This window comes from Cydia fagiglandana, chromosome 2 (assembly GCF_963556715.1).
Source record: "Cydia fagiglandana chromosome 2, ilCydFagi1.1, whole genome shotgun sequence".
Classification (NCBI taxonomy): domain Eukaryota; kingdom Metazoa; phylum Arthropoda; class Insecta; order Lepidoptera; family Tortricidae; genus Cydia; species Cydia fagiglandana.
This window is the reverse complement of record NC_085933.1, coordinates 8,463,173-8,607,351: the sequence shown is the minus strand read 5'-3', so window position 1 is coordinate 8,607,351 and position 144,179 is coordinate 8,463,173. Positions and strand designations below refer to the sequence as shown.

The window sequence follows — 144,179 nt, the reverse complement described above, 5'->3', positions numbered from 1 at the left end:
AATTTGGAATAGGCCCTTAAACTACGACAATTTCCCTTAGTCCTTACCTTGTCCAAGACCTAGGCAGGCAGTTACCTATTTCTAGCTAACCGTAATCACGCAAGCGCTGCCGGTTTTTCTTTTAAGTAACGCGTCCATTACTATACATACATACTATTTACAAGAACATTTTCTATTTTACTTATAAATAAAGGCTATTATATTCTATTTATAAGTAATGAACAAAAATATTGTTCCTCTCTTTCATTTTTATCTCGTCGGACGAAAAATAAATTGCTTCTTGTTTGATATAGTTTTAAAAATGCTCACAACTAATATATATGTATTACGCTCCGGCCCAAAAAAAAAAGCATTAGTTTCGGAGGTCTAATCGGATAGTAATTACTTGGCATCAATGTGCAATGGCTCCTCTACACAATGGGCCATCATACTATTTATACTGCCTACTAAGATGGGCCAGCGTGTAGAGAGCTAGTGTAGTGCATGGTATCGGATGACTTATGGCGCGGCGGAATGGCGATAGGATAGCCACGGAGTCGGATTTTCGACCGCATATCAAACGTAGTGGGCCAGCGATGGTGCGTACGCATCTACAGTTCTACACGTCGCCCATTCCATAGTGCGTGCTCACAACCATCGCATGGCCATTCCGCTGGTCCATCACTAGACCATCGTGTGTAAAGGAGCCTTAACCTTCGCATGGCCATCTCGCAGGTCCAGCGCTGGGCCACATTATAGAGAAGTCCTAACCATAACCATCGCATGACCAGCTTGCTGGGCCATCGTGTAAAGGAGCCATAATGTCTAATTGATATCATCCAATAGATGTCAGTAGTGTCAACTTTTCTTTAACCAAAAATTTTACAGTTGACAGAACCCATAACACATAATGATAACAAGAAATTACTATTTGAACGAGTCTCCTTACGTCCACATTATATGAACCACATATAACTACGAGTCCTAGGTAGGTATATATATGTTGAATGGATAATCTGGCCGTTAAAAAATATTGTGAAAATTTAACGTTCCGTCCCCACAATGGGCATGTAGCCTAAATACATCACGTAGTCGCGCATAGAACGTAAACAAAGCACTGCGGCCGCCCGGGGATGTTTATCGGGACGCCCGCGATATACGTCGTCGGCTACACTTTACATTTTTAAACATCTCCGAACGACTTAGAGCCATGAATTCACTAGGAAAATTTTGCTTACGAGTAAGAAAAGCATGTATGCCGTGTGCAATTGTGGAAGGATTGAACTTTTAAAATTATGCTTTTTTACATCTCAGAATTTAGAATACGACTTAAATTTTTAATTATTACAGAAAAATATAACACATACTTTCCCAAGTTTGTTTCCTTCACATTTGAATGGCCATGCTGCAATTAAGATTTTGGCCAAATTAGAGAATAATTATAGTTATTATTACCGTGTACATAACATTGTCAGAATGTTACACAGTACCTATCAATTAATTGTAAGTAATTAAAAAACTATTCATTGGATCTCTTTTGATCTTAGAATTGATACTTTGAAGGAAAGGTGACCAAAAATAAAGAATGGGCGCGCTTGTAAAACCATAAAAACTATAAAAAGCATTTAAATAATAGATACGAGCTTCACGGAAGATAAAAAATTGTCAATTGACTTAAAATTCAAATAGGTACTTTAGAAGGAAATTTGTTTGGTGCTATATAAATATAAATGGTTATGACGTGTAACAATACGATATTACAGTGAATCATACAAGAAAATGTTTTATGTTGGCTACATTGCTTTAGCTTGCCTGAGGGATAGTGGCGGCTCTCCACCCAATACGAACAATGCTTATAAGATATCACAACGGTACAATACCGATCTGTCAGTGTTAAAAGTGACATTTCAACAAAAAACGTCACTTTTGACATTGACAGATCGGTTCCTATAATATCCCTATGACATATTATTAGCATTGTTCGAATTGGTCCGTCTATTGCGAGACAAACGCCTTGGGATAGGAATGTACTGGACTCCAGAATTATTAGACCTGCATGAAAGATCGCTATGTAGTAACTACAATCAAGCTAGATAGATACACTTCTGGCCAAAAGTATGGATCAAGCATATAGGTATTTCAATAAAAAAGTGTGGTTTTTAAGCAGTTTTTTAAGCGATTGACTTTATACTACTCATTAACAATTTAAAAACAATATAGATAAATAAAGATATAACATTTTAAAAGTAAATTACTCAAATTCTGACTATGATTGCCAGTTCAACATTTTGTAAGGTAATCAAAAAAAGGATTACTTATTAAGGAATATTTTATACGATGACCTATTTTAAAATAAACTTACATCTGTTCAGTTACCTACACTTAGTATAGAAAAATAAAGCTATAAGTATTAGCGGTGATTCAGCAACAATAAATTAAACGTGCCATCGAATCTTGCGCGCACGCCGCACGCTACGCACCTCAGTTCAGGTTATAATAGGATTCCACTAGAGGGATTAAAATATAATAATGTGAAACAAAATACCTGCTATCCCTCTTTTAGTTGGCTTTCATGAACGTTATATCCAGCCCAAAATAGAAATAGACCAAATATTTTCCCAGGTAATTAACACTACACTAACATTAATAATCAAAGATACATTCCAAGCGCACTTGGAACCGAGATAGTAAACTTCAGTATAATGAGTATTCAACTCGGCTAGCTGGTAACGTCGAAAATGGGTCGCTGAATTCGCAGTATCTACCTAATTACTTAGGTACATATATTTAAATATATATTATCTTTAATGCTATACTATAACAGAGGTATCGGCGGCGAATTAATACCGGATTTGACTTCCGAGGATCGACCAATGGATTTAGGAAGTTGCTCGAGCGATTCATTTGGTTACTTTAATTAAAAGCCTGAAAGGACTGGGAAAACCACTCAGTATTGCCTGAAGGTGTCAATGTGTCTAGTATTTATATAAAGGTTTTTTTTACGTAACATTGTTCAGACAAACAAGTCATCGTGCAATAAAAAACTTTGCGAATAAATCTCAGGCTGCGAAGCATTGTCGTTTATATTGTGTAAGTAATTTTACGTTGATGGGCGCATCGTTGGCCGGGCGAGTGTTCTGTATTGTTCTACAGTCAAAACCAAGGTAATTGCCGTGGTTTAGTGTTGCGAGCGACGCAATTGTTCCATTTCAGCTAAAAATATTTTTTCAACAGGTTTTTTGCTTTAATTAAATGGATGCGGTTTTACTGTTTTACTTGTTTTTGGATTTATGATCTTCGGTCGTTGTTTTTTTTTTAGAATTTCAATTCTATGATGATGACTGATGTCACGCTTATGAAATTTTAGTTAGAAAAAATATTTAAATGCTAATAGGTTATTTTACTTACTGATTTTTTTGAAAGTTACTGAATTTCCGTTAAAACGTAGTGGTTTAATTCTCTTTGATTTCCGTAAAGATGCTTGGATACAAAAATTCAGTTATCTATCTATCACTGTAAGCACCTTCCTCTCCTGCATAATTAGATATAATATAATGTTTTTTGTACCTTTGCGTACCTATGAAGTTTATAGGCATGTAAAATTGTTGACCCCAGTTAAAATATAGATGGTCAAGCAAATCTTTTCAGTAGAAAAAGGCGGCAAATTTAAAAATTGTAGGCGCGAAGGGTTATCGTCCCATAGAAAATTTGAATTTCGCGCCTTTTTCTACTGACAAGATTTGCTTGACCAAGTATAAGTTAATTCTCATCTTGCTTGAAATAAAGCAATATAAAATTATTAGGGAAAAGTAGACTACTGACATATTATGACATTATTTATTCCCATTTATAAATCGAAAAATAACTGTACCTAAATAATGACTTAATGAGTACCTATGTACCTAATTGATTTTGACAGATTTACCTATGTTTCATGCATATCCTAGCCGATTGTGTTGAAAGTTTAAAAAGATAAGCCGATTCGACTGGTCAGTCACAAGCAGCGCAACAACCGCTTCAGTGGACTAACAGACAATACAATATGATAAGTTACGTGGGTCTACTTACTTAAGCTATGCACACATGCTCTTATCATTAACATACACTTACAAGCCGGTTTCAAGTTCCGCTACTGGCAGTCAACTAAATTCTGGCAAATGGGTCACCTAATTGCCGTGTACCGGGCGCGCATAAAGATGAGGCCAGTTTTTGGCGCGACACTTGCCTCCTAATAAATGTATGGCGTAAACAAAGGTTATGTAAGAACGAAACAATAAATATAGAGCTCAATTACATTTTACAAATATTAAATAATACTAAATAATAATATTAAATACTAATTATTAAATATAATTTATGCAATACTGGATTTATTGTCTGAAAGGAGAATAAACAGTATGTAAAAAGGGGTGAGTAGGTTTCGCGGGGGGAGTTGGGTTATGAATGGGAAGAGAAGGTGAGAAGGGATTTTAAGGCTACTGCTACAAAAATAATGTATTCCAATTTAAAATGGGGCTATAGTAATACGCATAATAATAAAAATCGATCCAACAATCTTCCAAAATCACCTTTGTATGAAAACCCCTCTCACCCCAAATACGAGGCACTACGGGGTGAGGTGGGGTTTCCTCTTTATCGTCAAATTTATGAAATGGAACTACCCAAAATAAAATACAAACTAAAATACAAACGTCCGAACCACTTATTATATACACCATTCAGTTTTCACATGTAAAAATAAAATTTTATAGAGGTTTGAAAGTCAAATTTCACCCAACTCACCCCATTTTACGTTACCTATCCTGAAATATTATCCAAATAATAATGTTGATACAAAACATTTGGTTATCTGTAAAGTCGGTTTACGGACGATAATTTTGCGTGATAACGTCATAAGAAAACGTGGCCGTAACTTTACCATGGAGATCTGTCCACAACGTGACACTTTTTCGTGCATGCTACCGGTGTTCATCGATTTATAAGACTTTATCACGTCAAAAAACATTTCAAGTTACATAATCAGATGTCACCAGTCAACACATGTCACTTCTATACTGAATGTAGATTTCCTTATTCCAATTACTTCTCCACCTATCTTGTCTTATAGCGTTGACAACGCGAGAAGATTGCGGTGTCTACTTAGTTATGGCAACATTTACGAGCAAGTGTGATGAAAAAGTTTTAAACACAGTTGCACAATTTGCTATTTCGTGTAAGGTTCATCTCTTATCAACGTTGTCTAAATGTAAAGGCTACTGGCGCTAAATATTACTAACACTTAATATTTTTATTGAAAAATTAGTTAGTTCGAAAGTGCACACAATATTTTTTAATGTTCGATTCAGAATTGAAACAAATTATCTTTTCGCTGCACTAGCTTAAGGGCTTTCTTTGTTCTTCAAAAACTGATGATAAAGTTGCATTTCATTTACAAAAGTGGCAAAGTAATTTCATGCATATTTGAGTTTTTTCCTCATGTTGGCTGGTTTCATTGACTTGATGCTGTGTGTGTGATGATGATAAATATTTAGGTAATAACGTTCACTTTAATTTGATTTGTAATGTTTTACAGTTAGTACATTTCTCGAGTCGGTGTTGTAAAAAATATATATTCGGAAGCAATTGTTTAACCGTCGTGCTTTGAAATCCTCATAACGCTCAAGATTCCCCTTTTCGTTGGAATCTTCTGCTTGCTGCTTGATTGTTTTTCTTGTTTGTACGAGGAGTTAAACAACAACTTTGCTCCCTTGTAAAACAAATAACTATTAACGAAAACTGTGAGTAATAAGCAAGCGCTTTCCAAATGTTAACTGTTTGATAAAAGGTGGCTGTTAGGTTTACTCTTATGTCCCAGCCGCTCATAAAGAATGAAGCAGTTTTTGCCATTTTTGGCGTGACACTCGCCTCTTGATAAATGCATAGCGCAAACAATGCCTGCAACGACAACGTCAATATTTTGTGGACGGTTTAAAAGATATACTGGCCCTGTGATAGCTAAGCATTACAGTGAGCAAAGTATTGTATCAATATAAATATTTCTAATTATGTAAACTGAAGTACAGTCAGCAGGACAAGTTGGTAAGCGGCCGAGGTGTTAAAATGACCTTGACACGCTCTAATTCTCTTAAAATAAAAGTCGCATCAAGATCATTTTTAACACGGCCCGCTTAGCAACTTTTGCTGCTGACTGTACCTAACAAACAATTAACTTATTGTTATAAATGATCCAACATGTTTGGATGATAAAAATCGTCGCTATATACCATCAAAATGTTTACTTACATCCACCGTTTAAAACCGTTGTGACTGCACCAATAATGCACCAATCATATTTCCAACTAAATATCTTAACCGTTCCAATCATTAACTTCATAAATATTTAAGGAACACGAGTTAGAAAACTAGTTTAACAATGAACATCTTATTGTTGCATATTCCGAATGTATTCGTAGCTATGTTCCGTTTGTGAAACTGAAGGGCGCACTTCTCGTTCAAATCACTAGACTATTGATGAACCGTCACTTGCCTAACGAACATCGGCAACACCGACCAGACAACCACATTCGTCAATCGGCCCAATCGAACAATGCTTATAAGATGTCACAGCGATACGACACAGATTCTGTCAGTGTCAACTCTTCAGCCATAAACTACACTTTTGACACTGACAAATCGGTATGGTAGCGTCAGGGGTGCGAAACTCCTGACTTCGGGCAAACTCGGCTCCGCTCGGCTCAGCATTGCTCCGAGCAATTATAAGGGTTGACACAACTTGACGTCCCTTTGTGTGCACGACCACAGATAAGATAATGGCTTGAATTTTGACAACCCTAAATAGCCGAAAAGGATAGTGCAATATATTAGAAAGGGACAGCATGATTCGACCCTGAATCGCTGTCAAACTTCGGTTTTGTAGGAAGTTTCCTTTCTGTACGGTAGTACTATTAATACTATTATTGATTCTGTGGTATCGCTGTGATATTTTATAAAAGCATTGTTCGAATTGGGCCGAATGACGTGAGTGAGTTTTTAAGCTTTTGCCTCCTATGCTCAATCTGAGTCTCAAAACTGAGAATATTTACGTTCGTCTTTTATGGATTATGACTACATAATTTATAGTGTAATGAATAACTTGGTTTATCCAAATTAAAACTATTAAGTACGTACTATTAAATCTACCTACTTAACTCGAGTGTAAGTACATGAGAGTACATAAAGTACACGAAAGAAAAATGCAAAAAGATGCCTCAAAAATTTGGATGGATTTTTTTAGCCATGCAAGTATAGGTAATCTTCTTTTAAGCAATCGATTACATTGTGTGATCAGTTTTACCTATGTCATAAAAAAGAACATTCTCTTATTCTCATTTCCGTAGTCGTTTAAACGACAAAGAATGCTAAAGTTAACAACCTGCTGGAGTATTGGCGCAGCCGCCTCTGCCCCGGGCGACCACTCCGTGATCGATTGCTCTCAAAACGCTTAGCGTCACACTCACTGCAAGCATTTGTGCAGAAAAATGTTTCTTACTTATTTGGGGCATTGCTGTTGAAATAACTGCATCTGTGTTGTCGCTGCATCATTTTTTGGCCGTATTGGTAATCTAACAATCGAATATGCGTACTCAATTTGTATAGTTGACATGGATTACCATTGGTAATTGATAATAAAAAACATTTTACAGCACGTACCTATGGTGCTATTTTACCGCCCTCGGGCGGGATTAAGGACAATACGTGCCTATGTAAAAAATTTAAAGGGCCATGTTTACTGTAAAACGTTGTAAAATACACGTGCTAATGTAATGCACATGCATAAAGGGGTCCACTGATTAACAGTCCGCCGGACGGTATCGGCCTGTCAGTTGTTCGGAACTGTCACAATTTTGTTCTAACTGACAGGCCGATACCGTGCGGCGGACTGTTAATCAGTGGGCCCCTTTAAATACATATTTAATAAAGCCACATGAAAGAGGAAAATATTTGAAAAAGCAACCCTATTTAAGGCAAAATCGAGGGTCCTCAAAGAAACAAATATTTGAGGCTTTACGCCAAGTCTGTGAAAGCAAGTGGCGGCACTTGCTTGCATGAAGACACTAGTAGTTGCCTATTTGTCTTTGATCTTCGGGCTTGATCTTTTACAAATCCCTTTGTTTTTCCGATTTATTTGGTCGTTGGTTATTCTTTTGTAGTTGAAACTACATTTTAAACATTTAAGTTGTGAAACAATATTTTTAACGTTTTGGTGTAAGAGAATAAGGAATGCTGCAGCGAAGGAATGCTGCCAGGTTATTATATAAGGAATGCTGCCAAATTTATTTTAATTTAGATTAGTCTAGTTTTTAATTTTAGTTTTTAGTTTTAGTTTTTAATCTTTTTGATGTTGATGTTACTCATTAGACTGTATTATTTTTAGATAACTATTTTAGTTATGTAAGTAGGTACAATTTTCAACTAAATCAAAGATATATACCGAATTATATATAAGTCGGTTGCAAATTGCATAATTATTGATTTTACAAACTTCTACCTACCTCCCTTTTTTTGGGATAAAACCTACCATATGTCCTTCCCTGACTCAAACTCTAAAGATACGAAATTTCAACAAACTCTATTCAGCAGATTAAGCGCTAAATAAGCGTGATGTGCATATTTTTATTTTATATATTTTTACTTTGAAACAATGTCATTATACCATAAATTATTTCGGCATCCCTGATTTATACGAAAACGATGTCAAGGCCTAGCTTAACTTCTAGATTAGCAATAAAGTTTTGTCAATAAATTATTATTTTTCTTAGACATCAAGATAAAGTTGAGAGCCCCCCCTCCCCTAAAAATAAATATCTTTGGGTCCTATTAAGGACCAATCCTGCCACAGGTAATCTCTGGTTCACGAAAGGCAGTACCTGTAATATCTGTTACAACATCCACAGCCACTAATTAGGCTAGGAAGCTGTTAAACAATTAACACATCGTTCATGTCGTAGCTTTCTCGCTTTGTGTATGTAGTAAAACCAATCTCCAATGTTACAAGCAACATAATCTAGTAATGTTTGAGTGCGTCACAAAATATAAGAAAATACCCACTAATTAATTAAAGGCCATCATGTTTTCCTCGTGCGGGTGTGGCCATTCTCCTTGTTTGCCGACTAAGCGAAGAAGAAAGTTAGATTAAATGCGACCCATTGTTCAACCATTGTTGTAACATTTATACGGCATCAACTGCCTATATCACTGAAGAAACGTATTTTTAGGGCGAAATCTTAAGGCATCTAGTCATGTTTTGTATTAGTAAGATTAATATTATAAAAAGACCCAGACGGAGATGGCGGGATGACCTAGACACCTTTCTCAACAACTGGCCGGAAGAGGCACTAAATAGGAAATTGTGGAAGAAAATATGCTGATGCTATCTATGCAGCAACAAGCACTCGGCCATTTTCATTTAATATGAGAATCACAGGAAATACATACAAATAGAAACATCCGTAATATATCTATAATTTGATATTGTTTAGTCCAGGGGAAATGGAGCGAAATATGAGAAAAAGCAATTTGTAAACGACCACTGGATCAAAAGGCCGAATCCTGTAAGTTACCGGGGGCGAGGTATTAAATTTTGAAACTTCATTTTAGCGGATAAATTGCTTCTTCATTCAAGCGATCCTTAGTATAAATACAAACTGTAATCTGCGACCTGGCAAACGAATAAATTTTAGTCATAATGATTTTCTTGTTTGTGTTTACCGATTTCAATTGGGAGGCAATCCTACTTGTAGCGCGACGGCTCTGGAGATGCGGTCGCGGGGATTGTCGTCTAGGATGAGACACGCGACACGAAAGCCAAGTTACTGAATACGTATCTGATTTTAAATTTAGTTCGCAAATACTAAATTATTACTGCATAAGATTGGAAAAAGTATTATTTAATTTTTCACATACTCAAGAAAAAGTTACTAAGGCTTTCAATGCCCTAGGCCACTTCTTTACAAAAATACTTGGCTGAAAACAACCTGTCAGGAACCACTATTTCGTGCTTATTATGATTTTAATACGTATACATTATATGTTTACTACATATGTTTTATCTTATTTTTTATGAGTTTGTGCATACGAATTAAGGTTACGCACAGGACCGATGATGAGTGGTAAAATTTTAACCACATGCCGCTGATTTTAGGGTTCCGCTTAGAAAGGAACACTAACTTTCGCCATGGTTGACTGTCAGTCTGTCCGTACGCGGCTTAGCTCCTCAGTGACAAAATATGAGCCTTTTCAAACCAATAAATCTCTTTATAAACTATTTTTAATTAAATAGATATTTTCTGAAAAAATATCCAACTGAAAGTCCAAGAAAATCGGCTTAGGGAAGCAGCTTCATTTTCATACATTGAAATAAAGGACGTAATACATACGAACAATGTTTTTTACCTAAGACACACCGTGGGTTCAATGTTGTTGCCTAGTACCCTTAACACAAGCCTTATTGAGTTTAGTAGATCTGTTTGTGTAAGATTGTCATACAATATTTATTTATTTTTGTTCTTAGCTATAATAGCAAAATAAATGTCAGTAAATTTCATCTGTCTATCTATAACGGTTCTTAAAACGAGATTGAGATTGGGCATAACGCGAATTCGTCATTGGCTTCCAACTTCCCATTCGCTATCGTTATCGCCCATATGTTGATGCTATCAAATTCCTTTTAATCGGAAATATAAAAGTTGTTAGATTTATTTTCGAACATAAAAATTTGTATTTTTAACACGTTCGATAAATTATAAATACATTTAGCAGCGCACGTTTAGATCCATTTCTCTTCTTGCTCGACTAGCCCATTTGCAGATCTCCAAACGGCGCCATTACTCAGCAATAAATTGGCATTTGCGCCGTCATACATAAATTACACGAGCGCACCGAAAACCAACTTCTCTCGCACTCATTTTTTCGGTATTACGGAATAATAAGTAAAAGTCATAGAGCTAGTTCTAAACTAAATGGCTGGCAATCAAAACTCTATTTTTTTTAGTTATGGCGGTCAAAAACTACCTACTACTGGTGAAATTAAGTTTATTAACCAGTCATTTGAATAGTTTATTTCATTACTTTAGAAATTGTGTTTGTTTTTTTCTATATCTTTTGTTGTCATAGTTACAAATACATATTAAAACCTGGCCCTAGTATATGGTATAATTTCATTTTTATTTATTTATTAATTGTTGTTGTAGTGACAATAATAAACTCATCATTGGAGCAAATTTTAACCGTTTACTTTCATGGGTCCTGACTGTCCTGGGCATGATACATATAGAGCCCGCTGAAGGACAGATAAAACAGAACAGCCCCAAAAATGTCGATTTTTAGATGGACCCTGCGGGCGCAGCACGGTTCCATTTTTAGGGTTCCGTACCCAAAGGATAAAACGGGACCCTATTACTCAGACTTCGCTGTCCGTCCGTCCGTCCGTCTGTCTGTCACCAGGCTGTATCTCACGAACCGTGATAGCTAGACAGTTGAAATTTTCACAGATGATGTATCTCTGTTGCCGTTATAACAACAAATACTAAAAACAGAATAAAATAAAGATTTAAGTGGGGCTCCCATACAACAAACGTGATTCTTGACCGAAGTTAAGCAACGTCGGGCGGGGTCAGTAATTGGATGGGTGACCGGTTTTTTTTTGCCTTTTTTTGCATTGTGGTACGGAACCCTTCGTGCGCGAGTCTAGCTTGCACTTGCCCGGTTTTTATCACCTATCACTATGCGCGTCCCTTTCGCACTTACATACTTGTTAGAACGTGACAGGCATGGTGCTACGCCGCCTGCTTTAATTTTCAATGTTATTTTATTATTGTAATTCGTTTTCAGTTCTTTCGTGCTCGGATATAGATCCAACAAATAAAACCCGTGATACCCCATTCAAGCCCATTCAAGGGTATAAATATGTACCTGTCCGTAAATCGGTCTCTGATAAAACATAATAAATAAAGTTTTAGAAACTCGTCATTGAGGACAGGTAAACAATCGTTAATCGGTTTAAGCTTAAAGGATTTTAAAAACAAAATACCTATTGAAAAGAAAATGTTATTTATTTAACTGCTATAAACACTAAAACCTTTTCAGTAAAATAAGTAAGGCACACGGCACACCTTCCCTTTATTGAGTAATTTCCAAAACAATCACGTCGCTTTTAATAAAGGCACGTTCTAACATGAATCGCTCGCGGCTTCAGTACTAATGAAACTCATAAGCATGGTTCTAATACCGGTCCATTAACACCTCCCAATTGCTCTTTGAAGGGAGAAAAACTCCCTTTCTATAAGCCGCAACCATTCCCTATCTTAAGGTACTTACCATTTAACTTGACACAAATTAACTGAAACATAGTACCTCTACGCTTGAGGTAATTCTGACAAACACTATATGGGGTCTGAATTTATGGTCTTATTCTCATTACAGTATCCATTTGGCATAATAAATGTATGGTATGTATGTAGGGATTTACGATAGGCGTAGTTATGTAGAACCTATCACACAAACACATTGGGTATTATTCCAAAGTAATTGTGAAATAAAAAGTAAATTCTTTAAGGGGCCTACAGATTACCAATTCGCCGGACGATACCTATCAGAGCTTGTGAGTTGTTCGGAGCTGTCAAGTTTTGCGTTTAACTGACAGGCTGATATCATCCGGCGAACTGCATGGTAATCAGTGGGCCCCTTTACGTTTTAAATAGCAGCGTAACTTTTCCATAATAACTCCTCAGAATTTTCTGACATAATGTTTTTTTAGGTGATAATTAATTTAATAAAAAATATATTATTGGCTATCGGTAATTGATCTTGTGAGAATGGACAATAATATCTACTTACGCAATGAAACTACAATAAACAAATTTGAATCAGTCTGTATTCAGCGTGAAGTTGATTTTGTGTCAAGGGCATCAAAAATACGGGGTCTACTAATAAATAACGGGGACAATATGAATTCCAGACATTAAAATGGACCTTACATTAGCTTTCGATTTCGGACTTTTATGTAAATATAAATACACTATACACCCTCGTTTGCGAACCCTTTCTGATAAGTAGATGTTTGTTTTTCATATTATTAGGTTAGATCGTATCACGTGTAGATTTTCTTATGTTGTTTACACGTGGGGCACCAAAAATGCTCCAGGGTAACTTTAACAAAAAAATGTAATAGTGGAAAAGATGTAAAGTCTACGAAATGTCAAACCTGGGTTATTATTATAGAAATATAAATGTTGCTATGATGAAAATGTTTTTATAAGGAAAATTTTTATAAGTATAGTTTGCCAAAGGACTGTCTTATTACAAACATAGACAGAGAGAATCATACTATCTTTGTCTTAGGTACACTAGTACTAACACCCAAAAGAAAAGGATGAGTATAGTTTTTTTTTCTTATTTACTGACAAGTTGGTTTGACCAACCCTTATGTACTCTTATGTACTCTTTCCACTATAGCCCTTATGTACTCTTTCCACGGCTTGGTATACTTATAACAATTTTGAGCAGAATAGCATTTTTTACTAACGGTTTTGTACGGTTACGTACCTACATATCAGGGTTTATTTTCAGTGAAATTGGAAAATTATTTCCGTTTAAATGCTGCCGTATATTGAAAGAAGCCTCTGAAGAGCCACTTAAAGAAATCTCGGTGAGATGCTTGCTTCTCCAAGTTTGCTTAATACTTTAAACTGGTAATGAAGGCATTAAGGCGCGCTGAATGCATAAGGAATGAGTTGCTGCCACAAGCTTCATATAATTAGCCCTTATTAGGTCTGTGGTATCTTTTTCTCAGTTATGTGTATTTAATGTACCTATAGTATAATCTACCGACTGTCTGTACTGTCATTTTAAATCGCATTGAAACAGTCACATTCTTAAAATTATTATTTACTAGCTTTTGACCGCGACTTCGTCTGCGTGGAATTAGTGACAGCAGCTAAAGTATCAATTCGCGCATTGCTTACTTCAATTAAGTATTAGGCAATTCACTAACTCTTCCAATTCCACCCCCCTTTGCACTCTCTTCAAGGATGATTTCCGACATAAAAACTATCCTATGTCCTTCCCCGGGACTCAAACTATATATCTCTATACCAAATTTCAAATAAATCGGTTCAGCGGCTTAAGCGTGACGAGGTAACAGACATACAGACACACTTTCGCGTTTATAATATTAAGTATGGATTAGTATGGATTATTATTTGAGAAAGGTGTATTTTCTTTTTAATCCACAGACGTATAATAATAGTACCTACATTGTTGAAGAGACTAGAATAGAAAGTGACCAATAGGTAGATGGACGAGTTAGTTTCAGGGCCGACCCGTCATGGCAAGCCCTCGATGATATAAGACTTTAAGCCTATACTGCAAAACGTAATTCAAGACTAAAAAAAGTAAGAAATGTTGCCACTTTTTTACTAGCGCGTCTTGTATTTATGTACAAATAAATAAATAAAAGTACTTTTTTAAATAGTAGGAGTAAAATTACTAATGAATAAATTATCTTAGCGTGACTATTTATCAAAAGGAATTTACAATTTAGAAACAAATTATTGCAATGGCAACATTGTCTCACTTTTTTTGGTCTTGAATTACGTTTTGCAGTATAGTCATTAAAAAGTGCTACTTCGAGAAAATTAATTAATTATGTATATATTTATTGAGTGAGTGTCAAGTAAAAGTTTAGTAGTTTAACTGTTGATTTATGAGTGCCGTGTGCTACTTTTTAGTCAAAATTTAGTCCATCTATTGCCACATTTCCGAGCAGTGGCGTAGAGACGTAGAATAGACTCATAGAACCAAACAAAACTGTCACAAAATGTGTCACCAAATGACATGGCTACGTAACGTACAACATTAATTTTAATACAGTAAAATTATACATTTTGCGTTTGCGTCAAATCCGGTAGTTCTGATTTTTTGCGGGCTTGTTTATGATGTTGGCCCAATGAATAATCCAAGTTTGTGACCTCGAACGCCGAACGCAACTTTGTCAAAAATCGAATAAACCACAATTTTTTTAGATTTGGGCGATTATAACCCTAAAGTACTAGTTTTTGATAGTAACTTCCTAGGGCGTTTTTAAAGTAGACTAAATTTGCTACAATAAAACACTAGAATTATCTCCGTACATCTAATATTTTCCGAGATAAAGCCTTTCAAAATTTTATAATTTTACATCAGTTCTTAGCTATAATATAAGGGTTAGGTAGGTAATTTATATGGAATTCATCACCGCCAAGTTTTACAAAATATTTATATTCCATAAAAAAATGTATGACTGCCTATTTTGAAAAAAAAAAAATATTCAAAATAAATATTTTGTAGGACGTGGCGGTGATGAATTTCATATAAATTACCTACCTAACCCTTATATTATACCTAAGAACTGATGTAAAATTATAAAATTTTGAAAGGCTTTATCTCGGAAAATAATAAAAATGTACAGAGACAACTCTAGTGTCTTATTGTAGCAAATTTAGTCTACTTTAAAAACGCCCTAGGAAGTTACTATCAAAAACTAGTACTTTAGGGTTATAATCGCCCAAATCTAAAAAAAATTGCGGTTTATTCGATTTTTGACAAAGTTGCGTTCGGCGCTCGAGGTCACAAACTTGGATTATTCATTGGGCCAACATCATAAACAAGCCTGCAAAAAACCAGAACTACCGGATTTGACGCAAAATAGCCAGGTTACAAAATTCGACAAAGTTACTGGATTATTTCAGCTAATGCTAAAAAGGTTTGTATACTTGTAACAAATATTTCATAAGATAGTATTTTTATGTGACGAATTGTCAAACATATAATGTAAGTTTATTTTTAATATATGATATATTATGTACGCTCATAATGTTCAGTGTGCACACAAAAGTTAATGGATTACTTGTTAAACGCAATCCGTAAGTGTCCCCGAACATTAAGTTACCAGTTTTATTGCTTTCATACAACGCTGGTTACATTCCATTGATACGTAAATAATTTCAAGTGAATACTCGTACATAATTTTGCAAATTTGCGTTAGCAATGGGCCGTTACGGGTGACATAAAAATTGGCGTTCGATTGTCACTGCCCACACATCGGTATACAACCTAACCTCATCTGTGATTACACAATAGGTACACCTTATAAAACAAAATCTCCCGCCGCGTCTATCTGTGTGTACGTATGTTCGCGATAAACTCAAAAACTATTGAACGGATTTTCATGCGGTATTCACCTAGCAATGGAGTGATTCTTGAGTTAGTTGATGGTTTTAGGTGTATGATTTGTTAAGGTTTTGTGTAATCCGTGCGAAGCCGGGGCGGGTCACTAGTCCATTATAAATGGGTAGATAATTTGGACTACATGGTCAATCACTTTCAGTATCTTTTATTTTTCGCACTTTCTCTTTTTTATTATTAACGTTATTTCACCGTAAAGTTTAAATTAACTGATATCTTGACCAGCAAATCTGGCAAAAATCCATAAATAGTAAAGGGGCCCATTGATTACCAGTCCGCCGGACGATATCGGTCTGTCAGTATAACGCAAAATAAAGGGGCCCACTGATTAACAGTCCGCCGGACAGTATCGGCCTGTCAGTTGTTCGGAACTGTCAAAATTTTGTTCTAACTGACAGGCCGATACCGTCCGGCAGACTGTTAATCAGTGGGCCCCTAGACAGCTCCGAACAACTGACAGGTTTATATCGTTGAGCCCCTAAATAACCACGGCAATTTATATGACACAAGTCATTAGTTTGGGTAGTCAAAATTTTCTGTACATAATTATAGTTTCCTAAATAAATACTTGTAGAACCTACATTAATATTTTACATAGAAAGAAGCACATAATATACACCTCGAGAGTTGCGGTTTTCCTACCGTTGTCCTTTAACGCAAAGAATACAAGGAACATCTCATGATCAGCAAAAATATATTTAACTTCCTAAAATAGATTAAAATATTCATATGGACTATTAGATATTCTCTTAATAAATAACTTGTGGTATCTCCCGCCAAGTAATATCGCAACACATTCTGATTGAAAGGGTTAGAGATGTTGAGAACTAATACCATAAAGTCATTGAGGAGTTTGGCTGGTCGGTATCGGTACGTTTAATCTTCATTTACTGCCTTCCGATCTTGTTAAACGGCAATTTTGACGTGTTAATAGGTAAAGTTTATTTACGCCCATCGAATTGGAGCTATTTTATTACAATACGCTTTCGGTATAAAGCGGCTTTTGAAATCGGGGATCATGTACCTAACAGTACATATATGATTTATACATGGATGTATGGATATTATGTAGAGTTAGACCAAGATAAGTCTGCAACGATTATGATACTTAGCACACGCAGTGAAATTGTTATTTATACGTCATAATTTCATAGAAGTTTGACGTTTAAAATAACATCTACCATTGGAGCAAACATCCACCACTACTCGCATAGGATTTTGAATCGTTCAGGGCTAAAAATTGGATCAAATCAATGCATTGCCAATTATGCAGCGCAAATTAGGAACTATGGGAAGTGCATCCATTACTCTGATCGTGACGCAAAGAGTTATTAGGTTAGGGCCGCTGTGCGCATTGGGAAAAAGTCTTTTATCTGCAGAAACGTACTGCCAGGAGTATCACAAAGTGCTGGTCAATACTGCGGCCAAAGAAACATAAAAAAAAGAACTTTGAATTCTAACGCTGCCTGCAATAGTAGTCATGTAAGTACCGTGCCGTGTATAATTGTATGAGATTGTAAGTAGTCGCTTTTAGCTTACCATGGACAGAATAACAATATTCATATTCATATTCATTTTATTTGTATTAATCATACATTGTCAGTGTTATAATTAGGTACATAGGTATGTAAGATGGATGTCAAACATAAATACATTAATACAAAAAGAAAAATACAACAATAAAACTCTCAGAATGTCATAAACATTTAAAAATAATAATTATCGTCGAGCTATTCATCCAAGAATTCAGCAACGGAATAATAGCCCTTTTGGATTAAAAACGACTTCAGTTTTAATATAAATCCTAAGTTGGTGCGAACGTTTTTTAACCTCGTTGGGATGTTATTATAAAGTTTAGGTCCTAGTATTTGTAAGCAGAGAGCAGATTTTCTTAATCTATGTTTCGGCAGATCTAGGTCGTGTCGCCTCTGGTCCGGGAAGCAGTTGCTTGTCCAATATCTTGGACATCAACGGTAATTTCAAAGCTACTGCACAATCTCCCACTTTATTGTGACTGTATAACGTGCCGGGTGCCGGTGCCATGGCCGTCCACGCGGTAAGGTACAAAAGTGCTCTATAACTTTGTGAAATTGTTTTTACCTTTATCTTGGCTGCGGTAATATATATGTACCTACAGTCGGCTGCACTGAGAGGTGACCGCCCCTGCAAACAAATTTCTATGCATGGGGGGGGGGATCACCCCTCTCTGCAGCTGACTGTACCTACCTACGTACTTTTGTAAGTACGTACTTAAAAATAGTAAATGCCAAATTACTACAGGTGCACCTATACTAATTAATCTAAATACATTATTATTATAGATGCCTACACGTTCTATAAAGTACCTAAAGTTAAGTTCTCATTTGTACGAGCCCCGATGCAAATGATTTCGTCTAATTCCGCGCAACAATTTTGTTTATTTTAATAAATTTTACACATGATTATAATTATAATGACCCAGTAATGGGAACCATAATAGCAATGTTTAATGTAGTTTATTTTGATCGTATAATAAAATTGCATGCGACTTTTATTGCTGAAAAAAAGGAGTTTTCAAAAACGTTGTCAAATCATATTGTCCTCTCTTACAGCACTGCTGCATGCATGGGCTCGAAACAAATTTTTCAGTACATTGGCAGAGCCCTATTGCTTTCCCTGGTAATATCCCTTTTCACATATGTTGTAATCCTACCCGTCAAAAAAAAAATCATTATTTTTTTTCATTCAGTACAAACGGTATTTCTTGTATTTGGATTTAGTTATTGCAGAGTATTACCATATTAAATTAAATTACATTAGTATAAGCATTAAATATTAGTAATTTTTAAACAAAAACATTATTTTTGAACAAACGCGAGAACCTCAAAAAGTGGGGTCACCTGACGAAAACATATGCATCGGGGCTCGTATTTGTAACCTGAGAAATAAAATGTGTTCGTCATAACATTAATAAAATTAAAATTCAAAACACTCCCACTCTTACCGTCTCAAGCAAAGCAGACATTTAAAATTCCGCCTGAACTTACTGAGTGCCTAAGTAAATATTACAAACAAAAACAAAAAGAGATATTTACTTTCTGGGAAATTAATTACGAAAAAATCTTCACTGAAAGCATTCAAAACATGAGGAGGTCGTTCATTAAAACACTAATTGAACACGATTCATTATTCGCCAGTAAATTAATTCAGGTAACCAGTCATTTAAATGCTGTGATGGACATTCATTTATCTTTTGTTTACATATCAGTGTCGTATATGTTTTTTTATATTGTTTAAACAAAATCTAAGCTGTTAGCTATGAGGAAAAAAGTCTGGTAATAGTAACTTCGGGTGCAATTACAGTGAATCCTTCATCTAAGGCTATCGTCAAATCAAAGTATGCCGTTGCTATTGACATTGTTTGATGCGGCGAACAGCCCGTTGTATCTATAGTTCGTTCGCGTTAAGAGTATCAGACTGGCCAATTTGAACGTACACTAAAATCAAAATAATATCTAAATGACTTCAGTTACTTATCGTGCGTCTCGCTCGCAGGGCAAGTAAGAGAGAAATGCACGATCGATAATTAAACAAAATGATTGAAATATAATTTTGATTTCAGTGTACATCGTAATTGGCCTCGCTGGCGAGCTATCAAATTTTGCTGTTTAGATAAAGGGTAACATTCCATTTTTTTTTTTTTTTTTTTATTATGCATGGGTTTACTCATGGCCACAGACTAGCCGAGGCGTAGACGTGGCCTACGATGGAGCGAGCTCGCCCAGAAGGTGCCTGTTCACTCTTGATTTGAAGGTTGCCGGGTTATAAGAGCACGGAAATATAGACGCCGGCAAGGAATTCCATTCCTTGGCAGTGCGCATAAGGAAAGTAGAAGCAAAGCGCTTAGTGCGAATTGGCGGAATATCTACCAAGTAAGGATGGAAACCGGCCGTGCGTCTAAAAGTCCGATGGTAGAATGGGGACGGTGGAATGAGCTCGTGTAGCTCTTGGGCACACTCCCCGAAGTGCAACCTGTAGAATACCGACAGGCTGGCGACTTTCCGCCGATGGGCCAAAGTCTGAAGCTTAGCCGTTAGCTTCTTGTCGCCAATCATCCTCTGACTCCTCATTTCTAACCGCAGCTGCATTACTGTTCATTTTAGTATGGAAATTGACAATGACAGCGACGCGTTCAGTACCGGGAGTGCAGCTGCGGTTAGAAATGGAATGTTACCATAAAGCACCGTGATAGTATGTTATTATTGTGACATATTTCAAGATATGCGAGTTTTCCGGGGTTAATGGTTATGATTATGAATTATGTTAGGTGGGAACTTTGTTAACAACCCATACATAATATTTTTTTATAGGTATACCTACAGACTTACAAGATATCCCTAAGTAAAACCTATGAAACACTTGAAACGCTAAAAGCAAATGGCATTAAACGGAATGAGGTACCTCAGGCCCATAGGCGGGTTTATACGGGGATCAGCCTGGGCACGTCATGAGATCCTTCCCGTTAGCTACGCGTTAATAGGATCAAAACGGGCTTTATTGGGGCCGTGTCCACGCGATTTCACCTAACTTATCGAATTTGCAAATCGGCTTACACTTCGTTAACCGTCACCGTATGTGCTTGTCCGGTATTGTCTAAGCAGTCTATGTAATCGTGTGACAAAACAACGCCCGACATACCTACACACAATCAAACCAATTCGAAAGTACACTGAGATCAGAATTATATTTGAATTGTTATTATTCAATATAACCTTATCGGTTTACCTAGCGGCTAAATAAAAAAGTCACTTACTATATCTATGTATAGGGAAAAAGACTTCGGGTATACGCCTGCATGTAATACCAAAAATAAAATAAAATACTCTTCGTTATGATTTGTGGACGAAAGATTATTGATTGTTATTAGTCGTACCCTCAAAAGTAATGGGGTCAGGCATTTACTCTAAGTATACATTGTATATGAGGATTGCAGCGTCAGTGGAAACAAAACAATTTTAGTCTAAGTAGAAAATAGACAGAGAACTTTCCCCCGCTTAGTCTGCTAAATTATTAACCTTTGTAAGGGCGGGCGATACGCAGAAAGGTTCTGTCTTGTTTACGCGTTAAGGGAGACAGTGAAGGGAACTTAATACCCTATATCACTGTCGGGATGATACAAACTAGTGGGGTCGCAACCTTTTCCACTAAATTACGTATCAGCACATGGGATAATCCGAACTTAGTTGAATAACTGCACGTTAAAGCGATGAAAACTAAGTGAAAGCTTTATCTTCATCTGACCTTTAATTATCCCACGTTTTAGTATCAACATTTAGGACGAATTGTCCTTCCTACCTTACATGTATACGTGCTTTTAACTCCCATAAGAGTGCTAGAGCGTAATATCTAAATACACCTTTAATCTATTTTATTTCTAGTACCTGTAATTACTTCACGAGCTCATTTAATAATTCCTTAATTGCTTGATATTAGTTTATTTAATAACTCGAGTGAATCATTAACCGCCATTGTTTGAATCCGCGGTAAATAATCCATAAATCAATGTTTAAGAGCGAAAAGACCAAGGGCGCCGTTCGTTTTTATATACCAATTGAACTCTCAATCTGTTTTATAGAAAATGTTTTCCGCGTTTGAAAATTAAAACTAGAAAGTATTTAACTGATTTCAATATAATGGAATTGAATGTGAAAGAAATTTAAAAAAAATCAAGCAGAATAAAACAGATCCGTACGAATTAAGAATATCCTCTACTTTAACTGACTAACCGTTAACATTGAGTAAGAAATTTGTGGGGATTGAATAAAATAAGGGTTTACTAACGAATGGGCCAAAATCGTTTCCCAAAGTATCACATCCCAAACTATGTTTCCCAAATTATCATTTCCCAAAAAAATGTTTGGCAAAACAACTTATCGCAAATTTTCAGTTAGCAATAGTCTTTTTTGGCAAGTTATTGTTTAGCAAATAATTACTTGGACAAGTTTCATTTTACCAAATATTATTTAGTCAAATGTATCATTAAGCATAACTTACATGTCCCAAAATATTGCATGGCATACAATTTACATACCAATAAAGTGGAGGCTGCAGAATTTTATTTGTCTAGTATTTAACTGATCATTACATATACATAGTAAAATGTAACGTCAAAAAAAAACATTCTTACTGCCAAAAATATGTAGTAAATGATCACTAAAATTAAAACTCCATTTTAATGTAAAATGACAACGAAATTTGTTACATCTTGCTATTCTATTAAAGCAAATTTATAACACCAAAGTGTTCATTGTAACCCAAAAATAGTAAATAACCACCAATATTCAAACCACATTTTAGTTTAATATGTCATGCAATTTTTTTACATCTCGTTATTCTATTAAATTAATGAATCCACTTCGATGACCTATTTTTAGTACATAGAATTTCGTTTCTGTAAGGACCGCAGTTCTAACCTAACCTAACCCACTTTTCTAATAGCATTTCGATTCTGTGAGGGTGACAGTTCTAACCTAACCTAACCCACTTTTCTGATAGCGGTTCCGTTTTGTGAGGATCGCAGTTCATACCTAACCCAACCCACCCAAATTACGTAGAATTTAACGTACCTATTATAACATAACAAAAAGTACTTTAAATAGAGATGCCTATTTGTCAAATTTGCGAAGTGACAATTTTGACCTTCGAGCAACACCGGCTTCCGACACGTCGGAAGGGAGGGGCCCAAGCGATATCTCGCCGTACAAATCTTTCTGCCATTTTTCGCGGGGGGAAAGGTGCACACAGTCGCATTTCTCACACACTTACGTACAAAATCCAATCTGTAATGACGACACAAATACATAGAAAATGACACACGTCAAAGACAAATCTTGCAAACCTTGATCTCTTTTTATGTACGGACGAGTGACTAGTGTCACAACACGCACACTAACACATTTTCGTTGAAGTATGTCATTGTATTCTGAGAGATGAGAAGTCGGATTTGTCGCTCGACCGATCCGCAATTTGTACTGAGCGAGCAAAATCGATAAATCCAACAATTACTTGAGACTAAAATATAATAATTGTATTTAAATGCAATTTAACGTATGATATGTAAAAAAAAATTACATTTGAAATGTAACACTTTCTTTTTGTAAATTTGATGTCCCCGACCTCTTTTTATAACAAAAAACCGAGCAAACAGGCATTTTTGTGCAGCAGTGTTCACGCGCGCGTCTGGACTCGGTCTAGTGAAAAATCCAAGTGCAACTAGTTTTATTACCTGCGCTAGATTATTTTGACGCGCTAATCTTGTACCTCGGCAGAGGGGAAATAGTGCGAATGCCGCCTCCCTTCCGTGTTGCTCGAAGATTTTGACCAAACATCTTTTTGGAATATAATATTAGACAATAAAAAACGTTTGCTAAATAAGTTTTTGTCCTAATAACATTTGACAAAGTAAAATCATGCCAAATGATAATTTGACCAAATAAATTATATGCGAAGTGTAACTTTGCTAAAGGTTCCTTTGGGAAATGAAACTATTGCGATAAGTTTGTTGGGAAGTGAAATTTGGCGAAATGTATTTGGCCGAAACGAAAGTACACCTAAAATAAGATTTGGAACGAACTAAAGTTGAATGAAGGACTTGCTTTAGAATTCAATAAATATGAAATTTAGTAATGATAGAGTCGGATCAAAAAAGTCTGCAGCGGATTTGATAGCCCACGCAATGCAAGTGTCATTTATACGTCATAATTTCATAGAAGTTTGACGTTTAAAATAATACTTTCACTGCGTGGGCTATCAAATCCCCTGCAGACTATTCTTGGTCTGACTTTACATTGTACCTACATCGTGGGGACTAGGTATTAGTAAATTAGAGAAATAGAGACTGACGCGAATCGAAATATACCTATTATTATCACACTTTGAGTGTTCTGCTTTTCAGTAAAAACGATAATCGATTTATTTTTATCTGGTTCGTTACTTGACACGATAACATCGACTAGACAGTGATTACCACTAGTACAGGATATATATATCACGTTACCAACGGATCACGTAATAAAGCAAATAATACATAAATAATAAGGCATCGATTGCTGCTTGGGGCGGGCCGGTATTGCCCTACGTGAGACCTGTGACGGAAACGCGTCAATGAACGTTAATAATGGATTATATTATCCTGATAGAATCAATCTCAGTTAGACGACTAAGGCCGTGTTGGTAAGTAATCACACCCTACTTAATTATTACCGCCAAGCTCTACGGCATATATAATTTTAAATAAGTAGAAAGTTATTACTGGCAAGACATTCCCCTCTTAACATACCTGTATACTAATTATGTCTCAATAAAGAGTGCAATAAACAGTAGGTATTTCTATTAAAATCAAAAAATACTTTGCTTATCCGCGAAAAGTTAACGTGCTAGTCAATCAGTGCTAACCCGTATTCCGTTGCCGGGCGTCAGACCGTTAACATCTTCTGAAGATGCCTCGTAGAGAGGCGAAACACACTCGAGTACCTATTGTTTTTTGGTGGTGGTTTGTTATATTTATTTGCGTATTTATTTTTGTGTGGTATCAAATCAAATCAAATCTACAACTTTATTTTTATTAATTTATTATTAGGAATTCATAATCGTACGTGGTTTGGAACGATGCGGTCTGAAGTTTTTCGGGGGTCTATTATAAACCGTCAATATAGCTTTGAATGTCGTTTTAACTTTTTCTTGTATGTTTCTTTTTGCTAACAGTGTGAAAGGGACAGGGATAATAGAACCCAAGTATTTCGATCTTGTATTAGACCCCGCATGTTGAAATGACATTTGACTATAAAGGTCACTTGAATGTCATTTTGTCTCACTCAGTGAGCAAACTGTTCGAGCTGCTGAGGTGAAAATTAAAAAGTGCACGATACTTAAATCTTCCATTCCAAATGATATCCACTGAAAAGGGCATATATCAGAAATCAGATCGCGGACTATTTATGCAAAAATAGCCCCTCAGTAACATACCTAAATAGGAAAACTTTAAATTGTTATGCGCAGTTACACTCAACCTGAACCAGAAATCAGTACTTTACCTAAAGAAACTCTGCGAAATGCATTTCCGTTTAAATATTCTTGGGCTGAATAGGTTTTTCGTTGGTATTAATCTTTATTTAAAAAATACTAATTCAGTAGACCATAATATCTCTTTAAGCTTATAAAAATAATGCGTAACAAAATAACTTAATTTTCTTATAACACTGCTTGCCTTCTGACGTACCACCCGCGATTAGCCTTTAGTGTCAACACTACACGATCAGCAATTTCTATACGCATATTTTTTTTAAATAGGATATATTTTTTATTTAAACTTTATTGCACAAAACATAAAAATAATGTACAAATGGCGAAATTAATGCCTAATGGCATTCTCTACCAGTCAACCATCGGGCCAAACAGAGACATACATACATATACAGACATACATACATAATACATAAACAGAGATATACATAAACAGGTACGTTTTTTGCGCGAAATAAATAATCAAATTAAGACTTAATACTTCTTCTTCTTCCTTGTCGTATCCTCATGGCTGAGGGACGTGACGAATGTGGACACTTTTCACCAGCGCTCTCCAAGCCACTCTGTCTTGGGCCCAGTGCATGCTAGCCTGCAATGTGGCGTTTGTCTCTGACGTTATTCTGTCCGCCCAAGATGGCCCGGACCCATGCTGGCGCCGGGCGTCAGCCGGATCGCTCGACAAATCATGCCTGTTCGGAACCCACATCGTTTTCTTGGGAATCTTGTAGCTGCGGTAGTATCCCCTTCCTTTCCGCACCAGACTTTTTGAGGGAATTTAATCCTCACGGCCACTGAAGCCGCCACTGGAGACCAGTGGTCGGGTTATCATATCCGCCGCCCGATGCTCGGCGTTAATACTCGTTTAGCACCACCCGGGAGGCACGTGCAGGGTTGTAAAAGGTATCTCCTGCGGACGCGAGTATCACCACCTCCCTTAATACAACAAGGTTAAAATACTGACTATTGGCTAGCCAGTTTAATATTTTCATAAGTTATACACTTATGTATTGCATGCCTTTAATACTGACCCTTACTTGCCTCTCACTATGCGAGTTCAAATATGTAGTATCCTAAGTAAGGAATTAAAAATGTATGCAGTGAAATAAAATTGCTCTGTGATTTCACCCTCCGAAGTGGTGTGAGCAGGATTTCTCTTGAGCTCTCGGGGCGACCGTAACCTGGAAGTGCCACTTACCTGTTATTGAATTATTTACGAAACTATCCTGCTTATTAGATTGAAATATCTTAGCTATAGAGCTTATTCTGTAAGTGAGGCTATTATAGTGACAATAGCCTTCAATAAACTATGAGAAAATTTACGACTGAAATCGTGATTAGTTCTTGGCAACGCTGGCCACTATTAATTCTTCATTCGGAAAAGTTTGTAAGGGAATCGCTGGAAAGTTTAACATCGGGAACCAATTACCGCCTAAAATGGATGTTAAAACCGTTTAATTTAATAGGCCAGTAATGACGTGAACTTAATACGTGGTCCGTCGTCTACGAGTAGTTAGGGGAGTAAAGTTTTATCGGCCAATGTGTAAAGAATAAGTACTTATTTCCCGTTTATTGCTCTTCGACCAGTCAGTTCTGAGGCAGTTAAATTCGTCGGAGACGTCACATAAAACGAACGGATCGATTTCGCATAAACGAAAGACGTACCTACCTATAGCCGGGAAATGTATGGATACTGACCTCAAAGGCGGCAACCGCATCAATCAGAATTCCAAGTCGATAATAACATGAACAACTATAGATAAATTATGGGCACTTTTTCTATACGGCCGAATGTGTTTTTCAATCGTATGCATATGTATGTCTAATTATTTTGCACAGACATAAGCCTACCACTATTTGACGGCTTACAAAGAATGAGAATAATTTAAATTTCTTATAAAATGTAGGCATCAGAAGTTATAATTTATATTTTGTTCAAGAAAACTAAGAATACCAGTCGTGTGAAGTATCAAAATGAGGGGTTTAAAAGGTGGTCACAAAAATATGCACGTTAAGTAGTACTACTGGGTTAACGACCCGTCATTTATACATTCGATTTTTAAGTGCAATTTTATACATACCTAGTACACTTCTAATCTAGTTTAATTTAAATAAATTTTGTACCTAATGCTGCAGTATTTCAAATCACTACTTATAGATAATAATGTATATTGTATGTTCTTATTGAAATGTAATTCGGAATTCTATGATAAAACATTAATGTTCCCGTTCGGCTCATTATCATGTACGTTTAAGTACATTAAGTGCTCCAACTTCAATGCCCTCGTCGCCATACCAAGTAGCTGTAGAATCGACTGTACAGGTACACTTAATTATTTAAATATCTCAATTCCTAATAATGAAGGTACGAAACTTCGAAGAAGGCTAATTCATAAACATTTGACAAGACAAGATAACGTTTGGTAAATAAGTTTTGATCATAGGGAAACCCTAATTCAATTACAACTTTTGGGCTTGAGTGACCATCAGATTAGGACGGGCCTTCCTTCAGATTGATATTAATTGGTTGATCTACGCATTATTATGCGAAGAACCCTCATATTTATAAATTTATGTCATTCTGAAAGACATCGATAGGATAAAGACAATATTATAGTGGGTTCGTCGCCATAAACAAGGCAGTTAGTCGTTAGTCTGGCGAAGTCCGACAGCGTGGCACCAAGATTGAGACTAATTAAGAAATGAGGAGACGAGACGTCCCATTTAACACGCCATGCAATACTGTAGGTAAGTCGGTCTTGGTTTCTGTCGATATTGGCTAATTTTGTACATTGAAACTAATAAAATAGTAGTACCTGCACATTTCTTAAAAGTAAAAGCACATTTCTGTAAAAAAAATGCACATAACCGTTATTAGTATAATTATCCGTAATTAGTTGTACATTCGATTAGGTGTTCTAGAATATTGGAAGCATCTTGGCTGCTTCGGTATGTTCGATGGCGATCATATAATTACAAGAGAGGTCAAAAAAGGCGAGTGGCGTACTCGTAAATAACGATTTAATAAGGCGCCACGGATATTTTTGCTATGACATCTCTTCCAGTTTGTCATTAGGCACTTGTCCCACCGCCGATGATGAGCGATAAGCGAGTAGAACGATAAACTAGAAACGAGTGGGCGAGCGGCGAGAGCCGAGTGTTAGCTCCAATAGTTTTGTCGCTCGGCTATAGGCGAGTGTTCGAGTGCGACGGGCTATTACTCGCGTCACAGAATAACTAATTGCTCGCGTCACTCGCTTGGGCGGTGCAGCGTAGCCGAACACGCAGATGTCGCAGACTTGTTCAAACTACGAAGCGAGCATCGCCGAGCGAGTACCGCTGAGCTAGTTTTATCTTATCGCGGCGACAGACTAGTAGAGCGAGTGTTTTCGCCGGCAGTGTGAACAGCCAGCGATGAACTATTAATATATGTGTCTCTTTTACCAACACAGGATCCTAATCTTTTGTTCGTTTCTTGGGCGAAAAAATCGCCGATAGTTAATCGCTTACTCGCTCTTGGTGGGACAAGTGCCTTGGGATTGGGGTGGGATGTTTTAACGGACGGGAACTTGTACTAAAATCCATTAGTTAGGCACTGGTCCCACCGCGAGCTAGTAAGCTATGAACAAAAGATAAGCACTCCCGTGTAAATAAAAGAGACACGGCGATATTTATAGCTCACCGCTGGGCGAGTAACTATAAATATCGCCGTGTCTCTTTTATTTACACGGGAGTGCTTATCTTTTGTTCGTGTTTATAGCCGATAGCTCATAGCTTACTAGCTCGCGGTGGGACCAGTGCCTTAGGTATCTTTCTAATAAGTTGACTCTAGTAAGTATTACCTATCATTTTAGTGTCTAAGGTACAGAAACCGTATAAAGTCGGATTTGACGTTTATTTTATTTTCCCTTCGGGCTTATAAAGCCATAATGTAACGGAACTCTTTTTTAATACCTACGCTTGCCTCTCAAATGTTGCATATGGCGGAAAGTGACATGTTATTATGCCTTAAATATTTGGAGTGAAGTGCGTAAGTAAGTAAAATACGACTTTCTGCCTCTCTTGTACTGTTTAATTAGATTAGCACTCACACTACTATAGGGCCATTCAAATATGTAGTCGGATCTAATCAATTTTGAATAAATGTTGTCTTTTTAGATAGTAAAAAAACTAAGAGCCAATTTTACATTACCCAGTCAAACAGACGGATTATTATTCCATTGATTGGAATAATTATCGGACGAGTTAAATGGTAACTGAAAAATCGCCTCTTAGACGCTTTTACTTATCCTTAATAAAAGGTACAAAGGCCATGCTTACTAAAAAGTAATGGCCTGTCTAGCTTATAATTATAGTTTATGAAATATTGGCAAACAAAAGTGTCAATTTTGTTTGGGCTCTACTGAAGTTTTCTTTTTTCACATGCGACCTTATGGAATTCGAGGAGAGACTTAAGGAGGAAAATAGTTTTTGACGTTATTGATGTGAAGGTTCGATACGAGTGATGCTTGATGTTTAAATAATTGATTATTTTACCTTGTTTCCTCGCATGTTTGGAGAAAAGCACTTCCCTCTCCTTTGGTAGGAATAGCAATTTGTGGATTCGTTTTCAGTCGAATCTCATCCACGAATTGCCATTTGCCGGCCTCTAGAATAATACTCGAATAACTTATTTAATGCAAATTATTGTTGGACATTAATATTATTTTAAGGCCCTAAATTTGCAGTTCACATTTTGACGTTTCTTTGTTATTACTATGTTTTATGTTGTGATTGTTGTGTTTTGTCCTTTATTTATCTTTCTTCTTAGGCTAGGTCATTTATAATATGAATATAAAAGTAAAATATAAAAACACTTACAAAACAATAAAAAATACATATAAACACATTATAAAAAACCTAACCTAGGGTGCCGCCGGCAGCGGGGCAGGGCCCAAGCTGCCGGTGGTCAGGGCCGCAGAGTGAGGAACCGACGTACTATACGCGCCGTGTTTTGTGTTTTGGTATTATTATGTGTGTTTATTTTTGCTATGATGACGTCACAAAGTCACACAAATGGCGGTTGCCCTTTTGGCGCCAAAATGTATCGATTAAATTGTAAACCATTTTTCTTTGCATACCTATAAGGATGTTAAATATTTTCATGAAATAAGAATACCAGTTGGCTATCAAAGCTATACGAAATTTAAAAATAAAATTGAAAAAAAAGTGGAATAGCCTATTATATACATATACATAATAAAGCGGCCAAGTGCGAGTCGGACTCGCCCATGAAGGGTTCCGTAGCAGCAAGTAACATAGTAAAATTGGGGTTTACGATTTATGACGTTTAAAAAAAACTACTTACTAGATCTCGTTCAAACCAATTTTCGGTGGAAGTCTGCATAGTAATATAATGTACATCATATATTTTTGGGGTTCCGTAGCCAAAGGGTAAAACGGGACCCTATTACTAAGACTTCGCTGTCCGTCCGTCCGTCCGTCCGTCCGTCCGTCCGTCCGTCCGTCCGTCCGTCCGTCCGTCCGTCTGTCCGTCTGTCTGTCACCAGGCTGTATCTCACGAACCGTGATAGCTAGACAGTTGAAATTTTCACAGATGATGTATTTCTGTTGCCGCTATAACAACAAATACTAAAAACCAAAGTTAACTTACTAAAAGTTACTTTTTGACCAAAGTTAAGCAACGTCGGGAGTGGTCAGTACTTGGATGGGTGACCGTTTTTTTTTGGTTTTTTTTTGTTTTTTTTTGCATTATGGTACGGAACCCTTCGTGCACGAGTCCGACTCGCACTTGCCCGGTTTTTTTTAGTTTCATCATTCTCTTATTTTAGAAGTTACAGGGGGGGGTGACACACATTTTCCTCCTCCTCAGTGCTGAGGGTCGTATTTTTCCTTTTTTTCATAGTTTCGGAAAAAAGTGGCTGTGACATACGGACGGACAGAAAGACAGACATGACGAATCCATAAGGGTTCCGTTTTTTGCCATATGGCTACGGAACGCTAAAAAGTACATATCACACGTCAAATATGACATTTTCTATCATTTGGTAGAGATTTATCAGGAAGCAAAATTATCATATTCATATTTATCATGATTTTAGAAAGGAACCACCAAAGAATCCTTTAATTAGGTACCTATTTATTATTAAGGTATTACTAGTGGTACCTCAACATTCAAAGGGATCAATCTTTTTTTTCTGTTACACAAAAAATACAATACAATAAATTATATTATACCGCTTTAAGGTTCAGATGGAAGGGTTTTTTGACAAAGAGCGTCGTGAAAAGACGGAGGCATGGTATTGCAGATTCACGAGTGAAATGGCACATCTGTTACCGGTTCCCTCGCTCCCCTGACTTGTAATAATGGAATTAACGAGCTGGTTATGAACAAACGGCGTCTTCATTTCCAGCAGCCCGTTTATTCGTCCTTTACCCTATTTCACTGCTACTCCATTTCACTAAATTAAATAATGGACCCGACATTGAGTTCATTTGAAAGGTCTCCTCTACGTCTACGAAAAGTGCCAACATTAGTGCGATAACAATTTACCAGTACCTCTGTAATGCGGCGATTATATCGAAAACGTTCATTCAGAATTCAGGCTCCGTACTTCATCTGCATATACGTACAAAATTTACGCATACCGCAACAAGCTATTCCGTTAAAATAACACGTAATTTGCCAAAACAATTCCAGTTTAATTATGTTTACGGAGAGATATATTAACCAGAAAACAAATCGAATTTACGCTGTCACAGGGACAAAATCCATTCACTAAATAGCCCCATCTCGTATAATGGGAGCGACCCCGTAATCCAATTAATTAGCAGCGAGATGAAACTACACGCTAGTTGCACAATATACTTGGCCAGGCCGGCCGCCAGCAGCGCCTTGCACCTCGGCTTCTTAGATAGTGTAATGGAGGTGCTCAAAAGTAACATGACCTGTTTCAGGACACACTATGATTCCCTTGCGTGTACTGGCACTCAACACAAAACTTACAAATTACAATGAGAATAAGAGCTTGTGTGAAGATCTATTAATCTTAATTGAAAAGTTTGCCATCTTATGTGACAGTAGCATCATACTTGTAGTGTGTAGGAATATCAATATTAAAATAATAAATATTTGTACCAACTAGTTACCTAAAGCTGGTGCGAATTTCACATGTCCATTTACTACTCAGGAATAATATTGCACCAACTTTTATTTTATTTTAGACGACTTTTCTTACTCATATCTTTTATTCCAGGTAGGAGCATTTTTTTAACCGTAAAATGGGGCTAATTGAATCAATTTTGAGAATTACCAATAACCCATCAAACTTTTTAGTTTTTTTATTAGGCGTCTTTATGACGAAAGTCTCAGGGGCCCTGGTTAGTGGCAAGTTACCTCTTGCCTCGATAACGTGTAGAAACATTTATATGGTTGGTTAATCATTTGACCAGCCAAACATCAACACCATAATCAGCACTCTTCTCCACTGTATTTACCAGCTGGGACCAATTTACGGGTAGCTACCTATTTGTATCCTACTCTATATAAAAAAAAAAACAATGATATTAAGCTTAACGCTACGTCTTACGTAGGCGAACAACGCGCGAACGCGGCGGGGCGCGGCGCGGCGAAAGCGGCCGCCGCCGCGCCGCGCCGCGCCGCGCCGCCTGACATTCGCGTGCAAATCGCGCCGCACCGCGTTCGCAACGAGATCGCTTACGTAGGACACTTCTATGGGCATCAAAGGATTGATTTCGCCGCGCCGCGCCGCGCCGCGTTCGCGCGTTGTTCGCCTACGTAAGACGTAGCGTTAGCTTTAGTGGGCCTACATACGAATTAAATCAAATGATTGCTACCGAATTTCAAATAGGAATATTATTAACAATAAATTGTCACATTGGCTAGCTAGTTGAGCTTAGTTTCTCTGTTGTTATTATGAATAGAAACCGTCATAATGAGGTAAAAATCTTTTCAACCTATTAGGGCGACTTATATTTAAGTTGTAGAAGCTTCAGTAAGCTCAGCTGAGTTATAGATCGTTTAGCGTAAAACTGTAAATCAGTGTAATCCGGCAAGTGTTCGACAGACGTACCGCGGGCGGCTGTTTGTCGTCGATGTCCTTCAATAAATCACCGACCCTTGTCCGCGAATACACAATGGACAACGAGTCAAAATGTCAGGCAAACCCAACAGATCCTGCGGCCGGTGTATTACGCAATAATGCAATGTACACTTGACAGTTCTTTGTAAACCAAATTGATCCTGAAAACCATAATTGCTGCCAGCATATAAATATCGATTTTTAGGGTTCCGTACCCAAAGGGTAAAACGGGACCCTATTACTAAGACTTCGCTGTCCGTCCATCCGTCTGTCCGTCTGTCTGTCACCAGGCTGTATCTCACGAACCGTGATAGCTAGACAGTTGAAATTTTCACAGATGATGTATTTCTGTTGCTGCTATAACAACAAATACTAAAAACAGAATAAAATAAAGATTTAAATGGGGCTCCCATACAACAAATGTGATTTTTACCAAAGTTAAGCAACGTCGGGAGTGGTCAGTACTTGGATGGGTGACCGTTTTTTTTTTTGCTTTTTTTGTTTTGTTTTTTTTTGCATTATAGTACGGAACCCTTCGTGCGCGAGTCCTACTCGCACTTGCCCGGTTTTATATTCGTCCAGCCATACATCATAATCATTTTGCAGGAGCTATCTATCATGCTTGAAAAATGTCAGAGACGTTGTACATCGAATTTATTGAGTTTTGTGCCTCCGTGAAAGTTAATATCGACTATACTCTGTAAAAGATTGGTCTTCAAGCGGAATGCCACGCTGCATGATTATTTACCAAAATGTCATATAATTTGTCAAATTTTAAATGAGTACTTTCTTGGGAGCCAGTTTTTATTTCATCAATCTAATTTAGTTTTATTGATAGATTTTCTAACACAACTTCTATATACGGTTTAAACTAACATACCTAGTGCAATCTGATGGATGGCTTTTCCTAACTAAGAGTGTTTCTAAGTCTTCGGAGTTTTACTTAGTGCTGAAGTACGCGGCTAAACTTCCGCTGCACTCAGCGGTTCTTGTGATACCGGATGGAGGTTAATCGATTGTCTTTGTTGAGAATTAAGTGTACCTACCAACGTTGAGAATTGATAGCTTGGTTGTTATTACCAATTTATAAAACATCGTTTGGAATTTGATTTTTACTTGGATCCCAACTATGATTATGCATAATTTTGTTTCCCATTATTTATTGCACTTACCTAACAGTTATTCCAACATTTAAAACATGGAACACTGAAAACAGTACGCACTTTTATTACCTATAATTGTTTACTCATTACTTCCGGCCCGATTCGAATTTTTAAGATACGTCAAATATAAGATTTAGAAACGATATGGATTAGATATGTCAGTGTCAAATGTGACGTGTCTTCAAAAAAAAGTCACTTTTGACACTGACTGATCAGCCAATTAAGTAGGTATGCAGCACAGTACATAGCGTCCAGTATTAAATATTTCCCATCAATTTGAGCCATTGTAAATTAAGTGGCAGTATTGGGAGTTAGTTCTACGGCTGCACTAAATTCATATAGTCTGCGCTTCACGCTTCATTGGCTAGGAGCGATCAGACTGCATCACACTAGCATCCATCGGCCCTTGCACTCATTAATATTGATACCATAATATCGCCATGCACTAGGGAGAGCTGGAAAAAATACTGACCTAGGTACTCATACACAGTAAAAATTCAGTTGGAATAATGAATTCTTGTTAGAACGGAGGTTTTGCATACAAGAATACTTATAATTACTTACTAACTAAATTAAAAAGTATGGTCAACTTTTATCTAACAGATGCAGGTACTGTCTGGCCGTGGTCTTAGAGGATTTTTGCAATACGAGTAAGTAAATGATCGAGAAGACGGGAATAATATTTTAACAATGGTTGAATGCTTAATACAGACCGAGTAATAAACTACTGGTAGTAGGTATATAACTATACATTCGTTTTCATATGATTAATATTCTTAAAAAGACGAAAAAATCTAAATAATCTGGTTATTTCCTTAAACTTGAATAAATGGATTTGCTCCAAGCTGTTTCTTTAATCTCAAGGAATAAACGTACTCCAAAATTAAGTCAATCACGATTGTTTAACTCGATTTTCTTTTAAGGGACCTATTACATGCCGCAGGGACCATTTTGGAGCTACGATCTAAATTGCTCTGAGGTAAAACGAGTCAATTTAAATGTTAAAAGAGATTCATTAAAAAAAATGACATTTAAACGACTGACCTAAATTTTGATTTTCTAACTTTGAAATGTGCAAGCCGTGCTGATGATAGAATATGGTATACGATATAAAATTAATATATATATAATCTGAAGGATAAATTGCTTTAGCTCTTATAAAGTTATGACGGCTTTTAATATCGGTTGAATATCAGCGGTTTTCCAATTTTTTAAATTAGGTGCAGGTTTTTGTCATATACCTTTATTGTAAAAATACTATTAACAGCAATTAAAAAAAAGTAATGATAGTTAACCATATTTTTTATTTGAGTCAACATTTTACTCATTTTTATTCAACATTTCTCGTAATCGGCGGCGAAGAATTTTTCCTCTCGGGTTTCTGGGTAGTTCCAGAACAAACACCACGCCGCCCCTCAGTTGCATGTACGGCGGGACCTAAATATTAATAACATTAATTTATTGATACCGTAATCACTTCAATAGTATTTGACATTCATTACTTTGCTCTATTTTTCGTAAAGGCTTGGTAAAACGCATTCATTGATGTATAAATAAATAAATATAGAAAACGACATGAATCTGGACCAAAATATTCCTCGAATAAGTACTTATTATCGTTATTACTCCTCCCTTGCATTAGTCCGTGTAGGACATTCGCTTTCAGTTACTTCAAGATGAAATCTGTGCGAATGTGCGTTGCTTTACGATATAGTGATCTAAAAGACTCGGGCCTTAGAGCTCTTTTTTAGGGCTCGCCTCATCTCTTGACGCCTAAAAGGCTAAAAGCCTTTTCTATTTCATTAGTAAAATAGGCTTTTAGCCTTTTAGGCATCAAGAGATCAGGCGAGCCCTAAAATAAGAGCTAAAAGAGCTCGAGTCTTTTGGATCACTATTACGATGTCTTTACCTGCCTCACTTTAATTAATTAACAGGTATGTAACAGCAAACCTCTGCAGACACGTAGTCGACGAGCTCCCGCTCGGAGACGCACGCGCCGGGTTGCCTCACGACGAAGGCCGTGGGCTCCTCGCCGATGTCGCCCGCTGGCTTGCCTATAACGCCCGCCTCGCGGACGCCGGGATGTAGCAGCAGGATTGTCTCCAACTCCAAGGGAGCCACCTGGAAGTCGGTAATCGTTGAATATTTTTAATTTTTAGTCAACTTGTGGTTATAATCTATTTCACGCCACTGTTCGGAAATGTGGCAATAGATGGTCTAAAACCAAGCTGGAAAGTAGGCAATAGCTGTAGCACCTGAACTACCACTACTACAATGTTTCATTGTTATCATCATCTGTCATTGGTGACAGTTCGCTACAGCAATGAGTATAATTTAAAACATAAAAAACAATAAAAGGTCTTTTTTTGCGCAACTTTTTCCTTCAAAAATAAAATTAGGTTATTTATAGAACCAATTTCTTGTTTAAAAAAAAAGAAATGTCAAAACCATTCACTTCATTTTTTTTAACAATTATCCATTCAGTTCACGCTTCAGGCGTTTTTTACTTTTATAGCTGTTTGTGGTTTTTTTTTAGCAAAAACGCTTCTAATTTTAGAGTCGGTTTGAAGCAAATAACAGAAAAACGCCTCTTAAAAGTGGTAAAAAAAGTAAAAAAGGCGGGATCTGAAAATACTTACTGAATTGGATAGAGTAAATTGTGTTTGACTAAAAAATATAAGAAACGCGCTCGCTATAAAAATGAGTTCTTCTAGTGAAGAAAATGATATTCTTACGCTGACGCCTACCGAAATTCAAGAGACAGTACAGGCAGTGGCTAGTAATTTGCTACCAGAGAAATCGCGGGCTAGTACTTATAGTTATGCACATGTTTTCTTATTTTCTCGCAGTAGTCGTGAAAAGCACTATGTAATGCCTCGGCCGGAAACGCTAAAGATGGACTCGTATTATTCGAGGGCCTCCTCCTCGTATTAAACGCTAAAGATGGACTCGTATTATTCGAAGGACTAACGTGTCGGCCCTCGAACTCACTCGTCCATCTTTTGGCGGTTTTCCGTCCTCTCCTACAATGTACTAGTCTTTATACTCGTACATACAAAATAATATGCATAACTTAATAGTAAAAAGCACTATAAAAAAAAAAAAAAAATTGTTTTGTTACCAACAGCAAAGATTTATCGCTTTGCGCACCTGAATATATGTACTATGTGTTCTTAGTGAGATATATCCAAGGAAGCATCTGTATCTAAATATGCATGTGTGTTCAATAACTGTTTCTTGTATAATTGTTTCTGTGTTATCTCCGAAATATATAAATATAAACGATGGTCATTAGCAATTGTAAAAAAAGGGCGCCTTTTTTATTACTACTTTTTTATTCAATCTCGACAAAATTCAATAGAAAGTTATGAATTCACTTTGTATAGTTCCGCGGTAAAAAAACTAGGTTTTTTTACAATTTCACGTTTATGGCGAATCACAAGTTCACAATTTGGGGTCTAAATTATTTATGAAATATCTAATATCTAATAATTAAATTAAAATATTAAAATAGTTATGTATATACCTTATTTCCATCATATGACATTATTTCCTTTAGCCTATCGACAATGTAAAAATATTTATCTTCGTCGTAGTAACCCAAGTCTCCAGTTATGAAGAATCCTTGATCATCTAGGTACGTGGATGGTTCAATCCCAATGTAACCTTTCATAAATACGGGGCCGCGCAAACATATTTCTCCTCGCTGGTTCGGGCCTAAGATCTCGCGCGTTTCTGGATCTACAACCTGTAATTATAAAAAAAAAACAATTAAACAATGCATCTCCATAATTTATAAGTAGGTACCTTCATAAGCAATAAGTATACAACACAATGTAACGGGCTGTATAGTAAAAGTACATAGACATTAAAATCCTCGTGTGATATTTTTAATGATTCCGCGTATTTACTTAATAGCTCGTACACAAACCCACACCCGTATGTTGTACAAACGCATTAGTTATATATTTATGCAGGTATGTGCATAAATCATTATTAATGAAAATAAAACAAGATTTACTTACTTTCAAAGTTATTCCAGGAGATGCCATACCAACACTTCCAACTTTGGGGCCCTTAGTACCCCAACTCTCTGACGTAAGTTCGCCAGATTCGGTCATACCGTATCCTTGTATTAAATTCCTTAGCGTCGGAAACCTATTGACAGTAAAATTATAACTTGTCATGAACAAACATCAAAACGTGCTAGACAACCTGCGTGCCTCTTATAGTATTCTTAAGGATCCAGTACACAGCGGTCATGGATGGTCCATGCCAAGCCATGCTTCGCAGTGAGCGACTGTAGGTTTATATTACGTAGATGTTCGCACAATGGTGGATATACATTTATATGTACAAGACTTGTACATGCATATACATACAATATACACAACAGCGGGTCTCTGATTGATATAAATCTATAAACGGAAAAGTCTCTTCATTGCTCCACTATAATGACATTAATGACATTTTGGGCTATCAACATTTAATTACCAAATTAAAAAAAAACATTATTTGGGGGGCATTCACCCCCCAAAAAGGGGGAGGCCTATGTTCAGCAGTGGACGTCTTATGGCTGAGATGAATATGATGATGAACATTTAATTAAGCGGTCAAAAATTCAAGCTGTCAGTGATAAACTAAACAAACAATGACGACTGTGTGAACACCACAGGCCACGGTACGCCACGATTCCTTTGAAGTGTGCCAATAAAACCGACAACTTCCCGATGGCCCACCACGGCTGACAACTGACGGCCAGTCGTTCGCCAATATATACCATTGCCCCCTGTACACAATGGCCATGACGTGGCATGGCCCATCCTTCACCACTGTACTGGGGCCTTTAGACACACTACTTAACTCTTTTAAAAATGCTACGTCGATTTAATTAATCACGAGCATGTCCGACCGGCGCGGCGGTGATTAGCGAAAAGTAGCGTTGAGTGAATTTTTCTCATCGCGCGCGTTTTTTTTTTCAGAACAAGGGCTCTCCAGCACCGTAGTTTATTAAAATTATACAAATCTTATATTCTGACGTAATGAACCCACGTACGATCAGCCAAGAAAGTGGTCTACCACTTTTCGACTCTATCAATCAGATGATAGCCAAGAAAGTGGTCTACCACTTTTCGACTCTATCAATCAGATGATAGAGTCGGAAAGTGGTAGACCACTTTCTTGGCCGATTGTACCTAGTACGAGTACATAATATATAGTATTTCTTGCGTAAGAAAATAGTCGCTCACTACTTTCGCTTTCGCGCCGCTGGTCAGGGACGTAACTTATATTTTCTGAATAAAATATTGGTGATGCAGACAGATAGAAAATAACGGTTCTGTAAATTACTCAGAATTACCTTCTTTTGATAGCTTCAATTGTTTTTCCATGCAGCGGAGATGAGCGGCAGTAAATAATCTTTAGTGAGCTTAGATCATATTGATCTACTTGTTCTGCTTTAGACAGGTAACCAACGAGTGACGGTACTAGCATGGTGATGTTTACCTAAAATTATACAATTCTATTAAATATAAATTATCTTCTTAGTTTAAAGACCTACCGTGCGATTCGAACTTTAAGATACGTCAATTAATGGATCTTGAAGCGATATGGATTAGATGTGTCACTGTCAAAAGTGACGTATTTGTTTCAAACACACGTCACATTTGACATTGACATATCTAATCCAGATCGTTTATAGATTTATTAATTGACGTATCTTAAAGTTCGAATCGGGCCGTTCTCTCGGAGCGGAGCATATTAGGAGTAGAATTAACAAAAAATATCTGTTAATAGTGTAGCTGCGGTTTCAAATTTATCAGTGATGTAGCTTCGGCAAGTGGTGAAACTGAAATAAAACAGGTGTAGTCGATGAATTAAATCCATCGGTCAGGTGGGTGTAGGTTGCTAGGTTGTAGGCCGCCATGTACTGCGTAGCAGATTAACTATCAGGACAAAATGCAACAGGCGCCGCATGAGCAATCGTGTTATGCGCTGGAATGCTTTTTTTTTATAATACCGGAGACTACGTAACTTTTGGTTTTTTCGCATCTGTTAGATATAACACGCTCCTAATTACCTACCGATGAGCTTATAATAGTTAGGTATAACTGCAAGTTTAATAACTATACATGAATATATTACCTGACACCGCTGAATAGTTTTCAAAAGATTTTCATGTGTAACATTGTCCACGAAAACTACTCTCCTCCCTAAAGAAAGGAACTTGAAAGTCATGAATGTGTCGTAATTATGATACCATTCTCCGAATAGAAAAACGGTTTTTAGAGAATCGTCTTCGAAACTGTAAGAAAATAATTAAATTAGTTTTTACAGTACATACTTTACCGCCCTAGTGTGGTATCTATAAATAATACGTGCTTAAGTCGAAAATTTAAAGGGCGATGTACTGTAAAACGTTATTATTATTATTATTATTGTTTATTATTTAAGTTGACAATTGTACCTTAACAGCTAAAGCCACAGCGGCACAAATTGGGAGACAGTAATACTTATACCTAGGGTACACAAGTATTTACATAACAATATTATAAAATACTACTTACAGGCATCTCTCGCTCTATCACTCTCTTACACTCAATCATCAGTCGTCCAATTGCACTTACAAACAAATCACACTCTGGGTGTGCCTCGAGCACGGAGTTGAGCAGAGCGTGCGCGCGCGCGACCGGCGCCTGCGCGTGCGCCCGCGTGCGCGCGGTGCCCTCCGCCAGCAGCGGGTGGCGCCGCGCGCGAGTGTACTGGTTAGGCACAAATAATCGCATGAAGGCCTCGACAAGGGCTACGCTATCTATTCTGTTTCTAATAACACCGATCGTGAATTTCGCCAAAGAGAGCATCCTCCGTAACTGGAGCGAGTCGTACCCTAGGTGTCCCTGCAGAAACAGAGTAGGGTACATATACGGATAATAGGTGTGTGTTTTTTTGTATAATGCCCTAAGATACGACGATACGTTGTACAATACACGTGCGAAAAGGTACCTAATTCGCAACTTGTGTCGATTTAAACAATGAAAACGATCCCTTTAATCGTGTTTCCATTTATCGCCACTTGTTTTCCACCACGAATTTCCTACTTACCTTTCGAATTTGTATCGTAATGTACACAACACACTCACCCAATCTGAATTCTTCAAATTATACCATAAATTTCTAATTAGAACACTGTAAAGTTTCATTTCATTCATATTACTTGTTTTATTTGTTACATAAGTAATTATTTACTTACTCTTTCGGTAAGCTGTTTAAAATGCAATTTAAATGTGTTAGTTGGACTCCCTTTGGCATGCCAGTCGTTCCAGATGAGTACAGGATTAGAGCGGTGTCTGTTTGTCCTTGTACTGTAGCTGGCTCAAAAGTGGTTACATCTGTTTGTTTTGTGAGCAAAGTCTTCAAAGATATCTCGATATCATCATGCTCGTCAAAACATATATAATGTTCTATGAAATCCATTGTTTGCAATATGTCTCCATATGTTTTCCAAAATAATCCGGAACAAATGAAATATTTAGGTCTGGTCAAATTTAGTTTGTGCTTTAAGCCAGCTGAAAAAAAAAGCATTTATTCCTTTATAAGACGCAATCGTAACAATGAATTGCCTTTGATCCGATAGGATAATAGCACAGCACACGCAGGGAAGGCTAAACTAGTTATCATAGTGAATTTTTACATATTTTATCCAACAGGCCAATCAAATTAGATTTTTTCCAGGAATTAATTCGGAGATTTCCCAAGGCCGCTAAAATTTATCCATACCTCCTGGGATGGAGCCAACTCGGATTATACGGAATTTAGGACCTTATGAAGGTATTAAAATGATTTCTAGCCTGCTGGGAATTAATTCCTCAAAACGCTTTATTTTGATCGAATTTAATTGGCCTATAAAAAATGAACACGAAAACAAGATCATATTTGCAAGGGCAAACTTAAACAAAAGCTTACTAGGTTATTCAATTCACTTGCTCGGCTATTTATATTACCACGAAAGTTAAACAATATAGTGAACCTACACCTAAACCTATGGCTGAATGCTTTTCATCTTATCCAGTTTTTAGGGTTCCGTACCCAAAGGGTAAAACGGGACCCTATTACTAAGACTTCGCTGTCCGTCCGTCCGTCCGTCCGTCTGTCACCAGGCTGTATCTCACGAACCGTGATAGCTAGACAGTTGAAATTTTCACAGATGATGTATTTCTGTTGCCGCTATAACAACAAATACTAAAAACAGAATAATATAAAGATTTAAATGGGGCTCCCATACAACAAACGTGATTTTTGACCAAAGTTATGCAACGTCGGGAGTGGTCAGTACTTGGATGGGTGACCGTTTTTTTTTTGCATTATGGTACGGAACCCTTCGTGCGCGAGTCCGACTCGCACTTGCCCGGTTTTATTATAACTATACTAAATGACTTCTTGTAATATTTTAATAACTATTAAATACACAAATACAAATGATTAGCTTACATTAAGAATACTTAAATACAAACCTCTTCCACTTTGTAAATCATATGGCGTATAAGCTGCTCCGGTAAAAACAACAGCTAAGGCTGTGGGTATAAACTGTACTCGTTTCTCACTGCCGATTCCAACGGTGTGACCACTCTTCACTCCCAAGCTTGCTAGAGAGACGGATAGGTCCACTGCATACTGAGTAAAATCCTTGTATGTTAAAGCTTCCCCCGAAAGAGCGTTTTCCTAAGGAAAGAAAAATAAACTGTAGTCGAAATCTGGAACACACCAGCCAAAAGGACAAACACAACGTTGTGATTGGACTGGTTCGGGCTTTATAAGGAACGGGATGATGGTTTTTTTGAAGTTGTAGTGAGAGTCGTGAGCGTTTTTTAACTATACCTACAATATTTTCAGAAATGTTTACTGTATGTTGCATATTCATGTTTATAAAGTTTTGCGTAATAACCTGAATATTTTTGGCCAAGACTGAATAAAACTTGAGACATTTGAAGCTTAAGTTAATCATTGTTATCATTTAAGGAATCTCAGTCTCATCGTTCGTTAGTCCGAGTCTAGGCTGCGACGCCTGCGACGCCCTTAAGTATTTTAATATTATTAATTACGAGTATGTTATAAAACTTATAAAGCTTTAATTTAACTTCGCATGTGTGGTTGAGGTGTAAGTACTCCTTTATTCTGACATAATTGTACTTTATTATTCTGACGGGTTTTTATTTGTTTGCATTTTTAATGTGTTCTGTTGTTATTTGGTTTCGAATCGGTTTATCTTTGATGGGTTTTCCCGAAGAAAGGTTTACTCTGGTGTTTGCTTATAAGATTGTACGATGCTTTGCTGATAAACATCAAATAACAATATAATTAGTTTATATTATATTAAGTCCCTATATTAGTGTCCCTGTCCCTGGGTGCTATAATTTATTTGAAAAAATCAGTAAGTGTCGACGAAATTTAAGTAGGTAACTCTAAACTAAATTAACTTTCTTTAACAAATTGCCCGAGCTCTGCGTTGTTTAGGATTCCGTGCCTCAAAAGAAAAAGGGAACTTTTATAGGATAACTTGTGCGTCTCTCTGTCCATCTGTCATATCCCATTTAAATTAATTAGATAAAACATATCAATTGCGTCGAAATTAGTTAATAAAGATATAGAAGATAAATAAATATGTGGCGCAAACGCACAAGAAGGCCCGACCCCAAATGAAGTTGGGACTAAGGGCAGGAAGAAGAAGAAGACACTTACCACGGCTACTTTGCTACTTTTGCTCGCTTTTTTTAACAGTTCCAACATGTATTTGCCGAAATTCAAGTGAGCCGGTACTTGAACATTTTGATCTCCGTAAACGTAATTGCTATTACGAGTATACATCGCGACAAAATATTAACAATAATTTATTTAAACACAGATACAGTATCCGATTGCAACTGCAGTTGTCAGGAATATTACAAAACAATGCTATCGGTGGGCCTTTTATATATTCGTATTATGACAATATAGATAATACTATTATTATGACCAGGGGTATTTATATTCATTAACAATTTGTTATCTACCAATAAGTCAATAAACGTTTTATTGTATTTGTTAATTAATAAGATTATAGGTATGCGTATACTATGTAAACAAGTGCAAGTTAGTTTAACTCGCGCACCGAGGATTTCGTACAAACTGAATTTTTTTTTATGTAACTATATTCATGAAAGACTTGATACTAAGCGTAATTGTGTACATCGCCATCTATTGGCAAATTGACTAATTTGAGCGACATGTATGTTGGTTTTTCAGGGATATTTTTTTTAAATCTTTATTGCACAATACATGAAGGTACAAAAGGTGGACTTAATGCCTTAAGGCATTCTCTATTCTCTACCAGTCAACCAATGGGTCAAACCAGAAAGATTTAGTAGGTGCAATGTCTTTAAAGTAAATGAATTTGTAAATAAGACTATATATGAATTTAAATGAAGTTGATAAAATTACACATATACCTACTTAATAATATTTTTTTTTATAATTTGAACCGATTTGAACAATTATTATTTTACTCGTATTTGAAAGAAGGTGTTTTATTGTGTAAGCTCATAGATATTTCTGGTGGGGTTTTCATATTTTACAATTTGTCAAAGTTTTGTATATTTGTTATGATACAACCTTCCTGATTGCTCACGCTGATTAGTGTGCGCGAAACGCAGAAACAAATCAAAACTCCAACAAATCGTAGACTCAGAATAGGTACCGACCGAATGAACGAATATTATTTGAAAGTTAAGACTAACTAAGAGAAGTATTTAAAGAAAACTTACCACTGCTACTTCCCCACTTTTTGATGCCTCTTTTAGCCGGTCCAAGATGTATTTGCCGAAATTCAAGTGCGCCGGTACTTGAACATTTTGTTCACCGTATACGTATAAACTATTGTTAAGCATTGTAGACCATTTAATTTAAGAACACTAGTGCGTTGCCAAAAGTGCAATAAAGCAATGCCAGAATCATTCGTTGAAATTTATATCAGTAACGATAACGATGTTTTCTACAAAGTAAACAATAATTGTTAGCTAATTATTAGATTGATGTTATTTGTTTAGAGGTATTTAAAATCGAATCTGTTTTTGGACGTTTACCAAATTGTAATTATAATTAACAAATTGTAAACGAATAGCGCCTATACAACATTAAGAGGAAAGGGGACAGCCGTTTCTCCATACAAACGTATTTTCCTCTCTGGATATTGACATTATTATAATTTGATTTTGATATTTATTATTAACCACAGCTATACCCCTGCGTCTCCTACGTTTGACTCTTTTTGATTATTGTTTTTAAATGCTCCTGACTCTTAAAATAATTAAAAATTCGAATAAAATCAAACGGTCGTAGCTGTGGATGATATTTAATAAATTGTGTCGAAATATTTTCAATAATGTTAATATCCAGAGAGGAAATTGAAGACTACATTTGTATGAAAAGTCTATTTTGCACGGGTGCTCCATTTTCGTCCTAAATGGACGAGACAAGACGACCTCTTCATAAAATTGGATGAGTTGAAATCTTTGTTCTTAGAACTTATCATTCGGTCCACGGTCGTCGTACCTTCTCTTAATGTGATTTGATACCTTAAGAGCTGCTGGTTTCTAAATAAATACTGCCACGTATCAGATCGTATCGCTTAATTTGGCTTTTTTATTAGCGCATACGGCCTCATAAAAGAGAGATATTTCTTTTACCCTTTTTGAAGTCGGTTTATGCTTTTTTAAGGTTTATTTGGTAACTTATTTTTTTTTTTTCATGGGACACCTTTCCTATTATAATACAGTCAGCAGTAGAAGTTGCTAAGCGGGCCAGGTGTTCAAAATGGTCTTGGCGCGACATTATTGTAAAGAGAATAAGAGCGTGTCAAGGTAATTTTGAACACCTCGCCCGCTTAGCAACTTCTGCTGCTGACCGTACAGCACAGAACTTATTTCGAAAATTCAAGTCACACTTGTAATGAAAATAATACGAATAATAAAAGTTGGAGTCGTAAATTGCTAAGTATCGATTGGCCGAGACAGTAAAGGGCACTGCACCGAGATTGTTCCATGTTACCTATTAATGGGAATGGCGGTCTCGGTTCAGTTCGAGTAGTTACTCGTTCACATTGCCAGACGTTAGTGGAGTTGGCAAAATAACTTGCAACGTCACTTTCACGGTATTTTAAACGGCTATAATGTGCTAAAATTAATATATTCATAATCATTTAAAATAATTACAATTATGGTAAAAATAAAACAGAGAAATCAATATGATTTCATAATTTCTAAGTATTCATAATGCCTGTTTTGCTCTTTGGACATTAATTAAAATATTAAACATAATTGTTCTTAATTATCAAGGACAGGAAAGTCCAATTACAACCTAAATATCTACTGTGCGACCCCTGTAGAGGTGAAAACTTACATACCAAATTTGATAATCAATCATTTTTTAAACGTATTTGAAGGCAAACCTATTTATTTCTTTTTACGTTCTACATAACGCATAAAAAATAAAGTAGTAAGGTAGGTATTTATAACACTCCACCCGTCGTATTGCGATTGTATTAAATTGACTTTATGATGATAAAAGGAGCACTAAGGCATTTTGAAAATGGCAAATATCTATAAAACCAGGAAACACTTTATACTTTTGCAACACTAACGCTACTGAAAGGCTTACCAAGGAATCTTACTTACATAATTAGGTATACAGTGTACTGTTGCTACAGCAGTAAGAAGAAACTCCCTTTCAGTTACCCCAATGCACCTTAGGTGTGCCTTTTATTTTAAGTAGCAGCAGGGAAGAGTGAGTAAATTGCTGACATATAGGGGAAACTCAAATGTAATCCAAAGTAATTAGTAATCAGGCCCATTTTATTTATTACAAAATTTTGGACACTCGTCATAATATTCATTAATAATTACTCTTCATTTATAACTTGGTCATATACATATACATATATAGTTGAGCTTAATCATACGTAATTTAATACAGCAATAAGATGTGATGATAAGGAATTTTACAAAACAGTTTAGATGTCTTAATTTTTTTATTCGCAAGATCTTTAGGCGTAGATAAATTGTGTTTTTTTTTTGTAATATATTTGCACTTTTGCACTCGCTTTATAATGTTATACCACTATTTACTTGACTGCAAGGATGATAACAAAACAGATGTATAACATATACTCGTAATTTACTGACAGATTTTATTTCTCAGAAATAAATTAACGTACGTACCTATACGAAACATGAGCTTTGCATTTCTGTTCCAAACACTATCAGTATAAACTTTATGTAATGACTTTAATATTGAATTTTAATGAACGAAATTTTGAATAAAGGAATTTCAGTTTTATTACCTACCTAATGATAGTGTCTGAAGAGCATTTGAGTTCATTTGGTATTTTGTGTTGTACGAGTATGTTGTCAGTCGGTGATTTACTAAGACTGAAAAGAGGTATAGTAGTGGACCCTATTATGGACGTGGAACCAGTAATGGGACAAAAAACCACAATTCCTCTAAAATAAGTATCTAGTAGTTTATACATACTGGATATATTTTTATCATAAATAAGAGTCCTAGAGCTGTTTATGTTTCAATTTTTATTAAATTCGGTTATCCTTTAAGAAATTGGCGTCAACCCAAAAGTTGTCGTGTCACTGAAAAAAAATACCACTACGAATTCTTAACAACTTCGCTAAGAGAGGTGAGTTAATTTATTAAATTTTAATTAATTAATACTTGATGAAAACTAGAATGTGTTTTTTTAATTGCATTTATCATGAGATAAGGTTTACGACACACTATGTTGTGACTCCACAGATGTAAAAAAATAGTGGTATTTGGCCCAATCCCATTATAGGAGCTGTAAAACTGCATACCTCCTATGATGGGACAATTGACATAATGATGCTTGCCATGCCATAATATCATGTTTTTAAATAATACAGAAGTAAAATGTAGTTACGAAATATGTCAACCAGTAGGTATTCTCGGACTTCGGATAAATTAATATCGTTTTTCCAAACTTTTAAACTTGCCCTGTTAGTTAGTGTAGGTCAAATCTTGGTAGCTGAATTTGATCCACTTTTCGATTTCCGATTCAGTTGAAATTTTGTGTAAGTACGTAATTAAGTATGCAAATCGGATGATAATGCAATATTATGATAACATGGACCTGATCTGATGATGGAGACAGGAGGTGGCCATGGGAACTTTATCGCAATAAACCCTAACTAATTTTGTTTGGGTCCATTAGAATTGTCTCGATGGATCTAATACAATAATAATTGGCTGTGGAAAGAAAAATACATTCAGCAATAAAAGCTTATACCAAAAAATGTTTTTTTTGCCATAACTTATTCCCCATTTCAATATTTTATACTGATAGAGCAATGTCCATTATAGGGGGCCCATTACTGGATCCACGTCCATTACCGGGGGCCCATTACTGGAGCTTTGGTGTCCATGACTGGAGAAAAAAAACATAGTTTTAATTTGTTAAGTATGTGGAAACTCCTTGCAGTATCTTTGATACAACACGCCTAAAATATGAAAGACGGATAGGACTTTCATCTTTTAACACGCTAAGCGGTAGACCATTTACATGTATACGGGAAATATCATAAATACTCCAAATTTCCTCTTAAATGTCCCATGACTGGTGCTGTTACTATAGGTACCTACACTGTAGATAATACCTTGTTTATATATAAATTGTACATAACAAAGTGTAGGTTGTATTGTATCTATACGAGTACGTAGTACCTATTCTTATTGTTGATTGACTATAAAAAATTGTGGTACATATTTCTTATACATATACCTATTATACATCGTTTTTGACGTGTCTTTTCATTAAAGAAACGCTTAAAAATAGTAACTAAGTATTTATTACTTATGAAACTTACAAAAAAATGTAAATGAACATATAAATATGCTGTATAATTATTACATGATTGCTGTGACTTATGTTAAAAAGAGACTCGTCTAGTCTTTTTCTAATGCTAAAAAACGAGGTATAGTAGGTATCAAGCGAATAAAAGGTAAGTAAATAATAGTATCAAAGTACCGATATAAATTATTTAAATTTCAGTATTATACGTACTTTGTTAGAGTACCTACAGTAACGTGAATACTATGGCACTGGTCCCACCGCGAGCTAGTAAGCTATGAGCTATCGGCTATAAACACGAACAAAAGATAAGCACTCCCGTGTAAATAAAAGAGACACGGCGATATTTATATCTCACCGCTGGGCGAGTAACTATAAATATCGCCGTGTCTCTTTTATTTACACGGGAGTGCTTATCTTTTGTTCGTGTTTATAGCCGATAGCTCATAGCTTACTAGCTCGCGGTGGGACCAGTGCCTAAGACTACTAGCTTGTTAATTTCTGGGACGGTTTGCTGTATACATATCTCATACGCATATAGGTACCTATAGCAGCATTTGATTGGTTGACAAGCCATTTGTCCAAGTGGCTTCTCTTTGTGGGCAAGCGGAGAATACTCGCGTGCAAGAAATTCTAGCTCGATAAATCTGTCTCTAAAGTACGAGTACAGACACATTAGTGGACTCTGTAGATACAGGCAGCTGTGGCAAGTTTCCAATAGCACATTACCTCTCATTATTAATTTTTAATTTAGAAAGCGAGCAAAAATGTTAATAATATTAACATATTTAGGTATAATTAACGACGAAAATTTGATAATTCATGGTTGGGCTGACTTCTGGAATTTTATGTCCAGTATTAGGTACATTTTCAATTCAACTGTCATTTTACACACTTTTCACATCATTTACTTTATTACCATACTCTTGATGTTCTTCTTATGATGCGTACATTCGCGTTGTGCACGGCCACTGTTCGCAAGTTATTTTGCGCGCTATTTAGCGCAACTCCAACAATAAACTTTTTAAACGATAACTTGATCTTTTGCTGCCCTCCTAGTCATATGCCTTATGGGAATATAGTTCAGAGCCGGAAACCGCTACCAACTTTTAGTATGTTGTTGGGCATGGCATTGGGTCTCCAAAACTGCCGGGAGACGGCGGCGCCGGCCATCTACTTCAGCGGAATGACGTCATCAAAATGACTCCCGTTTCGTTGCGAATATTGCATATTGTACCCAAACTATGCATGGCACATAATTGTGTGGGGTATTGAATGAAAGCCAGTTAAATATGCTCTGTTTCATTTATACAGTGTGTATCAAAATATTCAGCCGTTAAGGAGCCATTTGCAAAAGAATCAAAATGATGTAAAAAAATATTCAATTATTTGGGTTTTACAACCAAACCAAAAGTCGGACGTTAAAGCAATGTACTACAAAATTAAAGACGACGTCTGACGCCATACGTTGATATCAATCAAGTCAAAATTGGGCCAAATATGTGGAAATTATGCATCAAAATGTAGATATTTGCCCATACAAATGCATTAAAGTTAAAAAAATCCAAATTGGTCATTTTCAGGATAATCCGCGTAAGCTTCTAGTATGTTATTAGCAATATGACCTGGATCCTAAAACTGCCGGGAGACCATCTTTATTGTCCCCCAGTCACGAATAATGACGTCATACAAATAATCACTGCCGAATTTCGTAAAATGTAAATTATAGCTATACTATGAGTTACACATACATGTGTGTTACATGTAATGAAAGGTTATTAAATTTAGTATTATTCACCTAAACATTGTTTGTAAAAAAAATGTACGGTTTAAGAGCTAGAAACAAAGAAATACCACTTTTTATGGAAAAAGTAGATGTATATAAATTGTATAGCTAAACTAAAATCGTCAATAAAATGTTGCGTATAATATTTAAAAAACCAGTTATTCAACTATATACCACAATTTAAATTTTACATTTCCGACAAAAACTGTGGAAGTTCTGGAAAAAAAACTAAAGCGCCCCAACAATTCTACCTCAATGCGCTCATATTGTGCAAAGAATAGTTCTAATCATCGAGTATTAAATGAATGAACATTACATAAAATACATGAAAACGACATTTTCGAATGGAACCATAATTAAAAAAATAATAATTTACTTGATAAGTAAGCAAAATACTGTTTCGTTAAGTACCTAATCTCCTCCTTTCAAAGTCGGTTAAAATGTGGCTTTTGTGACCTGGGCTACAAAGACAAATAAATTGACACCTCATTTATCAAAATCAGTTCAGTTGTTTCATGTAAAAAATACATAATTACATACGTAGATAGCAGTTCCTGCTGTAGTCGCGGTAAATATTAATATCAAATAGACACTTATTGTCATGGCCTAACGCTACATTATTAGAGAAATGTAAAGTTACATGCCAGTAAGTAGGTACATGCCTAATACAAAATGCCTTATCTCGGTAAATGTCATATCAGTTCACTTAATGCGATACATAATTATATATTTAAGCCTCGATTAGCCTTATACATACATACATACATACATCACTGGCTCAGTGACCCAAAGAGGATCTTGACCTCTGACACAAAAGAGCGTCACTCTGCCCTATTCTGCGCCACTTCGCGTCAGTTGGGTATTCTTATAAAAGTGGAATCTTGAGTGGTGCAAGGGTTTCAAGGCTGAGCTGAGAAGGCTGGCAGAATTTTCCCTCTGATCCTCCGAAATACAGGTCAGCCCTCTGGTCTGCTAACATCTACGGCCTGAGGGTTTCAACGTTAGATGCCAAGCCACGCCAGGCCATAATAGTAAAGGTCTAATTATTGAATTTTAATTTTTTGTCCGACTACGGCAGAATTTGCTATCTATGCGTGCATGTGTAGGTACCGTTTGCATGAAAGTACTGAACTGATTTTGATAAATTAGGTGTCAATTTATTTGTCTTTGTAGCCCAGGTCACAAAAGCTACATTTTAACCGACTTTGAAAGGAGGAGATTAGGTACTTAAAGAAACAGTATTTTGCTTACTTATCTAGTAAATTATATTTTTTTTAATTATGGTTCCATTCGAAAATGTCGTTTTCATGTATTTTATGTAATGTTCATCCATTTAATACTCGATAATTAGAACTATCCTTTGCATAATATGAGCGCATTAAGGTAGAATTGTTGGGGCGCTTTAGTTTTTTTCCAGAACTTCCACAGTTTTTGTCGGAAATGTAAAATTTAAATTGTGATATATAGTTGAATAACTGGTTTTTTAAATATTATACGCAATTTTTTTATGGCGATTTTAGTTTAGCTATAAAATTGATACATATCTACTTTTTCCATAAAAAGTGTTATTTCGTTGTTTCTAGCTCTGAAACCGTACATTTTTTTTACAAACAATGTTTAGGTGAATCATAATACATTTAATAACCTTTCATTACATGTAACACATGTGTATGTGAGACTCGTGGTATAGCTATAATTTACATTTTGCGAAATTCGGCAGTGATTATTTATATGACGTCATTATTTGTAACTGAGGAACAACAGAGATGGTCTCCCGGCAGTTTTAGAATCCAGGTCATATTGCTAATAACATACTAGAAGCTTATGCAGATTATCCTGAAAATGACCAATTTGGATTTTTTTAACTTTTATGCATTTGTATGGGCAAATATCTACATTTTGATGCATAATTTCCACATATTTGGCCCAATTTTGACTTGATTGATGTCAACGTATGGCGTCAGACGTCGTCTTTAATTTTGTAGTACATTGCTTTAACGTCCGACTTTTGGTTTGGTTGTAAAACCCAAATAATTGAATATTTTTTTACATCATTTTGATTCTTTTGCAAATGGCTCTTAAACGGCTGAATATTTTGATACACACTGTATAAATGAAACAGAGCATATTTAACTGGCTTTCATTCAATACCCCACACAATTATGTGCCATGCATAGTTTGGGTACAATATGCAATATTCGCAACGAAACGGGAGTCATTTCGATGACGTCATTCCGCTGAAGTAGATGGCCGGCGCCGCCGTCTCCCGGCAGTTTTGGAGACCCAATGCCATGCCCAACAACATACTAAAAGTTGGTAGCGGTTTCCGGCTCTGAACTATCTCTGCGACCGTTTCCCATAAGGCATGGCACTATCCTAACGTTAAGTGCAATAACTAATTCTGAAATATTTTTCAATTGGGTAAACCTATCGTATGAGAACAAGGTAAACAATTGATATTTTAATAGGTGTTATTGCACTTCATGCTAGGAGGCAGTGTGCCCAGTGTGGCCTTTTATACCTAGCATCAAGTTCTCGTCAAAGATTTTCAAAATGGCGTAGAGCTAGGTCAAGAGAAGCCTGCGACTATTTTCGTATCACACGATGTGCAAGTTTATTGTATATGTCATAATTTCATAGAAGTTTGACGTTAAATAATAACACTTGCACTGCGTGTGCTATCAAAATAGTTGCAGACTTTTCTTGGCATAACTGTCAAAATTTGTGACATTTATAGTAATTATTTAAAATTTGGGTTTGCATGATTGTTTTAGTAGAGTCAGTGGAAGAATATTAGCCGTAGCCCGGCCAATAGTTACCTAACAGGATGATTAGAAGATTTTATTGTATCTCCTTTTTGGACTTCACGGGCCTATAAATCCCGGTCTTTTGATAGGCTTGCGTGGGGATATAGATCCAACACGTAGAGGCCCTTTGGAGAGTTTTAATGTCATGTAGAACGCCTGCTGGAACCCGTTCACAGGCGCAACAATAGACACCCGTGAACCGGTCGCAGCAGGCATTGGGACTATTGTAGAAGAAGTGAACAGTATACCGGTTTATGGATTGATGTTTGGGTGGACAATGAGACTGGGCTATTGTAAAAGAGGTCCGGACACCTGCCATAACAATGTAAACACCGTCATCGAGGCAGGCGGTGACTCGCCGCTTACTAGATGGGCCCCTGAAACTGCCGTCGTAAAGACGACCAGGAGCAACATCGGTGTGAGCGGCTCAGGGGTGTCGAGAGGTGTGCGCCGCTTTCTACCCAGTGGCTGTTAACAGCCACTGTGCCAACTCGCGTCTTATGCATCTTTCACTTCCACCCCTGGAGCATATAGCTCTAACGACTCCTCTCTGGACGGCCAATTAAGGCAAGCCAGAGCTGAGAGTCCTGCGGGTCCCCTTGGGGTCCACTCCGGCCGACGAAGACACGCCGGAGACGGAGACCCTGACCGACTCTCGGGAGCACTCGGGTCCGTGGGGTCGTTACTCCCCAACAGCTCGCCACAAGCTGCCCAAGATTTTATTATTATTAATTTTTCCTCGCATGTATGTTGTTGATGATCGAAAAATGGTGTAGATTTTAAAGGATCCACTCGTGGATAGAAGTGGAATCTGTTGGAATATAATAAAAATGTCAACATTTATGATTTTGTCTCGAAGAATGAAGGTCTTCTAAGTCCATTTTGGCGTAGCAGAACGGGACCTGGAAGCTCCAAGTCCACAGTGTTCCATTTAAGACCTACCCTGCATAATAGTTCTTTCACCTTTCAGGCTATTCAACTTTGAAACGCCTTACCCGTAGACTTACCCTTACTCGTAACATGACGAAAATTAAAGAGGTCCATCTCTCTCATGAGTAAAATATGTAAAACTAATTTCGAATTTATATCTATTTTAAGGCAGAATAATTATTCTTATTTAAAATAAGGGTGGCAGTTTACTCTCTAACCTACCATATTAACTCTACCTTGGACTCTTGGTGATAGTTTAATTTAGCAAAAACAAATAGGTTTAAAAAATTTAAAAATGAAATCAGTTTTCGGTCAGGCATAGTTTATTTAATCACTTTGGCAGTTTTCTTTCAGCGGTTATATTACAAAAGTCTAAATAAATTAACTAGGTAGGTACAGCAGTTTCTAAATATTCTAATACACATTAACATCAGAGCCAAACATTAAACCTAATCTGAAACTGCATACCTAAGTAAAAACCAAAACATGTAGGTACACTACTAAAGCGAAGAGCGGTAGGATATGTATTAGGCACAGACAATACTTCCAGACAGACCAATTCGAGTTGTACTTATTCGATCTGTATCCAAAGTGATACTGATCCGTACACTGACACTGTACATTGACACTGGTCAAAAGTGACGTTTTTTGGTTGAAGAAATGTCACTCTTGACATTAACAAATCAGTATCATATTGGAAACAGATCGAATAACTAAAACTCGAATTGAACTTTAAGTTCACAGTGTTGATACTACATATATTTAAGATAGGTAAGACTTACTAAAATCTATTGCCTGAAGTACTTATGTATGTAGGTACAAATCATCGTTGTAGTTCAAAGCATTTATACAAAATTGATTATTAAAATTAAACCTACAAGCTACCACATACATCAACATGTCGACTTTGATCACAGCTCACGTGGGTGTTATCATTCATTCAGGTCATGACATTTACTTAACAACAATAAGTAATGTCACCTAACGGTATGATTTATCATTATGACATTAACAAGTAAACAAAACGGATGCTTGATTGAATTATTAGTATACACCTACTCATATATGTAGGATGAGCAAGATAAATTGTTCACAAGAAATGTACCTATAACAAAAACACCATAATAAATACACTTCCGTAAGTGTACATAACTAATTAAAAACATGTCACTTTTCTAACTAATCCATTTTCGTCGATATTGAGTGTATTTATATCTCACTTCAAACTTTGATACTGACCTATGTGGAAAGCACAAACTGGACACTCATTCGAACAACCTACGTTGTATGCTTGTTGCTTTAATTTTGTAACTTTATTATATGTATTTGTTTGACTGTGAGGTGTGTTAGTGGCTGATATTTGGCCTGTATTATTCTTTCTTTCCCCAGACTTTGATTTTTTTTTAAGTAGCATGTTCATGCTTAGGGTAATATATTTACGTAAACTAAATATTATGGAAACCGAATCAGTACTTTGCCCTTGAAAGTGTTGCAGAGTTTTTTTTCTCATATTATATAAATTATAAGCTAATAAGCTGGCCGCAGCTACGTCCACGCTACGTTTGTGTCTGTATCATTTCCATCTCCTCTTTCTAATTTTAAAAACATGATAAATTTTGTTAAAATGACGTCAGTTATAGCCAAGTTAACATTACATTTATAATTATTAGTTTGGATTGTTTGGTTGGATTGGAAGTTTTTATATTTACAGACAGTTGCGCATTTTGAAAGCATTTAAAGACGTTTATTTTAGAATATAATGGATAAAATAGGAAGGTACATAAACTAGTTACCGGAGATGTTTTATCGGACGAACTGAATACTGGGATATCCCATATTGGGATACCCTCCTCCAATTGAGGGGGGATTTAAATCTTCTCGGGGCAGAGGTGTACGGTTGGAGCCGGTAAAGGTTTATTTGACGTTCATAAGCGCATTGTAATATGCCTACTTGAATAAACTATTTTTTATCTTTATCTTTATCTTTACTGGAAAAACCACCAGGCTTGTAGGTACTTATAAAGAGCGCGAATGTACAATGGTTCGATATTCATTAGATTTAAAGCAGAGGTTGTACTAAAAATATTCATTAATTTACTATTGATTACTATTAATACTGCATTAGAACGCGCTTATGTATGTAGCTAGCGGCCAGGGACTATTTTAACTGAATTTATGGGAACCGGAAATGGAATATGTCTTGATTATGTAAATTGTGTATGTGTAAATGTAAAATGTATCTGTACAACAGAATCCCATAGTTAAGTAGTTTATACTTCTACTGGGCATCCTGTCCTGGAATATAGACATGTAGGTATGTATTCAATTTTAAGGTAGGTACATCGTAGGTATACTGTATCATAAACTTAAGTTTGTCGAAATACAATACATACAATACGTACTTATTGTCTGTTCAGCTCACGAGAAAAGAGACAAAGATTTTCACAGTTAATTTAATAATGTGAAAGCTGGATGGATGTTTACAAATGAATCATCAAGACAGTACCCAATTTCTTAATGTGTTTATCAAGTGAATGAAACAAAAAGGAATAAAAACGTATTTTATACTGCTTCTCCTGACGTTTGAGGAATTTTCTTCGTCACCGAATCCTGTCAAAAATTAAAAATTAATTAGCACTACGTCAAATGTAAATTGTAGCAATCTATTCTATTATTAACAAAACGGTAATTATAACAGTCAAACTTATTGGCGTGTAATAAAATTAAAATTTCTGGTCGTATATTATCATTTTTCCAGATTTAAGTACAATAAATTTATTTTCACACCAATAACAAAAGATGCAATAAATGTCAACACAAATTAAGATTTATAACTTAAAATATGGTAGACAACAAGCGGTCTTATTGCTAAAAAGCGATCTCTTCCAGACAAACTTTGTTTATGGACACTAGGCAAAAAACAAGTAACGTGAGTAAAAAAAATATAAAAGTTGAGCAAAGAAAACAAAAAGCAAATATGCAACTAGATTTTAAATACACGTACACAAATAGCGAATAATGTAAACATACATTCACTACCTACGATACATAAATAATTATCGTTTCAACAAATTTACAAACATGTATAAATCGCACCAATGAAATTTCTAGTAATCAATTTTAAAACTGGTTAAAACAACCATAAACATTCGACTGAGTACTAAACATTTGAAAAAGTGGCCGAACAGGTGAAATACTGAATAATATTGTTTTTATTTTTCATTAACATGAAATTTAATAACCTGTTCCTAACACTGGAGAGGCAAATAATGGTTCGTTATTTGCATTCCTCGCTGACGGAACTCAAGCCTCCAATATTTATTTTAATGAAATATTTATTAAATTAATTACCAAACGTCCGTATTTGTTCACCGTAGACCTCTCCTTGAAAGTTTGAGCTTACTGCATCGTTGGTTACTGAGTTTTCGTGACGACCTGTGTGATAAAATACGTTTTTTGTATACATATATTTGTGTAATAAGGTTTAACATAAATTATGTAATAATTTTGATGCCTACCTTTTTTCTTAAATGTTTGGTTGTCCAAAACTGCTTTTGGCGTCGTAGAAAACGCTGATGGTGGTGCCGGTATTTCTATATCAACAAGAGGTAAATGAAAATTAATTACAAGATTCCATCGCAATATCTAGCTACTTATTAGCTTGAAGTTTCATTTACCGTCCAGTTTAATAATGCCGTCAGTCTCTCCCAGAGAATTCTTGGCGATACACTTGTAGAAGCCAAAGTCCTCCTTGGTAATGTTTCTTATCTTGAGCATCATGAATTTGTTGTAGCCGCTGTCCATAGGGAAAGCTTCATACTTGCCACCTACAATTTCCATTTCTGCTTAAATGTAAAACCTCTGTATCTTACAATTTCAATTAAATTCTAAGAGCTTGAGTTAAAGAGTGTTTATAGATTTTAATTACCTATAGCAATCGACTTAAAAATATATCGGTATTTTCGTGCAACAGGATTTTTACCATCGAAATGAGTTCAATAAGTTGTGCACGTATATGATAATCGTGGATATCAAATTGATATTGATGGGATAAAGCATCCGTAACTCTCTATCTAGTTACGTCTGCGTTCACCACGTCAAAATTTGCGTCTATTATCTGTTCGCTGCTTTAACTACTTAGTTTTACATTAAACAAATTGTTAGGTACGTGAAATATTCCAAAAAGTTCATATGTGTCGATAAAGCGTAATTCACAGTCGTATTTCATTCAGTAACTTTCTATTCAGCACGAGTGAATAAATTCGGGACGCTCTCGATTCAGCTTCCATCGATACAAGAGAAACTATTTTCATTATGAAGCCATAAATCAACAACACAATCGAGCCATACTGTATTTGATATGTATATCACCATAGGTATGTTCTATAGGAATAACGTGTGCTTAATTTATATATGCATGAGTGATATTGCGTGATTTGAGTTAAGAAGCGTCTGTTTAATTATGGCAATTAGTATTTTTTTATATTGTCACAATTACCAGAAATGATCATATCTCCTCGGTCGGTGGTCCAGTAATTTATTGAGGAGGGGTATGCCTCGGTGTGACACTCCAGGGTAACATCTTGACCTACATATGCGCCTTCCAACTGGTTAGGTATTGATAACATCGGTGGAACTACAAAACAGATATGGACATTGGAATATTAGTAACAGATTAGTATACAAGTTATAACTTAATATTATTTTACCTATTTTTGACATATCTAGTAACTTATTAGACATATGTCCGTTCCCTCGAACGATATTAGGTCAATGTTAAAATTAATTAGACTTAGCTGGCCGCTGACGATATTACAATTACTGTCAAAATGATCCGTAAAACACGTTGATAATCAAGTATGTTCTGTTTAAATATTTGTTAAGCTTAGATATTTGCAATAGCATAGTGAAAGTTCAGCATTACAATGACACAGTCAAATTGGCTTGAAAGGGTATACTCACATTGCACCATTAGCATAATGCGCTTGCTTATCGACGGCGGCACCCCGTTCGATGCTATACATAAGTACGCCCCCATGTGGAGACGAGACACCTTGGCTATGGTCAGGGTTTCACCATCCACAACGCTTACTGTTAACAAAAATCATGACTAGTTTTAAAATACATAGTAAGGTATTTGGTCAGTGTAGGCTTACTAGTAGTAGTAGAAGTCCTAGAGGTAGGTAGTACTTAGTAGGTACTTTAATTTGATCACATTATTTTTATTATAATGCATATTGTACTTTATTATTAAACCTTTGAAAATGTACCGGTCTTCAGGTACCTAATAAAATAATAATTTTTTTTTATACCACGTTGGCAAACACGCATACGGCCCGCCTGATGGTAAGCAGTCACCGTAGCCTAAGGTCGCCTGAAACTTCAGGAGTATTAATACGCGCGTTGTCGGCCCTTTTTTAGGGTTCCGTAATCAACTAGGAACTCTTATAGTTTCGACATGTCTGTCTGTCTGTCTGTGATCGTTAGTATTGTCTGCAATTTTATTAAAAAACTGTTTATTTACACATATTTCATAAACCCTCTATGATGTGTTCAAAAATAGTAAATTACGACCAGTATAAAGATAAACTGTTTTGTTGGCACAAATATCATATACTCGTATGTATCTATCTATGGAAACGGTGCATAGGTAGGTACATGAATAATTAGGCATTAACACCTGTGTGGTCCGTTTATGCAACGAGCGAAGCGAATCAACTCGTATTTTAAAGCCGTTCGTAAACGTAATTTTGTTTTACGTAACGTAATTTTGTGTAGCAGTCACAATTATACTACTATCACTTGAATCTATTGAACCGTTGAGGTTGACCCTAAAATATTATTCTTCTTATATCGTGTTTTTTTTTACCTAAGGAACTTAATTGAAACCGACAGGTCGTTGTTACCAGCCAATTTACAGCTACAATTACCGTACTACAGTCGCCATCAGATATATCGGAGCGGCCAAGGTGTTCACAATGTGCTCAGATATTTGTGAGCACCTTGGCCGCTCCGATATATATGATGGCGACTGTATATACCTACTCGTAAATGACTACATTATGATGAGACTGATGAGCAAAATTTGACAAATCGCTTGTCACTTAATGCTAAATCATAGTTTATCTTTGTTTGTGTTACTAAACAGTTTAGATGCTATAGTTTACCTGATTCTCCGTTATAATTAAAGTCCTGCCCATCCTCGCGACGCCACATGACATAGGGCTCGGGGTAGCCGCTGGCGCGACACACCAAGGTCACGTCCGAGCCCTCACGCACCACCATGTCCGTCGACGTCATGTTGTCGATGATTGATGGAGGCACTAAACAATAACAAATTGTCTGGAACTCACATAATTACGACAGAACAGCGATGATAAAGATAAGAAACATTGAATGTCATTTTTGTGTTTTAGTCACATGTCTTAATGGTGTTCATATAATTACTTTTGATAATAATCTTTAGTGTCGTTACCTGTATAAACTTTAGACAATAATATTTAAATCATAATACAATTATGACTAAAGACACTTAGCTTTCCGTAAGTACCAAAAAGTGGGCATTATTAGGTATAATTTTTTTTTTACTAGGTGAAATTAGGATTTTTTTGAGTTGGTTTTGTTGATTTTAGTTCTGCTAATGGCGCTACGCTTAGGTCTGGTTACAGCGGTGCCCGTAGGTAAATACTTTATTGCAGATCTTAATTACTTTAATTTGTGCTCGTAACTGTAAAATGAAGGGTTGAAGTATGTACTTAGTAGAAAAATCTTCAATGTTAGAGTCGCAATTAGTACCGCACGCGCTATTATATAAAGAAAATATAAGAATAATAAAAAACTCTCTAGATATAAGTTAGGTTTACACGTGTACGATTGTACAGTAAGCTACTTCATTCTGATTGTATATACACATAAGTAATCAAAGCAATAAAAAAATACCCTTTATAGGCATTTTGAGTTATATAATGTATTAAATTATATTGCAGATTTAATAACGATAAGCGTTCTCTGAATTAATTTGGGCTTATTAGAAATCACTCCATTAGGCATACCGGAATAATTTCAGGTAGAAATTTAGTACCTGAATTTTCATAACATTATATTTTAGTGGCATCTAATTATACTTGTTATGTAAAATTTATGTAAAGTTTGGCTGGTTTTAGGTAGTAATCAAATTACAAAAATTATAATATTATAAACGTTTAAAATTTAGCATTAAGTACGTTGCAAGTTAACAAACACTACACACAACAAATGTTATTGAACTTTTACTGAAAAGTTAACCACAGGCACTGTTAATTTTTTATAATGTAATTAACGTCTTACAATAAAAAATGTGGTTCTGTTAATTGACCGAGTGCAGCGCAGGTCTTTTTCAGTTTGGGCAAAAATGCTTTCGTAATACTGCTATTTTCCCCTACAGATCGCATTTCTCAATTAATCATCATGAAATTTGGTCTGTAGGTTTAATAACTATGTACTTATATAGAATGTTTTTGCGATTGAATGTTTATTTTTTTTTTCAAAATGGCGGTGCCGTGGTGGTTTCCGAGGTCTAAAGCACACAGAAATAAGAGTTTTTTTCATCACACATGCTCGAAAAACATCATATTTCATGCAGGTGTACCTACTAACGGACAAAGCCTATAAGTAATATTTAGTTATGGATTGTGCAAAAATAAAAGAATGTTATTCACTTTTTAACTCATGTTTCGTTAAAACGTAATTTATTCGTCTACCAAATCACACGGACCAAAAAATCCACTTTATTAAATAGATAGAAGACTAACTGAAGTAACAAAAGCTATGCTAAATAAAACAACTTATCTAAATTGCCCCATTTCGTTATCACAATAACAACACACTGAAAGGAAGAGATTGTGGCAAAATAATGAACTGCAATCCATGACAGTCCACATGATATCCGGTTAATATAAATTTAGTACTACTATTTCACCTCAATACCTATAGAGAATCGTAAAATATTTATTAATAAATTATTTATTTTATTTATAAATAGTACCAACGCTTCTGTTTAGAAAATTAGATGCCAAGTAATTATTTTAGAAGCCCAATGATTATTTCAGGCTCTTTATATTTTGGTAGGCTTAATTTAGCTGCCGTTTATCAATAGTATAATGAACACTATGTGATGCTTAATTAAATTAATTGGCGCTAAAATATTAACAGACATCAATTCAATAACGTCATTTGCTCCACGGGCGAACTGGCTCTTCCTGCTTTCATCTATCTACAGCACTACGCTCCTCATTAGTAGTAAGTATCCTTAACGTTTCTAATCCCGCTGATATAGTAGTGACAGGCTTAGCGGATATGGAGTCAGCTTGGAGGGTCGGGAATCCTGGCGTTAGCTCGCTTCACTGGTGCCATGGTTTCTAGGGCGGTCTTGGCACGGGGCGTGACTTGCGTAGATACGCTGATCCCGTCCTACGTACAGCACTCTGCCACAAAGCCTGGTACAGCCTCAGAGGACGCTCAAACGTGCTCAAAATTCGTAAAATTCTCTGTGGTGAATACAAGCCTTCCTTTGCCGCGACAAAAATGTGTCTACTATTAGATATGCTTACCGACGACCTGCAGGTATCCTTTCCTGGAGCGCATGGGGTCGGTGTTGACCTGGCACATGTACCAGCCGCGGTCCACCTCCTGCACGCTCTTGATGTGCAGGTACCACGACCGGTGGTCGTTGTATGACAGGCTGATGCGCGGGTTCTGCGTTATGATGTTGTGGTGGATGCTCAGGATTGTCTGCGTGTCCATTCTGACCCATGCCACCTACCAGGTATAAAATAAATCAGCAGATTTTACAATGGGGGATACTAATATTTTTGTTATTAAATGTGATTCATTTGTTTTTAATACATGCCAATCGCAATCAATCGCATGCAATGTAGCGAACGAAACGCAACTGTCACACTACTATGGAAGAGTGATAGAGAGACACAAAGCGATTCGATGGCGAAGCGAAAGCGATCGTCACCTAGGCTAGGCCGCCTGTGCCTCTTAAATCTTTACTTTAAAAGGCCCTAATGCTTATTACGGGTATGTAAACCACTGTTGATTTTGAAATATTTATTTAAATATTTTTAAATTTTTTAATTCATTAATTTAATCTCCTTACCCAAATATAGGTTTATACTCGTACATACATTAAAAAAAGCTATCATCTTAGCACCCCTAAGGGATAACGTCGGGGTATATTTTAAATTTATTATACGAGATTTAATCAGTTTCCAATGTTTCCATATACTTATTATCATTTTGTTAAGCTATTTTAATTTACATGATTTCGTATTATGGTCGTCAAATAATAAACGAATTATAAAGATACAATAAAAAAGAAAAGTACGAGTTCGTGCGAGAAAAAAGAATTATGAATGTTTGTAAAGGAAGCCATCAAATTTTAACTGTGTGTCACGTTGTACACCAACGTCACGTTCTTATTTATTTATAGGTGTCAAGGCTTTAATATGTTTGTTTTATAAAGATAGGGGTGAGGGCATTTAAGGGAATGTAAGGAACAAATGGAGTTCAAAGGTTGAGCCTTAAATTGATAAACACCTTTTAGTAACTCACGGCTGGTTAAGATACAATACAGAATTTCATGAAATGTAACTAAAGTAATAAAAGTAAAACATTGTTTTTTGGCAAAAAAAAGCATTTTTTATTACTTCGTTCCACATAAATAGGTACCTATAAACATTTAACTAAAGCCGGAGGGTTTGTAGTTAAATGTGAGTGAAGAGAATAGACATTTAAAATTAAAACATGTATTACATATTTATATAATGTACATAAGATAGGATGTTTGTCTCAGTAAGGAAGTTTGTAGTGAAGTTATTCAGCATAAATCGTTATAAATGTGAAGCCATTTATTTATATGCGTTTCAGGAAAATACTATTAATCTTGAAAAACAGAGATACCTACCTTAAACCCACGTAAATTATCGACGACACAAGCGAGCAACGCATCTCTGCCCACTGTCACCGTGACATTCGGAATTGGTTCAGCGAACCTCGGGTACATGGATTCTGAAATTAAAATTATCAAGTGAGACAAAAATTACTAGACACTCGTAATAGTTCACTGCGATACAAGTGCGAAAAATAGGCAATTTGAAACGAACGGCGATAAACTAAAATACGACCAAAGGCACAAAATAAATAATAGTACTAGGTACCAAAGGGAGTGTTTTAAATCGACACGAGTTGCGAATTACCTATTCGCACATTTCTAAAAATTTTCGACATAGTTACGTACTATGCTAGTAATATGCTAATCATGGCACTTGTGCGGTAAAGTAGCACCACATGTTCTGTAAAAATATTAAAATTCATATAAAATTCTTTTTCATCTCTCCTGTTCGGAAAGTTCACCTTTCATAGGCTGATAACTGGGTGGAAAATTTCATTTCCCACCCTAGGGTGGAAAGTAATTTTTTTTTTAATATTTAGTTCGAGCAACAGCATATTATTCAGTTAAAAGCTTTCATATTAGCTTCCGCATGACTGAAATTGGCGCCGTTTACATTTTGATCGGAAAAAATCGAAAACCATAGAATCTATGGCATAGATAATCCGATCTTAAATTGGGATGTATCTGAAACGGCCTTAATGTATACGCGCCTTAAAAAAAGTGAAACTGATTGAATTAATGATAATATTACCAATAATCAACCTACATTTCTTGTTTGACTTTCCTCATAGTCGAAATGAAAAGTAGAGTGTTTAACTCGGGTAAAAGTAACCATCTCACCCTCGAACTATTGGCGGAAAATATCTCGGGTGAAATTGTTCACTTTCCACCCCTGGTTAACAATCTACTATTTGAAGTGTTCTGGGGGCGGGGCGATTACGAGAAGTATCTACAAGCGATTTAATGAATAAATACCTACTACTCAACTAAGACTACTCAGTCAACTAATCGTTCCCACTTGGGTGAATGACGTTTAGGTATGCCAGACTTTGGGATTAGAAAACGAATTAGACGAGCTTTGCAGTGTCGTACTGACTTATAACAAAAGCGCTGTGGATCAAAATAACAGGCTTACGGCTCGATTCGGGTGAATTAGAGACTCACTAGATATGAAATAGTAAAGATATATGACGATCCACTGACAAAAGGTACCTTATGGTGACTGGCGCCGCGATTCGGGAATTTAATTAGAGATTCACTAAATATGAAATAGTGAAGATATGTGACGTTCCACGGAAAGAGGTACTGAATAGCGGCTGGCGCTTGGTTACGTCGCATAGCGCCGCAATAATATTGGGAGCGGCGTTAATAATAGCATAAGCGCCATCCGCCATAAGGTACCTTTACCGTGGGACGTCACATATCTTTACTATATCGTATCTAGTAAATCTCTAATTCATTTCCCGAATCGCGCCGTTAGCCAATTTAGTGTATCCAGCGAGAAAATAAAACATTTTTTCTCAAAAATGGACGGCGAGGACGACTTTGCCGTCTAAAAAATAGGTCGCGAAGCGCGTAGTTTATGGTCACTCAAAAATTAAAAAGTTAAAAACATTGCAGTCTCGCTTTTGGGACTGCAATGTTGCATACAAATTCCATTATTTGTCGAGTTCCAAACTTTTTAAAATTTGATATGGCCATATTAAATGAAGGCACAGGCCCATTAAACAGCCAAACAGATGATTAGTACCGCGACTGTTTAGTTGTCTCAAATAGGTTGGCGTATTTTCGGCAGAAAAATACACTTCTATTTTTTTATTTAAAAAAAAATAAAAAGGCGGCAAGGGCTTTTTTTCTGTGAAAATATATACGTAAGAACGTTGGTTTTGTAAAATATTTCTATGATATTTATATTTCTTGCACCATTTTTGAGAAAAGCACTATATATGACTCGGCTGGAAGGCTACTTGCTGGCTTCGGATTCAATTAAACGGACTCCCAAGGTCGTCCGTTTAAAACGAATCCTCAGCCTGCAAGTAGCTACTTCCGAGCCTCGACAATAATGTACTATTAGATCTTCAGTTCACCTGGCCCCCAATCCCCTAGGTACCCAGATAGACTCAAATAAACGACCTGCCATTTATAGTTTATATTTTAAATAAAGTTTGCCTATTCAGATTCAAGTATAGTTAATTTTTATTCAAGTTTTAGGGATCCCATCCCTTAATAGTCGACATTATGTTACCGACGCGCGGTAAAATAATACTTACCTACTTCCTTAGCGTATTTTATTTATTTATAATATGTTTTTTATCATTCTCAAGATAAGATACTATTTATCCATGTTCTTCTACTTTCCTTATGCGCACTGCCAAGGAATGGAATTCCTTGCCGGCGTCTACATTTCCGTGTTCTTATAACCCGGCAACCTTCAAATCAAGAGTGAACAGGCACCTTCTGGGCGAGCTCGCTCCATCGTAGGCCACGTCTACGCCTCGGCTAGTCTGTGGCCATGAGTAAGCCCATTCATAATAAAAAAAAAGTTGACATGTTTATTACTGTCGCTATAATGATCTCGGTGACACACTCTTAAGTTTAGTGTATTTTTGTAAACGTGAGTAATTATAAACAATTTGATATAACTTTTTGTACGTAATAATTAATCTATTCCTATGTTAAAATCCCTCCAAAACTTAAATTATAACTTTAGTGTTAAGGGGCAATAGTTTACTCGACACCTCTGTTTCTAATGATGTATGTAAGTTAAGAGACGTCATGTACCTACTGGGACAGTGACGAGCACTCGGACGTCTACCTCACTTAAATATTGAAAAACGTATGAGATAATGTTTTTCAAGATATATCAAGCTTTACTTTAATCATGTAAATTATGCTTAGTAAACAATCCTTTTTTTAATAGATACAATACATATGTTTACGATATTTACAAAAATGTTATTGATAAACTGCTTCCTCCTCGCGGGGGCCCCTCAACTAATCGCCAGAATTGACGTAGCACTAGTTTATACGAATGCGACTGCCATCTGACCTTCCAACCCTGAGTCCCAAACTAGGACTTGGAATTGGGATTAGTCCGGTTTCCTCACGATATTTTCCTTTGCCGAAAAGCAATTGGTAAATATCAGATGACATTTGGTACATAAGTTCCGAAAACCTCATTGGTACGGAGCGGGGGTTTGAACCCGCGACCTCCGGATTGAAAGTCGCACGCTCTTACCGCTAGGCCACCAGCGCTAATTATCGATAAACTGCAATGTTAAAATATAATCAGTAAATCATGCGTGACGTTAGTAGTTTAAATTTAATGTTAAAATTAATTAGTTAATACAAACACCATTAAATAATTAATTAACTTCCAGTACAAATCGTTGTGACGTTTCATTAAAAGTAGCTGATTTAGGTAGGTGAAATATTATACGATATTTTATAAAAAAGCAACTTAACCACCCCCGAATCAACCCCGAAATCGCGAAACAATATCCGGAGGCTTGCTCCATTTTATTGAAAAAAGTGCGAAAATATATATTTATTTATTTGCACTAAATTTTTAAGTAAAGGGTTAGGTAAGTAAAAAGATACCTATTCTTTTAACTTAAGCCTTACTGTCCGAATTGGCTGTCCATTCTGTCCAAGTGTCCATTGAACTTATGTAGTTCTAGATATTTTTTTTTAAACAGTCAGGTTAGTCTAAAGTCAGAATGTAATTAATTGTAATATAATTTATTCTCTGTATCCAATTGCACAGTAAAATGTCCTGTTACGGTTTTTTTTAAACAAATTCGGTGTTTACGAAATAGTATCTTTCAGTCCCAAAGGAAAGAGTCGCAAGATATTAAGCGATTCGCCCGGATGCATATACATTATGAGGCGGGAGCGTTTGATATAAATTTTCAGATTTTCAATGATTTCTAACCGGTCAGTTACAGTACGTAGTTACTTAAACAAAAATGTCCACTGGCTTTTACTTGATAGAATTAATCAGAACGCCATTTTAAAATAATACATCAACTGAGCTTATAGAGTAGTTTTCAGCTAAAAAACATGTGTAGGTATCGTATTCTTCAAGTTTTTGTAGGTACTGGGCATTCCAATAGCAGTGAATTGATTATGTAGATGTCTAACCTTATGACTGTATGTAACCGTATTTTGTATCCATTATAAATTTATATAACTAAAAGCATTTTGTCAAATTTTGACTGTACTTTTCTTTGCAACATTACAGGCAACTAATACTCGCCGAGATAATTCTAACAAACCCAATCACAGGTTAATCGGGCAAACTATTATGTAACGTTGTTTTATCACAGAGTCCCCATGGCCACCTCCTGTCATCTCTGTATCATAGATTAATACCATAACATTGCATTGTCACCCAAGTTAGATACGAATGTGATGTTTCACGTCAATTGAATAATGGGAAGTGGGTCTGATTTCGCTTGTAAGAGTTGACTCGAAAATTTGATATTTGAAGCTACAAACAAACATTGCAAGTGACGCTTGTCGCAAACGCTACACGCGTGGCCACAGGCCGACGGAGCCGCGACGCTAGCGGCGCGTCTGCCGGCGCCGCGCCGACCCGCTCGCGACGCGACGGATAGGGGTGCTTGATTTATGCTCGGCCCGCCAACGACAAATAGCGGTTTGTCGCGATATCACTCTTTCACTTCCACAATAACGAATAAGAAAGATCACGCTAAAAAACTTACTTAATCTAAAACGTTAAGTTTAAAAATAAGTAAGTACCTACCCTTATATGCAAATGGGTCGCTGTGATATAATCAATGATTAAAAAAAAGGAAAATTTCTTGACATAATTGTTAGCTCTATTTGTTGCGACTTAAAGGATAAGCGTACTTAAAATGTGTCCCTCAGCTGAGTGTAATGAATAGCAATGTGTGGGAACATACAGATGACGTATTCGCTAATGCGTTGAACCGAGCTGGATTTGTGATTGAAACATTTGAATATCAGATCTTGAATTGATTCAACCCAGTTAAATATTCAATTTTCAAAGAACCTTATTATGGAAAATAATCTTCTGAAATAAATAATTATTTAATTTAATTTAATTTAGCTGTCAACATATTTTTTATAAGCGATCTCACTTAAGTGCCCTTATAACTGTTATATATCAAGAAATTAGACTTACCGTCGGGAACTTCTATAGGCGCTACTGACACTACATTTTGCCCGGTAGGTAATTCCCGACCTGCAAATTAAACAATAATGGCACTGATAAAAGTGATAAATAATGTATAATTATAATGTTACAGGTCAATTTCAGTTTTGTGGTCACTAACCGGAACTCAAATTCAGTTAGTCACTTTCAATAGTTATTGGTTCGTTATCAGCCATTTAAGTAAATATATCAAATTATAAGATAATTTGTGGAAGTATAACAGCTTGAAATGAAAAAAGATATCTTTATAAGTTGCAATGTAACCAATATAATGTGTTACAGTTAGAAAGTTCAGTGCGAACATAAAGCCTGTTTTATGTCTACGTGCAGTAATCAAGTTTATAATGGTACGTACTCATTACTTTTAATGAACTTTGAGTTTCAATGTTGTTAAAGTAAATAATTAAAATATTGTTGCTTTTCTTCGCGTTGTTCTTGAGCCGCACTCAATATTTTAAAATAATCGACTTTATTTGATATTCAATTGACATTATAGCGGTAGGTTTGCTTGTAAATATATTCATACTGACGCGCACAAGGTGAACTATACATTCAGGTAAACACAAGTTGATATTTTAAAAAATTCGAATACGGCTCCTCGTGGCTCGTGACAGTATTAAACTAAGTATGTTTTTTGAATACCGCATGGGTGGCAAACAAACATACGGCGCGCCTGATAGTGAGCCACCGCGCGTTCCTGACCCTAACACCACGCACTCTCGTTGAGATCAAGTTGAAAACATGACGTTTGGCAAATATGTTGTTATCTATTTCTAGTAACTCATACCTAGTTTTCATTACCATCAACACGGAGTTATATTACCAAAAAACCAACCTAGGTGCAAGTATGTAAGTGGTAAATATTTATTTAGCATCACAAAAAATCATCACTGAAATATTTTAAAACAAGCTTTCAACGGCGGTACGAACAGAAAACGTACATACAGAATTATTAGATAATCAAGTTTTTCGACATCTGAATTATATTTGATACGGACATGGCGGAACTAATAAGTGTTTCTAGTTGATTACGGAACCCTAAAAATATAGAACATTTTCGCAAAAATATTTTTCCGTCCGTAAAGGGCTACCAACTTTGGACCTTTTGGAGTTATTTATCAGACGACAAAAGACATATTCTATTATTATTAATAGTATGAAAATGGCCTATAGCAGTCCTAATTTTCGCAATGCCTTCGTGGTTAATACTAACGATTGCTTACAAAATGTTGTCCGTGTCCAATTTCTAAAAAGTAAAGCCGCGTAGTACCAACAGGTAGTGGTATTATAAAACACTGGTGTTGACATGAGCCGTACCAAGCACTTAATATTTATTATCATAATAACAAAACAAGTCAATCACTAAGCGTGTTCAGTTTTTAATGGTGTAATGTTGAAAACACGTTAATTGAGGCACACGTAATTGTTACTGTCATCTCCTGCTATTTTAGCTAGCTGAGATGGTTTTCGTGGGGGAGTATACACGTAACGTAATATCGGTACATTACGGGTACCGCTGACAGGCTCACTCGGCGCCGGCGACAGGATTGTTCCATTATCGTCGAACGGATGAATAATTGACACTTGCAACTGTGCTTTCGGAGGAGATGATACATGTTCCGAAGTAAGTAGAATATTTTATTTAATACTGATAAAAACGTTTCATTATACTTTTTTAACTAGGATTAAATTCAACTTTTAAGGTAGCGATTAAGTTAAATAAAATTTAGGAATATATTTCATTTAAATTTTATGTAATATTTCCACTACAAATTGTGATCGGCATATTACTATTAGTCAAAAGCATTTGTAAACGATCTAATAGGTAGAAAAAAAAATATCAAGAACTTATCAGTTGTGAGCTCACCGTAAATAACTAGATTTACTCTTTTGCTATTTTATTAGGAAAGCGCATTGAAATTTTGGCCATCGTAAAACCGCTTAGCACCATAAATATTAACGATTATGCTCCAAGTCAGTAACGAGTGAGAATTAATAACTCACCACAAATGATGGTGGAAAGTTAAATGAGGGGTCCGTTCCATTACATCAAGTTCGGGTGCAATTATTCGTGGTGCTCTATGGTCGGTAATTAATAGACCACAATTTGGCTTCAAGCTGTTAAATTTTATTGGTACACAATTAAAGTACCTATGAGTTTGGTTTATTATATTGCACTTCGGTTTATGGAGAGTAACAAACCCTACGCGCCTTAATAACATTAGATGGACTATACGTTGTTGACTTTCCAGTGGATAACAAATATTGCCTCCGCGAGCTTTCTTTACAGTGCGGTTCAAGTAAATATGTAATTTTATATGGATAATAAAATAGAAATAAATGTATATTTACAACATTGTCTCATCACATCATATCCAATATATCCAACGTTTTTATCAGTCAGCACCTGGATACCAATAGTGTCATTACAGAGGTATCTAAATTTCTGAGTATAATTTGGAGTTTTAAACTAAATGATGTTTATTAAATAAAGGTCTAATAAAAAAACAGTAGTATGCCATCATTTTATGGTTTTTATTGTTAGGATCCGCTTCTCTAACTCGAGATTTCGTGAGAAAGTGCACGAGTTACTAACTATAAAACTACCGATATTATTTTTGGAATTGTATTTTCTCGGGGAAAGACACAGACATAACATCCTCCAGACTGAGCATAGTCGCCCCCCCCGCCCCCTCTGCCACGCATACGGTAATTTTACTCCATGTTCGAGTCGAAAGTGTCTTTGTGTGACGTCCGTGTCTTTGAACGGACCAATCACGGTACGGGACTTCGCTCACGTCGTCGCGCACCCCCACGCATGAAATAATTGCTCTAAACTCGGTCTAGAGAATTCGTAGTCTATGGGGAACGAACATGGAATTGAATCGTGATCCTAAAAATATATTATATATATAATAATATATAAACCTTTCACGATCCTGAGAATAGGCCACTTGCGTGAATCATTTTGGCAAGAAATACTTAACCATTAAATCTGAATTATTCATAGGGATGAATAAGATTTTCATCTATGTCTGTAATCTGTATGAATAAATTAGTTTGTATATTACACACAGATTCATTGATGTAACTTTTCTTAGCCGTCAACGACTTTGGTTATATTGTGAAGGGACATCGATAGCTGATCCAGGTGACAATGGTTACAAAGCTTTTTAGAAAACATGCTGTAAAAAAGTGTACCAAAAAAAATCTGGTTTGTGACGTGCTTTTTCACACATTTCGTATTGTGCGTCACATGACTGACACCGAAAATTTGTATGTAAATTTGAGGACACATATTTTCTTTTATTTTTATTCAATAGCCTTGTGATTTTGAGTCGAAATACCCCAAAAAATTACAAATATTACAATATTACGAAAAAAATAGTTGATTCACTTTTTTCTGAATAGCATATTAATAAATGGTTTAAATATTATTCGAACCAAAGAAGACCTGTTTGATGCTATAAATTTCCATACAGCGACTTCTGAGTGTGACCCAGGTAACATAACCATGGTAACCAGGTGCATAAAATAGTTGTTTCACACAGGTGCATTGAGCCCTCTTAAGGGGCCCACAGATTACCAGTTCGCTGGACGATATCGGCCGGTCAGTTAAAAGCAAAATTTGACATCTCCGAACAACTGACAGGCCGATATCGTCCGGCGGATTGGTATCAGTAGGCCCCTCTAATTCATTTATTGTTTTGTGTGACTCTGTGTAGTATTCTTAATGTGCACAAGTCAAATTGATAGTTCTGCTCGAATTGCAGGTCGCAAATCGAAGGGCCGCCCTTCGGCCCGACCGGGTCACCGAGAGGGTAAACAAGCGCTTTCACTTCAATTCCCAACTTATCCATAAGTACATTATGTTCGCCGAACTTCCATAAACACGAGTGGATAGTTTACTTATGTACCTATGTACTCGAATATTACCCATTTTTTTTTAGATAAAACATAAAATTTGTTTTTTGCAATACATACTTAAATTGTAAATACATCTGTTTATTTAATATATTAATATATTATTTAATATATACAATTTTTATCAGTTGACCAGCAACAATTACGAATAGCTTTATGTCGCAAACCTAAGTTGTGAGGTTTATAAAATGTAACAAAGATTAGGGAATTCAAGCTACCAAACTATGGTCCGTTTACTATGTCCGTATCATAATAAATGTTAGTATGTTAATTAGTTTTTAAATTTTATACAAGCATTTTTACGTGTTCATTAGCCTACACGCCAAAAAGAGAAATATGAGTAGGTACGTAATATTAATGTAGCATGTGGTTGTACAGGCTGTGGTGACAATGACATTGCACTTTTATCTTAGGAAATGTTGCCTGGCACGGTTTGCCACTCCGCTTGGGTTATTTCTTGCATCATAAGGTCATAACTTAGTTGATCTAGCGCCCTACCTACATATTCAAACAAACCCCTGCTTGCTTGCAAAATTTAAACAATTGTACATAGTTACGTAGAATATTTTGAACTGTGATTTTATAGGATAATAGGTTAATAGTTACTTAAAATTAACATTAAAAATGTTGAAATGACCTCATGCCGCTATTGATTTGTAGTTTATTCAGAATCGTAATAACTATAGGTAACGGGTGAACGGGTTCCAGCAGGCGTTCTACATGACATTAAAGCTCTCCAAGGGGCCTCTACGTGTTGGATTTATATCCCCACGCAAGCCTATCAAAATACCGAGATTAATATGCCCGTGAAATTCAAAATAGGCGTAATACAGGATGTCTATTTTTTATTATTTTTAAGTCATTATTTGATACAAATGATAAATATGCAGTTATACCAAAATAATTTAATATAATATTTATGGAAAAATATAGACTTTTAAGTTAGGAAATAAAAGATTTATTTAAATAATTTAAAGACCGCTGCTATTACAGCGAACTGATTTATGAAAAAAGTTTTGCAATTTTCAAACCAATTTATGAAAAGTTTCTTTTTGTTTTACGTGCCGAGAAAGAAAGCCGGACAAACTGACTTCATTAGGACGGACGATACACTCTTTGGAGTAATTAAGGAGCCATTGATTAAGTTACAACAACAATCAGATTAAGAATAACATGCCCCATTTACTTACGGGTTATACAACGTGCTCATAAGAAACCTGAAAGATTTTAACAGTGTGTTCTGATTATATTAAAAACAATGTTATATAAACTTTTCTGAAATTTATAATAATAATTTAATTTTTATTTAATTTTTAGTTTCAGGGTTAATACCAATTAAACAAAGATAAATATTTTTATTGTTACTTTCTGCAAACGCCTTTTTGATGGGGATGTTGCTGTTGCTATATATGAAGCCTAGTCTAAATAATTATATATCCTTATTGATAGCTGTATCAAAAAGTGACAAATAACACAGTTATAAAGGCAATGACAAGTTTATACGAAAAAATTAATACCAATTAATTTTAAGCTTCAGTTTTACCAATAACTTTTACAATACTCGTATTTGTAAAATGTTAAGTGTTAAACAATTAAGTGACGATATTTTACTTTTTTTTCCTATAAAGTAAAGCTACTCTAGTAAATAATACACAAAATAAAAAGCCCATTTATTCCACAACAAAAAGTTAAATTAATATATCAAAAAGGTAATTAAAATCTATTTTTTTATATTTTGTACCCTTAAACTATTATTTTATTATTGTAAGTAGGTATATAATTTGGTTAGGACCCGTCACGGGTAAAGGCCTCCTCCAGCTCTTGCCATCTTTTTCTGTCTTGTGCAGTATTGTGCCAGTCCTTGTCTATGTCACGGAGTTCATCTGACCACCTGGCGTTTGGTTTGCCGTCTGGCCCTTTCCACAGCGTGGCCACTTTAGTCCATCTTTTGGCGTGCATTCTAGCTACATGGCCGGCCCATTTCCATTTGGACTTTAAACTGTATTCTAACGCATCTATTATTTTTGCCTTTGCTCTAATATCACTATGTCTTATCTTATCATTTAGTTTTATTTTCAGAATATTCCGTTCGATGGCCCTTTGGCAGCTACTAATTTAGTTTTTGGCTTCTTCGGTGTATTTCCATGTTTGACTGCCGTATGTCATAAAGTTGGGAGTAGGCAAGAGTCTATTACTACCTTTTTCAATTGAAGTGGGAGACTGCTTTTTAGAACTTCTTTCTTACTCCAAAACATATTCCAAGTTTTCTTGATTCTTCGATCTATCTCTTCTAAGTTGTTTGATGCGTTAAAAGATATTTGTTTACCTAAGTACAAGAGCCTTTTACGTATTCAATTTCTGTGTTTTCTATGATAATGGGTGTTTCGTTGAAGTTTGTCATCAATTTTGTTTTTTGTACATTAAGTTCCAAGCCAATTTGTTTGCTAGCTGTACTTAGTGATGAGATCATGTACTGCAGATTTCTCGCTAAACAGCGAGAAGCTACTCTAATACCTACTATTTATACAGTCTACTTGTATGGGATGTATGCGTTGTATTACGAGGTTAGAGTACTTTAGAGAATGGGACTGGAATCGCGCGCTACTCTGCTCAAACTTCCGCCTCGTAAACACTGTTGCTTAGAGTTTGTCACGGTTTTTTATTTGAACTCGCTGAGTCTATTTAAGTACAAGCAGTTACTTCAAACTCGCCTATTAGTCATCCAGGGCAAAGTTTACACACCTTAAATAATACTGATGGTAAAAATGCACGCACAGCACATCAGACCACGTACCAGTATAAAAGATATGTGATCTGATGTGCTGTGCGTGCATTTTGGGTCCCTGGGGAAGGCCCTGGGACTCAAAATATCTCCATACCATATACAGTTCAGCGGTTTAATAATTATATGTGTCAGCACGATGCTAAATATTATGCCCGTAACGATTTGTTTCTAAAGAGTATTCAATAATTGCAGTTTAGATTTTTGTTTTGATCGAATACCTTTAAACGAGCAATTCTTGTTTATTTATTTATATATTTCGGGAATCTTGGAAAAGGCTCTAACGATTTCGATGGAATTTGCTATATGGGGGTTTTTAGGGGCGATAAATCGATCTAGCTAGATCTTAGCATTTTTGAGTTTTTATATGTTTTCCGAGCAAAGCTCGGTCTCCCAAACATTTACTTATCAAACGTCAAATTGTAATAAATATTTAGAGTTATTATAATATAGATATAGAAGATATTTTATAATTTATTGCTAATTAAACTAAATAATTTTATTTATTCGGGGAGTAAACCCGCTCTTATTGTAGTAATACCTACAATCCCCTTACAACCCGCGTTTACTCCTCGAATAGGGTAGAAGGTAAGTGCCGATATCGGTCGATTCTGTTGGCAACTGCCCGAGGTGGTGCTCGTGTTCTATCTAACCTGTTGGCTCTTAATTCCATTTTATTTGGTCAATCTTAAGTTATTTTAATTTCAAGTCTATTAAAATAAAACCAGTGATTGCTATAAATGTCAAACGTGCTTTTATTTCCGTGTTTCCGACATACGAGTACGCTACGAAGAGCGATAACCAGCCTACGGATTTTCTAAAGCATGGAACTTCGAAGCATAATCACGTCATCGTGTTTACGCGGATGTCGTCGCCGGTCCGAAAGTCGCATCGAACCGGGCTAGTGTACCTGTAAACGGTACTGAAGATCGAGCGGCTCCCAAGGAGAAGCTCCCTGTTGCCAGTGTGGATGAGGAGGATTTCACACTGGTATCAAGAAAGAAGAAGGCGCGCACGGCGCCTCGTAAGACTCAGTGTGGTAGCGCCGAACCGGCTAATTCTGGCTTGCGGATTGCTACACCGAGTAAGGCGCTGTACGTATCGCGCCTGCATTATACCGCCACGGCTGCTGAAGTGGTGGAGTATGTACACCAGAAGACCGGCTACACGCTGAGGGTGTTCCAGCTTCGATCGCGCCACTACTTGCACTTCAACTCTTTTGTGGTGCGCGTGCCGCGACCGCTGCAGGAGACCATCGAGTGCGCCGACTTCTGGCCGAAAGGTGCCGTGTTTCGGAGGTTCCGGGGCAAACTGCCGAATCCGACACAAGAGCAGCCGACACAACGAAGCCACGCCGTTTTGTCGTCTAAATAGTGTTTAGTTTTAAGTTTATAAAATACATATGTATGTTAGTCTGTAAGGTATTTGTAATATGGGCCTTGTTGCCTGAATTAAATATCTAAATAAATAAATAAATAAAAAAATAATGATGGACATGATGCTGCCGATCCTTCTTGTGCTTCCTCATATTTACAGGTTGAAACTTAAATTGCTGACGATTAAGTACCATGGAAATTCGTAACAGACTTAATTTGTAGTACCTAAATAAGAAGAAACCATGAAGTGTAACAAATAATTTATACATACTTAGTGGTCCGAAATCGTAAGCATAACCATATTATTATGATATATTATGAAAAATCAGGCAGTGAATACACTTATTTTATACAGGCCTGATTACATATGAGTATGTGTCAGATAAAAAGGTCGTACTATTAGTAGGTATTATAGCAATGTTATTTATTTAATGTTAAATAGTTAATGTTATTTATTTTATGTAATGTAATTTTAATTTAATTGTATATTATTGTGATTATGAGTCCTCTTTACTTGAAATAAATTAATTTTATTTATTATAGCAATAGTAGCAATGTGGATATGGTGCTGAATAGGTATTACTAAAACAAGCTCTTATTCTCTTAATGATGAATTTGTGTTTAATTCTATTTGGTGTTCCAAATATGTGATCGCCGCTATGAGTAAGAAAATTATTGTGCAAAGAACAACGTATTTTCCTTGGTTTAAAATTATAGCAAATTAAATCATATGTGAAATTCATGCTTCATATATTTAATTTTAAAATGGTGATTATTTACAAACAACTCAGCTAAATCAAAAGTCCCTTTCGCGAAAACCCCTAAGATTTTGTCAGACTTGATGCGTCAAACGAAATCAATCCCCAAGCATATCTGAGAAGCGGGATTTTACCCATCGCTAATGTTTATTGCAAAGATAAAATACATCCATAACTGTCATGGCCGCTGGGGATGACTCCGGATATCCGTCGATGCGTCACGGCTAAGCCGGCCCCTGTACACTCTGTTTGTGATTCTGCCCCTTGTTAACTGAGTTATGTTATAGAACACAAGTGCTTCTTGTCTGCGACCCTCTGAATAAATCTTATACTTGAAGGAGCGCGGAATTTATTTCCTTGATTATTTTTGTTGAACCAAGAGCAATTTTTCTTCATTGCTTAATATACGGTGCAGACCAGACTATCTATAATTAAGAACAATAATATTTTTAAATAATGACAATCTTAATTACTGAGTTGAAATGAAAATGGAACGAAGGAATGACAATATTATGTTTAATTAATTATAATTCTTACCATGTGTCTGGTTGTCAAAAGATTTAAACCAAATTTTTTGCTTAAAACTTATTTATATGTAAGTATGTATGTGACAGATAACAATATACAAAGAGGAAACAAAGAAAAGAAAAAGTAAGAGTATCAGTACTAGTTGGAAGATTGCCCATACAACTAATAGCACAACGATGCGGCGCCAGAGAGGCTATAGATTTTTGTAAACATTTTTTGTGTCTGTTACCTTTTGAACAAACATGACAAACATTACAACCGATTGATTTTATCGTTCATTATTTACTTTAATTAACTAAAAAAACGTCTCCTTATATATGTATAGTATAGTATATAGATATGTATAGACATATATTTAAGTGTGGGTAGTGTGGCTACTATGTTTACTTTTCGATGAGTTTATTATAAGTATATTGCCTATCGATCATATATTTATGCATTCTTTAATTGAACTTTGACATTTTTACAATAATTCAACCAAACAATTGTTTCGTTATTCATTTAGCATTTTTTGAATGAATAAGTTATTAGTAATGACTAATAACTTATCTGATACCTAACTACTATTACCTTTTAAAACCGTTCCATTTAAACTTTTCACGAGTTGTTGGAAAACTCAATAAAAATGCTAATTGCAACTCACCTGTCGTGCTGCTGCATGAAGTCAATAGCGCTATCCATATTACACAATATAAACGTATAAAAAAAGTCATTTTTGCATTCAAGTGAGTGGAAGTTCTCATCGAATTCATCTATGTGTTTGGGTGCAAGCGCGTGTCGTGGTCGTGGTAGACGCTAGGGCGGCGAGCGGGCGTCCCATCTCTGGGAGGGTTCCGGAGGCACTGCCGCGGGGTGCCGTGCCGTGCCGTCGCTCCCGCTACCACCCGGCGCCCGGCGCCCGGCACCCGGCACCCCCAGATAAACAAGGGCGCGAGAACCGGGAACAAGCAGACAAGCCGTCTCGCTAGCCATCCGACGGAGATTTGCTGTGGACCGAATATTATTATAAGACATTGCGATTAATGTGATTTCAAACATTGAATTCTTCTAAATCCTTTGACGTTATTTCGTGATTTTTTCATAAAAGGGTTAAGATAAACAAGATTCATGCGTATTAAATAAATAACCTTTACTTTCACACAATGTGAATTTGTACGTCAATGTTATTTTGGATGAAAAATGAGTTGACTGCAAAAAAAATTAAAAGTATGCAAGTAAGTTGTTCTTGTAGGAAAAATCGGAAATAAGTATATCTAAAATCAACGGGTAATTAATTATAACTTCCTTAATTTCCTCAAGGCATTTGACAGTATTTTTATTGTATACGTATCTATTGGAGTAGTATAGGTACTTATAGTGTACTTCCGTAGTAATCATTATGTAGGTGACGTGAGAATAAGGAAAAGTCCCTTGGAAGAACATATCGCCCCTGGCAGTGCGCCTTCAGAAACTATTTCCCTGTTACCCAGTGCTTCATGTGTATAAAGCTCAATTCCTATAATTCCTAGGTACTTTTTCGTCAAAGTGTTGCGGATTACGAAAATTATCAACTGCCATTTTAGACAGGGCAGACGTACATTTTAGTAAAAGTCGTCATACTTGGATATCGTTTTTTTAGGTTGTAGGGGATGCGGATTTCAAAAATGATGACCATATTTGAATCCGAAATGGTTAAAAAATAATAAATAAAATAAATAAATAAATAATTTCGAATACTGTGACATTCATTGACTGGGGCGGTACGAACTCACCGGAAGCGCTAGTAAATATATTAAAGTAGGAATTAATATTGACAAACGACTGAATAAATAAGAGTAAGAGTGACATTCCATTTCCAACTGCAGCTGCAATACTGTTCATTTTACTATGGAAACGCGTCGCTGTCATTGTCAATTTCCATAGAAAATGAACAGTATTGCAGCTGCAGTTGGAAATGGAATGTCACTTTAAAGGTAATATGATGATGACCCCAGCAGCATTGCTGTCGCAACGTGAATAGGTTCTAAGCGTTGACGACGGCAGCGTCACTGTCAATCTCCTTGACAAAGTGCCTAAAAAGTGGCGGATTGAACGTTGTAATCGCGAACGACAGGAATTTTATCCATCAAGGAAATCAACAGACACAACAACCGCTACAACAGTAACGTTGCAGCAGTAACGACGCTGCAGTCGCAATCCGAATGTCACCTTGATCAATACCGAACGAAATACGAGCAATAGAAATTGGGAATCTAGTATTGACCACTCGTTTTCAATTTTATTAGTAGAATTTAAATGCCTAGTATATAGTGGAAATATATTGAAGGGAGCCACACAAAATCGAGCGCTCAAAATTTAAAAATATCGGCTGCCTGCAGCTGAGTTCAATGAAAATCCTAAACGTCACCAATTTTGCAGGTTTAATAATCACAGTGTTTTCCTTCGGGAAAACCGATTGGTAAATAAATGATATTTCGTACATACTAGTAAGTTCTGAGAAACTCTTTGGTATATGAGCCGCGATTCGAACCCGCAATCTCCGGATTGAAGGCCGCACGTCTTACCTCCTATGCCCCCGATGCTTAAATAACTGTACAAATATAGGCATATGTATGTATATTTAAATACCTACCTGTTATAAAATTGTAAATGTAGTGCTAACTGCTACCAAACATATTGTTACAGCTCACAAAGGTTTGCGGAGTAAACTGTAAGAGCTATGTAATTCATACTAAATATTTGTGTACTTACCTACAACGCTTTGTATTAAGCTTTCAGTGATTTCAAAAATAAACTTAGCCGATAAGATGATTGAGTAAATCCGCAAATCAAGAGAAAAGGCATAATAAATAGACGCCTTGACCCAGTTGCTTGAGTGGAAACTACGGTCGAGAAACGGCACTTTATTCCCTGATAGGTAACCGACAGAGAAAACAATGTTTTCCTTCTACGTTTCCTAGAACATCTATACCAATTTAGATAATGAAGGAAATTATTGATTTTCTTTGTAAACTCTTCAGTATAAAAAAAAAATACAATAAATGCCCGTAAATAAGAGAAATGATTACGTTTACAATGGATTGATTAATATACCTAGAAAAGCCAAGAATAAAACATTCCAAGTAAACCCTGAGAGCTTTTAACCTACAATGAATGTAAAGTTTATTTAGGTTTTAACCAGCCCTGTAACACAATAACAATGCAAGAAAACGATAAACACTACGGATTGTTTCTGGCAATAAAACCATTCTTTTTACATTACATAAGCGAATATAAGCATTGCACTGCATAACGAGTGTCTGTGGAGTGGATGTTGAGTGTTATTGCGATATCATACAACGGTCGCGACACCGCTCTCGGACGCTAGACACTACTGTTGTGAGACCACTGCATCGCAATAATGCTCTTCTTAAGTACAGTCCCCTTACTAGACGGCTTTTGTGTCAGTTATCTTGTTGCTGAGTTACCCATATTTCGTAGGTCTACTTTAATTAGTGTAATTAATATTAAATTAAGGGTAATAACTAATAATTCATAAAATTACAATAAATTAATGAAGGACGGCAGTTCGAATAGGTATCTATTCGAATTTTTGGTTGTGTTTTACAATTTTTTGCATTACAATCAATATTTGAAATCAAAATTTTGAGCAGGTTGAATGATTTGATTGCTTTCTTTCGTCCGAAGAAAGTAATAAATATCAAAAAGTACCTACTTACCTAACCATGCTGGTTTCAAAGGAATGTAGCAGGACTAAATACATGAATATAATCTGAATCTGTAATATAATCTGAAACATAGTCGCTATTTGCGAACGTGCAATAGGCTCATCAGCCTAGGATAGGATTCCAGGATGAGTGGATTGACCGAAGCATAATTTCATCTACACGATAGTAGGGCACGCGACTAAAAATCTTGGCAATCTGTATGAATACGCTTTATTCTCTGATCAAATAGCGGTTGGGGGGTCATCCGGCTGCCAAGCAGCCACTGAGTCGCCGCCGTCGCCGCAAAGTCGCGTCGCGAAGCGGTTTGTTCACCCCGAAATGTAGGATAACGACGTTTGTTACGAGTGTTACTACCACTCTGCGTCAGCCTTTTAACGTTGTTTTGCAGCAGATAATGTGTTTAAAGCTATTGCACGTTTGCGACTAGTTACGTTTATGGACAATGAAAAACGAGCTTTAGGTAAAAAGCGGTGCCTACTGCTCGACGATTACAAGCACAATTTTACAGAAAAAACCGGCCAAGTGCGAGTAGGACTCGCGTTTGTAGGGTTCCGTACATAAGTCCGACTCACGCTTGACTGCACATTTCTAATAGGTTTTCCTGTCATCTATAGGTAAAGAACTATTTTGAGTATTTTTTTCAAAATTTTAGACCTAGTAGTTTCGGAGATAAAGGGGGGGAATGGTAATTTTTTGGCTATTTTCTTAAATAAAATCGAACATATATATTTTAAAACTATAAAAAAAATATGTCCATCTTTGGGTCACTAATTTACATATGTGTACCAAATTTCAATTGGTCCAGTAAATTCCGAGAAAATAGGCTGTGACAGACGGACAGACAGACAGACGCACGAGTGATCCTATAAGGGTTCCGTTTTTTCCTTTTGAGGTACGGAACCCTAAAAAACGTACTAAGTTTAGCTAAGAGGTAAGGTGGTGTGGTGGTACTAGTGCTCGACATGTTTATGCCCAATAGATGAAACCCTGCTGTCACCTCAATTGACAATGATTAAAATGTGTGTACTTGTGTAGGTACTGGGACCGGGACGAGCACCAGTAGGTACCACCAGGTGGTGCTTGCTTCGGCATTAATGATTGATTAGATATTTTATTATAGAAGGGCTTCTAAAATATTTATATGCTGGTGACAATGGTGACTTTGTTGTAATTATTATTTTATGTTACCATAATTTATATTTATCTTGATGAAACATAATTATGACCCTACAGTTGCTAGGCAGATATCAATATTGATACCTGTTGAATATAGCCGCGGCGTACATAATTTGGCTGCTCAGAGTTCATTTACATAGCAGCTTTTATCCTAAAACAGATTCCCGTCACGTTCACTCCATTAGCTGATTTACAATCGGAAATGGCCAGAGAATAAATGCGGTATTTAAGAGAAAAAATTGATTCCTTCCTTCCATTTCCAGGAACAACAATTTCTTATTAAGTATTCATTTTCATTGCAAAGTACGTTTATGTTTCCGGTATGATGACAAGGTGCCAAGCGGAATTATGTTTACATTATAATCCGACAGCATTTTTACATCAAGCATAATCTTTAACAGGAAAAAACCCGACTAAACAAAACAGTCTGAAATTCCATTAAAATTATTTAAAAATCTTCTAAAAATTACAATTAGGTATGTAGTCCAAAGAGGTAAACTACGATGAGGTTTTCTATTCTGCTCTACTATTCAGCAGTACCATTTCACCAAATAACATTGTTTAAATGCATATGCTCGATTTATAGATAAAAATACGCTTAAGATAAAGAGGAGTTGCCTAAAATTCTCATAGAAATCATCATCAGACCTGGGCCTTGAAATAAATGTTGCTTAAAATCTTACTTGCTTAACAAAACAGACAAATTGCCGTACGTGAAATACGTATCGTTAAGGAGTTCTGTTCTGGTCTTCATCAGCAGTTCCACTTCATCAAATGACACTTTTTAATGCAAATGCCTGATTTGTTGATATAAATACAAAAATCTTCATATGTGTATCTATATGAATTGGAGAGTTCCAACTCATTTTCTGAACTGAATTTAGACAAAAATGGGACCAATTTAGAAGTATGCCCTTTTAAACAAAATTATATTTTTCCATAACGGTCCAGAAGTGCCGGAGCTCAGAGGTAACAAACTTAAAATAAAACCAACCGAATTGAGAACCTCTTTATATTTAAATTAGCACATGACTGCTGAATGTATTTTAAAATAGGTATATACTCGTATAGTACTTAATATATACGTATTTATTAAGAACGATAAAAACGAGAGTAGGCTACACATAACACAACATTTGCACCATTAATCATTATAGATAGTTAATTTAAAACCTCACAGAAAAAGTTAATTGCTTAGTTGCATACATTATACACGTTTATGTGAGATACTCGTATGTACTTAGTTGGATGAGTCCATATATCGCCTCTCTCGCACGGAGGAGTACAATGTGTGTCTAGCCGGACAACAATCGGAAATACAAACTAAACGCAGAAAACCTGAATAAAGCTGACAGCCATATAATTGTTTGACTATTGTATTCATGTGACTAAAGGATGATGTTCCGCTCCCATACAAGTTTGGCCCAACACTCGCTAAACATGGGTGGTATATTGTCAGGCTCCAAACATGAAATGAAAGTCCCGATACTATATTTTCTTACTCGTATAAGTAGATACTCAGTGGTTAAGGGCGATAATGCAAAGATAAATCAAGCAAAGCGATGTTGTATTATCACAGTACCATTCAACTAAGACTTTATATTATCCTTGATATTATGTTCTTGCGCATAATTCTGAACCTCCACTCGTATCTACGAACGGGGCTTTGGAATTACGACCTATCTAGGTTGATTAGCTTTTCATTCGACATTCAATGCCAACAGCACCTGGTTAGTTTACTATTCAAAGACATGTCTTTACTGAAACTATTGCACCTACCGACACTATAATTAGATCCTTTCAAAATGCAAAACGAACCGTGATGCCAGAAACATTCTAGTCACGTGAAACAGGGCCCGCTCAGTTGTTAATTTTCCTGAATGCGTCTCACTTGTGCCGGTAATCGAACTCGAAACTTTATGAGTGCGCTATCAAATACACGTGTCTATGGACGACGGGAGTGGATAGTTCTACAACGAAGTTACCTATACGAGACGATAAACATTCTTGATTATGTAGCTTTCACATCGTATATTGAACGATACAGTCGACTGACTCGACCTGTCTGTCTGTTACCTCTTTGATTTAATTGAAATTTGGTAAGGTAGTTTGATTCCGGGATAACGCGAGGAAGACGAGAGACATAGGGTAGTTTTCATCCCAGAAATCATCCTTTAAGGGGGTGAAAAGGGGGTGGAATTTTGTATGGGGAATCAATAAAAAGCAGTTTGGATGAAAAATAAGCTACCTTAATTACTACCTCCACGCAGACGAAGTCGTGGACAAAAGCTAGTTTTTAATAATTTGACGTTTAATGCACAAAAAGGTACTTACGTAAATATATACTTTAAATCCCTGAATTAATATATTCAGAGTGAAACGCAACCTAAAAACAGTAACATGGTTTTTAATTTAACAATGCATTTTGTAATAATAATATGTGTATGTCATTTAATGTAATATATTAATCTTACCCCCTTACTCATAAAACTTTACGGGCCTGATTTAGTTAAATCACTTATATTTTATCCCTTTCTTACAAATATATAAGTCAAAATGACATATAAGGACAAACTATTATTACCTAATTGAGGTTTGTAGTGCGTTTATGAATAAGTATATTTAGGTACTAAATATTCGATTGTGAATGTACTTACTGTGAATAGGTACTTACCTATATAGAAGTATTGTATTCGCATAACGTGAGATAGCACAAGCAGGACATGTGCCTTTACCCTTACTCACTCTCTGTAATCCTAGCTCGAGTAAAAATAAATAGTCCGCATTTTACAACTTATTACATAATAACATTAATTAGATGATGGCTGTTCATGAGATCTAATTACGTTCTTCATTTTATACACGGGTACCTACCTAGTTGGTATTAATAACATAAATTTAATTAGCGAATTTGTGGTTAATTATTTTAACATTTTAAAGGCTAAAACAGGAAACCGGCAGCTATGCAGGGTTTCGCACCTTTATACAATATCATGAGATAGCTAGGTATTTCTCGCTGACAGACCCCCAAAAAAATATGTTTTCATAAGATCTCATGCTCTGAAAGTGGGTCGTTGTTGTTCTAAAAGGTGCGCAGAAAGCGATACGTTTATGCTCTAGTGCAGAAAAGTGGTGTACTCCTCTGCGTCCCCGTCCCACGAACTACTGGGTGGAAACAAAATGGAAAAATAGCGTCTTTATTTCCTCGCCTGGAACAATTGGTAATTGTTTAATTTTACTAATCCCACGTTGATCCTTTTTATATAAAAAAATGATGTGAATTGTTAAAAACAAATTATTCTTGATTTCTTTCGTTGAATTCTACTTACTCGATTTCATAAGGCGGGAACCAAAAGGAATACACCAAAAATATTTTTTTAAACCTTACACTTGCGTAAATGAGCAAAGGCAGAATCTTATACAGCCACATTTAAACGTTTGTACGATATTAAATTGATTTTAAAGTTATTTAGCACTATATTCATGAAAATAAAATAAAATACAAAATAAAAATTACTTATATTATTAATTAAATTGTTATTTAATATTTAAAATACTTTTATTATGTTATTACGTGGTGCGGCGCACCAAGGTCGCGGTGTGGTCCGGTAGTCTGTTGCGGCTTTTAGAACGAAAAAGTATAAAATTAAAAATTAAGAGGCAATCCCGCTGATTTTCATACTATAATGAACAAATAATTTTAAAATTACGGCAGTTTGTTAAAAAATGTGTGTTTTCTTAAATATTGCAATCTAAATGATTTTCGCTAGGGATTATTAATCTTCACACATGTAAAGTCTCCGATTGCAAGTAACTCCTAAGGAAAAGAAATCATGGCCGTAGATCTATTAGGTACTTCCATTACTGATTTTGCGAAAATGCCTTGTCTTGTTTGGTTTCCTCGCATTTGATATGAAAAGTAGAGTGTTTAACTCGGGTGAAAGGCACCATTTCTGTCTCGGACTATTGCCGATTCTTGTATGGGAGGCAAAGAGCCCCCATTAACCTCCTCCATAGAACTGCACTAGTGTCTTCTAAAAACTCACTGGGGCTTCGGAGGTCAAAGTATCAATTTCTTTAATCAAATAACTACTTATATAGTTAGCCGAGCCTGGCTGACTCTGCACACACTTTGACGTAGGTACCTAACAAAGTCCAATAATATATTCGAATTCGAAACGAGTGGCGATAAATTAAAACACGACCGAAGGGAGTGTTTTAAATCGACACGAGTTGCGAATTACCTATTCGCACGTGTATCATAGGTACAAAGTTTTACAGTACTTACATATGGCCCTTTAAACTTTTGACATACACACGAAAAGTTATATTTCACGCACTAATGCGGGAAAATAGGACCATATGTACTGTAAAATAATTTTCATACAAATTTTCTATTTATGTTGACTTTTCAACACTTTGTCATTGAAAATTCTTGTTCTGACTTAGCTTGGTCCGACTTTACTAGTACTGGTATTTTTACCAGGTTTGCTTATAGGCTTGATGTGGGGGTTTTTTTTAAATCAAAACCGCAATATATATAAAAAAAATGTCGGTATCATGATTTTAATTTATCACACTACTTTATATTTATTTACTTAATCGTATAGCAATTATAGACAATGAGGCAATCACTGGTGCAGCCTAGAGGTTGCCAAGCCAAGCAATCAACACTACTCAGATATACATATATTTATAAGCATATCGATTCGTCCAGATAAAATATCATAAATTGTCTGCTAAGACAACCGCATTGTGATTTTTGGAACAACGAGTATTTCATGAAATCCTTAAATAGATTTAAATGAGACGAGACGGCTAGTCGTAATTCTACGTATAGTTGCTGGAACTTTCGTGCACTAAGTTTCCATCCTGTATGAAAGTTGGTAAATCAGCAAGAAAATGCAGATTGAAGGAAAGCTATTTCCAACAAAACGCCGCATCGGCTCAGAAATTGGTTCCTCTTTTCGCTTCACTGCCCGAAGAAAGTTGCTGCGCTACAACCTATTTTTATTATTTCGTTCCTGTTTCTGTTGTCTGATAGATGTTTGATTTTAATCTCCGGTACAATTTTATTGCGATATGCTACGAGGAAAAACGGCTTGTGATAGAAGTATGGACAGCTTTCCGAGTCTTCTATTAATAAGTAAGGTACCTATGCCCGGGTAAGATCGGATAGAGGATAGGATCGTATGATCGCAATTGCCACCAAAATACAGTTAGGTAGTTACAGTCGTGTCAGTCATGACTGTGTAACAAACGTTTAAAAGAAGAGTGTGAAAAAGTAAGTTTTTTCATGGAAAAGACCGGATGTTTTCAACGTATGCAACTTATTTTCTTTGCTTTAGAGTTGGAATCAGCTTTTAGTCCGATCTTAGTCCAAGAAGGTTTTTCGGTTTGTTGTCTGGAAAAAAATGAAATTCAACATTGAGTATAAGATTACCTATTCCTAAATGTTTTATTAAGGGGCATTAAGTAAATTTATAATAAATGCTTGTTTTCTTTCTAATCATCTAGATAAAAAATAGTGAAAATTAAGTAACGTATTTTTTTGTAATGTCCTTCCAACTTGCTGAAAAATAGTCCGGTTTTACCCGGGTATACCTTATATAACACTTGTGTGTACTAGGTTAGGAGTAAAGAGGTTTAGTGATTTGTCTATTCTACAGTATAATAGATTACTACATGAAAATACATACTTATTTATACACCTGCAATGGTATAGTCCTTGTGTCATTTATTTAACTTGAAAAAGGAATTAGCACATCTTACATTTTTAAGCGTGATTAAACATCCAGTCACTGACCATTAAGATATCGTGATGTTATATGAAGGCAAAGTAACAACTCTAGCGGAAAAGTTAATAAGAATAAAACCGGGTCGTTCGTAAAATGCAGCTATAATTAAAAGACTACGACAAAAAAAGGAACGTCCCGTTCGAAAATACCAAAATATATAGTAAAAGTAAATGCAAGCGATAAAATCACGTCTAAGCTTGTGGGCTTTAATTTAAATATAATTTACGGCCTTGTGATGTGAATAATGAATAGGTACCCAGGTAGACTGTATCCTTTTAAATATCATACCAAGCACAATATATAAAATCATAATAAGCTTGTGATGTGAATAATGAATAGGTACTTAGGTAGAGTATATCCTTTTAAATATCATACCAAGCACAATAAAACTTTATTTACTTACTTTGACTGTGAGTTTCCTCTTAAAAAATAAAGAATAGTAAGTAGGTACATAAATATTTAGGTTATTTATGGCAACCCCCCCTCCTTTGATTTAATTCTGCTGTTCTTAATCTACATATACTAACTTACCCACTTGCCCTTTTTTCATCAATACTTACGAGTATTTGAGTCTAAATCGTTTATTTCTTAACCAACTTATCAGTGTCACGTACACTAAATCACAATCTGCTGGACTCACTTAAAGAGAAATCGAAAATGCTCTTTGATTCCTATGATAATAAGATATTTACTTACTATGTATACGCAATATGCATGCCTTTGTAGATATAAGTACATACGAGTATTATACGTATATAGATTTTATGCGATTGAACATGGAAACGCTAGTAAAATATTAAACAGCCCGAATTTATTCATGTGTTTTACTTAAAAGGAGAATGAAAAATAAAATTGTCCCAACTCAATTTCGTTGTTCTCTTGAACAGACGAAAACCTTATCTCTCTGCCTTTATTATTTTCCAAGTCCGTCCGCAATATTATGCGAGACGGCATGGCAGATGGATCAGAAAACATAAATCTGACGTCTAAACATGTTTGCGCTGAAAACGCTTACCCTTAGAGGATTTTTCTGGGTCTCCCCGCATTAATATTACCGGTTTTCCTGTCGTTTCAGCACTCATTACACTAAGTGATATCGACTGTAATCTGTCGTTCAATTAATGTCTTCTCGTTTAACAAAGTGATTTCTCAATTAATCGGAAAGCACAATTTCTGTCATTGTTTCCTAATATTATTGACTATTTTATAACAATTTTAGTAAGTAGGTACATTAAAAGCTCAAATGAAAATTTGCGAGTATAACATCCCACGACTATAAAGGGTATTTTGCACTTTGTCAAACGATGCGTATCGTTACTTAACCTCCCCCAAAATCCATTTAGGGCGCATTTTATTTTGCTCCAAAAAACTTTAAAAGGAACTGAACAACTCATGCATTCATTTTATCACCGCCCCTTACGTATTTATTAGCTCTCATGCTCATAACGGCAGTTCTCACTCTAGGGATTTTGTCAAATTGTCCGCATTCCTTACCCGTGCCACGCATAGTTCGCACATGCCCGCGCTTCACCCCGCGCCGCCGGCGATCAAGTTCGAACAATTCTACGATACAGTTTGTAAAAAATATTTACCTCCAACGTCTCAATTAAGCATAGAGAAATGTTATTGTCCTTAAATTCTAGTTAGATTGTTATTAGATTCCTTAATTTTTCGCTCAGGGTTAATATGGGACCACCCATGGAATTTTTTTAATACCAAATGATTGAATGATATACCTACCATAAAATGTACTGTGATCATTCGTAGAAAAATATAATAAACCCATTTAATGATTAATAATCTTCATATACTTATTATTATTGTGGTTTTAAATATGAGCATTATATTTTTACAGAAATCATCGCTAAAACCTTAACCGGCCGAAACCTTTAAAAACTTCACATTGTTACTACTTCTTTTTGATCGAAAATTTTGAAATCCAGTCTGTTTTAGAAGGCTAATTTTGACACCATGTCGTATCTTTAGCAAATTTTTGACGTATCTTAAGTTTGAATCAAGCAAAATGTTTATATAAGACTGGTATTGTCCATTAAATAGTCTGAAACACACAATATTCGTACCAATTTAATTTCTTCAAGAGCAGTAATGCAAATCAGCGGGTAAAGATACAAAGCACTGGGGGAGAATCGCATTTTTTGCACTAAATCCAAACAACGCAGAACACGCAGTTAGTGTCCGTGACGAGCGGGAATGAATGACGCCGCATTTTTCTCGCTAACTCCCGTCGCCTCCGCAATAAACAATTCACGAAACCAGAATGCTCACCGCTAGTTGGAAATGGGTTTGTTTTAAATTGTCTAGGACGGTATAAGAGGTTTTGAATGCTTGTTACGTGGAAACTCATTAAAATATAAATAATTATTTTGAATAGCATCAGCATTCAAATCATAATACCTGCCTACCTTAATGCAAAAAATAATGAATATTATTATGGAACAGCCCTTCACAAATCGACTTATTTCCACAAATGTTGTGATGGATATGCGAATTAAATTATAACAATTATTTTTAAATTAGATAACTTTTTCTGGGGGCCGATTCTGATTAAACAATTTGATAAGATTTTCACCTTGTTATAATATAATACGACATTGAGTCGCACTAATTCAATTCATCAATTGAGTTACATAGTGAAACAAAAAACCGTCGATAATTTGAAAACGACAAAAGTGCAACAGATTTTTTTTAATAGGTAGGTATCTATGAGTATAAACATTCCTCGGTTTCGACTTGATCAACGTCATGCCAAAAATGAACTTCTTTCTACTAACGACTTGTATTACGTGAATAACTACTCAAAATACCTTAATTCTAAAAGACTTCGATAATAAGTTAGTCGAAGAGATAATATTTGTCATGAATATTTGTTATATTTCTGTGGAGGTTCGGGGACTAGAACCTTATCCATTAGAGTGCACAAGCGACCAATGGCTACATAGGTATTATATTACTGGTATGGACTTACTGTGAAAAATGTTTACGTCTAGGAAGCTTATTCTGATCGTAATAAAAGGTTATGAATTTGATCTAGATAATATTATTTTACTTAGAATAGCGTTAGTAAAATTATAAATGTTCTCATAGAAAATTGTTACATACAGCATTTAATTATATATATAAAAAAACCGATTGAAAAAATGCGATTGAAACACTAGCTTGAACAATTCAAGCTAGTGTTTCAATCGCATTTTTTCACTGTTTTATTGGAAGTAAATCTACACACACACTTTACACACTACACACACAGTTTAGTACACTTTATACATTCAATGCCTGTGATTCGGCTACTCATTTGAGCTGCAAAGGTAAAATAATTCCCAGAAACCAAACTGCTGCTGGATTCATCCCAGTTTATTTACCTGTTTTTCTATTGCTTCCACATCGGACCGGTGTGGTTGCCGGAAGCGGTGAACATTTCCATTTTTCCTTTAATATAATAAATTGTTATCATTCACAGACGTTTCTGCTTGACATTGTTACTGGAAAATTCATTATTTTCTACGGATGTCGTGCTCGAGCTGCCCGTATGAATGTCTTATTCCTATGGGTGGTCGTTTATAAAGGTTCCGTTTTAAATTTGTATTAATTCAGTGTTTTGAATGGGAAAAGCAGTGCATTCAATCAAGTTAATGGCAGTTCGCACAGAGCAGACATAGTTTGCACAGAGCAGATCGCGCTTGAAGCGTTTTCCGCCGGTTATCTAAATTCACAAACATTGACGGTCCTAAACAACCAGTTGTATCTATATTAAGCTTACGTAATTTATTTTATTGTTATGAAGTAATTTCTATAATGAACTTCCACATAAATGCGCTTATGACTATGAAGTCACAAACGCACTTATTTCTGTATAAATATTTCTATTATTTAGAAATTTACTTTTGAAGCAAGGACTAATTATATAATAACTAAATAATATAATATAATATTACAAGTGGCCACTTCTATTTTGTATACCTATCCGTATTTCATAGGTTTTGAGTAAACATATTTTACAATGCATAAATTCTTAAAGTAAGACGTAGTGTAGACCAGGTGAAACAAAACCTAAAAGGCTAAAAGAAATGATTAATTTACAAAAAAGTTTGTAAATTTGCGATTCCTCTCACAAAGTAGCTTGTTTGCTCGTGAAAACGAGTAAAGTGTACCAAACGAAGGCGGTCAGTGCTCACTGCCGTTGGCCACCATCCAGTACATTGATTTAAATGTGTAAAAGTACCCTGAGTACACTCTTCGAATTATCAACTAAATGTTGATAGAAGTTTGTTGTACATACATTATTACCTATTTAAATACCTGCAATGGGATAAATGACAAATCAATAATTATGATGGCAATTTGATATTTAATAGTTAATTAATTGCTTTACACTCGTATTACTTAGTGCATACGTATTTTAGAGTAGGAATTGCTTTTATCGATTTATTCGTAGCCATCCTGCTGAAATATTACGATGTGTTTATTACAGTGTAGGCTACGTGTGCCAGGCTGGTGTACCACGTCTTAAATGAAGCCAGGTATTCACACCTCTTCTTTCTCTAATGATGTTGAACGATGCGACGCCGTCTGCATAGATAGTAAAGGCCATCATGTCCGTTATTAAAAAAAGGCTGGCTCCCCATTCATGGCTCGCCGTAGTATAAAAGCATCCTCTTAGTTATTCAAACAGTTTTGTACAGGCGGTTCGACTTGGCGTCATTGAAGCGTGTTGGGTAAATTATCAACAGTAATAGCAACTCATAAATGTTCAGGTCGGACCTTGTTTTATAGTGCAACACTTGCTTTATTGTAAAATTTGTCAAAATAAATATTTTCCAAAAAATATACCTACGTTAAACTATTTGTCGTAAATAGCTATTAGGGTCATGCATGTGTTAGATTAGTCTTTACGTTTAGGTTACTATTTTTACTTTTTTATATCATGTTTTACTTTGTGCTCACATATTATGTCAAATGAATTGCGTGGAATGTTTTATATCTAGTTATAAGTCTAGGATTCATGCTCCTTTCATACGTGCTTAATATTGTACCTATTTATAAGTCTAGGATTCGTGCTCCTTTCATACGTGCTTATAATTAACGAGATTGACAGAAATAAATAAAACTCACTCTGCATATAATGCCCACTAGTTCAGAGATACAAATCGCCCGGCCATTCCTATATAAACCCGCGCCATTTGTAGCATATTCAGAGAACTCAGAGAGCTTAACTCTATCACTTGCCTGAACACTCTCCAGTAAATAAACTCAGATATATGTGTTTTTATTTCACACAACACATATTCCGGTAAATGGAGGTATAGCGGACTTCGAGACAGCACGACGGCCAGCGCGTTCCAGCGGCGAGTTTCTACGCTTCACCCAACGAACCCCTCATCACGAAAAGTTACAGTCTACACTCCACAGTTTGGTCCTTTTGAAGCCGGATGAAGATAGAAAAACGTACGCGCTGAGTTTCAAGCGACATAGCTTAATTCAGAATCAAGAAAGAAAAACGTACGCGCTGAGTTTCAAGCGACATTGCTTAACTCAGACGGCAAAAAAGAAACAAGTACGCGCTGAGTTTTAAGCGACATTGCTTGACTCAGACGGCAAGACTGAATAAAGAACGCGCTGGGCCTAGAGGTTCGCTTCGGCTCAGACCCAACCCCAATACCTTTCCGTACCCATTTACCGGCTTGCCGGTCGGACCGTGCAGCGTGTAGGTCGTCCTCCGCTCACGTGTCCTGGCAACTTTCGTTGCATGTGTCACATGGTTGATACCCACACACTGCTTTCGAACGTTCTAGGCATTGCACTTTGCCATTGCGGGAGATTCAGTGCCACGAGGGATCCACGCTACGCCTAGGGCCTGACGTTACGCTCGGTAACGGTCAGTCATAGATATAGGCAGGTCAAGTTAGGGACCCCCGCGTGTGTTAAGTGAAGTGAAGTGGTTCCAGCCAGAAAGATGTCCGAAAAGGAAGCAAGGAGCCTACGACCACGCACCAAGGGCCCGCCTGCGCCCGCAGCCAGCATGGACACCCCTACCCCCTCGTCCGGTAAGACTACGTCCGGCGAGACAAATACGTGGAGCAAGGGCACCAGTGGCAACCCGAATACTACCGGTGGAAACGAGTCGGTACACTCGGAAACGTTAGATGCCACGGTAGTAAATCGTAGTAGGTCAGGTACGCTAGTGAATAAAGACGCCGATGCGCCGCCGTCGCCGTCGCGGGCGCCGTCTAATCGCGATTCACATAAAAGTCGCAAATCGGTTAGGGAACGCGATAAACAATTGGCCGTGCTAATGGCCGAGCTCGAGGTTCATAAAGCCCGTCTGGTCGTTGCTAAGACAGAGTCCGAAACTGCAAATTTACGGCTGCAGGTTGCGCAACTGAAGGCGCAGTCTGTCGGCAGCAGTGACGCGACCGTCGAAGAACGTACCAGAAGTTGGGTAGAACGACAAGCGAGGTTACAGCACGAGATCGCACAGGAAAACGTTAAAATCCCGCCGCCGAAACAGACCGCGCCACCGCCGCCGCGGGCAGCCGTCGAACGTACTAGCAAACCAACCCCGCGCACTTTAGAGGTACCGCACGGTACCTACGCGCCAATGTACCATAAACCGCCGGAATTACCTGCATTCGGCGGAGATATCTCCGAATGGATATCATTTAGGGCAGAGTTCGAAGATACGTCGCCCATGTTTAGTGCCGTCAATAACGTCAGTCGGATTAGGCGCGCACTTAAGGGCGAAGCTCGGACGGCCGTAAAATCAATAATGTACACGGTTCAGGATCCGTACGAGATAATGGAAGCGTTGGAGCGGCAGTTCGGCGACCCTGAGGAGATTGTTCTTACGGAAATTCATAACGTTAAACGCATGCCGCGTTTATCCGAAGACAATTCGAATATAACCTCATTCGCCGCGCATGTAGCGAATGCCGTCGCCACCATTAGATCCTTGCGTCAAGAGAAATACTTGCACGCGCCTGAGCTCGTGAATAAAATCGTGGATAAATTGAATCTGATAGTGCGCTATGAATGGGCCAAATACAGGCAGTCTAACGTAGAATCACCCGGGTTAGTAGCAATTTCCGAGTTTCTAAACGAAATTAGCACTGCGGCCAAGCGCATAAACCGACTTAAGCCGTCCAACCGATCACGGAATGCAGTGAACGCGGTTTCCTCTGCGCGCGAACCCGAAAGATCGAGCCAAGCTCTCTCTAGGTCTCGCGACCCCGCGTTCTACCGTGATACGTATGATAGTTCGCGAAATGAACGAAATGCGGTTTCCTCTGTGCGCGAGCCCAGTCGATCGAGCCGCGCTCTCGCTGGCCCCCGCGCCCCCGCGTCCCTTCGCGACTATAGTTCGGAATCGGAATCAGATTACCACGAGTCATACACACGTGATACGGGAAATAGATCGCGTTCTAATAAATCGACCGTAGCTCAAGTAAAGCACCGCGATGGCAATTTAAAGATAAAGCCAGCGTCCACCGGAGCTAAGCCCAAGCGACAGATATCGTCTGTCTCTTTCTCGCGCGAAGCGTGCGCCATATGCAACAACGGCAAAGAACACGAAGTTAAGGAGTGTTCGAAATTTCTAGCCGCGACTGTATCTGAGCGCTGGGACTTGGCAAAGGGAGCTAAATTGTGCTTTAGGTGTCTAGGCGCGAATCACCGTAAATTTTTTGGATGTAAATATGTCGCGTGTGGCATGAATCAGTGCGAAGCCGGGCATAATAGGCTATTACACGGTTTAAGCGCGGCCGGGTCCGCGAACGGTAATAGTGCGCCGGCAGCTCGCAAAGCAATACTCAATGTTAAACTGCCGCAGACGTATCTCAAAATCATGCCAGTAGAGGTATCGGGACCGTTAGGTACCGTCCAAACCCTCGCGCTACTCGATGAGGGCGCGGCAATGACGTTGATGTTACATGAAACTGCGGATAGAATCGCACCTCGTGTGCGCGGTGAAACATTAGAGATAGAAGGCATAGGCGGTGTAGTACGGGACCCAGATTCGTATGCGTTACGAGTCGCAATACGGGGTTTTTGTAGCCGACATATGGAATTGATGGAGACTTACACGGTTTGCGATATAGGTTTAGGAGCGCAGGGCGTACCGCGAGACTTGGTAGATAAATGCGATCATTTATCTAAAATCGCGGACGAATTAAGTTACCCCCCCGCAGTACCTACTATCGTGATAGGCCAAGATAACTGGCATCTCATCATTAGTCGGCAAATTATAGACGGTCCGCCCAACCTCCCAGTCGCGAGTTTAACCAGGCTAGGATGGGTTTTGCATGGACCAGACCGTACGCGTCGCGCCGCGGTACAATTTGTTGGGCACGCAAGGCCTAATACCGCGGATGACGAGGCCTTACAATTGATGAAACGGCATTTTGATATAGAGTCATTAGGCGTTTCGCAAAAATTACCTCGGGCCGATCCCGACCAACGTGCGCTAGATTTGTTAGAAGCCACCTGCGAAAAGATACCGGGGGAGCAAAGGTATCGCTCGGGCTTACTTTGGCGGTCAGATGACGAGAAACTCCCCGATAACCGAGAGCAAGCATTGAAACGGCTGTACAGTCTAGAACGAAAGCTAGACCGCGATGCGAAACTTAAGGCCGAATATGCGAAGCATATGAACAACTTGCTCGACAAAGGTTACGCGGAGAAAATGGACTCGCGACCGCCCCCCGAGGCACCCCGGACTTGGTATCTAGCCCACTTCCCAACTTTCCACCCGCAACGCGGGAAAATGCGATTAGTTTGGGACGCGGCCGCCACAGCTTACGGACGTTCGCTCAATAGCGCGCTGTTGGCTGGCCCCGACCTGTTAGAATCACTTTTCGGCGTGTTAGTGCGTTTCCGCGAGGGTAAAATCGCGGTAATAGCGGACGTCAAAGAGATGTTTTTACAGATCGAAATAATTGAGCAAGACCGCGATGCGTTACGTTTCGTTTGGAGGGGAGAGGACCGTACCTCCCAACCGCAAGAATATAGGATGAAGCGGCTAATATTTGGTTCGGCAGCGTCGCCGACAACCGCGCTATACGTCAAAAACGAAAACGCAAAATCGCATAGTAAAGAATTTCCGATCGCAGCGGAAAAAACAATAAAGAATACGTACATGGACGACATGTTGATCGCCCTCGATACGTCTGAAGAGGACGCGAGACGCGTAGTAAACGAAGTTTACGAGCTAAATATGCGCGCGTCATTCGAACTTCGCGGGTTCGCATCGAACCATCCTGCGGTAATTGCTGACGTAGTTAATAGCAATCAGGAAACGTCGCTGTTAGGCGCGAACGAGAGCGAGCGTACCTTAGGTTTGAAATGGAATCACAAACGTGACACCTTAGGTTTTAACGTAAACTTTCGTAATACGCCCGAAGACGTACTTAACGGTCAGAAATTACCTACGAAACGACAGGTAACAAGTAGCGCGATGTCGATATTTGATCCGATCGGTTATGTGAGCCCCATATCCGTCTTAGGTAAGGCGTTAATGCAAGAGATATGGAGGACAGGAATTGATTGGGACTCGCCTATACCCGTCTCACTCGCACCCGCGTGGCGATCGTTCATTGATAACGTACAACAATTACGAGACTTGGAAATTCCGCGACACGTGCCCGCATTTAATAGGGAGGCATATATGCATGTTTTTTGCGACGCGAGCGAAAAAATATATGCCGCGGCCGTGTATTTAGTTAGCGTCAACCCCGAGGGGACTAGAACCTCCGCGTTAGTGGCCGCTAAGGCCCGCGTTTCGCCTCTCCGGGTAGTTAGCATTCCGAGAATGGAATTACAGAGCTGCGTACTAGCTACTAGATTAGCGGAAACCATCGTCAAGGAGTCAGATTACGTAATAAAGGAAAGGTTTTTTTGGTCTGACTCTAAAACGGCGCTCACGTGGATACGTGCGGACCCACGTAGGTATAAAACGTTCGTAGCACATAGGTTAGCAGAAATCGAGAACACTACCACCCCCGCCAACTGGCGCTGGGTGCCTAGTGCGGCTAACGTGGCGGACGACGCGACCCGCGGAATACCTGCGCAATTTGGAGTGAACCACCGATGGTTCGTAGGGCCCGATTTTATACGTAAATCCAGGGAGCATTGGCCGATCGAAAAAGTGCCTACGCCCGTCGCCGATACGGGCGAGGAACGCGTCAATAAACTTGTATGTTCGGTAGGCGTTGCGGAGAATAGGTTTGAGTACCTGCCGGAGGTCTGTAGGTTCTCGAAATTCGTGCGATTAGTTCGCGCCACCGCTAGTATTCTAGTTGCCGCCGAGGTTTTCAAAGCCGCATTGTTCGCTAAGAAAACAGATACAGAGATTAACAAGGGGCATGTAGATTTAGCCGAGATGTTGCTAATCCGAAGGAGTCAACATGCTGCATTTCCGGAAGAAATGAAGCTTCTGGAAACTGGGCGGCCACTCCTGAAGAAATCTCCGCTATACAAAATCGCTGTACAACTTGACAAAAACGGAATCATCGTGCTGAATGCCAGAATCGATAAAAACACGCACATGCCTGTTTTACATGCGAAAGAAGATTTCGTCAAGTTGTTGATACAGCATTTTCATGCACTCTACAATCACGGCAACCACGCGACCGTCATCAACGAGTTGAAACAAAGGTACTACATTATCGGGCTGCGCGGTAGCATTCGCTACATAACGAATAAATGCCAATGGTGCAGAACCTATAGGGGAATGCCAATCAAAGTACCCATAGGTGACTTGCCGCCAGAAAGGCTAAAAGCGAATCAGCCGCCGTTTACCGCTGCAGCCGTAGACCTGTTTGGCCCCATGCACATAACTATAGGCCGCCGCCGCGAGAAAAGGTGGGGTGTACTATACACATGCCTCACGACTCGCGCTGTACATCTGGAGCTTGCCGCCTCACTTTCGGCATCCTCCATGATACTGTCGCTACGCCGAATGATAGCGCGACGCGGCACGCCTACAGTTCTCTATTCAGACAACGCCACCAACTTCTGCGGCGCTGAAAGAGAACTGGCAGAGGCCAAAAACACGCTGCCCGACAGTCTCAAGCCCTTCTTGACTGAGCGAGCCATAAAATGGAAAAAAATTCCACCCGGCAACCCCTCCGCTGGCGGTGCCTGGGAACGGCTCGTAGGCAGCGTTAAAACGGCATTAAAAGTAGTACTGAAAGAAAGAGCACCCCACGAAGAGGTTCTACATACTTTATTGCTAGAATCAGAGCACATAGTCAATTCCAGACCGCTGACACCAGTGAATCCAGATTTAGACATCGAAGCCTTGACGCCGAACCACTTTCTAATCGGTCGATCAAGTGCTATGTCGCCACTGGGTGTCTTCACAGACGCAACTATGTCGCTCTCCTCGTGGAGAACAGCGCAAACGCTAGCCGACCAATTTTGGAGGCGCTGGCAGCGGGAATACCGACCCAGCCTCCTCCCCAGGCCCGGTGCTCATCAAAACGTGAAGAGACTGCATGAAGGTGACGTAGTCATTATTGCGGATAGCTCCATGCCACGAGGAACGTGGCCCAGAGGCGTAATCGCCCAGCTATTTCCTGGCCCAGATGGTCATGTGAGAGTGGCCATTGTTCGCACACGCGCAGGTGACGTCCGCCGCCCAGTTTCCAGACTCATCCCCATTTACTCCGAGCATGAAGACGGTGTTAACACACGTGGGGGAGACTGTCGTAAATAGCTATTAGGGTCATGCATGTGTTAGATTAGTCTTTACGTTTAGGTTACTATTTTTACTTTTTTATATCATGTTTTACTTTGTGCTCACATATTATGTCAAATGAATTGCGTGGAATGTTTTATATCTAGTTATAAGTCTAGGATTCATGCTCCTTTCATACGTGCTTAATATTGTACCTATTTATAAGTCTAGGATTCGTGCTCCTTTCATACGTGCTTATAATTAACGAGATTGACAGAAATAAATAAAACTCACTCTGCATATAATGCCCACTAGTTCAGAGATACAAATCGCCCGGCCATTCCTATATAAACCCGCGCCATTTGTAGCATATTCAGAGAACTCAGAGAGCTTAACTCTATCACTTGCCTGAACACTCTCCAGTAAATAAACTCAGATATATGTGTTTTTATTTCACACAACACATATTCCGGTAAATGGAGGTATAGCGGACTTCGAGACAGCACGACGGCCAGCGCGTTCCAGCGGCGAGTTTCTACGCTTCACCCAACGAACCCCTCATCACGAAAAGTTACAGTCTACACTCCACACTATTGTTACCGATCTTAACTTCTTTTTAGATTTACTTACTACGTAAATCGTATCGTATCGTATGTAAGTAGGCACAAAACAAATAAAAAAAAAAACATCCTAAAACGTAATGCAATTCAAATAAATCTAAGATAAGTAGTTTATTTTAATGATAGAATCCAAAACACAAACAAACACATTATAACATGTCATAGATTAGATATCAAGTAACAAAGCCCATAAAATGCAGTATTTATTTGATGTGAAAGGACAATAAATACTATGATTGATGGACGGCCTCCAGTTTTCGGAAGTCGTCGTAAATAGGTAATTGTCTCTTTCATGAATTAATGACCGATGTGCAATAATTTATCGTCCGGTACTATCCATTAGTTTGATAATAATGTATCGGATGCATTCATTAAATACTTACTATTTGAATAATCAAGCTCAAAGCGTAGTCGCAAATACCCGACAGAAGCGAAACTTTTATTTTAAATATATAGGTATCTACAAATAAAAGCTTGTTTTTTAAACGAAAAAAAACTTATTTTGTTATAACTAAACTAACACACTGATCGTTTAGTTTTGATTATGGCTTGAAGAATTTATGCGTCAATTTAAATTGAAGGGATGTTTACCAAAACAACATAACTGACTACACTGGTTGACACCTGAAACGATTAACAATGTTCTTAAAAATATGTTGTTTTTGTAAACATCCCTTCATTTATACAGAAATGAGTTGAATGTAAATATGAGTGCGACAATTCCAGATTAAATAATTTCCTCTTAATGTCCGTGCATCAATTTAATAAAAGCGGAATATCGAAGTGAGTCACGGAATTAATAGGATTGTGACTTCCTACTTCCGATGGTTGTTTTTTTTCGACCGGTAGATTGCTACCGGAGTGAGTGGTAGAGCGCATATTGATGCGCTCTACCACTTGTCCACTCTTTCGTACTAAAAATATTCATAAAACAGCTTCTTTCATGTGTCTAATAATTTAACCATGCTCAGTGTAGGGTTCCGATGATACCCGTCCGTCAAAATAGACTTTTTACAGAAACTTAAAAACGGCTCAACGCTCAACCGACCATGTTAGCTATAGTTTTCCTTGAAAATTTTCCTTGAAAGTCTCATCAGCCCTTTATCGGCCACTGTTAAGCATATGCCGCCCTTCTAGTATACCACTTGTCCCGGTCCTGAGCTAATTTCATCCAGAAGATTGATGTTTAGGGGAGGTAGCTTTAGTTTAGGTCGTCGTAAATTTAAGAGTTAGACTCTTGTCGGTGTAGCTCTCTCCATTTGACTCTATCCAGGGCCGCCTCCTTGATTTCCTTATACGACATTACAGCTACCTTTTCTTGTATTTGTGTTATGTAGCTTATCCTCGGCCTTCCTCTTCCTCTCTTGTCTGCAATCTTTCCTTCTATTATGTTATTTATAAAAGCGTTAGTTTAGCCAGTTTAGGTACCAATAAATTATTCATGGAAACCCTTTTATTCTGAATGACCTATCCAACGACACTGGACTCTATAAGAAGCGAAAAAAACTTTACGAGTAGATAGATGGTGTAGTGGTGATGGTAGGAGGTGGAAATATTCACTGTCCTCGAGGGAAGTCTCGGTAGCTTAGTTGGAAGCGATGCAATGGGCTAGTGATCCAAGGTCGCGAGTTCGAACATCGTCCGAGACAGTGAATTTTCCACTTTTAATTTATTTCTTTGCTTAAGCTTATTTAAGCTTTGTGGCATCTTTTGCAGACGTTCCTGCCTAATACGAAATTAATAAAAATGATTAGACTATAATAAGAACTGGAAATCTTAGTAAACCAGCACGCCAATCAATACTGCCCAAGCAGCCTTCACAAACAATCTTCCGATAATAATAACTAATATCACGGGAATGGATACACTTAATCGCTTCGCTCATGCCTGCGTCCGGTCGAGGAAAATAATTGGACTTCCGAGAAGTATTTTTTCTCATTAAGGTAAGTATTGACTACTATATATTATACACATATGGCATTACTAAAAATATACAAATATATTTGTTTGGGCACTTTACCCCGAGTGAAAAAAACGGCAGGTCATTCAGCCAGTGAATACTTACTTCTTACTCAACCTGATGAAGATGAATATAATCAAAAAGTACTTGTTACTAGTTTAATAAAAAAATATTTTTATATAACACGCCTCTATTGCCGTCTGCACTCCTTCAACAAAAAATGACACTTTTGACACTGACAGATCAGATCCATAACTAATCCAGATCTAATTTATAACCTGTTATTATACTCGGAATACACCTGTAAGACTGCTACGCTACGAGTTACCTTACTTCTAAAGAAATCCTCTTCTGGAGAAAGCTTACAGTAATAAGATATTTTGGTTGAATGATTCACGTGCGGTTTCAGGTGCAAAATTTTAATACAACATGCCACTGAACAGAGAGAGCTATAAGAGAACTTATCTCCCTGTATGCACATTAGTGCGATTTCTCAGCTAAGACAGCGATTTAAAACTAAGAGCTGGTTTATAAAACCCGTTTATTAAAGAAGCAAACAATAAAATCAAGTGGCCGGCTGGCTGGATATCTGACACGGAACTAATTCCCACTATATTTTAATCCGGAAAATACAAAGGAGCCCAATTTGCATAAACCTCGACTGTTTGTTTCATGCCAGAGCTATATCCGCTTTACTGGGGACTGAATTCTGTACGCAATTTATCTGTTTGCAACACGCGGTAGAGCACTCTTTTGATAGCACTTTTTGCTATCACGAAACGGTACGCTTAACAGAGTTCTATCTAGGCTAATCATCGTAGGACAGTTATTACTGCCTCAGAACAACAGTATTAAAGTTTATTGATGGAAATATTATAAATAATACTGAGGAACATTTATTCATAGTTACTCATTTAATCTATGTTGATATATACCTACTTTAATCAAGAAACTCCAATGAGATACCTGCTAGCATAATATGTCACACATACTCTAACGTAAGAACTAACATGATGCAGGTACCTAGGTAATATCACGAGTGGCAGGAATAAAAGAACCGGGCAAGTGCGAGTCGGACTCGCGCACGAAGGGTTCCGTGCCATAATGCAAAAAAAAAAAACAAAAAAAAGCAAAAAAAAACGGTCACCCATCCAAGTACTGACCACTCCCGACGTTGCTTAACTTTGGTCAAAAATCACGTTTGTTGTATGGGAGCCCCATTCAAATCTTTATTTTATTCTGTTTTTAGTATTTGTTGTTATAGCGGCAACAGAAATACATCATCTGTGAAAATTTCAACTGTCTAGCTATTACGGTTCGTGAGATACAGCCTGGTGACAGACGGACGGACGGACGGACGGACGGACAGCGAAGTCTTAGTAATAGGGTCCCGTTTTACCCTTTGGGTACGGAACCCTAAAAAGCATATAAATACTAAGTACAACAATATTACTTATGATAATAATAGCTTCAGTAGGTACCAACAAAATGAGTACGAATAAAAATGATACGGGTAACGTCCAAATCACAAACTTCTCGCCGTATTTGAAATATTTTAGAACATGTATCGTTGTCATTTAACACGCGATATAAGAGTTGTTAGGACGTGAGGAATCCCGAGGCGTTTGTGAATATTCATGTTCTCCGACAAACTTGGTGAAACTTGAACGAAAACTTTTTATACCTACTTGGTTTGTTGTGTCATCCGCAACTACAGCTATGATAAGGATAACCGTTTCTATTTTTTTTGTTAGAATTTTTTTTTTCTTTTATTTATTAACACAAAATAATACATTTAAAAAATCATGACAGCGAACAAAGCCCCCTGAGGCTTAACTGCCGCTGTAATCGCTCTTATTTAATATTAATATTAAGTATATTAAACTATGGAGTAATTAATGTCTTTGATGATTATTAATATTACCTACTTACGAGTATATATTTTTTTATCACTTATTTACATACAATATAGTGGTACAACTAAACGAAATTAATAACTAGCTTAAATCTAAAATAGGCCCCTGGGGCATTGTACCAAGGAAGCTGGCGGCATTTCCCCGCTGTATCGCAATACTGATACGTTGTGCGAGGTAGCCGCCAGCTCTTTGGTTACCAGTTACATCAACCAGACGCTTCGCGATTTCTGCGAACAATTTATGCGGCGCTGGGACCCCATGGACCTAGAGTTTCAACTCCAAATGGTACGAAATGGTATATATTAATACGCCGTAAAGTGAATTGCAAAAAAAAATTACATAGTTAAGCACCTGTAATTAGTCTAAAGTTAATTGAATTCATTGTGTTATGACAGCTAAGCCATTTCTATTTAAGCTAAATGCATGAAAGTAAGTTAGCGTATGCTATAGACTATAGACTGAATTGCCAAAAAAATTTTACGTAATTAAGCGCAGTTAAGAAGCTGTGATTAGTCTTAACTTAATTGATTCATTTGTGTTACGAAAATGTACTATGTAAATTGTATTGTATTGTATTTATTGTACTTAATTCGTACACATATAAGTCTATAGCATACGCTAACACACTTTCATGCATCTAACTTAAATAGAAATGGCTTAACTGTCGTAACACAATGGAATCAATTAACTTTAGACTAATTACAGGTGCTTAACTATGTACGATTTTTTTACGATTTACTCGTGTACGAATTAAGTACAATAAATACAATACAACACAATTTATATAGTAAAATTACGTAACTAAAATGAATCGATTAAGTTAAGTCTAATCACAGCCACTTGATTACTCAAACATTTGAAAATGTTAATGGCAGTTCTTGTTAAGATTTGAGACTATTTGATTCGTATGACGTACACCTGCAGCACTTTTAAAATAATCTTCCTAACCGTAGGTTAACCGTAAATCCTAATAAATTGTCTAGATGTGGTAACAAGCTCGCGGTGCAGTCTCTGCGGATACCTATTTTATTAGATTTACTGAAGCGTTTGTCTGCTAAAGGATTATTTACGACCATTTGCTTGCTCAGTGCTAGCGTAACTAAAGCATTAAAAATCACACAAAACCTAATAATAGAAATAGATAGGTACATTATTGCAAAGAAAGGGAAACAACTTCTCGTCGATGAGCGATTTTCGTGGCCATTCGTGGCTTCCTCGAAATAAATGAGGAAAAAAGCTTTAATACCTAAATAAATTATCTGAGTACTTACCAAATATCACCGGCTTGGCATTTGTTAACAAGTACAAGACTGGACTCATGGTGCGAGGTAAAAAAAAACATCAATGTAATTTAATTATTTATACTATTGTAAAATGACCTGTAAAATACCAAATTTTATTAATAAATATCTGAATCTGAATCTGAATCATCGGATTTGAGTCGGGAGTTAACCTAACATTTAACTATTTTTTACTGTACATCTTACGTATTTTTAGTCACTCCCGAGACACGTTTCAGAGAGCCTAAAGCCATATGTGTATGTACATACGTGTAGACGTATGTACATACACCTTACAAAATAATATAGATACAGACACACTTATGACAGAATCAACCTGTAAGAAATATTAACCTGTAAGGGGACCCACTGATTATCAGTCCGTCGGACGGTATCGGCCTGTCAGTTAGAACAAAATTTTGACAGCTCCGAACAACTGATAGGCCGATACCGTCCGGCGGACTGATAGTCAGTGGGCCCCTTAAGAAATGATTTTCTTAACTATAATAACATGACTGCAAAACGCAAGCTGCAAACGCAATTTGAACGTACAGTCAACAAAACTATTTGCTTAGCATACATCCAAACTTGTATGCAGAGTTGCTAATAGTTTTGCTAACTATACTTTTTATTACCTAAATGATGATGATGATTTTATTTAACCAGCTGATAGACCATATTTATCCACGATAGTTCGCCCTCCTAGTCAGATAGACTCGGTGCTTAAATCTGACTGTAGTTGATATCGTTGCACCGACACGGTAGCCCGCTGACTCGTGTCAGTCGCCATCAAGTAGTAGCCTGTAATTATTCAAGCCAAATGCCTTCCTTCCCAACTGACCTGAGTCTCGGCGTTGCCCAAATACGACCGCACTAGCATTGTTTGTATACCTATAAGTATCATGATGAGCTTTTTTATACGATAAGTATCAAATAATATAAGTTGCTGTTTTTTGCAGTATGATAAAACAATAATTTTGGATTGCGATTTGAATGACGGAACAATGGATATTTTTGAAGTGAGAAGTCTACTCTAACGTCTTGAAACTAGAGGCGGGTACAGATATTTGTAACCACCTTGCCTGCTCCGATATATCTGATGGTGGTTGTACAAGCTTTTATCGTTGATTGTAGGTCAGTAACTACCTAACGAAATGTTTGTTTCGACAAAACTGAATGACATAATAAGGTTGCGTTGTTTTTTCACAGAGTTCGTATGGGCACCTCCGGTTTCCATCATCAGATCAGCTCGATGTAGTACTGCTATGGTATTGCATTGTCACGCAACTTATATATCTATAAGTATGTTAGGTTTCAGCTCAATAAGCAGGTCTAATTAAGCTTGTAAGTATGATTTGATTGATTTGATTACACACAGACAACGGAACAGTAAAATTAAACAAAAGCTTGTAACATAAATCTAAGAATACAAAACGATACCGGCTTAGCAAAGTAATCTTTATAAAAAAAAAATCGATACCGGCAGAATTCTACTACAGTTTATTTGCTTGCATATTTCGATATTTGGATGGAACTTATATTATAAATACGAGTTGGTATGACAATAAACTTTAGTTTAATATTTTTCAGATTGCAGTGACCGCAACCGACGGCGACGGCTAACAAGATTTAAAGTGAACTCGGCGGGAGTAACGCGTACCTATAGGATAATTAGTATCGCTACCTCGCGGCATCTCATTTATCGTGCTCCGCAGGGAGGTGGGTCAGCCAGCAGTAAATCTACCAACCTGAGCGCTCTTGTCTTTGTAAACTTGAAAATCTAATTACATTTACAGCTCCGCTTTAGTTCGCCTTTCCTGCTAAATTTGCATTCTCTCTTGATTTTTGTCCGCTTTTTTAGAGATAAGATTTCTTTCTCTAGTTGTTTTACAATTACTGTATTAAATGTCTTCTAAAGTAATTAAAACTTTGATTCGACCGGTTTCTTCTCCCAGAGAGGCGTACATGCTTTAGGCGGGTGCGTGGCAGGTGAGTGTTTGCCGAACCGTCGGTTTATCTGCTCGAACAGGCTCAATAAAGAGCGCCTCTATGTAGTAAAGGCGTTCCAAATGCTTATTTGCATTCAAGAAGGCTCCCTGAACGGGCCAGCAAGTGTACGGGAACGGCTATGAAACGTTGGTACCCGGTTCGAAACGCTAGACGGAGAGCTCCCCTGATAGTGATTAGACGATGCTAATACCATTTACTTTCCAACTTCCCTGACTCACCGACCGTTACGTGAATACCAGCTATTTATTTTAGTGCGCTGTTCAAATCATCTTAAACGGTCGATTTTACGGTCCATTCTTTGAAAAAATGTTATTATGGGCTTTAGTTATTAGAATAAAAAAATGGTTAATTCGTGAATTCAATTTTCAATGTTCAGCTTTAATATCTTTTCAGGTATTATTTGTCAAGTGCCAAGTTGTTTTCGAGTATGTCTGTTTCGAACGATCGCTAGACACTAAAATACTAAAGCCATAACTTACATATCTCTCTACGTTAGGACATGAGCCAAAAATCGCTACAAGTATCTGGCCTTTATCTAGGAAAACAAAAAAGTCACGTTAAGCCCGCGCGCTTGCTCACCTATAATACCGGCGATTATTAAACACGTCAGCAAAAACCCGCCATGAATGCATGTAGAGAAATTTTTACAGGCAAAAACTGAATTTAGCACGAAAAAATAAAGGTGTAATTTGATGTGCGCCACGCTAGCGTGTAGTGGCCCTCACCGGAGCTTCGACCACGTTAAAACTGCAACCATAAAACTTTAGGCTGCCGGAGTTGGTCCGCTGCCGACCGCGCCGCGGAACTTCTACTGCATTACGAGAAGTAAACCTGCAGTTAAGTGTTTACTTCGCACATTCCAAGGCATTCTGCTACCAACTTGAACCATAAAAACAGCCTGACTCCTACTTCCTTGTTGTGATAGTTTAGTGCAACACAAATGTTTAGTTTCATTAACAAACTAAAGGATAAACCTTGGACAACCTCGGGAAAATAGGCCTTAAGAAATATATATATCATTATTTATTAGAAACATTTTGTGACTGTGAAAGTATTAAGATATGCTACAGAAATGTTCAGCTCACGTGCTCTAAAAAGTAACATCGTTGTGACCATTCTCTACAAATAGTGTTAAAAATAAACGAACAAAGTTACAAACATGCCACTAACAGTGAGTCTATTGTGTAACTTTAACTGTAATTCTCGCCACAAAAATGGCACAGGAAACCCGTCGTGGCCGGTGGTGATAAAAATGACATATAGGTACATATTAATATTTAAAAATTAATAAACCAATAATATATTTGATTTATTTTTAAAACTTGCCCAGTATAAAAACTCTGAAGCTAATTCACAATTCTTGTCGAAATTGAGTCTTTATATAAAATGCCGCCGCAAATTAACGGTTAACAAGTTCATTAACTCACTTCATAAGCCAATATCTGAAACTTGAGATCAGAAATACTAAAAAGGGGTGGCAAAGGTTTAGTAATTCACTCCCTGATCATCGCTCAGTTGGCTTGGCAGTGATTGCAGCAATTATTCAGTTCGCCGCCTCCCCCTTGGCAGCCGCCGCGCCTCGCGCCGCAGGTAGCACCACAGATCTCCTAACGCAGATGTTTCGTGCACCAAACACGATCAAGAATCCAGATTTATTGACGCCGTTTGGTAGCCAATGGGATTGAGTCCATGAGTTTTTTTATATGTCATTTTTTATATTTGAATGAGTATAATGGGAATAGCAAGGTTTACTTTATTATCATCATCACCAGACATATGTATAGGTATTGTACTACTAACAGTAGCCTACTGAATCTTAGATTAAAAAAAAATTAATGTGATTATTGCACTTCCGTCAATTATGTGTAAGGTAATGTTTTGTGGAATAGGTTGGTGTATAATTTAAAAACAGTATTTTAAAACCTGCCCTATGCGAGGCGTACTCTTTTCCTAAGGGTTCCGTATCGTCACACATTTTTTACAATGTTTTATTATAATTTAAGACCGAATTACACTTGAGTGGTTTTTGGTATTTGTAAACCATATTTTTCTTTGACTCTGATCTCATTTTTAGGTTTGTACGCTTAACCGTTATAAAAATACTACCAAAATAAATAAATAAATCTTGTTTACGGTTTTTGAAATACCGTTGACAGACGGAGACGGACAGACAGAAAGTGGAAGCTTACTAATTAAGCTCCAATTGCCTTTCGGGTACATGACTCTTCTAATAGGTAGCTTGCAGCAACAGTATAATGATGTTATTCGATCGCTTGAATAGGGGTACATAGCAGTTAGGTTATCTGTAAATTACTGGAAATCGAAGCGAGATTAGAAGGGACGATGCCAGCCAGCGATTGATGTCTCGGCCGGAGGCCGGCTCCCAACACGGCTACACCGTGTAGCCACGTTGTGGCGTATGTCCGTTAAATATTATAGTAGGCATAATTATATACATAAGAGAGTACTTATCATTAACTTCGTATATTATTGTTATTGTAAAACGTTTGCTGTGTATGATGTCGTAAATTAATGTCTATTAAATTTAAAATAACTATTCCGTGTGTTTTATGTTTTTTTAGTTTACATTTTCACTCGCATTGGGGGCGAGAGAATGACTACGGAGGATTAAAAATATTAAAATTATTGACATATTTCGATACTACCTTCCACCTGCGACTACGATCACTTACAGTCGTTTGAAACTTTACACATTATTTACTTATCAATCGCTTTAAACAATTTCATCTTTTTTTTCCTCTTGCGCTACTAGCATCTACGCTGGTACAGGCTATCAAACAACTAGATATTTACAGCATACGCAATTGAAACACTAGAACGCAGACAATTTACTTAAAACTAAAAAACATAACTACAGTGAAAGCCACCGGTGATGTTAGACATGGTTCTTTCCTTGGCCAAAGTTTTCAAATTTTAAATAAATTATGTTTATGTTTACAGAATTGGCATTGCCAGGGAGAGAATATACCTACCCTGCCTTATATTTAGGTTTCCATAAATACTAGATCTATAGGATTTCGGTAAATGATTTTTTTTGCATATTCTGTGTCATTCAGTTCGAATTTAATACATATTTAATTATATATTTTTTGTATTTCAAGTTATAAGTATCTATACATACTAACTATAATTATTATTTTCAAAGATATTTTATGGTATGAGCTCAGTAATCTAATTAATCCTTTGTTCTCTCTGTTGAATACACCCACTTCGTAAATATTAACAATCTAAAGAATATCCCTATTCTCCAATAACGCTTTCAAAGCGAAACGCCAACAAAAAGCCAGCGCGAAAAAATTGCCGTACTAAGTTTGTGTCTCATCAACAAAATGCTTTTTCGGGCGAATACAAAAGGGAAACGAATACCAATCCATAAAGTGTAATAGCGATTTCCGACAAAGTGAACAACGTAACGAAGGCAACAAAGTTTGCGAAGTAGGAAACAAAGCAGACCACCTCCATGGTAACAAATGTACGCCCGGATATAATACTTAACTTTTGTTTATTTAGTCAGTAAAATTATATGGGTAAAATAAGAAATAACATCGTTCAATTTATTCAAATTGTAACTACTGTTAACAACAGGTATTAAATTATAATTAGGCACTTAATTATTATAAGACATATTACTTACATTATTATAGGTACAAGATTTACAGGGTTAGATGATATAACTATGATAAGATCCCAATGAAGCTTTGCTAAAGTGCACAAAGTTGTAGGTAATTCCATTTTTAGTGTATATAATATATGTAGTGAAGACATTTTGATTTCAATATAGGTAGAATATATGTGTTACGTAGTAGAAGTAGTAGTAAAATACTTTATTGTACAAAAAGAAACATAAAACATGAAAGGACACACATCATTAATTAAAAAATGTTAATTAAGAATAATGTTAGTTATTATGTTAATTATGTTTTCGTATGTACACGTATGATAAATAAGTACCTACCTCAACGTTCACAACACAAATTAGCTAACCTCAAACTGGGCTTCTCAGTATTTTGTCGCTTAGTTTTGTATCTAAACTAAATTCCCGAGACCATCCTTATTACGAATATCTGTAACAAAAGTAATTGCGTCACCTGGAATCCTAAAACTAAGGAGGCAACTCCAACGTTCAGAGCTATACTACACTGTGTAAAACACAGAAATTCAATTAAAAGTTGTCGTTAACTAACTCTGTACAACGTTGTACCGAGCACGCCCAACAGACGTCGAGATTGCATGCAGTTCAAAGCTCTCAAGACCAAGCGATCAAGAAGATATCGATATTGTTGCGATGTAGGTAAAACAATGCGATTTCGACAAACAAAGCACATATTTTAATCGCAGTGCTGTGATAAAAATTTATGCAGAGTCACTGACTGAATTTTAAACGTTTTCAATACAAGTATATGTATGTTATAATTTCATTTGTATTTATTATTTAATTTTTCATACTCTACATATTTATTTTACGTTCGTGATAAATTAGGAGCAGTTATACTCTTGGATGAGAGTTCATTACTGGAACTCTGAAAAACACTAGCAGTGAAATGATTAGTAGTTGTCCAACGGGCAAAAAGATAAATAAAATTTTTAAATCGTCCATTAACCTTCAATATTATATAATTTGACTACATGCAGCACATGAAATCTATGAAAGTTTTACATTCGTAATGGGATAAAATGACGCAAGATTGATTGTAAACCAACATATTTGGTGTAGGGAGGGTAAAAGCTGAAACAGATATAAAATGAGCAAGAAACGACTAATACTACGGTACCTACATTAAATCATGAAACTCATGTTTCCTTAGTTTATCCAATAGTATTATTTAATTTAAAAAAAACGTCAGAAACAAACTATGCAATAGTATTTAAGGTGTATTCTGGTAATTCCGAAAGGATAAAAGACATTAAAAAAGTGGCGGACAGTTCCAACAAGGGACTCTTATTACAGCGTAATATGAGTGATTTTCGGGATAACCCGAATGCCGAAATTAACTGAGTACACCTTAACTAAGATTAAAATCACTATGTAGTTAGGGTATAAATAAATCATTATCTACGTTTGACAAATATACTAGTTTGGTAAGCCTTAGTGCTTTAGTTTGTTCTTTCTTAAACTGTGCTTCGTTGTCTAGACACAGGCAAGCCTACACATTAAGGACATTCTTTGACAAAAACGTATATATGTAGGCCTAGCAGATAGCCCTGTACAAAATCTATTTAGCAAAATGTTAAATATAATAGGCGTATACGCAACAGTTCTGAATGGTAGAATGTGTTAATTTATTCAGTGAAAATATTTCAGGTCGTACGGTCGCGCAGTCTCATTTGACGTCTCTAAATAGGTACTGGTACAAACACCCACACACCTCGGCCACTTCCAGCGGCGGGGGTTTCACGGCGCGAACAGGTGAGCCCGCGGGAATCGCTATTTCGCTCACGTTCGACATCCGATAAAAGTTTCCGCCACAATCACCTAAGAGCTCAGCTGTCAGGGAATAACCGTATATCGGTTTTGTTTCCCGCTGCATCCCTGAGCGCCCAGATCCGTACATTACAACAAAATTTCATTTCATGTTCTTACAGCGCTTCGCGAGTGATTCGCCACTCGCAGCTGTATTCAATTTTAGTGTGCAGTGCTTACTGAGTAGCTACAATCAATACTAATACAATGTAGCTAAGAAACTGTTCGGGCAGTTCAGCTTTACAACGTTTAAAGTTAGCTTTTAAAAGTTGCAAAGGCAACTCTTGGTATTATATTACACGTACGCGCAAAAAATTTAATAAAAACATTTATAAAAATTATGGAATGCACAGTATCTGACTCCTTTGATAACTCTTTCAAGAAAGCAGTCATTTAGCTAATGAGCTCGTTCCAAAGCTTGAACAAAGTCTGCGTCAGTTGGATCCAACATCCAACTAACATTATTTTCTACTTCTCTCTGATACTGATGCTCTGAGTTACGGTAAAATTTAAAATATAGGTACTTATACTTATTTACGAATATTTCTTCGCCGAGATGCTTACAAATATTCCTGTTCAAAGTTTTGAAATATGTTTTAGCGTAGTCTGGGTTTTCTTTATTTTAAGTATAAATAAGTCCCTAGTTATTTATGTTTGAATAATTACCTGTATGAGATGAAACAGATGTCACCGGAAGGATTATTGTTTTTATTAGGATTATTTATACTCCTTAAATAAAACTGAACATGAAAAGGCAAAGAAAACTAAAGGTCTGTAGTTTTATCACATGATTTATCCTAAAAATGATTTGATTTTAAAAGTGTTGAAAAGTGTGCTTAAAATTTGCACTAGCTACGGGGTGGTTTAGCATTCAGCTCACGTTTGCACCCTGAGATAAGTTTCAGCCACAATTACCTGAGCGTTCAACCGTCAGGAAATATATTGGCACCTTCTGCAACCTCACCGCCCCGGCTCGCCGCGCCGCGCCCGGTTCAAATCATCTATCTACAATCAGATCACTCAACAGCCACGAAAACATTCATAAATGAATTGCAAATATAGCCTAATTTATTTCGAAAACTTCTGTTTAAATTCTACGTCACGTCTTACAATCAATAGGATGGTGATATTCTTACCTATATTAAATAAACAGATATATAGAAACGGAACACTTGCATGATTAATGATTATTTATTTATCAACGAACCAGAAAGTTCTTTATTGCAAACTTTGTAATTATTGTTGAAGTATATAATGGAATCAAAGGGCAACTTTTAAAAGGTCCCTAATGGACAAAAGGTCATCGATCAATATGACAAAGAAAGTTTTTCTCAATACAAAAATCGATGGCTTTGGAATTTATTATGGCCTCGTTTTTTCTCCGCTCTTTTGTGTCACTTACGTGGATTGATGTCTGGGCTGAAGGCATTCGAAATCGTCTTGTTTAATTTGCATAAATGTCGGCGGCTTTTCATTTCAGGCTAAATAAAGTAAATCAAAGGGCGTCCTAGTGCCGTAACGAAATGTTAGTAAAAGTAGAAAGGGCTGTTTCGGTTGGCCGCAATATCGGGACCCCTCGATATCGGGATGGAATACTTTGGGCGGCATTCATTCGATCGCAATCTCTATGCTAACAGCTTGCGATTCTGATCTTCGTTTAGCGGAATGACCGCAGTCACCCCGGTTCGTGTGCGCTTATTCCTTACACGTTCATTCCCCAGAAGTTTTTATGGACACGCCGAACACTCGCCCTTATATACGTATGATTTTCCTAGGGGACTTAAATATCCGAACATTCAATTTAAAATGTTCAAGCCTGTTGTCTTTCCTGCCAATTATTTAAAATGCTTTAAAAATAATATAACTGTAAGATAACAATGATGCTTCAATTCAAATGCCGATATGTTTCGTTCACTTCCATAAACCTATTTACCTACGCTCAATATATAGTCACTAAAAAGGTTGGAATTGGTATTTTATGCAATCTCATATTGTGTGAATTGGATGGCTGTTTCCACCTCATAAATACAGCCTTTATATAGTGCTTCAGAACTTAATTTCATGCATAGCAATAAAATGCAAATTGTTACAATTAGGTTACGCTCCCTTCCCGGCAATGGAAGCTTTTCGAACAAAAATATTGAAACTACCGTACGTACGGGCAGCTAACTCAATAGCATTGACAAAACGAGCGCGGACAAAGCATACAAGTATATGCAGTGGGTTTCTGAGACCGAAGCTGGGTCAGTAAAATGTAAGATTTGTGCAAATCTCCCATTCAAAACAAGGTTTTAGAGACCTGTCTCTAGCATTTCTACACAAAACTGTTCACCCGGAAACAATGCACTACAAAATATACCTTAAGAAGAGACGTAGCTACCGTGCGACGCAGAATACATTTACCTGGCCTGCGTCAGATGCCAGATTCCTATTGAATGCGAGGGATTTTTTATTAATTAATTCACATCATGATGAGCCTCTTCGTCTTCGCCACTATTTCCGGTCCTGAGCTAATCTCCTCCAGAACTTACCCGCAGTGTTTCGCATGTCGTCCACCCACGCGACGGAATCACATATTAATTTATAACCATAGGTACATTTTATAGAGTCCTGATCTACCTACCTACTACCTAACGGTTTTCTATGGACATGTTTAATCATTTTATACAACTAGTTTTTAAACAATAATGTTGTATTATATTTTTGCATAAAAATTAAACGTTTGATTTTAATGTCGACGACCGTTAATTTGATAATAAAAATTAAGGTCAAAATTTGAAACCTATCCAGATATCTAACAATTAGGTTATGAATACAGTTTTTTTTTTAAATCTGTATAAAAATTTATCTTATCTCTCAAAATATCCGATCAATATTTAGCATAGATTTATTGTAATAGCATGTGGGTGGTGAACTTAAAAAATGTATTTTACTTGGCAGTAATGTTCAGAATTTTAACTTTTTAACATACCTTGTATGGCTCATCTTTCTATATATATAATCATACGTACTAACAATATATCTATAACATTACAACTTTATGTACATCATTGCATGGCAATAGACTTAACAAAATCCTAAAAAGGTCGTGGACTTATGTATCAAGAGAAGGCTAATATTTTACTTAAACAGAAATAATTCCGGAGACAAAAAGAATGAGGGGTCAAAAGCAGATGGTCCGCTTTTATAAAATTGTTGGAGGGTTGTGAAATATGACACAGTGTTATTTCTTCGCACACCCGGTCAAGAGTTATTGCATTCCATTACACGTTTTCTCTATCTGGAGGAAGCAGTTTTCACTAAAGAACTACCAAACTGTCTAATCTATCGTAAAATTACTCACCAAGCCTCTGCGCTATTTACTATCCACTAGATAAAATTGATAGCTTGTAGGGAGAATTGGTGCAGTTTAAATGATACATCAGTGGTATTTTCGTAACAAAAAATCCTCACGGCCACTACTAGTAAATTTTAAGCAAAATTATTATGCTTGTATATATGCCTTTTTCACGTCTTCTAGTTTGATTGCACAATCTATATTATTTACAATATTTCAATTAATCATCTTTCCTAATTAGCTAATAACTATTTTACTATATATAATTTCAAGGCATCATCATTTTTAGGGTCCCGTTGCCTTAAGTATGACAATGACTTTTAGGTTGTTTCGTCCCTCCGTCCATCCGTCATGCTGTCTAGCAGCGAGTGTCTATGTAAGTAAGTATGTATATAGTGTATCTCAAGAACCAACAGATATTTTAAATTTTCTCAGAGTAGGTATGTTTTTCTATCGCTGCTATAAAAACAACTATTAAAAGTTCAATACTTAACTTAAAAATTAAGGGAGGCTGCCATACTCGTACTATCGCCCACACTGTTAACTGTACATCGGTGGACCTTATGCCTTTTGTAATAAGGCCCATCGGAGTGTTACTGTTTGTACAAAGAACATAATTTTGGCATGTTTTAAGATTTGTGGGTTCAGCGAGCTGTCAAATGAAATTTACACAGAATATGTATGTACAGTATAGGTAGATGTAGGTTAGGATAATATTAGTAATCAAAAGCTGTTTTTTTACTAAATTGTTTTTTTCTCTTTTATTTTGAAGTACGTACAGTAATAAAGTATGTAATAAATTGACTGCAATTTATACAGTAACTCGCGTAATCCACGCGGGATGCTTTGTACATGTACAAGCCTGGGCGGCTCCTTTTCACCATGCCGCGCAAGATTGACAATGGACCCAGTGGCTTGGAAGGGAACACCTTATCTTTACTACATTGTGCCCCGTGTCACGTGGATGCGAGTGCCCCCGGGTATGAACGTTTCACATAATGAATCTAAATGGGTTTAAGCAACACATTCCTTAGTTAGAGATTACTTATTAACGATATAAAGAGGTATTGACACAGAATAAATAATAGTACTAAGTACAGAAGACTCACTCTCTAACAAAACGCGTCTGTTACGATCAGCACAGATATGGCCGCTAGGTGGCGACAGCGCCACGCACGGCTTATGGCAAACCCCAAAATTGGGGCCGAACGGATGTACTTTTAGCTACCTGTAGCAAAGCGACGAAATCGCGGAGTGAGACACGCCTATGGTATTGATCTCTTTTACACTTTACATTGGTGTCTCTTTATCTTTCTGATATGTACAAATATCGCAATTAGTATTCTCATAGATAGGTACCATTCTTAGCGGGGTTTAATAATGCATTATCAAATATTACTGCAATGTTCTGCCGCCAGAGTGCAGCACTACCGACTCAGTAAATTCATAGACTACCTTATACATACTGTGCCTTAAGCTGTTTTTTGGCAAGTTTACACAGACAATAAAATATGACATTGATGCATCAAGGCGGTTTGTTTGTCAAGGGCCTACCGCTAAACGCGAAAATTGAAATGTAGTTATCTGCCTCTTTATCGCTCGAATATGCAAGAGTGATAGAGAGATTAGATAACAAAATTTCAATTTTCTTGTTTCGCGCTAGGCCATGTGATTGACGTGACGTGTGATGTGCTGATGTGTCAATGTGGTTTGTTTACTGTATGTGCCACAAAGGTGCCACCTACGCAGAGCTTTGCCTAATATTCCCTATTTAAGGTAGGTACTGTTCTGTACCGTTCGTACCTACCTATAGTTAAACATGATTTTAAAACGCCTTTGTAACATTTTTTTTAAGCATATTATGTACGTGCATTGAAGCTATAAACGACAAATAAACGATATTTTCCCAATTAGTATCGTCCTTTAAATTCGTCCTAATTGGGAAGCGTATTCATGATTCAGGAATCATGTTGCACTCTAGGTCTTGCAGCTGCACTTTTGTGCTATGTTGTGTTTAGGAAAAAAAAGTCCTGTAATCTCAAATACTTTCACTTTATGATTACAGATCTTTTTCGTAAATACGTATATTATACAAATAACTTAAAAATAAAAGTAGGTTTTTACTAAACTGTAACGTACCTATGTATATATAAAGTTATTGTTTTAAACCATCACGATGTACTTACTTCGTTTAAATACACTAACATTAAAAACTAAACATTACTCGTACTTTGTTTAATGAGAATCTATATAGGTACCTATAGGTATTAAAATATTCAATAATAATAATTTACTGCTTCTACGAATGTAATAAAACAATGACTATAACAAAAAAAACTTTAGACCGAAAAGGAGATTACGGGAAGACTTTAACGCCTTCTATCCTTCTTCTTCCTGGCGTTATCCCGGCATTTCGCCACGGCCCATGGGAGACTAAGGTCCGCTTGACAACTAATCCCATTATTTGACATAGGCACTAGTTTTTACGAAAGCGACTGCCATCTGACCTTCCAACCCAGAGGGTAAACTAGGCCTTATTGGGATTAGTCCGGTTTCCTCACGATGTTTTCCTTCACCGAAAAGCGACTGGTAAATATCAAATGATATTTCGTACATAAGTTCCGAAAAACTCATTGGTACGAGCTGGGGTTTGAACCCGCGACCTCCAGATTGCAAGTCGCACGCTCTCACCGCTAGGCCACCAGCGCTCCACGCGCGCTTTAACGCCTTCTATCCGATTCGTGAGAATTTGCAGACAACAGATTCGAGTGGAGGAAACCCAAGGAGGCCTCTGGCCCAGCATTTGGACACTAAATCAAGCTATTTATTAAAAATAAGGTTGATAATTACAATGACTAATTGGAATCACTATGTATGCAGTCTGACATCAATTTGAGTTCACTCCCTGGAGGGGTATTCCGATTTTTAAAATATATGTTCCTATTATACTTTTGGTGATTTCATACGATTGCTTTCGCAAATTGATGCGCGTAAAATACAGTGCAAATTGTTTCATAACATTAACAAAACAAGTTAAGGTAGTTAGGTTAAGTTAATTAATGAAATAATTTTAAATGTAAAGTCAGCTTTTAAGTACTAACATTATTTTTAAGTATAAACTAACACAAATAAGATCATTGTTATCTTTAATAAATAAATTGAAATTAAAACAGAATCAGCCTCCAGGTTATGGTTTGTAAAAACCTGGTATATATTTTGCATATTTTATGTCAAACGTGAAATTTAAAGATGTGCTGTATTTCAGTTTTATCATTACCATAAAGCCTCTCACACCTTGGTACTGGTATTTTATTTTACCGGTAAGCTACCAGTACGCTAAAATGTGCTTTATGTTTTTATTAGACTTCGCTCTGATGCGGAACGCTATAAATGTAAAGAATCCTTATATCGTTCACCAAAGTGCCCACGGAAACAAATTTACGTGGCGTTCGCCTCTTTATCGAGCTAACTGTAGTTTGGCAGTCGTTAAGTTGTCAAATTAGACCAACTCGTCTTCGCTGTCATTGGAGGAAGAAAAAGTGCAATTTTCTTTTATAGCGTGACCTGGAAGTTTTGATATTATGGTGACGTTCCGTCGTTTCCTATAGTAACTTTTTCTGTATTTACGTACTCTTTACCGTAACGGCCGTATTCAAGAACTACGTCGTTATTTTTTGCTAACATTATTATCAGGCTATACGAAGCTTTGGAGTAAAACTTGGTAGTTAGTAACTTATACTTGGTCTAGCTTACGGTTCAACACAAAGAGTGGAGCACTTAAATACAGAATGTATAATATGTGTATCCATAAAATATAACAATACGGTATTAACGATTCTAACCAAACTGGTCTTAAATATGCATATCTACTTGTTTAACTTTGAAATCGATCCTTTGCCCTGCCTCTCGACATACCTACAGGCGAATTGACACTGAAATATTGGTGGCTTCCGCATCACGCCTCATTCTAACGTTTTATTGCTTGCCTTTTGTGCATACATAAACATACCTAACGTATGTTTTCAAACTTGGGCGATAACGATGTCAAGGGTCGAGAGTGGAGACGAATAAGAAATAAGAGTAACTTTGGTAAAAGACATGATTTTTTTCTTGCCCAAATTGGAATTGAGGTGTACAAGTTTTTACACTTTGGAAATATTTTTACGAAGTAGTTACCTAACAAGTGGCCTTTAATTATTACTGTATATTTATATAAAAAAATGACATATCCCTTATACATTCGTTAAAAGATATAATATAAAAAAACACCGATATCATTTATCTAATAATTATTTTACCAATCTGAATGTTTTTTTTATTACACGGGCATTTTCATTTTAATTTGCACTTTAAAGCGCAACTTAAGTCGTGTTTCAGTAACGTCTAACCTGACAAAATGTATGGGATTTGACATTAACCGTCAATTTTGTGACGATTGCTAACAGGCCGTTAATGACGCACAGTTGAGTGAAAATGCCCACATAACCCTTGTTATCAACACACAATATGTACAGCAAAATAACAAAAGTGCATAGGTACACTTTTGCTGCAGTATGTACCTATTACCAATCAGCAAAAGTGTAAGTGTACCTAATTTAAAATATTTATACCCTGCCCTTACCTCCTTTTTTACAAACGCAATATTTTACTGGGTTACTACGAGCCACTTTTTAAACAGGCCCATTATCAAAAAGTTTTAAATGGAAGCAACAGCGTTAGAACTAGTCTATAACTTTTTCATCGAAGTAATTTATTTAAACAAACCTTTATTTCCTTCCGCGACATGTACGAAACCTATATTTAACGATTTCGGGGTTGGTCCCATAGTAAAACTTGTTCAGTATAATCCCAAAACCTCCTTGGCAACGGAAATGCAGACATTTTTTAGCCACCGTGTATTATAATATTATATATTTTTTGATGTGAAGGCATATTCATGTCTAATGCGTTGTAAAAGTGATATATTTCATAAAAGAATTTTAAAACGGAACACCTACAATATTTCAGCGTTCAAATCTCAATAAATCGTCTAGGCGTGGTAACGAGCTCGCTGCGGCGCAGTCTCTGCGGATACGTATTTTATTGGATTCACTGAAACGTTTTTCAGGTCCAAAGGATTATTTACGAGCATCTGCTCCTACTGCAGAAATGATGCAGATGGACACTAAATGTATCCTCTCTAGCTCCGGTCTCCACGTTCAGAAGCTTTGATTACGTTTACAACGAATCTGGAATATTATTTAGTGGCTTCACATTGGTGCTGTTAATTTTTTTGGTAATAAAGATTGAGTGCATTGGATTGCTTTTTCATGTTGATAATAATAAGGACCTTTTACCTTTTTACGCCATTGAGAAAGTATTCAATGTTTTCTTTTAAGATTTTATTTAGATGACAATTTTTTTTTGTAAAATACCATTGCCAATACCATTAGTAGTAGGTACCTACTTAGGTATATAATTACCACAAACACATGTTAACAATTCCTAAAAAGATTAACAACCTAAATCAATACGTTCCTAGTACATACATACATATAGATTACTTTAACTACGTTGTTACCTACTTCTTAATGGTGCTCTTAGGTTAGCGCATTTCGCAATTAATAGTTAGCGAACGGAACCCAATTGGTGAAATTTCACACGCAAATGGCTGGCACTGATTGACTTTGTACCCCTGAGTCATTTACTTTTCAGTGCGGCATCGACAGGAGGTTGCGTTTACTTAGGGAATGCCAATTGCAAAATACATATGAGGTACGAGTACATTTTGGAGTTTAGAGTGGAGGTTTTCGTAGTGGGTTAGTTACATAAATTGGCATCTTAAGCTACTAAGATTTATCACAGAGAATGAAATGTCTTGGATACTTAAAGGATTTTATTTCTCTTCTCGTATTTTTAGTACATAGCACTCGTCTAGGCTGTTGTTGTAACGCTGCTGTTGTAATGTGCGTACGTAAAATGAAATATATTAAGAATGAAAGTATTTCCCAAGCTTCATTTTCAATATTGGTAAGCAGAAACTTATCAAAGCTTATGAAGTACGTAAAAGAAAACAAAGAAATGACGTAGCAAAAGCACAGTACCGTATGATATGAACGCCTTCAAAAAGCAATTTCTCATTGTGACAAAGAATCTGATATGTCCGAAGTATAATTGGTGTATTTGTAGTGGCGGCGATATTAGAGTGCAGTCGCAGGTGTGCCGCGTGATTAATTGGTCCAGGGAGCCGAAACGATGCGCTCAATCTATTTATTGTACTCGCTAACCACCGCTATGATAAAAGTAATAAGAACAGTTTTTGTTTTTTGCCTAGTTATTAAATATTTATAGTTGTTTATGTTATAAGTCCATTTACTATTTACCCTTACGATAACAGAGAGGTATAATGGGCGTTCGTTCAATTTCATTTTGCATATAATCATATGCATGGGGAGAATCTCTAAGGATATCCAAGATTATAGGATATTAAAGGCAAGCAAATTCAGAGAGATACCATTGCATCGATTTGGTGTAAACCAGCGATGTGTATATTAGCTCAATAGTGGGACCGGAATTTTGCACTAAAAGTTATGATAATTCTAAAGTTGAAAAAGTGATACTTATCTGATATAGGACATATTTTTAAGCATATATGCTATATATGATGAAAAGTTAGAACGAGCGTTAGATATTAATTAGGTATTTATATATTTTTAGTAATGATTTTTTAATATTGAATTAAAGTGCAATGTTTAAGTTCCATTGTTTATAATATGTATGACGCTTTATAATGTAAAATTATTACAAATTTTTTTAACGTGCTTCTTTGTCAAACTACAATTAGCTTATTATTTTGTCGATATTGAATTAAAGTTTAATAAATCCACAACAACATATCTAAATTTATAAGTTAATAGGCAAGCTAAAAAGCTAGAAGAATAAGATATATGCTTTAGAATTAATATGCGTTTTTTGTCCTATAAGATCTAATATTGAATTAGAGTCTGTAAAAATAGGTCTATTACTATAAAATAATATACGCAGCCATATTATGGAAAGTAAGAAATTTCTGTGTGTAGCTTGCATTGTAATAGTAAAATGTAGTTAAAAAGGCGCGAAATTCATACATACGCCGCGCTGGTCCGTCAGTCGCCGGCGCGGCGCTCGAGAGCCTATCATAGCCTACCTATACCTCGCCCCACGCCCCACCTCCCGCTCAGTAACACTGTCTGTCTTTTCTTATCATTCATTTGTTTGTTTACCGTGCACATATATAAATTAGATGCGGACATTACGTGAAATTAAAATATCTTATTAAGTAAAAATACCTACAGCTGGTCAATCGGATCTTGTCAGTAGAAAGAGGCCGCAAATTTGAAAAATGTAAGCGCGAAGGGATATCGTTCCATAGAAAATTTGAATTTCGCGCCTTTTTTTAGTGATAAGATTTGCTTGACCAGCTATATTTCATTATCTTGACTAATATTGTAATAAAAATGTACAAGATATTCACAACTATTTTTTACTATACATAGTTTGTCAAAGGACTGTCTCATTTCAAACATAGACAGGGAGAATCATCATACTATCTTTGACTTACACTAGTACTAGCACCCAAAAGAAAAGGTTATATATATATAGTTTTTTGTTTTTATTTACTGACAAATTGGTTTGACCAACTATACCTATTTCTGGTTCCTATTGTCATGTCCTGTCCTATTCAACGTCAATATCATTATATGTATATTATAAACCAACTGCTCAATATTACACGGTATACATCCTGAATATACAATAAGGTAAGTGGCCTCACTTACCTTATTGTATATTCCGTGTGGGCCGTATATGCCTATATACAGCCCACCTTAAATTAAAATGGTTTTTTTTTAATAAACAGGATATGAAGTATGAAAAACTCACTCAAATAGGTTTCTCATTTATTTAAGTTTCTTCATTATACCAAAATAGTTATAAAAATATTACGATACTCTTGGAAAATATACCTTTTATAAAAGTCCTATTATGGGCCTTATTGAACACTACCAGTGTATTATTTAATCCCGCAAAAAATAATCATTTTGACAGTAGGTAATAACAGATTTTATTGTTTTTAACTTAAGAGTTATACATATACAAATAACAATATTTGATACTTCATAATAGGAGGATTTATTTATAATAAGTGAAAATAATTATTTTGCGTCTTAATAACTAAAGATATAAAAATTGTCTAGTTTACGCGAAAATAGTAGGTAACTAAACATAAATCTTTATTAGTTACAGTAGTCTCATCTTTTAACATCTGGGGGCACGGCAGTGCCCCCGCCAAGACGAGAAAAGCGCAAGGGCACTATCTACCTTTTCTCGAAGCGCTTCGTCGTTTTTTGGAACCCTCATATCTTGGGGTTAGATTATACCAGATAAACAAAGTTCTCGGACTTATTAAGCATATCAATTGCATAGCTCTTATACTTTAGATTTTATTCATATCTAAAAACTTCGATTTCGTCACTGACTCACTCACTTGATGATTATCAATACCGGGTACTTCCTGAAGTCCTCTAAGAAGCTGAAATTTGGTATGTAAGATAGTTTTAGTACACAAACAACAAATAAATTAAAAAAAAATTTATCCCTAAGGGGATGAATATGGGGTTTAATTTTGTATGGGAAATCAATAATCGCTGAACCGATTTAGTTGAAATTTGGTATGTAGATAGGTATTGTTATGGGGAAGAATATAGAATAAATTTCAACCTCAAAGTTTACCCTTACGGGGTGAAGGCAGATTTCAACCCCAAAGTTTACCCTTACGGGGTGAAGGGTTTATATGGGGAATCAGTAAGAAGTACATTGCGTAACAGATGCCCCCAGATACTTATTTCAGGATTTTTAATAGTAAATCACCCCCAACCCTTTAAATTAGGGGATGGAAGATTGTCATAAACAACTTACAAAAAGAAGTGAAATTCCATGAAAAACATTTTGATGTAAAATGTTGCCCAAACGAAACCATAAGGCTCGCACTGTCAAAAAGTTATCAGATCTCTTGCCAAGCTTCTAACTCTACAAGCCCTCTAACTTTACTAGCTCTACACCAAAAGTGTGTGGCTTGGCCGTTTCGTTTCTACAAGAACTATTGTATGTAAGTATAACACAAAAACCGCCCAAATGCGAGTCGTACTCGCGTTCCAAGGGTTCTGTACATTACACAATTTTTAACAATATATTTTTTTTAGATAAAAGTGAGTAAAATGTCTTTAAAAAACCCGTAGGGATCGGAAAACTAGGTACTTAAGTTTTTTTCTTCTATTTATCATTCATCTCAAAAGTGACCCCTTTATTTGAATTTCTATTATTTACTTTACATGTATGTCCTTGGGCTATAGACTTAGATGTGTATACCAAATTTCAACTTATTGGTGCAGTAGTTGCGGAGCAAATAGGCTGTGACAGACGGACAGCTAGACACACGAGTGATCCTATAAGGGTTCAGTATTTTTCCTTTTGAGGTGCGGAACCCTAAAAATAATGAATTTAATAAATGTTTCACCTTGTGCCCATGTGGCGGTAGCGAAACAGCCAAGCCACATATTTTGACTAAGGTGTAGAGCTAGTGAAGTCAGGGCTTGTAGAGTTTGAAGCTTGGCTCGACAAGAGATCTGACAACTCCTTGACAGTGCGAGTCTTATGGTTTCGTCTTAGCAACAAAATTTACATGAAAATGTGTTTGGTGGGATATTTTTTTACAGTATAAATATTTATTCGTAACAGTAAGTATTATCTTTTAACATAATTTTTACAGTACATCTGGTGCTACATTACGACACCGGTGCTATAATAAGCACGTTAAAACACTCCCTTTGACCGTGTTTTAAAATTCGTCACTCGTTGCAAAATATCTATTTTTCGCAATTCTATCGTAAAAGAAAAGAAAACTAACGGAGAGGTTTTACGCATACGAGGGCCACACTGAAAGTTTTGCGTAACTTTTGAATAAAACCATTTATAAGCATAATAACACATTTATTGCTTCTCAAAATGTTTCCCTTTACATTCTATGCACATATTCACTCGCTCGGACCATTTTTGGAAGCATGAGGCCCAATCACTTGACTGCATGTTTTCGACGTGGTGATGAAACGTAGTAACTGCCTTATCCGGGGTCTTAAATGTCAAACCCCAAATTAAATCCTTAATTTTGGGAAATAGATAGAAGTCACAGGGTGCAATGTCTGGATTATAATCCGTATAAGAGACATTTTCCACGTTTTCGTAATTAAAAAATGTTTTTGCCTTTATTGCGGTATCGGTGGACGCATTATTATGACGCAGGAGGATGCGGCGTCTCGGTCGTCTCTCGCGGTCTTTTTCAATGACTGCGGGCACACAAATGGTAGTGTACTACTCAGTATTTAACGTTCTTTTATTATTTAAAAGTACGGTACAAAAATGTCGCGTTTAAAAAAAACAGACGATCAAAATGTTTGGCAACGCTTTTGGCTTGTTGAACTTCTATGGGCCTCCTGTCACCTTCGAAAGACCCATTGAGTGGACTAATGCCTTTTTTCCGGATCGTAGCAGTAAATCCAGGTTTCATCTCCTCTAACGATGTTATATACAGCATTTGAACTTCCTTGCTTATACTTACGCAGCATTTCTCGGCACCAGTCAAAAAGTACCTGTTTTTGGACTGAAGTTAATTCGTGAGGAATCCAAAGACAACAAGGCTTACCGACTTTTAAATATTCTTGTAAAATTTGTATTTGTCTCATACCTATCCCTAATTGTCCTCAAATTTCGTCATAGGTGATTCGTGGGTTTTCTTCAATGAGTCGTCTCACAGTAGCCACGTTTCCTTGAATGATCGCCGTGGACGGTCGACCTTCACGAAAATCATTATCTAGAATAATACTGTCTCTACTAAATTCACCATACCAACGCCTCACGATGCTCAGATGTGGTGCTTCAATCCCAAAAGCATTTTGAAGGCAAGCACTACACTCTTGCGGAGTAAGCGAACTTTTAAAATCATAACAAAATCATAGCTCTAAAAATATTTTCGCGTTAAAGCCACGTTCAACGCACTGACTTACTTTGACAAGCCATTAAAAACAAAAGACGATCGATTTGTCGCCAACATTTGTCACATTCCATAATCAAAAGCCTGTATATTTTTTAAATATACAATTCATAATTTAAATGTTTACCAGTGGCCAGTAGTGCAAAACATTCAGTGTGGCCTATGTAGTAGGAGAGAGGAGGAGTTTGTTAAGAACTATAGACAATAGAAGAGGAAGGATGCTTGGGCACCTGATACGACACGACGAATTTATCAAAAATATCATAGAAGGGAAAGTTGAAGCAAACAGGAAGAGGGGAAGACCAAGGAGAGCGTACATGGATCAAATAAAGGAAAAGATCAACGTCGTGTCGTATAATCGGGCTGTCAAAGAGAAGGCGGAGGACCGCCAAACATGGAAATTGCTCCACCGACAAGAGTCATACTCTTAAATATATGATGATGATCGTAAATACCTACCTATGTATTAACAAAAAAAAGTCACTTGTAATTAGTTACTGCCTTTAAAAAGTATAAGTGCCTCAATGTTATTAGACTTTTTGATTCTTTAAAACGCCTTTAGGTCAATAAAGCAAGTGAAAAATTATTAGAGTTAGACCAAGAAAAGTCTGCAGCAATTTTGACAGCCCACGCAGTGCAAGTGTTATTTATAAGTCATCATTTCATAGAAGTTTCTTCAAATCGACCTTATTAATAAGAGATTAAAAATATTGAAAATCATCTTAAAATATTTTAATCTAATATTTCATCTCATACGTTCAATAAGGCCCGGGACTAGACCTTTTTACCTGCACTGACAGTGGGCCTTCTTAGCAACAAGTACAAATTCAGAATAATTGGGAATAATAGGGAGCAACTGCTATTTTTGAATGCTGGGCCTTATTACCCGCCGGGCCTCATATGCCTGCACCTCACCTACCTTATTTATTTGTTTTACAAGGAGAAAAGTTGTTGATTAACCGCTCGTGCTAATATTGATACCCAAACAAGCGAAACATTTTTTTTTATTAAATAGGAGGCAAACGAGCAGACGGATCACCTGGTGGTTAGCGATTACCGCCGCCCATGGACACCCGCAACACCAGAAGGGTTGCAAGCGCGTTGCCGACCTTTAAGATGGGGGTCTTTGAAGGTTTGAAGGTCGTATCGGACAGTTCATTCCACAGTTTGGCTGTGCGAGGCAGGAAGCACATTCACAAACTCAAACATTCTAAAATTGAACCACGAGCGTAGCGAGTGGTTCGTAAAGTTGAACCTTGAGCGTAGTGAAGGTTTCAAGGGACGAAGGTTAAATAAAATTTTCACCACATCAGCTCGTAAAGGCCCTCTTGATTGTTCGAAACGGATAAAAAAAGTGGCATTTAATTTGATGCAAATTTTGAGTTGTTACCGTAGGTAAATTGGATCAGTTGGTTGGTAATATTGACTTTAAAATGATAAATATTGAATAACGTTAGTTTGAAATTGATTTTATGATAAAGTAAATATTATCGGAGATGATCGCTCTTAAAAATATATGTCGCTAGTCATTTATAACCTAAAAGCGCCAAATTACGCAAAATTATATTGAAATGACACCTGTGTATTGAATTTGAAGAATACTTTAACAAGGGTAGTTATCTGTATGACAATGCACCTAAAATAATTTTCAAATGTATGTATTATTTCTATACTTAACACGATAACGAATTCTACGTAAACGAAACCGCGGGCAATCCCTAGTACATATAGAAATAAATAAGGGAAGGTAAGTTTCCATTAGTGTACTGTGTAAAATAACTATTTACCATTGATAATAATTTTATAAACGCTTTGCGTATTTTTAAGGGCACCGTGCTAACCGCTAGCCCGCGACCGTCGATCGCTGCCTCCTGCCACGGCGCACAGCGCGGCGCGCGCAAACGCCGCGCGTTTGAAATATAACTTAATATAAGCTCGGAATGCATACTTACGTATCAGTATTTAGTGTCGCCATGATTTTATATTTCTAATATTTTGTGTTAGAAGTAAGATCTTTATTATGACCGTGTAATATTAACTCTACAAACTTTAATTCAATATTGGCTATACTGCTTAACGAGAAATCAATATCTAGACAAGCACATTGTCTACATTTCTAACTTTTTACATGTATACTAAGTTGATAGATAATATCGTAATTTTGCAATATCAGCTACTCTAATTCTGTATTTACATAATAATTCCTGTTTTTACGTTCACCAGAAAGCAGCTTGTCCAGATTTCTAAAAACCGAATATTGTGAATAAATTAAAGTGTTATTGAATATGTTAAAGTTTTTTGTAACTTTAATTTTATATTTACATAGTTATTTAGCAAAAATTGAAAATTTAAATATGGCCGAACGCTCCACCTAAAATTTTCTAACTTTTTATATGAATGTTATTTAACATGCTTACAATAACATATCAAAAAAGAAAAAACTTTAATGTTATCAAAACCCATTTTTGTTCCACCGCTGGTCTATATTCCATTAGTTAATTACTTCCCGGAGGCTATCAAATGTGATGTCGGCGTCAACGTGGGTGGTTCTCTTTACACGCGCTCAAGATATTTGATAGAACCTGCATAACTTAGTCCACCTATACTAGATTTAATCATACGGAAGCACATAATATGTATACCTATTTATAGCTAACCTGATTATCGGGCATAGTTCAAATTTTCTGCTATTGTATCTAGCATAAACGGAATAGATTATACTCTATTAAACAACACCAAAAACATTTTTATTATTAAAACGTAGTGCTACGTTTTTCTCATGAATGCTCATTCAATTCGAGATACATTTTACACGTCAAAGCCCTCATGGATTTTTTGGTTAGACAGATCCATGAAATTAAAATAAAACTCTTATCGAAGTTTTTAACAAAAATAATATCACTTTAAAAAACTTCTAGACAAAATACTTTAAAATGAGAAATACTTCAGCTACTTAGCTGCCTTCAGGGTCTTGAGTTAGTTCTCTTCGTACGAGTATTTAGTGACGCATATAGTGAGTATGGAAATTAAGGTGCAAAGTGTCAGTCCGTTTATTTTAACTGTATTAATTAGAGAGGGACGGTTAGTCTAAGAGATCTCGAGAGTGAGATGCTGTCGCGTTGCTCCAGTCCTGTGCTAATCCTTCTGGCCAAACGACAACCGTTTGTTGAAAACGCTAATCGAAATTTAAATAATCTATTCAAATGATAACGTGACTTTTTGTCGCATATGTCATCACGATACATTTTGTTAAAAAAAGCAATATTACGCCACGAACCGACATAAACTCTAAAATGAAAAACACGCCACAACAGCCCCTGGTGGGGCGGACAGCGGATGGGGCGTGATGTTTAGCCCGGCATTATTACGGCGCCGTGATTTAGGTTTCTTCCATGCGTTCCAGTTGCAGGTGCAGCGCGAGAGCAGGTGGACGTGATTAATCGCCGGAGACCACAGCTATTTATAGCGCGTCGGAGCCGGACCGCCCTTCGCCTAATAATATACACATACTTATTTATTAATGTCTCCTGAAGTTTTCGGAAAGGCTTTCTAACACCCAGAGGAGTTTAAAATAGTATTTTACGTAAATATATACAGTGTAGTAAGTTTTTAGAAAGCTTACTGAAGAGTAGGTAAGAGCGCGGCGCGCACATTCTTTCTTCCGTGGGAGGTACCTACTATATGAACGTGTAGCTATAGCCAACTTTTGGTTGCATAGGAAGTTATATCATCAATACAATATTATATGTGACATTAATTTTTTTGCGTTTTAGTTAGTTTTTTTTTGTGTTATTTTTTTTTTGTTTTGGTATTTATAAAGGGTTTCGGACTATTTCCACTTTAAACTTGTGTGAGGTTTAATATAAACAACGCTAGAGGTTTTAATAAAAAAGGAATAAGTATTACAAGTTTATCATATCACCAGCCTCTATCAACATGCCCAATTGGGCCCTTATTGTAGGGTTTCAGGTTTTTGACTATGATACTCGTAATACTTATAGATAAAATAGTAGTAGATAAATACGTGCATTTAAATCCGTGCTCGTAAAAGACGGTAGGTATGTTTAATTCCCAACCCCATTTTATTTCGGTGGATTAAGTGTTGTAGCAATTAGTTTGTTGCCTGGATATTTGGGCAGCCGAGCCATATTTATCGTCGGCAGTAAAGCCCAGGCAATGCCACAAGTTTTTTACTTGAGCAAGCAGTTTAAGCCTTAAAGTTTTCATCATTTAAAATTAGTATAAAGTTTCTTGTCACTGTATTGAAAAAAAAATACGCTCAAGCTCTAAGTTATGTGGGAGCAAATATGTACGTATTTAGAAATCACGATGCACAAATAAAGGAATTTTATAAATATACAATTGTATTGTTTGTGTTCAAATGGCAATTCTGAATCAGCAGATTATTATATTTTATGTACTTATTCTTTACATAACTGAACACAACACAGCCAGGTGAAGACAAGTCGTGAAAGAAAAGAACAAGTTTAAATTACATTATTTTTCATTCGGAAACAAAGTTTGTATACACAGATGTGAAAATCCAATATTAGTAGGGGAACGACAGAGGACTACCCCTGAAGGGGACGAATCTCCCTAAAGTATTAAAACTCGACACTAAAGTCACGCAATACAAAATTCATCGATATTGCCGATTTCAAATAACAAACCGAGGGACATTTTCAGGCGTAGCTATTCATATTTCGACGGAACGTGCCTCGGAAGGGAGGTTTTATAGAAGCTTTAAAGTTTAGAATTAGGGCTCGTTATTCGAACTCGTGTATATGTTCATTTCGTTTACATTTATACACTTTGGCAACTATATAGACATAAAGGGGCTCTTAACATGTAATAAATGTTTCCTTAGTTGAATAAAGTACGCCAACTGCAGTAAGCTCCGTCGAGCATCGTGCCGGCGATGCGACCATCTCATTGCCTTCATTTAAAACAGAGTTGGGCAAAAATTAGTTAGGTTGAAACTAAGATTGAAAATGGTTATATTATTATTCTTAATCACAGCAACTTCATTGCAAATTCAATGGCCTTACCAATCAGATTGAAAAATGGTTAAATTATTCGGGCAGAAGTTTATTTAAACTAATGTATTAGTTGATTTAATTTTGATAAACTGGTGAACATTCTAGGTTAATACGAAAATTAATAATAATACCTACCAATATTATAACACTCACTTTATAGAAATATTTCAATGAGTTATATTTCAACCAAATGAATTAATCATGATTGGATTTAATTGATTAGCGATTTCATTCGGTAGGTAAAAGTCAATAATGATTTTGCCCAAAAGAAATTAGTTGATTGAATTTCAATTCAATATTATTAATCAGGAATAATTTAATCATGAGGATTTTTAGTTAAATCACCAAATTTAAACATGAGTGCCCAACTCTGACTTAAAACAATCTCTACGACAACATTATAGACCGTTGTTCGGAATTATACTTGTTTGGTTTGTTTCTCTGCCAGCAAATAATACCTAAATACATGCAGCATTTTGAATCGAAACGTAGGTGAAGAAATCAAACAGAGCCTTTTCGCAATACTTCATTACATCGAAATTATTACTTAAGTACCTGTATAAAACAAACTCGGGTTATTATTATTCATAACGACGGGACTAAACTAAACATAGGTACCTACAATAAACTAATACTAAATATAATGTAATATATTTAAAAGTTAATTTTACGCGATTAAGTCCCGTCGTTGTGAATAATAATGAGTAAGATAGTGAAATTTCAAATCAAAGTCGGGTTAGTTAGGTACACCGTTTATAACTCCGGAATGCCTCGACTGATTTTGATGATTTTGGATTTGTTCGCTTTGTTACTGCCCTAACTATGCAAACAGCTATTGAAATAAAATCACGAAAAAAAAACATATTTAACGGAGTTGGTTTTTTTATTTATAGGTAATTTTAGTTTATGTTGTAGTTTTTAAATAGCTTTATGTCGTTTTTAATTTTAGTTTATATTTTATTTGTTTATATTAAATGTACTATACCTATATTTTAATAAATGTAACAAAAAATACGTGGCTGGCATATTGGCATCATAGATAATGGATATCATTTCCTAGGTTTTCGAGGACAGGTACATATTTAAAAAAAATACCATTTCAATTTTTAAGACAGACGGGCGGACATTTACAAAATTTTGTATTAAGCAGAAACGTCTGGAAATTATATCTACCAGAAAGTTAAGAAATAAGTAAATGAAAAGAGGAAAAATTCACTGTCACGGGCCCTGCCAACTGAGCTACAGAGACTCTACTCGATGACAGCGAATATTGCCGCCATATCACACATATGCTCTTTAGGCAATTATTACATTCATTGACTCCAAACGAAGTTCACCAAAACCGCTAGTTTCATATTATTTGTTAAAATAACTGTATTTAGGGGACAGTTATCGCAACTTTTATAAATTCATGTATGTATGCATGTTCTATACACACACACGCACGCACGCACGCACGCACTCACGCACACACACACACACACATCATTTGGCCTATAATTATTTATAAATTACCTATACTTTTATGTTACATACCTACATAAATCAAATATTTACATGCGTAATATTTATACTTTCGGATAATAAATTAAATATAAATTATGGAACCAGGGGAAATTAATGCAAATGACAGTTTTGTTTTAATTACCTATAAAGGTAACAACAATAATGTTCCCTTATTGAGTTGAAAGTTTAGTTGCGGGCTTAGTGACCAGTTTTTCGTAGTGGTCCCTATGCGACCTAGCATGTTGTTCAACGCCAAAACGGTATTTCTATATTGAACATCAGGATATACAGAGTGATTTCTGGGTCGTGATCCAGAACCACTTTTTCTGACTCTGTAAATGATCCACATTATCATATTTATCATATTTGATTAAAAGATAATTACTTTAATTATTCTTATTTTTTGAGAAAAATTAATGTTATACTAAGTAATTATGGTAACCATATGACTTTTGACATACGCTGTATGGAAAGCGACAAGACGTCACATTGAGTAGGGTCACCAAATTGTATGCAAAAATGTTTTTTCCTACTTGTCATCTGGAAAATAATCGTCATTATTGGTGATAAACAATAATTAACAACATTATTAGGCTCATCTTTGGATTCTGTATAATGTCTGGCTCTCTTGCTCCACCACCCCGAAATCACCCTGTATAATCATGAAATATTTTTTTGGCTGCGGTTTATTATATGTGTGTGTTATAGAAAGCTTGATTGATGTGCACTGTATAGTTACAATTATTGCTCGTCTGTTTAATCGTCCCATTTTTCTTAATAGGTAATATTTACTCATAATTACCTCTACACATTACTCTACCTCTACATATTACTGATATAGCGAATTCATCCTAAAGTTCATAAAGATGTCTGTTTGGAGCACTGATAATTATTCGAAAGTAAAAATAACGAGTAATCACTTACCTCGATGAAGTGATTAATTTAAAACCTACTTTGCGATTGATCACAATGATTACAGATATTGCTTTGTATTTTAGCGCCTTGTATTATCGACGATCGGTAATAATTTAAATAAAAACTCGAATCGAAATTGATTATTTATATTTTTACAAATAATCATATATAAATAATGTGTCCCAATCCTCATTATATCCTAACTCTAATAACATAAATAAGCTTTTATTTAAAAATAATATCCAAATCATGTTTCTGAAACCGTTGCGTGAAATTCTGTTGCTGAAACTTATTTTAGGCTATCACAAAAATTACTTAAAAAGTTTTATCGTGATGATTTGAACAAACGATTTTCATATCAGTTCAGTTGTATCTAAATGAATATTATTTTTTATTTCGTTACATTAGGGAGGCGATGAGATCACCGCAGCTGACGGCAGAAAATGCCGCGAGTTAAGTCACATTTCATTCAAACTTTTGCCAATTTTAAGAGCAGCTCTTGTTTAGAAACAAAAGTTGGTATTAAGACCTCTTTGTTTATAAAGATGCGCTGTTATTGCGGCTAATCATTATCTTGTTCAACTTCAAGTTGAGGGGAGTTCAGACCTAGACACTTTACTCTAACATCAGTGTCAAAATTCAACCATTTACGAAATTGAGAAACATTACTTAAAAATACGAATTACGCTGCTTTAAGGGCAAGCCAAGTTTATCTTGGCAATTCGGACATTAACATCAAAAGGAAGCACTCCGCCGCTGGGTTAAATAAATGAAGTGACTAATAATTAATTGGACTTCCACCCTATTTTCCGTTAGGTGACAATTAATTTCCACAACGGAAAAGAAAAGAAAACCTTTATCACAAGCGTTTCGCACTCTCCGCACTAAAGTGACAATTAGAGCGTTGCGATCTCTGACTCTCGTAAAACAATAGGTATTTATCCATTGCGGTTCACCAGTTGACTGGCAAAAACAGATGTACCCCTGTAAAAGCTCGGCGTTGGAGTTCATACAAGACAAATCGACTGAAGAGTTTAGGGAAATCGTTTGGACACGACATGGAGTCCCCGGCAGGCAGATGTAGCGAGCGATTTGTTATACCGCCGCGACAGGCGCGTTAGATCATGATCCTGTAAAAAGATATTTAAGTCCGATGGAATACAACTTTACTTCATAGTGCGAGTCATTTGTGCTTAAACAAAGCGTCAACTGCAGAGTTGCTGGTAGCAATAACCGAGGATCATTTTTCATGTGGTTCATTCGGGCGGTCGAGGAAAGCGATATAATAAATCATTGTTGCCAGCTTCACGACGTTATTATTTAGTCCGGTCGGTTTTATCCGTGCATAATATAATACGTCACATCTTTCTCAAATTCAGGGGATTTCCGCGCCGCGCCGCGTTGCTCGTTAAGTATTTGTTTGAGTCACAGCAGTTGACGGGAAATATTAAGTGTAGGTAAATATTTATTTACGTCTTAATGCACCGTGATTTATTTTAAATTTCGTTAATTTCTAGCTGTGTAAATTGGTTGAGTCACGGATGGCTGGCGGTCGCCAGCCGCTGATGGCGTTTGGTCAAGTAGACCAGCCTAACCGATGATGTAAAATACTCGCAACTTATTAACTTTATTAGTGGGAAGTCTATGTCCCTTGATAAAAATATTTAAATTAACGACTATGAATATATCTCTTTATATTCACAAATTTATGGAATTAAAACAACCTGTAGGTATACCCTAATCGGTATTGAATAAGGATTATAAAACAAACAATTATTTTAAATTTTAAGTAGCTCTTAAATTTTACCAGTGTAATATTTAGCAAACAAAAGGTTAATATACAAAAGGTATACCGACATTTTAGTTATGTAGGGTAGGTGGGAGTTTCACTCAAACGCCAATGTCAACGATACTTTTTCTCAAAAATGGACGGCAAAGTCGACTTTGCCGTCTAAAAAATAGGTCGCGAAGCGCGTAGTTTATGGTCAGTCAAAAATTAAAAAGTAAAAAACATTGCAGTCTCGATTTTGGGACTGCAATGTTGCATACAAATTCCATTATTTGTCGAGTTCCAAACTTTTTAAAAGTTGAAATGACCATATCAAATGAAGGCACAGGCCCATTAAACAGCCAAACAGATGATTAGTACCGCGACTATTTAGATGTCTCAAATAGGTTGGCGTATTTTTGGCAGAAAAATACACTTCTATTTTTTTATTAAAAAAAATAAAAAGGCGGCAAGGGCTTTTTTCTGTCAAAATATATATATGCTTTTGTAAAATATTTCTATGATATTTATATTTCTTGCACCATTTTTGAGAAAAGCACTATATATGACTCGGCTGGAAGGCTACTTGCTGGCTTCGGATTCAATTAAACGGACTCCCAAGGTCGTCCGTTTAAAACGAATCCTCAGCCTGCAAGTAGCTACTTCCGAGCCTCGACAATAATGTACTATTATTGACTATGAAAACTTATACATATAGGTGCATAATCCTTGCCAAAAGAAGTTATTCTCAATGCGTTTTATGGTTCTATCTACTCCAAGATGGCCAGCGATTGGTGAGTCGTGAAATGTTTTTAATAACTTTGGGATCTCATGCCTGGGAACTACTAATTTAGCGTTTTCGTCTTCTTGATCTGGTGTGAATCGGTATAAGACTTTATTATGAAGCATATAACCTCTTCTCGACCATTGAATGTAATCTTCTGATTGTGATTCATTTTCTAAGGCATTTATTATTTTCTTTATATATCCATCTTTTTCTTGCTCTTCACGAACGTTTGTTTCATTTCTCTGTGGCAGATCTATTTCGACCTGACATATTTCACAGGCTTCAATATGTTCTTCACATGGTGGTCAGGATAAGCTGTCAGCTAAGATATTAGCTTTCCCTGGACAATATTTTATCTCGAAATTGTAAGGTTGTAATTGCAAAGCCCATCTAGCAAGACGGCCTGTTGGTGATTTTAAATTTAACAACCATTTCAACGGTTGATGATCAGTGATTGTAATGAACTTTGTGCAACAACAAGCGACTTGCGTACTCAATCGGGTGTTCATCATGACCCTCCCCCTGGAGTAAAGCTGCTCCGATGGCATAATTACTAGCATCAGTTTTTATAGTAAATGGCAGCTCAAAATCGGCTTGTTTCAGGATTGGTGAGGTAGTAAGAGCATTTTTCAATGTTTCATATGCATCTTCCTGCTCCTTGGCCCATTTCCATGGAACTTTCTTTTTTGTTAAGTTGGTTAACGGTCTTGCTATCTCAGCGAAGTTCTGAATAAATCTTCTGTACCATGACGCCGTTTGTAAAAAAGAAATCAATTGTTTCAAATTCTTAGGTTGCGGCCTATCCACTATTGCGGCAATCTTTTCTGGATTAGTTTTAATCCCTTCCGGTACTATCAAATGACCGAGATATTTTATTTCTGTGCATCCAAATCTACATTTTTGTCTGTTTGCCCTTAAATTATAGATTCGCAGTTTCTCAAAAACTTCACGGAGATCTTGCAGATGCTGGGCAAATGAACTTGATCTGATAATTAAATCATCTAGGTAACATAAAACACATTCCGCGCGTAGGCCTAGGATGAATTTGTCCATTAGTCTTTGAAAGGTGGCAGGCGCATTCCGTAACCCAAGTGGTTCAGTGAAGGTTAGTTGCTTCGCATCCTTCGACAAAGGAATCTGTATGTGGTTCATTAACTGCAGGAATGGGAAAGCTTCTGCAGGCTTATCTATGAAATTCCAAGCTCTCTGAGGCGGGCTCAATACTATGCCTGCCGTTTCTAGGAAGTCAATACCCAATAAGGTGCGATTTTCAATGGCATCTGGCATTATTGTAAAGGTAATTGGTTTCACCCTGTTCCCGAGCAGTATTTCAGTAGAAACAGTTAGAATTTGCCTCATTTTGACAGTACCATCTGCCAACCTTATTATGGCTACCTGGGAACAAAATTGTACGCCTTTGTCCCTCATTAGTTTGTACAAATGCTCTCCAGCTACACTTGTACGCGCAGCAGTGTCCATATACGCGTAGCCCATTTCGCCCAAAACTTTTACTTCAATAGTAGGTAACTTGACCTGATCTTCCCTCGTAATTTCTATTGTGTAGAATGCTACCTCTTTCGGTGGAGTTTCTTTACTGTTGCACGTTGAACACTTGCTTCTGAATACTCCAGGCGCACCACATCCATAGCAAGTCACTGCCGGCTTAGCAACGTCACTCTCCTCGGTACCATTGCTCTTAAGTTTTGCCAGGCGCTTGCGGCACACTTCTAAAGTATGTCCCTTCTTAGCACAGAATAAACATCTGGTAAGGTTAGTCTTTGTGAACGTACGTGTAGGTGTGAGGCAGCTGATGTACCTGGTTTGTCCACTTTGTCAGTAGAAGTGCTCGTCGGCTTGAACTTCCTCAAAGCTTCTTGGTGGCGAGCTTTCTCTGTTAACTCGGCAAACGTTTTTATGTCAGAGCGAGCTATCCGCTTCCTGAGTTCCAATTTTAACAAACCGTAAATAAGGTCGATCTGCTCCTCTTCCTTATGTCTCTTAGGTGGCAATGCGCCGAGTAGGAGGCGCTTCCGGCATAGGAAATCATCTATACCCTCGTCCTTCCCTTGGGGTGTCGCAAATATATCCATATAGATGTCGTGAGGTTGCTTTTGTGGTGAAAACGCGGCGGAGATAGCTTTAAGCGCTGCTGCCCAAGTCTTGATCTCGGCACGTACTCCAAGCCACCAATCACTTGCTTTACCCTTCAGCAACAATGGCAGACCCGTCAAGGCATCGTCGTCACTTATCTTCTCCATTTCCTTGTACAACTTGACCCCATTAATGAACTCTTCCACTTTGCTGCGGTCATGTTCGCCTTGGAATTGGATCGTACATTTAACAAAACTCTTCGCAGACATCGTAGGAAGACGTTTTAATAACTCCGTAAACTGATCTTCCGTCATATGTATCGAAGGCACTGATTGTGATTCCACAGCCTTTTTACCCTTTGATTGATTTGAAACTGCCTTCTTTGTAGATGTTTCGCCGTCTACCTCCTTATTTGTATCTCCTTCCGCCATTTTATATGTACTTTACGTAGGGTACTTAGAGAAAAAAATGTCGGGTTGATGCAACTTAATCTTCCAATAGAGTGGGTAGTTATTTCGTTGGGCGCCAATTGTAGGGTAGGTGGGAGTTTCACTCAAACGCCAATGTCAACGATACTTTTATTGACTATGAAAACTTATACATATAGGTGCATACATTTATGGGTTCATACAAAACTGGTTACTTCCTATCTAACTTAATATCGAATAACAGACGGCAAGGTTGAGCACGCCTGTTACCGATGCAAATTGCCAAGGGACAGTCGGGAACCTATCGCCAAGGCACTAGCTAAACCTAGGGAGCTCAGGGAGAAGACTGCAAGTGGCTATCGAACTCCCGACCGAGACTTGAGACTAGCCAAAGGACAGAGGTGTACCTATCGCTAAGGCAGTCGCTAGCTAAGTGATCTGATGCGGCGCGGGCTGCGGCTTTTATACCGCCCGGTCGGCGATCGTCGTGCGCGCTCGGTGCTCCTCGGTGGCTGGCCGATGTGACGCAGTACTGTGCGAGCGAGAAAGTATTCGAGCCCGCGCGCCGTGAGAATTAGTATTGTTACAGTTACAATATCATCAGGACCCCATTAAGTCGTATCGGTCAAAAAGGAGCCACGGGTAGCCCAGCCATAATTATAGGTAGGCAATTACATTTGGCCTTTAAAATTTCTTAAAAGTTGTATTACTTATTTGTAATGTTGTAGTTGGTATATACTCGTCGATTTTTAAAAGACGGCGAAACTGGATCTTTTAAAAGTAGTATAATTAAGAGGCATTTTTGCATCATAACACTTAGATGGAATCTTATTATTAAAGCTTGTCACAGATTTTACGTTCCATTTTCTTTCTTTAAGTATTCTTGTAAGAAAAGCGGAGAAAATGCGGTTCAATTAACTAATGGACGTTTAAATTCAGACGTCAGAATGAATAAGGGCAAAACTCTTTGAAGTTTCTGTAAATTAAACGTCTTTTCAAAATATACAGGTACCTGGTACAGCTTCTATTATTCATAACACAAAGAAAGTGGCGTTCAATCTACGCATTGTTTACGGATCAGGTGTGTATTGTTCCATATTGAGAAAGACGAAACGGTCAATTTAGACCGTAGGTAGTGTTTTTTGGTTTTGTTCTGTGTAACCACATTAAAGGCACGTGACGCGTAAGGTTTCAGCGGTCGCGGGGCAACCTCAATCTTCGCACTGTTATTTTATTTTACCGTTTCAGAGTCAGAGTCGACCCCATTTGTCTTTGTTCTCCGTTTCCTATATTTTTGCACGCAAACTCCATTATCTAATTTAGCTCTGGCTGAATGCCAGGTCGGCATCGTTGTTGCGTTCTTTCAGAAAAGAGTTTTATTCCTTTACAATAAACACCTAAGCACATTTGTTTTAATTACGCGGTTCCAAATGAGGAAAATTCTCATATACCTACCGCATTTTCCGTGGATTGTGGACTGAAGCTCGAGTCGGATAAGTACATTTTTGGGCCGAGTTTTGGCAGAAATCCCCATGTTATACTTGCTCTGAAGCTTTACAGTTGTCAACCAAACTTTAGAAAAAAAATTGTAACAACACGTTACGGTGATCCACAACTAAGTTGGAAGTTTATTTTGCTATAAATAAAGTAGAATTAATTTAACATTTAATATAAATAGCTGCATATCGTCACGTGTCAATAACACACCAATGATGTGATAGTGATAGGCCTACCGGTGTGGATCAGATATTGATATATTTAAATTCAAGTGAACAACCCTAGAGCGGTATCCGCATTTTAATCATTTGTTACTTATTTATGTTTAAAAATAATTACTCATTGAAAATAGTTTAGTACATATAAGAAAATGTGAGAGTAATAATTAAAACTTCCATTTGACTGTAAATTACTTCTGGTAGCCCACCCCGATTCGCTCGCAATCGTGTATCCCTTTTATTTTCGAATCCTATCCCTGTCCCTTTTATTTAAGACTATAAAAATGCAAAACGTGAATGTGAAATTAACCCATTAGGCAACGAAATGACAGAACTATAAACAAGAAATTCTGACACATTGACACCCTTAGCCATCGCCATTAAAATAGTTTACCTTTC

General features: G+C 36.7%; 2 protein-coding genes across 4 annotated transcripts; both read right to left on the bottom strand.

Annotated features, from left to right (window-relative positions):
* Positions 1-35,842: 35,842 nt before the first annotated feature.
* On the bottom strand, positions 35,843-45,525 carry LOC134679604 (luciferin 4-monooxygenase-like). The gene is made up of 9 exons (XM_063538556.1): positions 45,358-45,525; positions 43,072-43,279; positions 41,811-42,126; positions 40,706-40,865; positions 39,921-40,066; positions 38,587-38,719; positions 38,088-38,309; positions 36,512-36,682; positions 35,843-35,998 (listed from the first exon to the last, which is right to left on the bottom strand). Exons 1-9 carry the CDS (start codon positions 45,478-45,480, stop codon positions 35,882-35,884), a joined length of 1,596 nt encoding a protein of 531 aa, XP_063394626.1. The 5' UTR covers positions 45,481-45,525; the 3' UTR covers positions 35,843-35,881.
* Positions 45,526-57,330: 11,805 nt separating this feature from the next.
* On the bottom strand, positions 57,331-80,446 carry LOC134675180 (lachesin-like). 3 transcript variants are annotated; one of them, XM_063533382.1, is made up of 11 exons: positions 80,138-80,445; positions 70,097-70,156; positions 64,939-65,042; positions 63,578-63,785; positions 61,157-61,312; positions 59,952-60,080; positions 59,488-59,625; positions 58,667-58,831; positions 58,508-58,582; positions 58,341-58,424; positions 57,331-57,599 (listed from the first exon to the last, which is right to left on the bottom strand). In XM_063533382.1, exons 1-11 carry the CDS (start codon positions 80,244-80,246, stop codon positions 57,484-57,486), a joined length of 1,344 nt encoding a protein of 447 aa, XP_063389452.1. In that variant the 5' UTR covers positions 80,247-80,445; the 3' UTR covers positions 57,331-57,483. The 3 variants fall into 3 exon arrangements, with proteins under 3 accessions (XP_063389452.1, XP_063389460.1, XP_063389469.1); XM_063533390.1 differs by having other exon boundaries at positions 58,667-58,816; positions 80,138-80,436; XM_063533399.1 differs by lacking the exon at positions 70,097-70,156 and having other exon boundaries at positions 80,138-80,446.
* Between the last annotated feature and the right edge of the window lie 63,733 nt (positions 80,447-144,179).

Coding starts and splice junctions, on each gene's coding strand:
- LOC134679604 (XM_063538556.1), bottom strand. CDS start 45,480: ATGCTTAACAATAGTTTATACGTATACGGTGAACAAAATGTTCAAGTA. Junction 36,683..38,087: donor TGTCATATGATGGAAATAAG/GTATATACATAA, acceptor ACCGACTTCCAG/GTGGCTCCCTTGGAGTTGGA. Junction 35,999..36,511: donor TCGACTACGTGTCTGCAGAG/GTTTGCTGTTAC, acceptor ATTAATATTTAG/GTCCCGCCGTACATGCAACT.
- LOC134675180 (XM_063533382.1), bottom strand. CDS start 80,246: ATGAATTCGATGAGAACTTCCACTCACTTGAATGCAAAAATGACTTTT. Junction 58,583..58,666: donor CGGCATTATTAAACTGGACG/GTAAATGAAACT, acceptor TTGTTGATATAG/AAATACCGGCACCACCATCA. Junction 58,425..58,507: donor CCAAACATTTAAGAAAAAAG/GTAGGCATCAAA, acceptor TTTATCACACAG/GTCGTCACGAAAACTCAGTA.